This window comes from Tachyglossus aculeatus, unplaced genomic scaffold (assembly GCF_015852505.1).
Source record: "Tachyglossus aculeatus isolate mTacAcu1 unplaced genomic scaffold, mTacAcu1.pri scaffold_218_arrow_ctg1, whole genome shotgun sequence".
Taxonomy (NCBI): domain Eukaryota; kingdom Metazoa; phylum Chordata; class Mammalia; order Monotremata; family Tachyglossidae; genus Tachyglossus; species Tachyglossus aculeatus.
In genome coordinates, this window is record NW_024044934.1 from 19,994 (window position 1) to 146,270 (window position 126,277).

The 126,277-nt window shown below is 47.1% G+C and overlaps 8 protein-coding genes and 3 pseudogenes across 8 annotated transcripts; all 11 read right to left on the reverse strand.

The window, feature by feature from the left end:
- Positions 1 to 6,009: 6,009 nt before the first annotated feature.
- LOC119923692 (olfactory receptor 7G3-like) lies at positions 6,010 to 6,957 on the reverse strand. Its single transcript, XM_038742998.1, has one exon. The coding sequence runs from the start codon at positions 6,955 to 6,957 to the stop codon at positions 6,010 to 6,012; it is 948 nt and encodes a 315-aa protein (XP_038598926.1).
- Positions 6,958 to 13,449: 6,492 nt separating this feature from the next.
- LOC119923681 lies at positions 13,450 to 14,395 on the reverse strand (annotated as a pseudogene).
- A 22,633-nt stretch (positions 14,396 to 37,028) lies between these two features.
- Positions 37,029 to 37,976, reverse strand: LOC119923682 (olfactory receptor 7A10-like). Its single transcript, XM_038742991.1, has one exon. It carries the CDS (start codon positions 37,974 to 37,976, stop codon positions 37,029 to 37,031), a length of 948 nt encoding a protein of 315 aa, XP_038598919.1.
- A 5,957-nt stretch (positions 37,977 to 43,933) lies between these two features.
- On the reverse strand, positions 43,934 to 44,782 carry LOC119923683 (olfactory receptor 7C1-like). The gene is made up of 2 exons (XM_038742992.1): positions 44,428 to 44,782; positions 43,934 to 44,142 (listed from the first exon to the last, which is right to left on the reverse strand). The coding sequence occupies exons 1-2, from the start codon at positions 44,780 to 44,782 to the stop codon at positions 43,934 to 43,936; spliced, it is 564 nt and encodes a 187-aa protein (XP_038598920.1).
- A 1,728-nt stretch (positions 44,783 to 46,510) lies between these two features.
- Positions 46,511 to 47,455, reverse strand: LOC119923684 (olfactory receptor 7A10-like). The gene has a single exon (XM_038742993.1). The coding sequence runs from the start codon at positions 47,453 to 47,455 to the stop codon at positions 46,511 to 46,513; it is 945 nt and encodes a 314-aa protein (XP_038598921.1).
- A 14,204-nt stretch (positions 47,456 to 61,659) lies between these two features.
- Positions 61,660 to 62,604, reverse strand: LOC119923685 (annotated as a pseudogene).
- A 9,339-nt stretch (positions 62,605 to 71,943) lies between these two features.
- Positions 71,944 to 72,794, reverse strand: LOC119923687 (annotated as a pseudogene).
- An 80-nt stretch (positions 72,795 to 72,874) lies between these two features.
- Positions 72,875 to 80,756, reverse strand: LOC119923688 (olfactory receptor 7G3-like). Its single transcript, XM_038742994.1, has 5 exons — positions 80,137 to 80,756; positions 77,716 to 77,818; positions 77,121 to 77,264; positions 75,776 to 75,890; positions 72,875 to 72,897 (listed from the first exon to the last, which is right to left on the reverse strand). Exons 1-5 carry the CDS (start codon positions 80,754 to 80,756, stop codon positions 72,875 to 72,877), a joined length of 1,005 nt encoding a protein of 334 aa, XP_038598922.1.
- A 6,533-nt stretch (positions 80,757 to 87,289) lies between these two features.
- Positions 87,290 to 88,448, reverse strand: LOC119923689 (olfactory receptor 7G3-like). Its single transcript, XM_038742995.1, has 2 exons — positions 87,809 to 88,448; positions 87,290 to 87,399 (listed from the first exon to the last, which is right to left on the reverse strand). The coding sequence occupies exons 1-2, from the start codon at positions 88,446 to 88,448 to the stop codon at positions 87,290 to 87,292; spliced, it is 750 nt and encodes a 249-aa protein (XP_038598923.1).
- An 8,895-nt stretch (positions 88,449 to 97,343) lies between these two features.
- LOC119923690 (olfactory receptor 7C1-like) lies at positions 97,344 to 98,291 on the reverse strand. The gene has a single exon (XM_038742996.1). It carries the CDS (start codon positions 98,289 to 98,291, stop codon positions 97,344 to 97,346), a length of 948 nt encoding a protein of 315 aa, XP_038598924.1.
- A 6,033-nt stretch (positions 98,292 to 104,324) lies between these two features.
- LOC119923691 (olfactory receptor 7G3-like) lies at positions 104,325 to 105,302 on the reverse strand. Its single transcript, XM_038742997.1, has one exon. The coding sequence runs from the start codon at positions 105,300 to 105,302 to the stop codon at positions 104,325 to 104,327; it is 978 nt and encodes a 325-aa protein (XP_038598925.1).
- Between the last annotated feature and the right edge of the window lie 20,975 nt (positions 105,303 to 126,277).

Sequence of the window (126,277 nt, forward strand, 5' to 3'; positions counted from 1 at the left end):
TGTCTGAGACTATCCCTCCATCTCCTGCGCCCTCACAGAGTTCTGAAACATGACTGGAATACTGGGTTCTAATCTCAGCTCTGCCACATGTCTGCTGTGTGACCTTGGGAAAGTCACTTAAATTCTCTGGGCCTCAGTTACCTCATCTGTAAAATGGAGCTTAAAGCTGTGAGCCCTAAGTGGGAAATGAACTGTATCCAACCTGATTATCTATGTGGCAGTAAAGGGCCTGGCAGTGTGGCATATATTATATATACTATATATATATATATATATATATATATATTCATATATATATGAATGAGCAACTGTATATGTATATAGTTGCTCATTCATTCATTCAATCATATTTATTGAGCATTTACTGTGTGCAGAGCACTGTACTAAGCGCTTGGGAAGTACAAGTCGGCAACATATAGGGATGGTCCCTACCCAACAATGGGCTCACAGTCTAGGAGGGGGAGAAGGGTTGTTGTCTTATGCTGTCGAGTTGTGTCCGACCCATAGCGATGCCATAGATACATCTCTCCCAGAACGTCCCACTTCCTTCTGCAATCGTTCTGGTAGTGTATCCATAGCTCACCTCCTCCAGGAGGCCTTCCCAGACTGAGCCCCTTCCTTCCTCTCCCCCTCGTCCCCCTCTCCATCCCCCCATCTTACCTCCTTCCCTTCCCCACAGCACCTGTATATATGTATATATGTTTGTACATATTTATTACTCTATTTATTTAATTATTTATTTTACTTGTACATATCTATTCTATTTTATTTTGTAGTATGTTTGGTTTCGTCTCCCCCTTTTAGACTGTGAGCCCACTGTTGGGTAGGGACTGTCTCTATATGTTGCCAATTTGTACTTCCCAAGCGCTTAGTACAGTGCTCTGCACACAGTAAGCACTCAATAAATACGATTGATGATGATAGAGTTTTTTTGGTTTACTATTGCCTCCTTCCGTGCAGTTTGTCCCACATGGGGCTCACAGTCTTAATCCCCATATTACAGATGAGGTAACTGAGGCACAGAGAAGTTAAGTGACTTTCCCAGAGTCACCCAGCTGACAAGTGGTGGAGTCAGGATTAGAACCCACGACCTCTGACTCCCAAGCCCGTGCTCTTTCCACTAAGCCTTGCTGCTTCTCTGGCTTAGTGGATAGAGTCCGGATCTGGAGTCAAAAGCACTTGGGTTCTAATCCCGGCTATGCCATATGTCTGCTGTGTGACCCTGGACAAGTCACTTCACTTCCCTGTACCTCAGTTCCCTCATCTGTAAAATGGGGATAAGAATGTGAGCCCCACGTGGGACAGGGACTGTGTCCGACCTGATTAACTTGTATCTACCCCAGTGCTTAGAACAGTGCTTGGCACATAGTAGGACCTTAACAAGTACCGCGACTATTGATTTTTATTATCTGTAAAATGGGATTTAACGCTGTGAGCCCCAAGTGGGAAATAGACTATATCCAACCTGATTATCTATGTGGCAGTATGGTGCCTGGCACATAGTAAGTGTTTAACAAACTAAGCTCACTGTGGGCAGGGAACGTGACTACCAGCTCTGTTATATTGCCAACTGCTTAGCACAGTGCTCTGTACACAGTAAGAGCTCAATCAATAGGATGGCTTGATGAACAAATACCATAAAAAAAAAATAGTCTTGTGGATCCTCTGCATCCTGAGCCAGGAGCCAGCATCTCCCCATCTCTGTCAGTACAGCTGCTTCCACAGCTCTTCATTTAGGAATTTCAGGAAAGAGGTTCCCCGCAAGGAGCAAGAGATATGGCTGCAGTGTCTATCCTCCCCACCAGGCAGCTCTTACCTGGAGGGTCCGTGTCGGTCCCGAACTCTAACTGTGAGTGTCTGGGCTCCTCATCTGTCACTTGTCTCCTCTTTGCAGCAGGAAACACCCAAGCAGAAGGGAGAAAAAAGTGAGGTTCAGAGCTTGGGGTTCCTAAGAAAGGTTGGCATGAGCTGGAATCCTGTTTTTCTCTCCCAGGGGCAGTGTGGGAAGGAGTTGGGCTTGTGGCAGGACTATTTGAAGGAGTCTCTGGGCCCCTGGGGCCCCTGATCCTCCCAGGCCATGATTCCCTGAGCTCCTTGTTAGAGACAAGGACTCAGCATCTCGTCTTCACCCCATCCCCACTGTTGAGGGAGATATTTCAGATGATTGCTGACCATAGTAGTGTTGATTGGTGGCAGTGGGGAGGGATGAAATCTCATTGAGGACAGGGCCCTGCTGCTCTCCTGTTGGAGAGAAAGCACCACCATGGGCCAGGATTTTCTGGGACCCCCTTCCTAGTTAGCCCCCTTTCTCAAGGTGTACTCCTGAAAGACTGCCTCTCTCTTCCAAACTCTCCTCACAATAATTGCAATGCCTGGCACATAGTAAATGCTTAAGAAATAACATTATTATTATTGTTACTATTAATTGTCCTAACCTGGGCTTCAATAACAGTGAGAAGAAAGAAAGAGAGACATGTGGGTCTAAGATATCTGTACAGTTCACCCTGTGATGTGTAGGGAAGAGGAGACTTGGACATAAGCACATAAAACCATACATAATGCCATTACTGTGGTAGCCCAGTGGCCCATCCAACCCAGGGCTCTGCCAGTGGCATCAGAACTCTTGAAGGAATTGTATGATGGTTGTCCTCCTGGATAGGGTAGAGTAGTGACCCACCCATTATGCTTCCCACCATCATGCTTCCCACCTTCCTGTACTCCTGGAAACTTGCTGCCCACCAAAAGGGTCTTACTGAGCTGCTGCCCAGCCATGGCCTGTGGCTCTGGCAGCAGATGAGGGAATCGTCAGAGTTGACCACAGACAACCTTGCTTCTCCCCTCTTCTCCCTTCTTTCACTAGTTTCAGCAAATCTCATCTTCTCCTCTGGCTTCATCTCTGCTTTTACCCAAGCTCCATTCTTCCCAATCTGAAATCAACATCTTTTGATCCCATGTCCCCTCCAGTGTGGTCTAGTGAAGACAGCTTGGTCCTGGGAGTCAGAGGACCTGGGTTCTGCCACTTGCCCACTGGGTGAGCCTGGGCAAGTTACTTAATTTCGCTTTACCTCAGGTTCCTCATTAGCAAAATGGAGTTTAAACACCCCTTCTTAGACTGTGAGCCCATGTGGGACAGGGACTGAGTCTGATCCATTTATTCGAATCTATCCCAGGGTTGAGTAGAGTAAGCACTTTACCAATACAATTATTATTATTATCCCATCTCATCAGCAGTACAACACCATCAATAACATTCATTGGTTGCTGATTTTGTGCAACTGAGTGCCAAAGGATATTTGAAAAGTAGAATAACACAACAACCCTGCCTTCAAGGAGATTATATTTACAGGGAATATGTCTATTAAATTGTACTCTCCCAAGTGCTCAGTACAGTGCTCTGCACACAGTAAGCATTCAATAAATAAGATTGACTGATTAATGGACAGTGACACAAACATACCCAAGAAAAAGAGGCAAGAGCTTAAAAGAAATAAACTTACAGGTGGGTTTAAACAGACAAAGGAAGAAACAGAGACAGTAGTGGATTAATCAGGAAACACATCTTGTAGGAGAAGGGATTTTGTAGGGATTTTGAAGAAGGTGAGGGATGTAATTAGATCAAGTAAAGTTGGGGTGGGGGGCACTCCAGGTAGGGAGAATAGGTCACTTACAAGACTGGAAGGGGAGATGTGGTGGACAGCTGGGGCTGAGTGAAAAGCATGACCTGGGTTGGGGTAAGAGAAGATTTCAGCCCCGGGGTGGAAACCAACTTGTGGAGACTCTTGAGCCTGATGGTCAAGAATTAATGTCAAATGTGGGCAGCCATTGGGAACCACTGGGGCTGTTTGAAACTGAAAAGATCAGGACTCATCACTCTGGAAAAATGAAGGCTGATTCTAAGTTTTCAAAATCAGGAAGGGAACAGAAAGGGAAGGTGGAAAATTGTTGTTCACCACATCCCAATAAGTTAATTGAGTAGGGCACCCCCTAAAACTCTAAGTGGCAGATTCAAAACATACTAAAGGAAACACTACTTCTCTCAGCTGGTGACAAGTTTAGGGGTATAGATTCATCCATTCTTTGTGCAGAAACGCTCTGGGCATGTTACTCCACTCCTCAAAAATCTCCAGTGGCTACCAATCAATCTATGCATCAAGCAAAAACTCCTCACTCTCGGCTGCAAGGCTCTCCATCACCTCACCCCCTCCTACCTCACCTCCCTTCTTTCCTTCTACAGCCCAGCCCACACCTTCCGCTCATCTGCCACTAACCTCCTCACTGTGCCTCGTTCTCGCCTGTCCCTCCATCGAGCCCCCGGGCCACGTCCTCCCCCTGTCCTGGAATACTCTCCCTCCGCACATCTGCCAAGCTAGCTCTCTTCCTCCCTTCAAAGCCCTACTGAGAGCTCACCTCTTCCAGGAGGCCTCCCCAGACTGAGCTCCCTCCTTCCTCCCCCCATCCCTCCCACCCTACCTCCTTCCCCTCCCCACAGCACCTGTATATATGTTGGTACAGATTTCTTACTCTATTTATTTTACTTGTACATATTTACTATTCTATTTATTTTATTTTGTTAATATGTTTTGTTTTGTTGTCTGTCTCCCCTTCTAGACTGTGAGCCCGCTGTTGGGTAGGGACCGTCTCTATATGTTGCCAACTTGGACTTTCCAAGAGCTTAGTCCAGTGCTCTGCACACAGTAAGCGCTCAATAAATACAATTGAGTGAATGAATCCATTCAATCGCATTTATTGAGCACTTACTGTGTACAGAGCACTGTACTAAGCACTTGGAAAGTAAAATTCAGAAACAGAGACAATCCCTGCCCCCAACAAGCTCACAGTATAAAAGTGGAGGGGTGGGTGTGTGTGTGTGTGTGGGGGGGGGATTTAAACCCATAATGGGTTCCTGGAGGGCAAACTGGAAATGTAGAGGGAAAACGTTAGGGTCGGCAGCTGCTTCAGACCTTTAGTTAGTCAGGAAGGCAAACATTTCATTGTTCTTCCAAATGTCCTTTTGTCACTATCAGATGCAGAATATGGAGCTGGATGTGCCCTTGATTTGACCATGTTTCAGATTAGGGTCAGGGTGAAGTCAAATCTAGGATAGGCATAAGGGTTATGTTGCCAGTTAGAGCTAAAATTAGGAAGATAACAAGGGCTAGGGCATGTGTTTATTTTAGGTCTGAGGATGTTTGGGGCTGGGCTTCGGTTAGAAGTGAAGGTTGGGTCCAATGATATGACTTGCACCACAGAGACTGATCATAAACGTGGCCATAATCTCACTACAGCCTGAAGAATTCTTTCAACAATGGAAATATGGAGCAGGTTGGGCCCACCAACAATTAGCATTAGTTGAAGCTTAAATTTGGATGCTTTATTTTTGGAAATTTAGGCTCATCTATCCCCATATTAAAGAACAAATCCTTGACACTTCAGAGAACCCCATTCTCAACAGTGGAAGGAGAGTTCAGTGGATCGTTGATTTTTAAATTTTTTATGGTACTTGTTAAGCACTTACCATGTGCGAGGCTCTGTACTAAGTGTTGGGGTAGATAAAAGATAATCAGGTTAGACGCAGTCCCCGTTCCACATGGGGCTCACATTCTAAATTGGAGGGAGGAGGATTTTATCCCCATTTTACAGATAGGGTAACTGAGGCAAAAAGAAGTGATTTGCCCAGGGTTGTTAGGGTTAGAATCAGATCCCCTGACCCATACCAGTCTAAACTCACACCCCTATGCAGATGGAAAGTGCTTACAACCATCCTGGGGATCTGGAAACCACCAATTTCCCAAAATACTTCTGCCAATGGATGCTCTTCTAGTCTACAAGGAAAGCTTTGGTGTCCCCTGGAGGTAATTATGATGCATTCAATCACAGTAAATTGATGATAACGATTGTTACCCATTCCTAAAAAACATAATCTGGGCAAATTTGATCAGTAATATTGAAGTTTTGTTAAACTTGAGTAATCCACCAGATATGCTGCCTCCCAAGTCCCAAGAGTGGGAGTCAAAGTCCCTGAGAGAAGAGAGTTTTCCTCCTGATGAGCTTTCTCAGGGCCCATTTCATGTCCTTGTTCCTTAGGCTGTAGATGAAGGGGTTCAGCATGGGGGTGACCACAGTGTACATCACGGATGCTATCGAGAGCTGTCGGGATGCATGGGTGTATGTGGGACTGAAGTAGACCCCAAAACCAGTGCCATAGAACAAGGAGACTACGGACAGGTGAGAGCCACAGGTGGAGAAAACTTTACTTCTCCCCACTGCGGATGGGATAATCAATATGGTGGAGACAATGCGAGTGTAAGAGAATAGTAGGCCGATGAGGGGAACTATACCCAGCACCACTAGCAGTGTAAACAGCATTGCAACACTGATGAGGGTGTCAGTGCAGGAAAGCTTTAACACCTGCTTAATTTCACAGAAGAAGTGAAAGATTTCATTGTCTCCATAGAAGGATAATTGAAACAATAATGAAGTATGTCTTATGGAATTGAGAATACTGACAATCCAGGACCCAGCAACCATCTGGGCACAGAGCCTTGGGCTCATGATTATGGTGTAGTGGAGGGGGTGACATATGGCCACATAGCGGTCAAAAGCCATCCCGGTGAGAAGAAAGTGGTCTATGCTACAAAATAACATAAAAAAATTCATTTGTGCCAAGCAGCCACCATAGGATATAGATTTGCTGTGGGTCTGGATGTTGGCCAGCATCTTGGGGACCGTAGTGGACAGGAAGCAGATGTCGGCCAGGGAGAGGTTGGTGAGGAAGAAGTACATGGGGGTGTGCAGGTGCGGGTCGGAGCCGATGGCCAGGATGATGAGCAGGCTCCCCAAGACCCCGAGTAGGTACATCCAGAGGAACAGCACAAAGAGGAGCTGCTGCTGCTCTGCCCGGTCAGACAATCCCAGGAGGAGGAATTCCGCAATGCTGGTTTGGTTTCCCCTCTTCATGGGGCCGGAGGATCTGTTGGGGGAGATGAGGCAAGGGAATGGGATGATGGAGCAATTAGACTTGCTTCAGGACAATTTCCCCTTTCTCCACAAGTGGCTTGGAGTCATTTGGGAATGGAACTACATAAAAATTGTGAAAGCCCTTAAGGGACAGGGTCTGTGTCTAATTCCCACTTTTTCCCAGTGTTTAGTATAGTGCTTACTATGTACCAAATTCTGTGCTAAGCATAGTGCACAGTGGCATAGTTCATAGCAGCAGTCATCATCATAAATGGTATTTATTAAGTTCCTACTGTTTGCAGGGCTTGGGAGAGTAATAATAATAATAATGATGGTATTTGTAAAGCGCTTACTATATGCCAAACACTGTTCTAAGAGCTGGGGTAGGTATAAAGTAATCAGGTTGTCCCACGCGGGGCTCAAATTCTTAATCCCTATTTTATAGATGAGGTAACTAAGGCACTGAGAAGTTAAGTGACTTGCCCAAGTCACGCAGCTGACAAGTGGTGGAGCTGGGATGGGAACCCACAAACTCTGACTCCCAAGCCTGGGCTATTTCCACTAAGCCAGAATACAATATAACAGAGTTAGTAGACACATTCCCTGCCCACAATAAACTTTCATTCTAGAGGGGTAGACAGACATTAATATGGGTAAATAATTTATAATATAGGATTTATATATATATATATATATATGTTTATAGCTAAATATATTACTATTACTACATAAGTGGTACACAGTGGCCTCTCCCTATATTGGGGTCATGGCCGATGAAGTGACATAAAAAGGGGTTGAAGCTGGAAAAGACAGAGCCATACTGCTGAACTGAATCACCTAGGTAGCTCTGGGCCTCATTTCCATCAACTTTCAGCTCCTGTGTTATCTTTCCTAGGCTTCGGTGCCTGGGCATAAAATTGGGCTGATCCTCACTTGAGTTATGTTGGGCAACAGCCTCACCTGAATCAGTCCAATGATCTATTCAATACAGTAGACAGTGGCAACAAAAGATGCTTGCAGGAAAGCGTATCATGGTTGCCATCTTTGACATCCATCCTCATGGAAGGTATATGGCTTCTTCCTACCTTTTCCTTTCATGACCTATTGTGGACCTTGCAAGCAAGAATTTTCCCAGTTACTCCAATCCAAAGCCCCAACCTTCTGAATCTACTGGTAGCCCAACTATTGGCTAGTCTAAGAAACTGTGTTTTTTATTCTAGAGTTTGGAAATCATGGAAACGTCATGGAGGAGTTCAGTTAGGGTCTGAAATTGGACCTTTGGTATTTTGGACAGCTATTTGGTACTGCTTGCCGAATGTTAAGTAACTGTTAATAATTTAACAGTTATTTAATACAGTGCCCTGCACAAAGTAAGCACTCAACAAATACAATTGATTAATGGATTATTATTACTTAGCAATATCATCCTTATCCTTAGACTAATTGCTTAGGCATAGAAGTGAGCTCAACAGTATAAAAATTCCCATGATGTCCTCTGGAAACCATTTATGAAAGAGATGTGGCATTAAAGATTTGCTAGTCCTCTTTGAACAATAGATTACACATTCTTCTCAGGACTTCATCAGTCCTTACTGATTGCCAGATACTGTGCTGGGGTAGGTACAAGATAATCAGATCAGACAGAGTTCTTGACCCTCATGGGGCTCACAGTCTAAGAGGGAGAGAGAACAGGTATTATATTCCCATTTTACAGGTAAGGGAATTGAAACACATGGAGACTAAGTGACTTGTCCAAGGTCACTCAGCAGGCAAGAGGCAGAGATGGGATTCCAGTCCATATTTCATTTTGCTGCTCAGATCATTTATCTAAAAAAAAATTGTTCGGTCCATGTTTCCCTACTCCTCAAGAACCTCCAGTGGTTGCCCATCCACCTCTGCATTGAACAGAAACTCCTTAACATTGATTTCAAAGCACTCAATCGTCCTACCTTACCTCACTGATTTCCTGCTACAACGCAGGCCACACACTTTGTTCATTCATTTATTCATTCAATCCCCTGAGGTAGCTCTTACCTGGAATGTCCGTGCCGGCCTCTGACTCTGAGTGAAGGAAGGGGCTTCTATCTTTTATTTGTCTCCTCTTTGCTGCAGCAATTGTCCTGCTCAGAGTGCAGAGTTCCTAAGCAAGGCTGCTGCAAGCTGGAATCTTGTCTCCACATCCACAAGGTAGTGTGGGAGGGAGGGGGCTCGAGGCAGGACTATTTGCAGGAGTCTCCGGGCCCCTGGGACCACCATTCCACAAGTCCCAAGCTCCTTGTTAGAAACAGTGCTCTGCATATAGTAAGCACTCGATAGGTATGATTGATGAATTAAAAAACAAACAAACACTCAGTGCCTTATCTCTGTCCCAGCCCCTCTGGGCTATAATGGAGGGATTCAGATGCCTTATCCTGGTCCCCATCCAGGCTACCCATCAGACTGCTGTTGATTGCAGGTGGGGCTCTGGATGCAATGAGATTTGATGTCAAGTGCCTGGTACAGTATTCTTCATACAGAAGACAATAAATAGCAATGATGATTATGATGATAAGGATGATGTCAATGGCAACCAATAATCTCCATACCATTCTTATCAGAGAAGAGACATAAGATCACTGTGGAGAGGGAATACATCCACTTATTGTTATATTGTACTCTCCCAAGTGCTTAGTAAAGTGCTTTGCACACAGTAAGCGATCAATAAATACTATTGAATGAATGAATGAACTAGATCATCATCATCTTCATGATCGTCATAATTATGGTTTGTTTTTTTTGTTTTTCGGGTCTTTATTAAGAAGCAGCGTGGCTTAGTGACAAGGGCCCGGGCTCCGGAGAAAAGGTTGTGGGTTCTGATCCCAGCTCCACCACTTACCAACTGGGTGACTTTGGGCCAATCACTTCACTTCTCTGTGCCTCAGTTACCTCATCTGTAAAATGGGGATTAAGACTGTGAGCCCCACGTGGGACAACCTGATTACCATGTATCTACTCCAGCGCTTAGAACAGTGCTAGGCACACAGTAAGCGCTTAACAAATACCATCATCATTAAGTGCTTACTATGTGTCAGACACTGTACTAAGCACTGGGCACTGTGGGCTGCTCTAAGCACTTGGAAAAATAAAACAGAAACGCAAGACACATTCCCTGCCCACAAGTAGTTTATACTCTACCATCTAAGCCATCGCTAAATAGCAGCTTCTCAATGAATGCTTTCTTATGATGTTATGGCCAGGTGCATTGGAAGAATTAACTCAAGGAAAAGAATTGCATTCCAAAACTAGTTTCCTTAAAGACAACATAGAATTTGTTGAAAAGACTAAACTAGAATTGGACTACCAAGCCCAAGTGGTAATAAATAAAGAGTCAGACAAGCTATCTTCCAAGCTGACATGACTGGCTATACTTTTAGGCAGTAAGGTCAGGGACTTGAAGTTCTCAAGACAGCCAGATGTTCCCAGTACTTGCCAGAATTTAGGTATACTAGTGATGTAAGATGCTTTACTAATGACTAGGAAACCAGAATAGAGGTTCCTGTATGAGTGGAAAGATTACAAGGCTAAAAGTGAGAAGACATGGCCCTAGTCCTGGCTCATCTATTGTTTAAATGTGTGACCTTGGGTAAGTCACCGAGCCTCTCTGTGCCTCAATTTCCCCTTTTCTTAAACTAGGCTAGTAACCTCTCCTCCCTGTCTCCATGGGGAAGGGGTGAAGATAAAATGAGGTAATATGGAAGAAAGCCCATTCAACTCTTTGAAAGGTGCTGTGCACATCCTGAATATTATCATCTTCTAGACTTTAGACTCCATGTGGATGGGGAATATGTCTACCAAATCTCTTTCAAGCACTTAGAACAGTGCTTTGCTCTATAAATATCATTGATTGATTGATTGTGTGATGTTCCACATCGCTTTCAGAGGAGATTGGCTCCAGATTTGGACCAGGAAATTATGCAGAAGGCACATCTTGTTGTAGCCACTGTGGAGGCACAGTACCACTTCATTCATTCATTCATTCATTCATTCATTCATTCATTCATTCAATCGTATTTATTGAGCGCTTACTGTGTGCAGAGCACTGTACTAAGCGCTTGGGAAGTGCAAATCGGCAACAGAGATGGTCCCTACCCAACAATGGGCTCACAGTCTAGAAGATAATAATGGTGGTATTTGTTAAGCGCTTACTATAATGAAGGCATTTTTTTGATGACATTTATTAAGCGCTTACTATGTGCAAAGCACTGTTCTAAGCACAGGGGGAGATACAAGGTAATCAGGTTGTCCCACGTAGGGCTCAGTCCTTAATCCCCATTTTACAGGTGAGGTAACTGAGGCACAGAGAAGTTAAATAACTTGCCCAAAGTCACACAGCTTGTGTCAAGCACTGTTCTAAGCTCCGGGGTAGATACAAGGTACTGCTCCCTATGGGGCTGATGAGCCAGGGGCAACCGAGGTGCTTCACCTTCATATGCCCCAGGACTTTACCTCCCTCAGCAAAACCGTCCCAGCTAACAGGAGAACTCAAACTGCTTCACCCTCTCACTCTCTCATTAAGCAATAACTCTGGCTAGTGCTCCCCAAAAGTGGGTATTCTGTGAAACCTCCCCCCTGCACCCCCAGAGGCACGGGAAGCATCCAGAAGGCTGGGGGAGGGTTGTTGCTAACGTACCCTCTCAGGGTTCAGCAGTGGATTAGGGAAGAGAGCCAATTGCTTCAATAACCTCCCCAAAACGAGGTAATGGGCTCACGCCCAGACAGATTTCCCAGATACCCCTCTTTATAGAAAAGAGACAAAAACATATTTTCTCTCTATATAAAAGTACCCAAGGCCTAGTCTTTGTTCTCATTGAGCAGGTAGTACATGATCAGAATGCAACCCCCTTTGCAGGACAGGGACTGTATCCAATGTGATTCAATTGTATATAACCGAGGGCTTAGTACAGTGCTTGGAACATGGTAAGTGCTCAGCAAATACCATGCTTACAGGCAATTTACATTTCAATCAATCAGTCATATTTATTGAGTGTCTACTGCGGGCAGACTAGACTGTGAGCCCGTTGTTGGGAAGGGACCATCTCTATATGTTGCCAGCTTGTACTTCCCAAGCACTTAGTACAGTGCTCTGCACACACTAAGCACTCAATGAATACGATTGAATGAATGAATGCAGAAACCTACGCATCAAGCTAAAACTCCTCACTCTTGGCTTCAGGGTGCTCCATCACCTCGCCCCCTCCAACATCACCTCCTTTCTCTCCTTCTACAGCCCAGTCCGCACCCTCAGCTCCTCTGCCACTAACCTCCTCACTGTGCCTCGTTCTCGCCTTTCCCGCCATCGACCCCCGGCCCACGTCCTCCCCCTGGCCTGGAATGCCTTCCTCCGCACATCCGCCAAGCTAGCTCTCCTCCTCCCTTCAAAGCCTTACTGAGAGCCCACCTCCTCCAGGAGGCCTTCCCAGACTTAGCCCCCTTTTTCTTCTCCCCATCCCCCTGCCCTACCTCATTCCCCACACAGCATCTGTATATATGTTTGTACAAATTGATTACTCCATTTGTTTTACTTGTACATATTAACTATTCTATTTATTTTGTCAATGATGTCCATCTAGCTCTCCTCTTCCCTTCAAGGCCCTACTGAGAGCTCACCTCCTCCAGGAGGCCTTCCCAGACTGAGCCCCCTCCTTCCTCTCCCCCTCCTCCTCTTCCCCATTCCCACCGCCTTACCTCCTTCCCCTCCCCACAGCACTTGTATATATGTATATATGTTTGTACATATTTATTACTCTATTTATTTATTTATTTTATTTGTACATATTCATTCTATTTATTTTATTTTATTAATATGTTTTGTTTTGTTCTCTGTCTCCCCCTTCCAGACTGTAAGCCCGTTGTTGGGTAGGGACCGTCTCTCTATGTTAGCAACTTGTACTTCCCAAGCGCTTAGTACAGTGCTCTGCACACAGTGAGCACTCAATAAATATGATTGAATGAATGAATGAATGTAGAACAGTGTATTAAGCGCTTGGGAGAGTACAGTGTAACAGAGTTGGTAAACACTTTTCCTGCCTACAAGGAGCTTACAGTCTAGAGGGGGAGACAGACATTAACATAAATTATAGGTATTTCCATAAGTACTATGGAGAAGAGGATGAAGTGAATATCAAGTGCTTACAGTGAGCCCATTGTTGGGTAGGGACCATCTCCATATGTTGCTGATTTGTACTTCCCAAGCGCTTAGTACAGCGCTCAGCACACAGTAAGTGCTCAATAAATACAATTGAATGAATAATGAAAGTGTACAAATACAAAGGTATAGGCCACACAGAAGGGAGAGGGAGCAGGGGACAGCCAGCGCACTTGACCCTAACAAGAATGGATTTTGACAAATGCGTTCTGTTCTCAAAAATGGTGATTGGTCTCACTCAAAGAGGATTCAAGACTCAAAAGCTGTTCCATCAGATCCTCCTTCCTTCCAGGACGCAGTAGAATGAATCACAGTCTTTGCATGAAGACAGTTTTCCCTCTGAACACATTTCTCAGAGCCTCTTTCATGTCTTTGTTCCTCAGACTGTAGATGAAGGGGTTCAGCATGGGGGTGACCACCGTGTACATCACGGAGGCTATCGAGCCCTTCCGTGATGCTTGGATAGATACGGGGCTGAGGTAGACCCCGAAACCAGTGCCATAGAACAAGGAGACCCCGGATAGGTGTGAGCAACAGGTGTTGAAAGCTTTATATCTTCCTTTGGCAGATGGGACTCTCAGTATGGTGGTTATGATGCGAGTGTAAGAGAAAATGATACCCACGAATGGAAAAATAGCCAATATAACTGTCAGCACATATAGCAGTACATCATTGATCAAAGTGTCTGTGCAGGAAAGCCTTAGGACCCGGTTAGGCTCACAGAAAAAGTGAAGGATTTCATTGTCTGTACAGAAAGATAATGGAAGCACCAATAATGTGTGAATCAGGGCATCAAGGCCACTGACACTCCAGGACCCAGCAACCATGAGGGCACAGAGCCGTGGGTTCATGATGGTGGTGTAGTGGAGGGGGTGGCATATAGCCACATAGCGATCATAAGCCATCCCAGTGAGGAGGAAATGGTCTAGACATACAAAGAAAAGGAAAAAAAAACATTTGGGCCAGGCAGCCAGCATAGGATATGGATTTATCTTGGGTCTGGAGGTTGGCCAACATTTTGGGAATCATGGTAGATAATATACAGGCGTCGGCCAGGGAGAGGTTGACGAGGAAGTAATACACGGGGGTGTGCAGGTGCGGGTCGGAGCTGACAGCCAGGACGATGAGCAGGTTTCCCAGGACCCCAAGCAGGTACATGCAGAGGAACAGCCCGAAGAGCTGCCGCTGCTCCACCCAGTCAAACAGTCCCATGAGGAGGAATATCGAGACGCTGGTTTGGTTCCCCTTCGCCATGGGGCCAGAGAATCTGCTGGGAGAGACATGGCAGGAGAATGAGATGACAGATCAATCACATCCTGGTTCTGCCTCAACCTAGATTCTATGTGGTTTAATGTGTGTATATGTGTGTGTGTGTTTTTTTTTGGGGGGGTGGGGTGTTATCATGGGCAGAGTAAACCGTGTAGAGATCCTGTCACTCAACTTCAGACCACCCCAGCTTTATTGGACACGTGGTTAGGAGACCTGGGGTCTGGCTGGAGATCTCGTTCATCTGAAATTCTCCCACTCCCACTCTCCAGCCTTCCTGGGTTCCTGGGTCTGCCCTATCTGGGCCCATGTGTGTGCCAGCACAGGGTGAAGCAGATTTATTCGATAGTATTTATTGAGCGCTTACTGTGTGCAGAGCACTGTACCAAGTTCTTGGAAATACAATACTGCCCTACCCCCCAGGCATAGCATTGGGCTCTCCCAGTCTGGCTGCTCCCCATTCTCCATGGAACGCCCCATCAGAGACTCAGAGCCCATCATCAGTGGCCCCTCAGTTTTTTCCTCACCTGACTGAAAAATCCCAGTTTTCTTCAGACACTCCACTCCCAGACTTTCTTCCCCATCACTGTTCTCTCCTGGGCCTTCTCCAAATCCAGGATAAGGACTCAGTCACTGAGAATCATGAGTAATTTCTCTTGTTCTTTCCATGATGTCCAATCCCCTAAATACCATTCATCTTGGTAGAGAAGCAGCGTGGCTTTGTGGAAAAAGCACGGACTTGGGAGTCACAGGTCATGGGTTCTAATCCTCATTTCACCACTTGTCAACTGTGTGACTTTGGGCAAGTCACTTAACTTCTCTGTGCCTCAGTTCCCTCATCTGTAAAATGGGGATTAAGACTGTGAGCCCCACGCGGGACTACCTGATAACCTTGTATCTACCCCAGGGCTTAGAACAGTGTTTTCCACATAGTAAGCGCTTATCAAGTACCATCATCATTATTATTGTTATTATTTCCATTATCAGCAACAACTCACAGATTTCACAGAATCTGGCACATAATAAGCGCTTAATAAATGCCATCATTTATTATTCTTATTATTCCAGTTAGCCATGAAGGAATTTTGTTTGGTTACCTGCTTTTTTTTTTGTTTTTACCTGGGCTTATAAAAAGGTGTTTTTTAACACCTTCCTGGCTTTAAGTCACTCATTTTTCTTTTTTTTAGCTCCCCCTGTCAGCTTTTTCCCCACTAAGGTCTAGGTTTTGTAAATTTTTTTTAGAAATTCAACAGCCCATGATAGTTTGTGGATTTCTTCCCCAGCAACAATGTCAAAGGTTCTCAAGTCATGATCACTATGGCAGAGCGATTCTTCCATCTCCTGCACTATGTCCAGCACACGATTCATAATACAATTCAATGTGCAATTTTTCCATGTTTGTTCTAGGACTAACTGTCCCAAAAAAGAGTCATTTGTCCTATCCAAAAACTCTAATTTCACTTCCTCCTTCCCTAATCTCCAATGACCTTGTCAACTCCTTTGCTGGTGAAATCGAAAGCATCCGACCTAACGTGCCCAAGACCCACCTTCAACCTCCATGATGCTCTTCTATCTCCACTCCCACCTTCTCCTTCTTAGCAGCTTTCAAGAGAAAGTCTCCCACAGCCTTTCCAAATCTGTGCCTCTCTCTTGCCTCTCCCCCAACTGATTGATTCCTCACTCCCTTCCCCTTGCCCAGAACTCATTCTCCCTTCAACTCTCCCCAGCTTCATAGCTCTCCTGAAATCCTTCTTCCTCCAGGATGCTGTCCCTGACTGAGGCCCACCATCCCTGCTCATGTCATCTTAGCATACAACTAAGGGTTTATTTACTCACATACAGCTTTCACTAGCACTTATTTGGGACTATGTACTTGAAGAACCCCACGTGAAGGAAAACTCACATTATAGTACTCATTCATTCAATAATATTTATTGAGTGCTTACTGCGTGCAGAGCACTGTACTAAGCACTTGGGAAGTACAAGTCGGCAACATATAGAGATGGTCCCTACCTAATAACAGGCTCACAGTCTAGAAGTGGGAGACAGACAACAAAACAAAACATGTAGACAGGTGTCAAAATCATCTCCTGGCGAGACCAATGCATCCCCCCAGTCCCTTTGCTCATCTCCCAGCTTCCCAACAGTCCCCTTCCTCGGTCTGTGCCACACTCTGTGTTGTAAAGAGCTCCAGACCGAGAGTCAGGAGACTTGCGTTCTGGTCGCGACTCTGCCACTTGCCTGCTGTGTGATCCTGGGCAAGTCACTAAACTCCCATTATGTTCATCGCTTCCTATACGGCATCTCATCTTATCCAGAGAAGATGTGTGTTTTGGGAAGACTGTTCCCTAATCCTGCCAAAAACTGTGTTCTATCCAAAACACATAGTGCAGACATGTGTTTTAGCACAACTGACTGTATAGTATGATCTTCATCATATTTCTGTTTTCATTTTATTCTCTTATCCATTTTCCCATCCCCTTCTTATTCCAGGTTTATCTGTGTCATCCTTCCTCCTGCTCCACTGATTGCAAATAATGTATCAGCCTCTCTTCCACATTAGATTGTAAACTCTTTCATGGTAAGGACCATGTCTTTTACCTCCATTGCATTCACCCACTGCTTTTCTTTGCTTCCCTGTATTTCAGAAATACCAATTACATCAACCTCCTCCTATTTTCCAAAGGATTCACCACAGGAGACTTGTCCAGGGAGTCAAAGATGCTGCTGCGGGTGTCCTTCCCCTGAGGTAGCTCTTACCTGGAATGTCCGTGCCGGCCTCTGACTCTGAGTGCCGGGGCTTCTATCTTGTATTTGTCTCCTCTTAGCTGCAGGAATTGCCCTGCTCAGAGTTCCTAAGCAAGGCTGCTGCAAGCTGGGATCTTGTCTCCTCACCCACAAGATAGTGTGGGAGGGACGGGGCTCGAGGCAGGACTATTAGCAGGAGTCTCTGGGCCCCTGGGACCACCATTCCACAAGTCCCAAGCTCCTTGTTAGAAACAGTCCTCTGCATATAGTAAGCACTCGATAGGTATGATTGATGAATTTACAAACAAACAAGCACTCAGTACCTGATCTCTGTCTCAGCTCCTCTGGGCTATAATGGAGGGATTCAGATGCCTTATCCTGGTCCCCATCCAGGCTACCCATCAGACAGCTGTTTGTTGATTGCAGGTGGGGCTCTGGATGCAATGGGATTTGATGTCTAGTGCCTAATACAGTATTCTTCATACAGAAGACAATAAATAGCAAGGATGATTATGATGATAATGATGATGTTAATGGCAACCGATAATCTCCATAACCTTCTTATCAGAGAAGAGACATAAGCTCACTGTGGACAGGGAATACGTCCACTTACTGTTATATTGTACACTCCCAGTTGCTTAGTAAAGTGCTTTGCACACAGTAAGAGATCAATAAATACTGTCGAATGAATGAATGAATTAGATCTTCATTATCTTCATGATCATCATCATTAAGTTTTGTTTTTAGTTTTTCGGGCCTTTATTAAGAAGCAGTGTGGCTTAGCAGCAGGAGCACGGGCTCAGGAGTCAGAGATTGTGGGTTCTGATCCCAGTTCCACCACTTACCAACTGGGTGACTTTGGGCCAATCACTTCACTTCTCTGTGCCTCAGTTACCTCATCTGTAAAATGGGGATTAAAACTGTGAGCCCCACGTGGGACAACCTGATTACCTTGTGTCTACCCCAGGGCTTAGAACAGTGCTTGGCACACAGTAAGCGCTTACCAAATACCATCATCATTAAGTGCTTACTAATTACATCATTATGTGTCAGACATTGTACTAAGCACTGGACACTGTGTGCTGTTCTAAGCACTTGGGAAAATAAAACAGAAATGCAAGACACATTCCCTGCCTACGAGGAGTTCGTACTCTACAGTCTAAGCCATCGCTACGTAGCAGCTTCTGAATGAATGCTTTCTAATGATGTTAATGCCATGTGCATTGGAAGAACTTACTCAAGGAAAAGAATTGTATTCCAAAACTAGTTTCTATCAAGACAACATAGAATTTGTTGAAAAGACTAAACTAGAATTGGACTACCAAGCCCAACTGGTAACAAATAAAGGGTCAGACAAGCTATCTTTCAAGCTGACATGACTGGCTCTACTTTAAGACAGTAACATCAGGGACTTGAAGTCCTCAAAACAGCCAGATATTCCCAGTACTTGCCAGAATTTAGGTATACTAGCGATGTAAGATGCTTTACTAATGACTAGGAAACCAGAATAGAGGTTCCTCTATGAGTAGAAAGATTACAAGGCTAAAAGTGAGAAGATATGACCCTAGTCCTGGCTCTTCTAATGTTTAAATATGTGACCTAGGGTAAGTCACCAAGTCTCTCTGTGCCTCAATTTCCCCCTTTGTTAAACTAGGCTAGTAACCTCTCCTCCCTATCTCCATGAGGATGGGGTGAAGATAAAATGAGGTAATATGGAAGAAAGCCCATTCAACTCTTCAAAAGGTGCTGTGCACATCCTGAACGCTGTCATCTTCTAGACTCTAAACTCCATGTGGATGGGGAATATGTTTACCAAACCTCTTTCCAGCACTTAGTACAGTGCTTTGCTCTGTAAATATCATTGATTGATTGATTGTGTGATGTTCCACATTGGTTTCAGAGGAGATTGGCTCCAGATTTGTACCAGGAAATTATGCAGACGGCACATCACGTTGTAGCCACTGTGGAGGCACAGTACCACTTCTGCCCTGCTCCCTATGGGGCTGATGAGCCAGGGACAACCGAGGTGTTTCACCATCATATGCCCCAGGACTTTACTTCCCTCAGCAAAACCATCCCAGCTAACAGGAGAACTCAAACTGCTTCACCCTCTCACTCTCTCATTAGGCAATACCTCTGGCTAGTGCTCCCCAAAAATGGGTATTCTGCGAAACCTCCCCACTGCACCACCAGAGGCACGGGAAGCATCCAGAAGGCTGGGGGAGGGTTGTTGCTAACCTACCCTCTCAGGGTTCAGCAGTGGGTTAGGGAAGAGAGCCAATTGCTTCAATAACCTCCCCAAAACAAGATAATGGGCTCATGCCCAGACAGATTTCACAGATACCCCTCTTTATAGAAAAGAGACAAAAACATATTTTCTCTCTATATAAAAGTACCCAAGTCCCAGGCTTTATTCTCATTGAGCAGGGAGTACATAATCAGAATGCAACCCCCTTTGCGAGAAAGGGACTGTATCTGGCTTAGTACAGTGCTTGGAACATACTAAGTGCTTAGCAGATACCATGATTATAGGCAATTAACATTTCAATCAATCAATCATATCTCTTTACTATGGGCAGAACACTGTATTAAGCGCTTGGGAGAGTACAATATAACAGAGTTGGTAGACACTTTTCCTGCCTACAAGGAGCTTATGGTCTAGAGGGGGAGACAGATATTAACATAAATTATAGATGTGTACATAAGTACTATGGGAAGAAGGTGAGGTTAATATCAAGTGTTTACTGTGAGTCCTTTGTTGGGTAGGGACCATCTCTATATGCTGCCGATTTGTACTTCCCAAGCACTTAGTCCAGCGCTCTGAACACAGTAAGTGCTCAATAAATACAATAGAATGAATAATAAAAGTGTACAAATTCAAAGGAATAGGCAGCACAGAAGGGAGAGGGAGCAGGGGACAGCCAGTGCACTTGACCCTAACAAGAATGGATTTTGACAAATGTGTTCTGTTCTCAAAAATGGTGATTGGTCTAACTCAAAGAGGATTCGTGACTCAAAAGCTTGTTCCATCAGATCCTGTTTCCTTCCAGGATGCAGCAGAATGAATCACAGTCTTTGCATGAAGAGAGTTTTCCCTCTGAACACATTTCTCAGAGCCTCTTTCCTGTCTTTGTTCCTCAGGCTGTAAATGAAGGGGTTCAGCATGGGGGTGACCACCGTGTACATCACAGAGGCAATCGAGCCCTTCCGTGATGCTTGGGTAGATACGGGGCTGAGGTAGACCCCAAAACCAGTGCCGTAGAATAAGGAGACCCCTAATAGATGTGAGCAGCAGGTGAGCAGCAGCTGTTGAAAGCTTTATATCCTCGTTTGGCAGATGGGACTCTCCAGTATGGTGGTTATGATGCGGGTGTAAGAGAAAACGATACCCACAAAGGGAAAAATACCCAATATAACAGTCAGCACATATAGCAATACATCATTGATCAAAGTGTCTGTGCAGGAAATCTTTAGGACCCGATTAGACTCACAGAAAAAGTGAAGGATTTCATTGTCTGTACAGAAAGATAGCAGAACCACCAATAATGTGTGAACCAGAGCATTAAGGCCACTGACACTCCAGGACCCAGCAACCATCAGGGCACAGAGCCGTGGATTCATGATGGTGGTGTAGTGGAGGGGGTGGCAAATAGCCAGGTAGCGATCACGAGCCATCCCGGTGATGAGGAAATTGTCTAGACCTACAAAGAGAAGAAAAAAAAAACATTTGGGCCAGGCAGCCAGCATAGGATATGGATTTATCTTGATTCTGGAGGTTGGCCAACATCTTGGGGATCATGGTAGATAATAGACAGGCGTCGGCCAGGAAGAGGTTGATGAGGAAGAAGTACATGGGGGTGTGCAAGTGCGGGTCGGAGCCGACAGCCAGGATGATGAGCAGGTTCCCCAGGACCCCAAGCAGGTACATGCAGAGGAACAGCCTGAAGAAAAGCTGCCACTGCTCCACCCAGTCAAACAGTCCCAGTAGGAGGAATTCCGAGACGCTGGTTTGGTTCCCCTTCGCCATGGGGCCAGAGAATCTGCTGGGAGAGACATGGCAGGAGAATGAGATGACAGATCAATCACAGACTGGTTCTGCCTCAACCTAGATTCTATGTGGTTTAATGTGTGTATGTGTGTGTGTATTTTGTGGGGGGGGGGTTATCATGGGCAGAGTAAACAGTGGAGAGAACCCGTCACTCAACTTCAGACCACCCCAGTTCTATTGGACAGGTGGTTAGGAGGCCTGGGGTCTGGCTGGAGATCTCGTTCATCTGAAATTCTCCCACTCCCACTCTCCAGCCTTCCTGGGGTCCTGGGTCTGCCCTTACTGGGCCCGTGTGTGTGCCAGCACAGGGTGTAGTGGATTCATTCGATAGCATTGATTGAGCACTTACTGTGTGCAGAGCACTGTACTAAGCACTTGGAAATTCAATTCCGCCCTACCCCCAGGCATAGCACTGGGCTCTCCCAGTCTGGCTGCTCCCCATTCTCCATGGAACGCCCCATTAAAAACTCAGAACCCATCATCAGTGACCCCTCAGGCTTCTCCTCACCCGACTGCAAAATCCCAGTTTCTTCAGACACTCCACTCCCAGACTTTCTTCCCCATCACTGTTCTCTCCTGGGCCTTCTCCAAATCCAGGATAAGAACTCGGTCACTGAGAATCATGAGTGATTTCTCTTTTTCTTTCCATGATGTCCAATCCCCTAAATACCATTCATCCTGGTAGGGAAGTAGCGTGGCTTTGTGCAAAAAGCACAGACTGGGAGTCAGAGGTCATGAGTTCTAATCCTGGATCCACCACTTGACAACTGTGTGACTTTGGGCAAGTCACTTAACTTCTCTGTGCCTCTGTTCCCTCATCTGTAAAATGGGGATTAAGACTGTGAGCCCCACGTGGGACAACCTGATAACCTTGTATCTACCCCAGTACTTAGAACAGTGCTTTGCACATAGTAAGTGCTTATCAAGTAGCACCATTATTATTGTTATCATTGTCATTATCAACAACGGCTCACGGATTTCACAGAATAAGTGCTTAATAAATACCATCATTTATTATTCTTATTGTTCCAGTTAGTCATGAAGGAATTTTGTTTGGTTACCTACAATTTTTGGTTCTTAGCTGGGCATATGAAAGGGTGCTTTGTAACACCTTCCTGGCTTCGAGTAAGTCACTCGTTTTTTTTTTTAACTCCCACTGTCAGCTTTTTCCTCACTAAGCTCTATGTTTTGTAATTTTTTTTTAGAAATTCAGTAGCCCATGATTGTGAGTTTGTGGATTTCTTCCCAGCAAGAATGTCAAATGTTCTCAAGTCATGATCACTATGGCAGAGCTATTCTTCTATCTCCTGCACTAGGTCCAGCACATGATTTATAACACAATTCAATGTGTAATTTTTCAATGTTGGCTCCAGGACTAACAGTCCCAGAAAAGAGTAATTTGCCCTATCCAAAACCTTAAATTTCACTTCCTCCTTCCCTAATCTCTGATGACCTTGTCAACTCCTTTGCTGGTGAAATCGAAAGCATCAGACCTAACTTGCCCAAGACCCACCTTTAACCTCCATGATGCTCTTCTATCTCTACTTCCACCCTCTCCTTCTTACCAGCTTTCAAGAGAAAGTCTCCCACAGCCTTTCCAAATCTGTGCCACTCTCTTGCCTCTCCCCCAACTGATTGATTCCTCACTCCCTTTCCCTTGCCCAGAATTCATTCTCCCTTCAACTCTCCCCAGCTTCATAGCTCTCCTGAAATCCCTCTTCCTCTAGGATGGAGTCCCTGATTGAGGCCCAACATCCGAGCTCATGTCATCTTAGCACACCCCTAAGTGTTTATTTACTCACATGCAGCTTTCACTAACTTTCATTAGCACTATGTACTTGGAGAACCCCACATGAAGGAAAACTCACATTATAGTATTTCCATAATGTTCATCACTGCCTATACTGCATCTCTTCTTATCCAGAGAAGATGTGTGTTTTTGGAAGACTGTTCGCTAATTCTTCCAAAAACTGTGTTCTATCCAAAACATATAGTGAAGACATGTGTTTTAGCACAACTGACTCTATAGTATGATCTTCATCCTATTTTTGTTTTCATTTTATTCTCTTATCCATTTTTTCATTCCCTTCTTATTCCAGTTTTATCTGTATCATCTTTCCTCCTGCTCCACTGATTGTAAATAATGTATCTGCCTGTCTTCTACATTAGATTGTAAAAACTTTCATTGTAAAGACCATGTCTTTTACCTCTGTTGCATTCAGCAACTGCTTTTCTTTGCTTCCCCATATTTCAGAAATACCAATTATATCAAACTCCTCCTATTTTCCAAAGGATTCACCACAGGAGACTTGTCCAGGGGGCCAAAGATGCTGCTGGGTCTGTCCTTCCCCTGAGGTAGCTCTTACCTGGAATGTCCGTGCCAGCCTCTGACTCTGAGTGCAGGGGCTTCTATCTTGTATTTGTCTCCTCTTGGCTGCAGGAATTGCCCTGCTCAGAGTTCCTAAGCAAGGCTGCTGCAAGCTGGAATCTTGACTCCTCACCCACAAGGTAGTGTGGGAGGGAAGGAGCTCGAGGCAGTACTATTTGCAGGAGTCTCTGGGCCCCTGGGACCACCGTTCCACAAGTCCCAAGCTCCCTGTTAGAAACGGTGCACTGCATATACTTAGCACTCGATAAGTATGATTGATGAATTCAAAAACAAACAAACACTAAGTGCCTGATCTCTGTCCCCGCCCCTCTGGGCTATAATGGAGGGATTCAGATGCCTTATCCTGGTCCCCATCCAGGCTACCCATCAGACCGCTGTTTGTTGATTGCAGGTGGGGCTCTGGATGTAATGAGATTTGATGTCAAGTGCCTAATACAGTATTCTTCATACAGTAGACAATAAATAGCAATGATGATAAGGATGATGTCAATGGCAACCGATAATCTCCATAGCCTTCTTATCAGAGAAGAGACATAAGCTCACTGTGGACAGGGAATATGTCCATTTATTGTTGTATTGTACTCTCCCAAGTGCTTAGTAAAGTGCTTTGCACACAGTAAGCGATCAATAAATACTATTGAATGAATGAATGAGTTAGATCATCATCAACTTCATGATCGTCATAATTATGGTTTGTTTTTTGTTTTTCGGGTCTTTATTAAGAAGCAGCGTGGCTTAGTGGCAAGAGCCCGGGCTCCGGAGAAAAGGTTGTGGGTTCTGATCCCAGCTCCACCACTTACCAACTGGGTGACTTTGGACCAATCACTTCACTTCTCTGTGCCTCAGTTACCTCATCTGTAAAATGGGGATTAAGAATGTGAGCCCCACGTGGGACAATCTGATTGTATCTACTCCAGTGCTTAGAACAGTGCTTGGCACACAGTAAGCGCTTAACAAATACCATCATCATTAAGTGCTTACTATGTGTCAGACATTGTACTAAGTACTGGGCACTGTGTGCTGCTCTAAGAACTTGGGAAAATAAAACAGAAATGCAAGACACATTCCCTGCCCACAAGCAGTTTATACTCTACCATCTAAACCATCGCTAAATAGCAGCTTCTCAATGAATGCTTTCTAATGATGTCAATGCCATGTGCATTGGAAGAACTTACTCAAGGAAAAGAATTGTATTCCAAAACTAGTTTCCATCAAGACAACGTAGAATTTGTTGAAAAGACTAAACTAGAATTGGACTACCAAGCCCAACTGGTAATAAATAAAGGGTTTAACAAGCTATCTTCCAAGCTGACACGACTGGCTATACTTTTAGGCAGTAACATCAGGGACTTGAAGTTCTCAAGAAAGCCAGATGTTCCCAGTTACTTGCCAGAATTTAGGTATACTGGCGATGTAAGATGCTTTACTAATGACTAGAAAACCAGAATAGAGGTTCCTCTATGAGTAGAAAGATTACAAGGCTCAAAGTGAAAAGACATGACCCTAGTCCTGGCTCTTCTATTGTTTAAATGTGTGACATTGGGTAAGTCACTGAGCCTCTCTGTGCCACAAGTTCCCCTTTTGTTAAACTAGGCTAGTAACCTCTCCTCCCTAACTCCATGGAGATGGGGTGAACATAAAATGAGGTAATATGGAAGAAAGCACATTCACCTTCTCGAAAGATGCTGTGCACATCCAGAATATTACCATCTTCTAGACACTAAACTCAATGTGGATAGGGAATATGTCTACCAAATCTCTTTCAAGCACTTAGTACAGTGCTTTGCTCTATAAATATCATTGATTGATTGATTGATTGTGTCATGTTCCACATCGCTTTAAGAGGAGATTGGTTCCAGATTTGTACCAGGAAATTATGCAGATGGCACATCATATTGTAGCCACTGCAGAAGCACAGTACCACTTCTGCCCTGCTCCCTATGGGGCTGATAAGCCAGGGGCAACCAAGCTGTTTCGCCATCATATACCCCAGGACTTTACTTCCCTGAGCAAAACCATCCCAGCTAACAGGAGAACTCAAACTGCTTCACCCTCTCATTCTCTCATTAGGCAATACCTCTGGCTAGTGCTCCCCAAAAATGGGTATTCTGTGAAACCTCCCTCCTGCACCCCAAGAGGCACAGAGAGCATCCAGAAGGCTGGGGGAGGGTTGTTGTTAACCTACCCTCTCGGGATTCAGCAGTGGGTTAAGGAAGAGAGCAAATTGCTTCAATAACCTCCCCAAAACAAGGTAATGGGCTCATGCCCAGACAGATTTCACAGAAACCCCTCTTTATAGAAAAGAGACAAAGACATATTTTCTCTATATATAAAAGTACCCAAGGCCTAGTCTGTATTCTCATTGAGCAGGGAGTACATAATCAGAATGCAACCCCCTTTGCGGGACAGGGACTGTATCCGACATGATTAAATTGTATATACCCGAGGACTTAGTACAGTGCTTGGAACATGGTGAGTGCTCAGCAAATACCATGATTATAGGCAATTTATATTTCAATCAATCAGTCATATTTATTGAGAGTCTACTTTGTGCAGACTAGACTGTGAGCCCGTTGTTGGGTAGGGACCATCTCTATATGTTGCCAGCTTGTACTTCCCGAAGCACTTAGTACAGTGCTCTGCACCCAGTAAGCGCTCAATGAATACGATTGAATGAATGAATGCAGAAACCTACGCATCAAGCTAAAACTCCTCCCTCTTGGCTTCAAGGCTCTCCATCACCTCACCCCGTCCTACCTCACCTTCCTTCTCTCCTTCTACAGCCCAGTCCGCACCCTCTGCTCCTCTGCCGCTAACCTCTTCACTGTGCCTCATTCTCACATTTCCCGCCGTCGACCCCCAGCCCACGTCCTCCCCCTGGCCTGGAATGCCCTCCCTCCACACATCCACCGAGCTAGCTCTCTTCCTCCCTTCAAAGCCCTACTGAGAGCCCACCTCCTCCAGGTGGCCTTCCCAGATGGAGCCCCCTTTTTCCTCTCCCCCTCCCCATCCCTCCACCCTACCTCCTTCCCCACACAGCACCTGTATATATGTTTGTATAGATTTATTACTCTTTATTTTACTTGTACATATTTATTATTCTATTTATTTTGTCAATGATGTCCATCTACCTTTACTTTTATTTATTCTGATGACTTGACACCTGACCACATGTTTTGTTTTGTTGTCTCTCTCCCCCTTATAGCCTGTGAGCCCGTTGCTGGGTAGGGACCGTCTCTCTATGTTGCCAACTTGTACTTCCCAAGCGCTTAGTACACTGCTCTGCACACAGTAAGCACTCAAAAAAAATGATTGAATGAATGAATGAATGCAGAACCGTGTATTACGCACTTGGGAGAGTACAATATAACAGAGGTTGGTAGACACTTTTCCTGCCTCCAAGGAGCTTACAGTCTAGAGGGGGAGACAGATATTAACATAAATTATAGATATTTGCATAAGAACTATGGGGAAGAGGGTGAGGTGAATATCAAGTGTTTACTGTGAGCCCGTTGTTGGGTAGGGACCATTTCTATATGTTGCAGATTTGTACTTCCCAAGCGCTTAGTACAGTGCTCTGCACACAGTAAGTGCTCAATAAATACAATTGAATGAATAATGAAAGTGTACAAATTCAAAGGCATAGGCAACACAGAAGGGAGAGGGAGCAGGGGACAGCCAGTGCACTTGACCCTAACAAGAATGGATTTTGACAAATGTGTTCTGTTCTCAAAAATGGTGATCAGTCTCACTCATAGAGGATTCGTGACTCAAAAGCTTGTTCCATCAGACCCTGCTTCCTTCCAAGACGCAGCAGAATGAATCACAGTCTATGCATGAAGACAGTTTTCCCTCTGAACACATTTCTCAGAGCCTCTTTCATATCTTTGTTCCTCAGGCTGTAGATGAAAGGGTTCAGCATGGGGGTGACCACCATGTGCATCATGGAGGCTATCGAGCCCTTCTGTGATGCTTGGGTGGATACGGGGCTGAGGTAGACCCGAAAACCAGTGCCATAGAATGAGACCCCTGATAGGTATGAGCAACAGATGTTGAAGCTATATATCTTCCTTTGGCAGATGGGACTCTCAGTATGGTGGTTATGATGTGAGTGTAAGAGAAAACTATACCCACAAAGGGAAAAATAGTCAATACAACAGCCAGCACATATAGCAATACATCATTGATCAAAGTGTCTGTGCAGGAAAGTTTTAGGACCCGATTAGGCTCACAGAAAAATTGAAGGATTTCATTGTCTGTACAGAAAGATAACGGAACCACAAATAACATGTGAACCAGGGCATTAAGGCTACTGACATTCCAGGACCCAACAACCATCAGGGCACAGAGCCGTGGGCTCAAGATGGTGGTGTAGTGGAGGGGGTGGCACATAGCTAGGTAGCGATCATAAGCCATGCTGGTGAGGAGGAAATGGTCTAGACCTACAAAGAGAAGGAAAAAAAATATTTGGGCCAGGCAGCCAGCGTAGGATATGGATTTATCTTGGGTCTGGAGGTTGGCCAACATCTTGGGGATCGTGGTAGATAATAGACAGGCGTCGGCCAGGGAGAGGTTGATGAGGAAGAAGTACATCGGGGTGTGCAGGTGCGGGTCGGAGCCGACGGCCAGGACGATGAGCAGGTTCCCCAGGACCTCAAGCAGGTACATCGAGAGGAACAGCCTGAAGAAGAGCTCCCGCTGCTCCACCCAGTCAAACAGTCCCATGAGGAGGAATATCGAGATGCTGGTTTGGTTCCCCTTCGCCATGGGGCCAGAGAATCTGCTGGGAGAGACATGGCAGGAGAATGAGATGACAGATCAATCACGTCCTGATTCTGCCTCAACCTACATTCTATGTGGTTTAATGTGTGTGTGTGTGTGTGTGTGTGTGTGTGTGTGTGTGTGTGTGTGTGTGTGTGTATGGAGGGGGACAGAGGTTAACATGGGCTGAGTAAACAGTGGAGAGACCCCATCACTTGACTTCAGACGGCCTCAGCTCAATTGGAAAGGTGCTTAGGAGGCCTGGGGTCTGGCCAGAGATCTCGTTCATCTGAAATTCTCCCACTCCCCCTCGCCCGCCTTCCTGGGGTCCTGGGTCTGCCCTTCCTGGGCCTGTGTGTGTGCCAGCACAGGGTGAAGTGGATTCATTCGATAGCATTGATTGAGTGCTTACTGTGTGCAGAGCACTGTACTAAGCACTTGGAAATGCAATTCCGTCCTACCCCCAGGCATAGCACTGGGCTCTCCCAGTCTCCTGCTCCCCATTCTCCATGGAATGCCCCATCAGAGATTCAGAGCCCATCATCAGTGGCCCCTCAGGCATCTCCTCACCCGACTGCAAAATCCCAGTTTCTTCAGACACTCCACTCCCAGACTTTCTTCACCAACACTGTTCTTTTCTGGGCCTTCTCCAAATCCAGGATAAGAACTCGGTCACTGAGAATCATGAGTGATTTCTCTTGTTCTTTCCATGATGTCCAATCCCCTAAATACCATTCATCCTGGTAGAGAAGCAGCGTGGCTTTGTGGAAAAAGCACGGACTTGGGAGTCACAGGTCTTCGGTTCTAATCCTCACTCCACCACTTGTCAACTGTGTGACTTTGGGTAAGTCACTTAACTTCTCTGTGCCTCTGTTCCCTCATCTGTAAAATGGGGATTAAGACTGTGAGCCCCACGTGGGACAACCTGATAACCTTGTATCTACCCCAGTACTTAGAACAGTGCATTGCACATAGTAAATGCTTATCAAGTACCATCATCATTATTATTGTTATTATTGCCATTTTCAACAACAGATTCACAGAATCTGACACATAATAAGCGCTTCATAAATACCATCATTTATTATTCTTATTACTCCAGTTAGCCAGGAAGGAATTTTGTTTCATTACCTGCTTTTTTCGGTTCTTACCTGGGCTTATAAAAGGGTGCTTTTTAACACCTTCCCGGCTTTGATTAAGTCACTCCTTTTTTTCTTTAGCTCCCCCTGTCGGCTTTTTCCTCACTAAGGTCTATGTTTTGTAAATTTTTTTTTAGAAATTCAATAGACCACGATTGTTAGTTTGTGGATTTCTTTCCGAGCAAGAATGTCAAATGTTCACAAGTCATAATCACTATGGCAGAGCTATTCTTCTATCTCCTGCACTAGGTCCAGCACACGATTCATAATACAATTCAATGTGTAATTTTTCCATGTTGGTTCTAGGACTAACTGTCCCATAAAAGAGTCATTTGCCATCTTCAAAAATTCTAATTTCACTTCCTCCTTCCCTAATCTCCGATGACCTTGTCATCTCCTTTGCTGGTGAAATCGAAAGCATCAGACCTAACTTGCCCAAGACCAACCTTCAACCTGCATGATGCTCTTCTATCTCTACCTCCACCCTCTCCTTCTTCACAGCTTTCAAGAGAAAGTCTCCCACAGCCTTTCCAAATCTGATCCTCTCTCTTGCCTCTCCCCCAACTGATTGATTCCTCACCCCCTTTCCCTTGCCCAGAACTCATTCTCCCTTCAACTCTCCCCAGCTTCATAGCCCTCCTGAAATCCCTCTTCCTCCAGGATGTTGTCTCTGATTGAGGCTCACCATCCCAGCTCATGTCATCTTAGCATACAACTAAGCATTTATTAACTCACATACAGCTTTCGCTAACTTTCATTAGCACTATGTACTTGTAGAACCCCACATGAAGGAAAACTCACATTATAGTACTTCCATTATGTTCATCGCTTCCTATACTGCATCTCTTCCTATCTAGAGAAGATGTGTGTTTTTGGAAGACTCTTCGCTAATTCTTCCAAAAACTGTGTTCTATCCAAAACACATAGTGAAGGCATGTGTTTTAGCACAACTGACTCTATATTATGATCTTCATCCTATTTTTGTTTTCATTTTATTTTCTTATCCATTTTTCCATCCCCTTCTTATTCCAGTTTTATCTGTGTCATCCTTCCTCCTACTCCACTGATTGTAAATAATGTATCTGCCTGTCTTCCACATGAGATTGTAAACTCTTTCATGGTAAGGACCATGTCTTTTACCTCTATTGCATTCTCACATTAAGCACTCAATGAATACGATTAATTGATTGATTGATTGATTCAGCAACTGTTTTTCTTTGCTTCCCCATATTTCAGAAATACCAATTATATCAAACTCCTCCTGTTTTCCAAAGGATTCACCGCAGGAGACTTGTCCAGGGAGCCAAAGATGCTGCTGGGGCTGTCCTTCCCCCGAGGTAGCTCTTACCTGGAATGTCCGTGCCGGCCTCTGACTCTGAGTGCAGGGGCTTCTATCTTTTATTTGTCTCCTCTTGGCTTCAGGAATTGCCCGGCTCAGAGTTCCTAAGCAAGGCTGTTGCAAGCTGAAATCATGCCTCCTCACCCACAAGGTAGTGTCAGAGGGAGCGGGCTCGAGGCAAGACTATTTGCAAGAGTCTCTGGGCCCCTGGGACCACTGTTCCACAAGTCCCAAGCTCCTTGTTAGAAACAGTGCTCTGCATATAGTAAGCACTCGATAGGTTTGATTGATGAATTAAAAAACAAACAAACACTAAGTGCCTGATCTCTGTCCCAGCTCCTCTGGGCTATAATGGAGGGATTCAGATGCCTTTTCCTGGTCCCCATTCAGGCTACCCATCAGAACGCTGTTTGTTGATTGCAGGTGGGGCTCTGGATGTAATGAGATTTCATGCCAAGTGCCTAATACAGTATACTTCATACAGTAGACAATAAATAGCAATGATGATTATGATGATAAGGATGATGTTAATGGCAACCGATAATGTCCATAACCTTCTTATCAGAGAAGAGACATAAGCACACTGTGGACAGGGAATATGTCCATTTATTGTTATATTGTACTCTCCCAAGTGCTTAGTGCAGTGCTTTGCACACAATAAGCGATCAATAAATACTATTGAATGAATGAATGAATTAGATCATCATTTTCTTCATGATCATCATCATTAAGTTTTGCTTTTTGTTTTTCCGGCCTTCGTTAAGAAGCAGCGCGGTTCAGCAGCTGGAGCACGGGCTCAGGAGTCAGAGGTCGTGGGTTCTGATCCCACCTCCACCACTTACCAACTGGGTGACTTTGGGCCAATCACTTCACTTCTCTGTGCCTCAGTTACCTCATCTGTAAAGTGGAGATTAAATCTGTGAGCCCCACGTGGGACAACCTGATTACCTTGTATCTAACCCAGCACTTAGAACAGTGCTTGGCACACAGTAAGCACTTAACAAATACGATCATCATTAAGTGCTTACTATGTGTCAGACATTGTTCTAAGCACTGGGCACTGTGTGTTGTTCTAAGCACATGGGAAAATAAAACAGAAATGCAAGACACATTCCGTGCCCACAAGGAGCTTATACTCTACCATCTAAGCCATCGCTACATAGCAGCTTCTTAATGAATGCTTTCTAATTATGCTAATGCCATGTGCATTGGAAGAACTTACTCAGGGAAAAGAATTGTATTCCATAACTAGTTTCCATCAAGACAACATAGAATTTGTTGAAAAGACTAAACAAGAATTGGACTACCAAGCCCAACTGGTAACAGATAAAGGGTCAGACAAGCTATCTTCCAAGCTGACATGACAGGCTCTACTTTAAGGCAGTAACGTCAGGGACTTGAAGATCTCAAGACAGCCAGGTGTTCCCAGTTACATGCCAGAATTTAGGTATGCTAGCCATGTAAGATGCTTTGCTAATGACTAGGAAACCAGAATAGAGTTTCCTCTGTGAGTAGAAAGATTACAAGGCTAAAAGTGAGAAGACATGGCCCTAGTCCTGGCTCTTCTATTGTTTAAATGTTTGACCTTGGGTAAGTCACCGAGCCTCTCTGTGCCTCAATTTCCCCTTTTGTTAAGCTAGGCTTGTAACCTCTCCTCCCTATCTCCATGGGGATGGGGTGAAGATAAAAGGAGGTAATATGGAAGAAAGCGCATTCAACTCTTCAAAAGATGCTGTGCACATCCTGAATATTATCATCTTCTAGACTCCAAACTCCATGTGGATGGGGAATATGTCTACCAAATCTCTTTCAAGCACTTAGTACAGTGCTTTGCTCTATAAATATCATTGATTGATTGATTGTGTGATGTTCCACATTGGTTTCAGAGGAGATTGGCTCCAGATTTATACCAGGAAATTATGCAGATGGCACATCATGTTGTAGCCACTGTGGAGGCACAGTACCACTTCTGCCCTGCTTCCTATGGGGCTGATGAGCCGGAGCAACTGACATGCTTCACCTTCATCTTCCCCAGGACTTTACTTCCCTCAGCAAAACCATCCCAGCTAACAGGAGAACTCAAACTGCTTCACCCTCTCATTCTCTCATTAGGCAATACCTCTGGCTAGTGCACCCCAAAAATGAGTATTCTGTGAAACCTCCCCCCAGCACCTCCAGAGGCACAGGAAGCATCCAGAAGGCTGGGGGAGGGTTGTTGCTAACCTACCCTCTCGGGGCTCAGAGGTGGGTTAGGGAAGAGAGCCAATTGCTTCAATAACCTCCCCAAAACAAGGTAATGGGCTCATGCCCAGACAGATTTCACAGATACCCCTCTTCATAGAAAAGAGACAAAAACATATTTTCTCTCTATATACAAGTACCCAAGGCCTAGTCTTTATTGACATTGAGCAGGTATTACATAATCAGAATGCAACCCAATTTGCAGGACAGGGACTGTATCCGATGTGATTAAATTGTATGTACCCGAGGGCTTAGTACAGTGCTTGGTGTTTGCTCCACCCCACCTCACCCACTCACCAACTTGGTCATACCCTCGACCTCATCAATTCCTATCGCTGCACTGTGTCCACCCTCACCAACTCTGAAATCCCTCTCTCTGATCATAATCTTCTCACCTGCCTCCTAACTCACACTCCTTTCCCCTGTAAATCCATATTACTCCCTCACAGAGATCTTCACTCTCTTGACCCCAACCATCTTTCTGAGCACCTCACACCCCAACTCGCCTCCCTCTCCTTTCTACCCAGTTTTGCTGATCAGATTACCGTTCTCAACTCTACCCTTTCTACTCAGCTAGACACACTTGCTCCCCTTTCCCTTCGCTGCTCTCATACCACTAACCCACAGCCCTGGATCACTGCCACTGTCCGCCTCCTTCGCTCTTATGCTCGAGCTGCCGAACGCTGCTGGCGAAAGTCTAAACACCATGCCAACCTCGTTCACTTCTAGTTTATCCTTTCCTGCCTTAACACAGCCCTCTTCTCTGCCAGACAAAACTATTTCTCCTCCCTTATTGACAGCCATGCCCATCACCCCCGCCAGCTCTTCCGTACATTCAATTCCCTTCTCAGGCCCCCGGTTCCTCCCCCTCCTCCTTCCCTCACCCCCAACGATCTGGCCTCCTAATTCACTAACAAAATTAAATCCATCAGGTCCGACCTCCCCAAAGTCATTCCCCCCTTTTCTCCAACCCCCTGGCTCTCAACACTCTCTGCTACTCTCCCATCCTTCTCAGCAGTATCCTCAGAGGAGCTCTCCTTCCTCCTCTCAAGTGCTACTCCGACCACCTGTGCTTCTGACCCCATTCCCTCTCATCTCATGAAATCTCTCGCTCCATCCCTTCACCCCTCCTTAACTTCCATCTTCAACCGCTCACTCTCCACTGGTTCCTTCCCCTCTGCCTCAAACATGCCCATGTCTCTCGCATCCTAAAAAAACCCTCTCTTGACCCCACCTCACCTTCTAGTTATCGCACCATATCCCTCCTACCATTCCTTTCCAAACTCCTTGAACGAGTTGTCTACACGCGCTGCCTAGAATTCCTCAACACCAACTCTCTCCTCGAACCCCTCCAGTCTGGCTTCCGTCCCCTACATTCCACGGAAACTGCCCTCTCAAAGGTCACCAATGACCTCCTGCTTGCCAAATCCAATAACTCATACTCTATCCTAATCCTCCTCGACCTCTCAGCTGCCTTCAACACTGTGGACCACCCCCTTCTCCTCAACACGCTATCCGACATTGGCTTCACAGACTCCATCCTCTCCTGGTTCTCCTTTTATCTCTCCGGTCGTTCATTCTCAGTCTCTTTTACAGGCTCCTCCTCCCCCTCCCATCCCCTTACTGTGGGGGTTTCCCAAGGTTCAGTGCTTGGTCCCCTTCTGTTCTCGATCTACACTCACTCCCTTGGTGACCTCATTTGCTCCCACGGCTTCAACTATCATCTCTATGCTGATGACACCCAGATCTACATCTCTGCCCCGGCTGTCTCCCCCTCTCTCCAGGCTCGCATCTCCTCCTGCCTTCAGGACATCTCCATCTGGATGTCTGCCCACCACCTAAAACTCAACATGTCCAAGACTGAACTCCTAGTCTTCCCTCCCAAACCCTGCCCTCTCCCTGACTTTCCCATCTCTGTTGACGGCACTACCATCCTACCCGTCTCACAAGCCCGCAAACTTGGTGTCATCCTCGACTCCGCTCTCTCATTCACCCCTCACATCCAAGCCATCACCAAAACCTGCCGGTCTCAGCTCCGCAACATTGCCAAGATCCGCCCTTTCCTCTCCATCCCAACTGCTACCCTGCTCATTCAAGCTCTCACCCTATCCCGTCTGGACTACTGCATCAGCCTTCTCTCTGATCTCCCATCCTCGTGTCTCTCCCCACTTCAATCCATACTTCATGCTGCTGCCCGGATTGTCTTTGTCCAGAAACGCTCTGGGCATGTTACTCCCCTCCTCAAAAGTCTCCAGTGGCTACCAATCAATCTGCGCATCAGGCAGAAACTCCTCACCCTGGGCTTCAAGGCTCTCCATCACGTCGTCCCCTCCTACCTCACCTCCCTTCTCTCCTTCTACAGCCCACCCTGCACCCTCCACTCCTCTGCCGCTAATCTCCTCACCGTGCCTCGTTCTCGCCTGTCCCACCATTGACGCCAGGCCCACGTAATCCCCCGGGCCTGGAATGTCCTCCCTCTGCCCATCCGCCAAGCTAGCTCTCTTCCTCCCTTCAAGGCCCTACTGAGAGCTCACCTCCTCCAGGAGGCCTTCCCAGACTGAGCCCCTTCCTTTCTCTCCCCCCTCGTCCCCCTCTCCATCCCCCCTTCTTACCTCCTTCCCTTCCCCACAGCACCTGTATATATGTATATATGTTTGTACATGTTTATTACTCTATTTATTTATTTATTTTACTTGTACATATCTATTCTATTTATTTTATTTTGTTAGTATGTTTGGTTTTGTTCTCTGTCTCCCCCTTTTAGACTGTGAGCCCACTGTTGGGTAGGGACTGTCTCTATATGTTGCCAACTTGTACTTCCCAAGCGCTTAGTACAGTGCTCTGCACACAGTAAGCACTCAATAAATACGATTGATTGATTGATTGATTGATTGAAACATAGTAAGTGCTCAGCAAATACCATGATTATAGGCAATTTACATTTCAATCAATCAGTCATATTTATCGAGTGTCTACTATGTGCAGACTAGACTGTGAGCCCGTTGTTGGGAAGGGACTGTCTCTATGTGTTGCCAACTTGTACTTCCCAAGCGCTTAGTACAGTTCTCTGCACCCAGTAGGTGCTCAATGAATATGATTGAAGGAATGAATACAGAAACCTACACATCAAGCTTAAACACCTCACTCTTGGCTTCAAGGCTCTCCATCCCCTCGCACCCTCCTACCTCACCTCCCTTCTCTCCTTCTACAGCCCAGCCCGCACCCTCCGCTCCTCTGCCGCTAACCTCCTCACTGTGCCTCGTTCACACCTGTCCCGCATTCAACCCCTGGCCCACGTCCTCCCCCTGGCCTGGAATGCCCTCCCTCTACACATCCGCCAAGCTAGCTCTCTTCCTCCCTTCAAAGCCCTACTGAGACCTCACCTCCTCCAGGAGACCTTCCCAGACTGAGCCCCCTTATTCCTCTCTCCCTCCCCATCCCCCCACCCTACATCCTTCCCCGCACAGCACCTGTATATATGCTTGTACAGATTTATTACTCTTTATATTACTTGTACATACGTACAATTCCATTTATTTTGTCAATGATGTCCATCTAGCTTTACTTCTATTTATTCTGATGACTTGACACCTGACCACATGTTTTGTTTTGTTGTCTGTCTCCCACTTCTAGCCTGTGAGCCCGTTGTTGGGTAGGGACCATCTCTCTATGTTGTCAACTTATAGTTTCCAAGTGCTTACTACAGTGCTCTACACATAGTAAGCACTCAATAAATACGATTGAATGAATAATAAAAGTGTACAAATCCAAAGGCAGAGGGAACACAGAAGGGAAAGGGAGCAGGGGACAGCCAGTGCACTTGACCCTAACAAGAATGGATTTTGACAAATGTGTTATGTTCTCAAAAATGGTGATTGGTCTCACTCAAAGAGGATTCAAGACTCAAAAGCTTGTTCCATCAGATCCTGCATTCTTCCAGGACGCAGCAGAATGAATCACAGTCTTTGCATGAAGACAGTTTTCCCTCTGAACACATTTCTCAGAGCCTCTTTCATGTCTTTGTTCCTCAGGCTGTAGATGAAGGGGTTCAGCATGGGGGTGACCACCGTGTACATCACGGAGGCTATCGAGCCCTTCCGTGATGCTTGGGTAGATACGGGGCTGAGGTAGACCCCAAAACCAGTGCCGTAGAACAAGGAGACCCCGGATAGGTGTGAGCAACAGGTGTTGAAAGCTTTATATCTTCCTTTGGCAGATGGGACTCTCAGTATGGTGGTTATGATGCGAGTGTAAGAGAAAATGATACCCACAATGGGAAAAATAGCCAATATAACTGTCAGCACATATAGCAGTACATCATTGATCAAAGTGTCTGTGCAGGAAAGCTTTAGGACCCGGTTAGGCTCACAGAAAAAGTGAAGGATTTCATTGTCTGTACAGAAAGATAATGGAAGCACCAATAATGTGTGAATCAGGGCATCAAGGCCACTGACACTCCAGGACCCAGCAACCATGAGGGCACAGAGCCGTGGGTTCATGATGGTGGTGTAGTGGAGGGGGTGGCATATAGCCACGTAGCGATCATAAGCCATCCCGGTGAGGAGGAAATGGTCTAGACCTATAAAGAGAAGGAAAAAACACATTTGGCCCAGGCAGCCAGAATAGGATATGGATTTATCTTGGGTCTGGAGGTTGGCCAACGTCTTGGGGACCGTGTTAGATAATAGACAGGCATCGACCAGGGAGAGGTTGATGAGGAAGTAATACATGGGGGTGTGCAGGTGTGGGTCGGAGCCGATGGCCAGGACGATGAGCAGGTTCCCCAGGACCCCAAGCAGGTACATCCAGAGGAACAGCCCGAAGAAGAGCTGCCGCTGCTCCACCCAGTCAAACAGTCCCAGGAGGAGGAATATCGGGAAGCTGGTTTGGTTCCCCTTCACCATGGGGCCAGAGTATCTGCTGGGAGAGACATGGCAGGAGAATGAGATGACAGATCAATCACATCCTGGTTCAGCCTCAACCTAGATTCTATGTGGTTTAATGTGTGTGTGTGTGTGTGTGTGTGTGTATTGGGGGGGAGGGAGATTAACATAGGCAGAGTAAACAGTGGAGAGACCCCATCACTCGACTTCAGACCGCCCCAGCTCTATTGGAAAGGTGGTTAGGAGGCCTGGGGTCTGGCTGAAGACCTCATTCATCTGAAATTCTCCCACTCCCACTCTCCAGCCTTCCTGGGGTCCTGGGTCTGCCCTTCCTGGGCCTGTGTGTGTGCCAGCACAGGGTGTAGTGGATTCATTCGATAGCATTGATTGAGCACTTACCGTGTGCAGAGCGCTGTACTAAGCACTTGGAAATGCAATTCTGCCCTACCCCCAGGCATAGCACTGGGCTTTCCCAGAATGGCTGTTCCCCATTCTCCATGGAACGCCCCATCAGAGACTCAGAACCCATCATCAGTGGCCCCTCAGGCTTCTCCTCACCCGACTGCAAAATCCCAGTTTCTTCAGACACTCCACTCCCAGACTTTCTTCCCCATCACTGTTCTCTCCTGGGCCTTCTCCAAATCCAGGATAAGAACTCGGTCACTGAGAATCATGAGTGATTTCTCTTGTTCTTTCCATGATGTCCAATCCCCTAAATACCATTCATCCTGGTAGAGAAGCAGCGTGGCTTTGTGGAAAAAGCACGGACTTGGGAGTCACAGGTCATGGGTTCTAATCCTCACTCCACCACTTGTCAACTGTGTGACTTTGGGCAATTCATTTAACTTGTCTGTGCCTCTGTTCCCTCATTTGTAAAATGGGGATTAAGACTGTGAGCCCCACGTGGGACAACCTGATAACCTTGTATCTACCCCAGTGCTTAGAACAGTGCTTTGCACATAGTAAGTGCTTATCAAGTACCATCATTATTATTGTTATCATTGCCATTATCAACAATGGCTCACAGATTTCACAGAATCTGGAACATAATAAGCGCTTAATAAATACCATCGTTTATTATTCTTATTATTCCAGTTAGTCATGAAGGAATTTTGTTTGGTTATCTGCTTTTTTTGGTTCTTACCTGGGCTTATAAAACGGTGCTCTTTAACACCTTCCCGGCTTCAAGTAAGTCACTCCTTTTTTTTAACTCCCCTTGTCAGCTTTTTCCTCACTAAGGTCTATGTTTTGTAAATTTTTTTTTTAGAAATTCAATAGCCCATGATTGTTTGTGGATTTCTTCCCCAGCAAGAATGCCAAATGTTCTCAAGTCATGATTGCTATGGCAGAGCGATTCTTCTATCTCCTGCACTAGGTCCAGCACACGATTCATAATACAATTCAATGTGTAATTTTTCCATGTTGGCTGTAGTACTAACGGTCCCAGAAAAGAGTCATTTGCCCAATCCAAGACCTTAAATTTCACTTCCTCCTTCCCTAATCTCTGATGACCTTGTCAACTCCTTTGCTGGTGAAATCGAAAGCATCAGACGTAACTTGACCAAGACCCACCTTCAACCTCCATGATGCTCTTCTATCTCTCCTTCCACCCTCTCCTTCTTCACAGCTTTCAAGAGAAAGTCTCCCACAGCCTTTCCAAATCTGTGCCTCTCTCTTGCCTCTCCCCCAACTGATTGATTCCTCACTCCCTTTCCCTTGCCCAGAACTCATTCTCCCTTCAACTCTCCCCAGCTTCATCGTTGTCCTGAAATCCCTCTTCCTCCAGGATGTTGTCCCTGATTGAGGCCCACCATCCCAACTCATGTCATCTTGGCATACCCCTAAGCATTTATTTACTCACATATAGTTTTCACTAACTTTCATTAGCACTATGTACTTGAAGAACCCCACATGAAGGAAAACTCACATTATAGTACTTCCATTATGTTCATCGCTTCCTATACTGCATCTCTTCTTATCCAGAGAAGATGTGTGTTTTTGGAAGACTCTTCGCTAATTCTTCCAAAAACTGTATTCTATCCAAAACACATAGTGAAGGCATGTGTTTTAGCACAACTAACTGTATATTATGATCTTCATCCTATTTTTGTTATCTTTTTATTCTCTTATCCATTTTTCCATCCCCTTCACATTCCAGTTTTATCCATGTCATCCTTCCTCCTACTCCACTGATTGTAAATCATGTATCTGCCTGGCTTCCACATTAGATTGTAAACTCTTTCATGGTAAGGACCATGTCTTTTACCTCTATCGCATTCACCCACTGCTTTTCTTTGCTTTCCCATATTTCAGAAATACCAATTATATTGAACTCCTCCTATTTTCCAAAGGATTCCCCGCAGGAGACTTGTCCAGGGAGCCAAAGATGCTGCTGGGGCTGTCCTTCCCCTGAGGTAGCTCTTACCTGGAATGTCCGTTCCAGCCTCTGACTCTGAGTGCAGGGGCTTCTATCTTGTATTTCTCACCTCTTGGCTGAAGGAATTGCCCGGCTCAGAGTTCCTAAGCAAGGCCGCTGCAAGCTGGAATCTTGTCTCCTCACCCAAAGGATAGTGTGGGAGGGACGGGGCTCGAGGCAGGACTATTTGCAGGAGTCTCTGGGCCCCTGGGACCACCGTTCCACAAGTCCCAAGCTCCTTGTTAGAAATGGTGCTCTGCATATAGTAAGTGTTCCATAGGTATGATTGATGAATTAAAAAACAAGCAAACACTCAGTGTCTGATCTCTGTCCCAGCTCCTCTGGGCTATAATGGAGGGATTCAGATGCCTTATCCTGTTCCCCATCCAGGCTACCCATCAGACCGCTGTTTGTTGATTGCAGGTGCGGCTCTGGATGCAATGAGATTTGATGTCAAGTTCCTAATACAGAATTCTTCATACAGAAGACAAAAAATAGCAAGGATGATTACGATGATAAGGATGATGTCAATGGCAACCGATAATCTCCATAACCTTCTCATCAGAGAAGAGACATAAGCTCACTGTGGACAGGGAATACGTCCACTTACTGTTATATTGGACACTCCCAGTTGCTTAGTAAAGTGCTTTGCACACAGTAAGCGATCAATGAATGCTATTGAATGAATGAATGAATTGAATCATCATTATCTTAATGATCATCATCATTAAGTTTTGTTTTTTCGTTTTTCGGGCCTTCATTAAGAAGCAGCGTGGCTTAGCTGCAGGAGCACGGGCTCAGGAGTCAGAGTTTGTGGGTTCTGATCCCAGCTCCACCACTTACCAACTGGGTGACTTTGGGCCAATCACTTCACTTCTCTGTGCCTCAGTTACCTCATCTGTAAAATGGGGATTAAGACTGTGAGCCCCACATGGGACAACCTGATTACCTTGTACCTACCCCAGCGCTCGGAGCAGTGCTTGGCACACAGTAAGTGTTTACCAAATACAATCATCATTAAGTGCTTACTATGTGTCAGACATTGCTCTAAGCACTGGGCACTGTGTGTTGTTCTAAGCACTTGGGAAAATAAAACAGAAACGCAAGACACATTCCCTGCCCACAAGGAGCTTATGCTCTACCATCGAAGCCATCGCTACATAGCTTTTCAATGAATGCTTTCTAATGATGTTAACTCCATGTGCATTGGAAGAACGTACTCAAGGGAAAAGAATTGTATTCCATAACTAGTTTCCATCAAGACAACATAGAATTTGTTGAAAAGACTACACAGGAATTGGACTACCAAGCCAACTGGAAACAGATAAAGGGTCAGACAAGCTATTTTCCAAGCTGACATGACTGGCTCTACTTTAAGGCAGTAATGTCAGGGACATGAAGTTCTCAAGACAGCCAGATGTTCCCAGTTACTTGCCAGAATTTAGGTATACTAGTGATGTAAGATGCTTCACTAATGACTAGGACTCCAGAATAGAGGTTCCTCGGTGAGTAGAAAGATTACAAGGCTAAAAGTGAGAAGACATGGCCCTAGTCATGGCTCTTCTATTGTTTAAATGTGTGACCTTGGGTAAGTCACTGAGCCTCTCTGTGCCTCAATTTCCCCTTTTGTTAAGCTAGGCTTGTAACCTCTCCTCTCTATCTCCATGGGGATGGGGTGAAGATAAAATGAGGTAATATGGAAGAAAGCCCATTCAACTCTTCAAACGTGCACATCCTGAATATTATCATCTTCTAGACTCTAAACTCCATGTGGATGGGGAATATGTCTACCAAATCTCTTTCAAGCACTTAGTACAGTGCTTTGCTCTATAAATATCATTGATTGATTGATTGTGTGATGTTCCACATTGGTTTCAGAGGAGATTGGCTCCAGATTTGTACCAGGAAATTATGCAGATGGCACATTATGTTGTAGCCACTATGGAGGCACAGTACCACTTCTGCCCTGCTCCCTATGGGGCTGATGAGCCGGAGCAACCGACATGCTTCAACTTCATCTGCCCCAGGACTTTACTTCCCTCAGCAAAACCATCCCAGCTAACAGGAGAACTCAAACAGCTTCACCCTCTCACTCTCTCATTAGGCAATACCTGTGGCCAGTGCTCCCACAAAAAGGGTATTCTGTGAAACCTGCCCCCGGCACCTCCAGAGGCACAGGAAGCATCCAGAAGGCTGGGGGAAGGTTGTTGCTAACCTACCCTCTCGGGGCTCAGTGGTGGGATAGGGAAGAGAGACAATTGCATCAATAACCTCCCCAAAACAAGGTAATGGGCTCACTCCCAGAGAGATTTCACAGATACCCCTCTTTATAGAAAAGAGACAAAAACATATTTTCTCTCTATATACAAGTACCCAAGGCCTAGTGTTTTTTCTCATTGAGCAGGGAGTACATAATCAGAATGCAACCCCCTTTGCAGGACAGGGACTGTATCCGATGTGATTACATTATATGTACCCGAGGGCTTAGTACAGTGCTTGGAACATAGTAAGTGCTCAGCAAATGCCACAATTATAGGCAATTTACATTTCAATCAGTCAGTCAGATTTATCGAGTGTCTACTGTGTGCAGACTAGACTGTGAGCCCGTTGTTGGGAAGGGACCGTCTCTATATGTTGCCAGCTTGTACTTCCCAAGCGCTTAGTATAGTGCTCTGCACCCAGTAAGCACTCAATGAATACGATTGAATGAATGAATGCAGAAACCTATGCATCAAGCTTAAACTCCTCACTCTTGGCTTCAAGGCTCTCCATCCCCTGGCCCCTTCCTACCTCACTTCCCTTCTCTCCTTCTACAGCCCAACACGCACCCTCCGCTCCTCTGCCGCTAACCTCCTCACTGTGCCTCGTTCTTGCCTTTCCCGCCATAGAGCCCCGGCCCACGTCCTCCCCCTGGCCTGGAATGCCCTCCCTCTGCACATCCGCCAAGATAGCTCTCTTCCTCCCTTCAAAGTCCTACTGAGACCTCACCTCCTCCAGGAGGCCTTCCCAGACTAAGCCCCCTTTTTCCTCTCCCCCTCCCCATCCCCCCAACCCTACCTCCTTCCCCGCACAGCACCTGTATATATGTTTGTACAGATTTATTGCTGTTTATATTACTTGTACATATTTACTATTCTATTTATTTTGTCAATGATGTCCATCTAGCTTTACTTCTATTTATTCTGATGACTTGATACCTGACCACATATTTTGTTTTGTTGTCTGTCTCCCACTTCTAGCCTGTGAGCCTGTGGTTGAGTAGGGACCATCTCTCTATGTTGCCAACTTGTAGTTCCCAAGCCCTTAGTACAGTGCTCTGCACACAGTAAGCACTCAATAAATATGACTGAATGAATAATAAAAGTGTACAAATCCAAAGGCAGAGGCAACACAGAAGGGAAAGGGAGCAGGGGACAGCCAGTGCACTTGACCCTAACAAGAATGGATTTTGACAAATGCGTTCTGTTCTCAAAAATGGTGATCGGTCTCACTCAAAGAGGATTCAAGACTCAAAAGCTTGTTCCATCAGACCCTGCTCCCTTCCGGGACGCAGCAAAATGAATCACAGTCTTTGCATGGAGACATTTTTCTCTCTGAACACATTTCTCAGAGCCTCTTTCATGTCTTGGTTCCTCAGACTGTAGATGAAGGGGTTCAGCATGGGGGTGACCACCGTGTACATCACGGAGGCTATCGAGGCTTTCCGTGATGCTTGGGTAGATACAGGGCTGAGGTAGACCCCAAAACCAGTGCCGTAGAATAAAGAGACCCCTGATAGATGTGAGCAACAGGTGTTGAAAGCTTTATATCTTCCTTTGGCAGATGGGACTCTCAGTATGGTGGTTACGATGCGGGTGTAAGAGAAAACGATACCCACAAAGGGAAAAATAGCCAATATAACTGTCATCCCATACAGCAATACATCATTGATCAAAGTGTATGTGCAGGAAAGCTTTAGGACCCTGTTAGGCTCACAGAAAAAGTGAAGGATTTCATTGTCTTTACAGAAAGATAATGGAAGCACCAATAATGTGTGAATCAGGGCATCAAGGCCACTAACACTCCAGGACCCAGCAACCATCAGGGCACAGAGCCGTGGATTCATGATGGTGGTGTAGTGGAGTGGGTGGCATATAGCCAGGTAGCGATCATAAGCCATCCCGGTGAGGAGGAAATGGTCTAGACCTACAAAGAACAGGAAAAAAAACATTTGGGCCAGGCAGCCAGCGTAGGATATGGATTTATCTTGGGTCTGGAGGTTGGTCAACATCTTGGGAATCATGGTAGATAATATACAGGCATCAGCCAGGGAGAGGTTGATGAGGAAGAAGTACATGGGGGTGTGCAGGTGCGGGTCGGAGCCGACGGCCAGGACGATGAGCAGGTTCCCCAGGACCCCAAGCAGGTACATGCAGAGGAACAGCCCGAAGAAGAGCTGCTGCTGCTCCACCCAATCAAACAGTCCCAGGAGGAGGAATGTCGAGATGCTGGTTTGGTTCCCCTTCGCCATGGGGCCGGAGAATCTGCTGGGAGAGACATGGCAGGAGAATGAGATGACAGATCAATCATATCCTGGTTCTGCCTCAACCTACATTCTATGTGGTTTAATGTGTGTGTGTGTGTGTGTGTGTGTGTGTGTGTGTGTGTGTGTGTGTGTGTGTATTGGGGGGAAGGGAGGTTAACATAGGCAGAGTAAACAGTGGAGAGGCCCCGTCACTCGACTTCAGACCTCCCCAGCTCTATTGGACAGGTGGTTAGGAGGCCTGGGGTCTGGCTGGAGATCGCATTCATCTGAAATTCTCCCAATCCCACTCTGCAGCCTTCCTGGGGTCCTGGGTCTGCCCTTCCTGGGCCTGTGTTTGTGCAAGCACAGGGTGAAGCAGATTCATTCAATAGTGTTTATTAAGCACTTACTGTGTGCAGAGCACTGTACTAAGCACTTGGAAATGCAAATTCTGCCCTACACCCAGGCATAGCATTGGGCTCTCCCAGTCTGGCTGCTCCCCACTGTCCATGGAACGCCCCATCAGAGACTCAGAGCCCATCATCAGTGATGCCTCAGGCTTCTCCTCAACCAACTGAAAAATCCCAGTTTCTTCAGACACTCCACTCCCAGACTTTCTTCCCCATCACTTTCTCCCCTGGGCCCTCTCCAAATCCAGGATAAGAACTTGGTCACTGAGAATCATGTGTGATTTCTCTTGTTCTTTCCATGATGTCTAATCCCCTAAATACCATTCATCCCAGTAGAGAGGTAGTGTGGCTTTGTGGGAAAAGCACAGACTTGGGAATCAGAGGTCATGAGTTCTAATCCTGGCTCCACCACTTGTCAACTGTGTGACTTTGGGCAAGTCACTTAACTTCTCTGTGCCTCAGTTACCTCATCTGTAAAATGAAGATTAAGACTGTGAGCCCCATGTGAGCCCACCTGATAACCTTGTATCTACTCCAGCCAGTGTCATCATCAAGTGAATAGGCTCCTCCAAGAGTGAATGACAGAGAATAGAAACCCACCTTGTATTTTTGTGTGAGGGCCTGATCGTGTGTCTGTCTATGGGCCTGCTCTGGGAATCCGGAGACATGGGTTCTGGTACGAGTTCTGCCTCCTGGGATTATGCCATCATTAAGGATCTTCCTGACCTGAAAAAACAACCGAGGATGATCTGCAAGGTAGACAGATCCAGCAGGTATCCTGAAATTAGTTGGTTATCGTGATCAATGAGCCATGCAAGGCAACCACCTGCAAAGCTATGACATTACAACATAGCATAGGCACTGTGTCCTCGTCACTTTGGCTGTAAATCGAACCTACTCATTTCCAAAACAACCTTTTTGAGCACAAGCAACAAGAGTGTGTGAGTGGCACGGCACAAACAGCTAGCACTGAAATTAACTCCTCTTCACAGGTTTAAAATCCTGACGTCTCAGGACCTAGGACTCAATAGGAGACTCCATCCACGACCAAGCAGACAATGACGATGGTGACTGGGAACGGCTAGTGCACTTGACCCTAACAAGAATGGATTTTGACAAATGCGATCTGTTCTCAAAAATGGTGATCAATCTCACTCAAAGAGGATTCATGACTAAAAGCTTGTTCCATCAGATCCTGCTTCCTTCCAGGAGGCAGCAGAATGAATCACAGTCTTTGCACGAAGACATTTTTCCCTCTGAAAACATTTCTCAGAGCCTCTTTCATGTCCTTGTTCCTCAGGCTGTAGATGAAGGGGTTCAGCATGGGGGTGACCACCATGTACATCACAGAGGCTATTGAGCCCTTCCGTGATGCTTGGGTAGATACGGGGCTGAGGTAGACCCCAAACCCAGTGCCGTAGAATAAGGAGATCCCTGATAGATGTGAGCAACAGGTGTTGAAAGCTTTATATCTTCCTTTGGCAGATGGGACTCTCGATACGGTGGTTATGATGCGAGTGTAAGAGAAAACAATACCCACAAAGGGAAAAATAGCCAATACAACAGCCAGCACATATAGCAATACATCATTGATCAAAGTATCTGTGCAGGAAAGCTTTAGGACCCGATTATGCCTACAGAAGAAGTGAAGGATTTCATTGTCTGTACAGAAAGATAACGGAACCAATAATGTGTGAACCAGGGCATCAAGGCTACTGACACTCCAGGACCCAGCAACCATCAGGGCACAGAGCCGTGGGTTCATGATGGTGGTGTAGTGGAGGGGGTGGCATATAGCCAGGTAGCAATCATAAGCCATGCCGGTGAGGAGGAAATGGTCTAGACCTACAAAGAGAATGAAGAAACACATTTGGGCCAGGCAGCCAGCGTAGGATATGGATTTATCTTGGGTCAGGAGGTTGGCCAACATCTTGGGGATCGTGTTAGATAATAGACAGGCATCGGTCAGGGAGAGGTTGATGAGGAAGAAATACATGGGGGTGTGCAGGTGCGGGTCAGAGCCAACAGCCAGGATGATGAGCAGGTTCCCCAGGACCCCAAGCAGGTACATGCAGAGGAACAGCCCGAAGAAGAACTGCTGCTGCTCCACCCAGTCGAACAGTCCAAGGAGGAGGAATTCCAAGATGCTGGTTTGGTTCCCTTTCGCCATGGGGCCGGAGAATCTCCTGGGAGAGACATGGCAGGAGAATGAGGTGACAGATCCATCACATCCTGATTCTGCCTCAACCTAGATTCTAGGTGGTTTAATGTGTGTGTGTGTGTGTGTGTGTGTGTGTGTGTGTGTGTGTGTGTGTGTATAGGGGGGCAGGGGGAGGTTAACATGGGCAGAGTAAACAGTGAAGAGACCATGTCACTCGACTTCATACCGCCCTAGCTCTATTGGAAAGGTGGTTAGAGGGCCTGGGTTCTGGCTGGAGATCTCATTCATCTGAAATTCTCCCACTCCCACTCTCCAGCCTTCCTGGGGTCCTGGGTCTGCCCTTCCTGGGCCTGTGTTTGTGCAAGCACAGGGTGAAGCAGATTCATTCAATAGTGTTTATTAAGCACTTACTGTGTGCAGAGCACTGTACTAAGCACTTGGAAATGCAAATTCTGCCCTACACCCAGGCATAGCATTGGGCTCTCCCAGTCTGGCTGCTCCCCACTGTCCATGGAACGCCCCATCAGAGACACAGAGCCCATCATCAGTGGCTCCTCAGGCTTCTCCTCAACCGACTGAAAAAATCCGTTTCTTCAGACAATCCACTCCCAGACTTTCTTCCCCATCACTGTTCTCTCTTGGGCCTTCTCCAAATCCAGGATAAGAACTTGGTCACTGAGAATCATGTGTGATTTTTCTTGTTTTTCCATGATGTCCAATCCCCTAAATACCATTCATCCTGGTAGAGAAGTAGTCTGGCTTTGTGGAAAAAGTACAGACTTGGGAGTCAGAGGTCATGAGTTCTAATCCTGGCTCCACCACTTGTCAACTGTGTGACTTTGGGCAATTCATTTAACTTGTCTGTACCTCTGTTCCCTCATCTGTAAAATGGGGATTAAGAGTGTGAGCCCCACATGGGACAACCTGATAACCTTGTATCTACCCCAGTGCTTAGAACAGTGCTTTCCACATAGTAAGTGCTTCCTTCCTCTCCCCCTCCTCCCCCTCCCCATCCCCCCGCCTTACCTCCTTCCCCTCCACACAGCACCTGTATATATGTATATATGTTTGTACATATTTATTGCTCTATTTATTTTACTTATACATAGTCTATTTATTTTATTTTGTTAACATGTTTTGTTTTGTTGTCTGTCTCCCCCTTCTAGACTGTGAGCCAACTGTTGGGTAGGGACCATCTCTATGTGTTTCCAACTTGTACTTCCCAAGTGCTTAGGACAGTGCTCTGCGCACAGTAAGCGCTCAATAAATACGATTGAATGAATGAATGAATGAATCATCATTATTATTCTTATTATTGCCATTATCAACAACAGCTCACAGATTTCACAGAATCTGGCACGTAATAAGCGCTTAATAAATACCATCATTTATTATTCTTATTGTTCCAGTTAGCCAGGAAGAAATTTTGATTGATTACCTGCTTTTTTTTGGTTCTTACCTGGGCTTATAAAAGGGTGCCTTTTAACACCTTCCTGGCTTCGAGCAAGTCACTCGTTTTTCTTTTTCTTAGCTCCCCCTGTCAGCTTTTTCCTCACTAAGGTCTATGTTTCGTAATTTTTTTTTAGAAATTCAATACCCCATGATTGTTAGTTTGTGGATTTCTTCCCCAGCAACAATGTCAAATGTTCTCAAGTCATGATCACTATGGCAGAGCGATTCTTCCATCTCCTGCCCTAGGTCCAGCACACTATTCATGATACAATTCAATGTGTAATTTTTCCTTGTTGGTTCTAGGACTAACTGTCCCAGAAAAGAGTCATTTGCCCTATCCAAAAACTCTAATTTCACTTCCTCCTTCCCTAATCTCTGATGACCTTGTCATCTCCTTTGCTGGTGAAATCGAAAGCATCAGACCTAACGAGCCCAAAACCCACCTTCAATCTCCATGATGCTCTTCTATCTCTCCTTCCACCCTCTCCTTCTTACCAGCTTTCAAGAGAAAGTCTTCCACAGCCTTTCCAAATCTGTGCCACCCTTTTGCCTCTCCTCCAACTGACTGATTCCTCACTCCCTTTCCCTTGCGCAGAATTCATTCTCCCTTCAGCTCTCCCCAGCTTCAGAGCTCTCCTGAAATCCCTCTTCCTCCAAGATGTCGTCCCTGATTGAGGCCCACCATCCCAGCTCATGTCATCTTAGCATACACCTAAGCATTTATTTACTCACATACAGCTTTCATTAGCACTTATTCGAGACTATGTACTTGAAGAACCCCATAGGAAGGAAAACTCACATTATAGTATTTCCATTATGTTCATCGCTTCCTATACTGCATCTCATCTTATCCAGAGAAGATGTGTGTTTTGGGAAGACTATTCCCTAATTCTTCCAAATGTTCTATCCAAAACATTTAGTGTGAGCCCGTCTTCTAGACTGTGAGCCCGTTGTTGGGTAGGGACCGTCTCTTTGTGTTGCCAACTTGTACTTCCCAAGAAGTTAATACAGGGCTCTGGACATAATAAGCTCTCAATAAATACGATGGAATGAATGAATGAATGAATGTGTTTTAGCACAACTGACTGGATAGTATGATCTTCATCCTATTTTTGTTTTCATTTTATTCTCATCCATTTTTCCATCCCTTTTTTATTCCAGTTTTATCTGTGTCATCATTCCTCCTACTCCACTGATTGTAAATAATGTATCTGCCTGTCTTCCGCATTAGATTGTAAACTCTTTCGTGGTAAGGACCATGTCTTTTACCTCTACTGCATTCACCCACTGCTTTTCTTTGTTTCCCCATATTTCAGAAATACCAATTATATCAAACCCCTCCTATTTTCCAAAGGATTCACTGCAGAAGACTTGTCCAGGAAGCCAAAGATGCTGCTGGGGCTGTCCTTCCCCTGAGATAGCTCTTACTTGGAAAGTCCGTGCCGGCCTCTGACTCTGAGTGCAGGGGCTTCTATCTTTTATTTGTCTCCTCTTGGCTGCAGGAATTGCCCGGCTCAGAGTTCCTAAGCAAGGCTGCTGCAAGCTGGAATCTTGTCTCCTCACCCACGAGGTAGTGTGGGAGGGAGGGGGCTCGAGGCAGGACTATTTGCAGGAGTCTCTGGGCCCCTGGGACCACCGTTCCACAAGTCCCAAGCTCCTTGTTAGAAACAGTGCTCTGCATATAGTAAGCACTCGATAGGTATGATTGATGAATTTAAAAACAAACAAACACTAAGTGCCTGATCTCTGTCCCAGCTCCTCTGGGCTATAATGGAGGGATTCAGATACCTTTTCCTGGTCCCCATCCAGGCTACCCATCAGACCGCTGTTAGTTGATTGCAGGTGGGGCTCTGGATGTAATGAGATTTGATGTCAAGTGCCTAATACAGTATACTTCATAAAGGAGACAATAAATAGCAATGATGATTATGATGATAAGGATGATGTCAATGGCAACCGATAATCTCCATAAACTTCTTACCAGAGAAGAGACATAAGCACACTGTGGACAGGGAATATGTCCATTTATTGTTATACTGTACTCTCCCAAGCGCTTAGTGCAATGCTTTGCACACAGTAAGCGATCAATAAATACTATTGAATGAATGAATGAATGAATTAGATCATCATTATCTCCATGATCATCATCATTAACTTTCGTTTTTTGTTTTTCCGGCCTTTATTAAGAAGCAGCGCGGCTTAGCAGCAGGAGCACGGGCTCAGGAGTCAGAAGTTGTGGGTTCTGATCCCAGCTCCACCACTTACCAACTGGGTGACTTTGGGCTAATCACTTCAGTTCTCTGTGCCTCATTTACCTAATCTGTAAAATGGGGATTAAGACTGTGAGCCCCAAGTGGGACAACATGATTACCGTGTATCTACCCCAGCGCTTAGACCAGTGCTTGACACACAGTAGGCACTTAACATATACCATCATCATTAAGTGCTTACTATGTGTCAGACACTGTACTGAGCACTGGGCACTGTGGGCTGCTCTAAGCACTTGGGAAAATAAAACAGAAATGCAAGACACATTCCCTGCCCAAAAGGAGTTTATACTCTACCATCTAAGCCATCGCTACATAGCAGCTTCGGGAAGGAATGTTTTCTTATGATGTTAAGGCCAGGTGCATTGGAAGAATTAACTCAAGGATAAGAATTGTATTCCAAAACTAGTTTCCATCAAGACAACATAGAATTTGTTGAAAAGACTAAACTAGAATTGGACTACCAAGCCCAAATGGTAACAAATAAAGGGTGAGACCGTTGCTCCCCGGGGTTTTGGGGGCAACTCTCGGGTTCTTACCCTCTCCGGGTCTTCAGACGTCTCTGGATGCAGGCCGCGCGTTCACACCAGGAAGAGTCAGCCAGAGGTCCAAAGCTTGGTTGCCATTTATTTGCTATCAGCGATTACATAGTTAATAAAGAAAGAGAGAACGAGAGAGAGAGAGAAAGGGAGGGAGAGAGAGCACCTGTGTGTGTGTGTGCGTGTGTGCCCCCCCTTGTCTTGTTCGTCTCTTATATCCCCCGTTGCCCGGGGGCAGGATTTTCTCAGGCCAAGTAGCACACTCACTCGCCACCCTCCAGCCACTAGCCTAGCAACAGCTCTGTCCATCACGAAGCGTTTGCTCTGGCTGGCCCCCAGCCACCCGTTGCCAACCATTGCTGGCTGCGGATATGGCCTTGAGGTTGCCTCTGAGCTTTGCAGGTGCAAGGTTGTTTTTCTTGCCCTGGTCCCTTTATCTCCTGTTGTTGAGTCTGTTTGGCTTTGAGCCGTTGGGTACGGTTTGTGTGCACATACTCCCTATCTTTCCCACGCTCCCCACGTGTCCCCCTCCCGTTATGGCGGGGACCGCTAAGGGCGTCCGCGCAATGGGAGCATCTCGACCTGAAGCTCGCGGACCACCCGGGCAACAATGGAGCAAAAGAGACGAAGGAGGCACGGTAGGCACATGAGCAAAAGCAAAAACCCCCCGGTGGCGGCAAGGATCGAGACCAGCCAAGGGGCCAATCCCCCGGGCATCACGCGTTTAATCCAGTCCCAAAGTTCCTCCACCACATCCTCCCCGCGGCCTAGATCGTCCCAAGCCTTGGGGAAGTGCAGCGACTGGGCGTTGAGCTCGTCGATAAGGCGGCACAGTTCCTGTAACTCGCCGGTCACGTTGGCAGCCAGGAAAAGTCCCTCCAGGTGTTTCTTTACTCCGTCCCAGGAGGCAGGGAACGAAGAGTTGGTGGCGTTGCAGCGGAGCGGAAGCACGCAGACATGCCGATACCGGTAGTCGCATTTCATCGCCTGCCGTAGGGACAGGAGGCGAACCTCGTCGCCGAGCGTCTCGATCACGTGCTCAGGGCCGATCAGCTCCTGCTGCAGGGAAGCGTCCAGGTGACGCTGAACCCCCCACGCCAGTTGGGTGGAGTGCATGAAGGCCGAGAGCTGAGACGCGAGAAAACCAGTCCGATCGTACAGATTCAGGATTTGCCATTCCTGGAAGGCGGAAAACGCGAGGTTCGCGATACCCAGCATGGCCTCAAATAATTCCCTGCGGGTGCGCAAGCCGCGCAAGCGGGTCGCTAGGGTGTGCCATCGATGGTCGGAGGCCTGGGAAAACCAAGGGTCAGCGGACTTAACGGGTATAAGGGTGTAGCGGGGCCGCCGGACCAGCCAAACAGCATAATCTGCCGCACCCTCCGTGGTCATGGGTCGCGCCCGAGACATAAGGACGCATTGAGAGGAACCCATGGTGGACAAGGAAAAGTCGCCATAAGCTGACCGGGAGGCAGTAAGGTTCCAGCTGGGGTCAGTACTTGGGCAGGCTATAAGCGCGTAAGGGGCAGGGATAAGGGCGTTCCCTTGAAAGGCATAATCATGGTCGGCACAATTGCCCTGCAAGTGCAGGGAAACGTTCAGACCCTCACGGAAAAGAATACGATACACCGAGAAAGGGTAATCCTGGCACGTCGCCCCATCAGGGCAGGCGCACGAGTGGACCCTAACAGTCGCGGTGGGAGAGCGCAGGGAAGTAAAGGCTTTCCAGAGACCGCGGTGGTGCGTTCCCCACGGTAGCGCGTAAAGCCCTGGTGCGGCCGCCTCCGTATATGTGCGGTCCCCAATGTGGTCATCCCAGGGGAGTAGGAGGGTACCGTTATCACTATGGGGAATACAGCGGAATATGCCCGTGGAACAGTCAGTTAGAGGCATCCAAACCCCACCCCGACCCTCGGCGCACATTCTCCCGGGACCGGGGAGCGAGCTCGCATTTCGGATATAGCCGAAGTACCCCCCGCTTTCCTCGCTGGATTTTGTGCCGCCGGGGGTGCACTGAAGTGTGCCGTGGATCCCCAGCAGGGTAAGGTTTCGGTGTGTGGGGTGCCCCTGACCTTGGGGTATGTTGACTTCCAGTGTAGAAGCAAAATTTAGCAACCACAAGCAAGATCGGGTCACCTCGGGCTGGTTCGAGAAAGCCCCATTGCCGGTGTACCAGCATATGGGGGGACCAGTGCTGCGCAAGATAGCGCCCCGAATACGGATCTCATGCTGGTCAGTGTCTGGGGACTGACCCCGGTGCTGGCCCGTGAGCTTGGTCACGTTCCCTCGAAATGAGAGTTGGGAGGAGTCCTCCCTCCAGGAGACCATGCGTAACAAAGGCGCATTGGCGAGGAGGGCCCACCTCCAAACCCCGCTCTGCTCCTCAACATCTTTCAGGTGGCTATTTACCAGAGCAGTCCAGTTAATCCGCGTCCCGGCCTCCCTCCCCACCGCGCCCCCGGGAAGAAGAAGGGGAAGGGGAAGGAGGGGGAGGAGGAGGGGAATCAGGGCGCTGGGACTTCCCCTGCGGCTGGGCATCGTCTTCCCCGACGAGGCGGAGGTGTCGCGAGGAGATCCAAACGGGGCCATCACCTGCGGAGATACAAGCATACCCTCGACCCCGAATTAGTACCGGATCAGGACCGCGCCAATCGCCCTCCACAGTACGCCACATCGCTCGCCCCATAGTGCGGGCGTGCGGGTGGTGGCCCCGGGGCTTCACGGTCGCGGACCTGTGGCAGAGTTGCCGCATGGTGGGGGAGAGTCCCGTCTCCCGATCAACAGATAGGAAGTTATGGGTGTACGTTGCCTTGTCTAGGGCGTACTGCGTGACCCGCTTCCCCACCCCCTGCTTTTGCAGGAGAGTTTTCAGCGTCCTGTTTGCCCTTTCCACTATACCTTGACCGTTAGGGTTGTAAGGTATCCCGGTAACATGGGAGATGCCAAAGGAGGAGAAAAAGAGGGACATGGCTTTGGAGACATAGCAGGGGCCATTATCCGTTTTTATCTCCTGGGGTGTGCCTATAGTGGCAAAGCAATGGTACAAATGGTTTTGCACATGTTTTGCGGCTTCTCCTGCTTGGCGTGTCGCCAGCATGAATCCGGAGAAGGTGTCAATGGTCATATGAATCGTGGAGGTCCCCCAATGGGTGACATCCATTTGCCACAGCTCGTTCGGCGTGAGCCCCCGGGGGTTCACACCCGTCGACCCTGCTGGCCGTGGGGTGAACGGAAGACAGCGAGTACAGCGCCGGACAATAGACCGGGCTTCCTCTCTAGTGACCCCATACAGCCGGCAGAGCGAGGTGGCCGGGAGATGGAACTCCCTATGCGCCGCAGCCGCGGCATCCAGCCCCATTAGTGACGGCCCTGTGGGGTGTAGGCTGGCATCCACAGTTCGGTTGCCGTCAAAGATCGGCCCTTGTCCGTCTGTGTGGGAACGGACGTGCATGAGGTATACCTTACATGCCCTAGCCGCTACGGCAGCCTGAAGCCGAGAGATCACATTCCCAATCTCTGAGTGCCGGTCGAAAAGTATGGAGGTTTCGATTCGCCAGGCAAGGTTAACGGCATACAGGCTATCCGAGATAATGTTGATCGCCTGGGGGTAGTTAGTCATTGTCCATATGATAGCGAAAAGTTCATTTAGCTGAGTCGAGCCGTATGGTGTGTCGAGCACCGACAAGACACCGGTGGTCTGATTGAAAACTGCCGCCCGGTGTTCCTTGGTGGCGTCTGTAAAGACATTGTCTCCTCCGACCAGAGTATCAGAGATCACCCGAGGGATCAGAATGTCCGATCCCCCGTATAAGTGGCTAAGAGTCAACGGGGAGCGTTCCGTAAAGGTGGCCTGCTGTAGGAGCATGGCCCACAGGAAGCTGTCCCTGGCTATCGCCTCAAGGTCTCCCATGGCTATCCCGACACGGACTATAGGGTAAGTGGCTGAGAGCGCCACTACCCTCTGTATGGCGTTCTGGCAAAAGCGACCGAGAATCTCAGTCTCCTTTGGGAGAACACGGGAGGGATTTCGAGGATAGCACCATTCGAGAATCACGGCTCCTTGGTGTACAGCCACGAAAAGGCTACCCTCCCGAAATATCGTGACCTCCATGGGGAGGTGGGGTTCAGCTCGACAAGTATGGCTACCCACCAACCGCTGTGTGATTTCTCGGAGTGCGCTTTTCGCGGACCCCGTCCATTCGCGGTGCGATTTAAGATTGGGGTCTCCTTTTAGGAGATCGTACAGGGGTTGCATGAGGGCGGAGGGGATGGGCGTTCTCGCGCGCATCCATTGAATCCTCCCTACCAAACCCTGCATATCGTTTAACGTGACATATTTTCGGGGGTCAATTTGGGGTGGTCTTTGAGTCACCCGGGTCTCGGTGACGTCAAACCCAAGGTACGTGTACGGGGCTGATTCTTGTACCTTCTCAGGTGCTACGAATAAACCCTGGGCTGCGAGGGCTGCCACCACTCGCCGGGTGAGCGTCTGTACCTGCCCTTGGTCGGGCATACCCAGAAGGATGTCGTCCATGTAATGGACGATCGTCGCCCCCGGGTATTCCTTGCGGAAAGGGGCGAGTATCCGCCCCACGAACCACTGGCATATGGTGGGACTACAAGACATGCCCTGTGGCAGCACCTTCCACTGGTACCGGAGTGCTGGTTCCGCGAAATTCGGGCTCGGGACAGTAAAAGCGAACTTCACCCTGTCGTCAGGGTGTAACGGGATGCTGTAAAAGCAGTCCTTAATGTCTATGACCCGGATCTGGTGATTTTTTGGAATCATGTTAGGGGAGGGCAATCCGGGTTGTAGGGGTCCCATTGGCACAATGAGCGCATTGATTTTTCTTAAATCCATGAGGAAGCGCCACTTCCCTGCGGCTTTCTTTTTTATAACGAATACGGGGGCGTTCCAGGGGCTGAACGATTCCTCTAGGTGCCCCTGTGCAAATTGGAGCGCAACTAGTTCCCTCAGCGCCTGCAGCTTGTCCTTGGTCAGGGGCCACTGGTCCACCCATACAGGTGGGTGTGGAAGCCATACCAGTGGGGGTGTTGACAAGCCCCGGAACCCAGTGGCCCCACCTAAAAAGGATCAGCTTCATCTATAAGGTGGGCTCCCAGCCCCTGCAGAACATCTCTACCCCACAGATTCATACGGAGCCCTTGAACGTACAGCGGGACGAACGCACCTTGCCGTCCCCGGCATGACCAAATCAACGAACGGCCCGCCTCTCTTGCGGCTTTCAGTCCCCCCACACCTTGCACCCCCATCGAGTGGTTTGCTAGTGGCCACTCCGCTGCCCAGCAGCAATCCTGAATAACGGAGCGATCGGCTCCGGTGTCCAGGAGCCCTTTAAGGGGCTTTCCCTCAACTAAGAGGGTCCGCCATGGTTTATCAAGGGTTATTTCTTGTATTATTCCAATAGCCGGGGGTGGGGGATCAGGGGGCGGGGGGTCAAGGGGCGTAGCGCGAGCAATGACCATTCCCGATCCTAGGTATATACCATACGGATGATGGTTGGTGAGGGGAATCTTCCCGGGCCCTTCCCCCCGTTCGGACGAATGAACGACCCCCGCCGCTCTTGTCTGAAGCCCCACCACTAGGGCCCTCCAGGGGAGGGGCTGTATTGGGACGTTTACAGTGTCCCCTGGTCGAATTTCCACTGGGGCCAGGCATCGGACTTCAGCCCAAGTGGCTCCCGGGACCGAAGCCTCTGGTACTCCTCTTTCCTGCCCCGCTTCCTCCTTGTCAGTCTGGCAGGTCGCGTCAAACTTACGAACGAGTCTCTCTGGCCCTTGAAAGGCCGCACGGAGGATACCGTGTATAAGAAAGTCCACGTCGTTTAGCTCCCCCGGGTGGGAGTCTTCATAGGCCGTCATCTGTTCCCCAATAACGTCCCATCGCTCCTCCGTGATCCCGGAATCAAGTATCCACGGGGAGGTCATAGTTACCTTCCCTATAAATTCCCTTATTGTTTTCAGCTCAATTTTTACCCCTTTACTTTTCAATATCTTGTAACAGTGCCGTGTGTACAATTCCTTATCTTCTGGCTTATATATGGGCAGCGATCGTACTGTCCCCATCTTCCCGCCTGACCTTTAGCTACCTGGCCTACGGGGCACTCTCACTGGTCTTCCCCAATGGGGGTACCCGAGCCCCACGTTGGGCGCCTGTCGTTGCTCCCCGGGGTTTCGGGGGCAACTCTCGGGTTCTTACCCTCTCCGGGTCTTCGGACGTCTCCGGATGCAGGCCGCGCGTTCACACCAGGAAGAGTCAGCCAGAGGTCCAAAGCTTGGTTGCCATTTATTTGCTATCAGCGATTACATAGTTAATAAAGAAAGAGAGAACGAGAGAGAGAGAGAAAGGGAGGGAGAGAGAGCACCTGTGTGTGTGTGTGCGTGTGCGCCCCCCCTTGTCTTGTTCGTCTCTTATATCCCCCGTTGCCCGGGGGCAGGATTTTCTCAGGCCAAGTAGCACACTCACTCGCCACCCTCCAGCCACTAGCCTAGCAACAGCTCTGTCCATCACGAAGCGTTTGCTCTGGCTGGCCCCCAGCCACCCGTTGCCAACCATTGCTGGCTACGGATATGGCCTTGAGGTTGCCTCCGAGATTTGCAGGTGCAAGGTTGTTTTTCTTGCCCTGGTCCCTTTATCTCCTGTTGTTGAGTCTGTTTGGCTTTGAGCCGTTGGGTACAGTTTGTGTGCACATACTCCCTATCTTTCCCACGCTCCCCACGTGAGACAAGCGATCTTCCAAGCCGACATGACTGGCTCTACTTTAAGACAGTAACATCAGGGACTTGAAGGTCTCAAGACAGCCAGATATTCCCGGTACTTGCCAGAATTTAGGTATAGTAGTGATATAAAATGCTTTATTAATGACTAGAAAACCAGAATAGAGGTTCCTCTATGAGTAGAAAGATTACAAGGCTAAAAGTGAGAAGACATGACCCTAGTCCTGGCTCTTCCATTGTTTAAATATGTGACCTTGGGTAAGTCACCAAGCCTCTCTGTGCCTCAATTTCCCCTTTTGTTAAACTAGGCTAGTAACATCTCCTCCCTATCTTCATGGAGATGGGGTGAAGATAAAGTGAGGTAATATGGAAGAAGGCCCATTCAACTCTTCAAAAGATGCTGTGCACTTCCTGAATATTATCATCTTCTAGACTCTAAAATCCATGTGTATGGGGAATATGTCCACCAAATCTCTTTCAAGCACTTAGTACAGTGCTTTGCTCTACAAATACCATTGATTGGTTGATTGTGTGATGGTCCACATCGCTTTCAGAGGAGCTTGGCTCCAGATTTGGACCAGGAAATTATGCAGATGGCACATCATGTTGTAGCCACTGTGGAGGCACAGTACCACTTCTGCCCTGCTCTCTATGGGGCTGATGAGCCAGGGGCAACCGAGGTGTTTCACCTTCATCTGCCACAGGACTTTACTTCCCTCAGCAAAACCATCCCAGCTAACAGGAGAACTCAAACTGCTTCACCCTCTCATTCTCTCATTAGACAATACCTCTGGCTCCTGCTCCCAAAAAATGGGTATTCTGTGAAATCTCCCCCCTGCACCCGCAGAGGCCCGGGAAGCATCCAGAAGGCTGGGGGAGCGATGTTGCTAACCTACCCTCTCAGGGTTCAGCAGTGGGTTAGGGAAAAGAGCCAATTGCTTTAATAAACTCCCCAAAATGAGATAATGGGCTCATGCCCAGACAGATTTCACAGATCCCCCTCTTTATAGAAAAGAGACAAAAACATATTTTCTCTCTATATAAAAGTACCCAGGTTCCAGTCTTTATTCTCATTGAGCAGGGAGTACATAATCAGAATGCAACCCCCTTTGCGAGGCAGGGACTGTATCTGGCTTAGTACAGTGCTTGGAACATAGTAAGTGCTTAGCAGATACCATGATTATAGGTAATTAACATTTCAATCAATCAATCATATTTATTGAGTGTTTACTGTGTGCAGAATACTGTATTAAGTGCTTGGGAGAGTACAATATATCAGAGTTGGTAGACACTTTTCCTGCCTACAAGGAGCTTCTGGTCTAGAGGGGGAGACAGATATTAATATGAATTATAGATGTGTACATAAGTACTATGGGGAAGAGGATGAGGTGAATATGAAGTGTTTACTGTGAGCCCGTTGTTGGGTAGGGATGCTGAGAAGCAGCATGGCCCAGTGGAAAGAGCCCGAGCTTTGGAGTCAGAGGTCATGGGTTCAAATCCCACTTCTGCCAATTGTCAGCTGTGTGACTTTGGGCAAGTCATTTAACTTCTCTGTGCCTCAGTTCCCTCATTTGCAAAATGGGCATTAAGATTGTGAGCCCCACGTGGTACAACCTGATCGCCTTGTATCCCCCCAGTGCTTAGAACAGTGCTTTGCACATAGTAAGTGCTTAACAAATACCATCATTATCATTATTATCTCTATATGTTGCCGATTTGTCCTTCCCAAGCGCTTAGTACAGTGCTCTGCACACAGTAAGTGCTCAATAAATACAATTGAATGACTAATGAAAGTGCACAAAACCAAAGGCATAGGCAACACAGGAGGGAGAGGGAGCAGGGGAAATGAGGGCTTAGTCAGGGAAGGCCTCTTGGAGGAGATGTGATTATAATATGGCGTTGAAGGTGGGGAGGAGATTGATTGTTTCTTGGATATGAAGAGGGAGTGAATTCCAGGCCAGAGGCAGGATGTGGGCAATGGGTCAGAGGTGAGATAGACAAGATCGAAGTACGGTGAGTAGGTTGGTGTTGGCTGAACAAAGTGAACATGCTGGGTTGTAGTAGGAAATCAGCAAGGTAAGGGAGGAGGGAAAGGTAATTTAGTGCTTTTAAGCTAATGGAAAGGAGTTTCCATTTAATACGGACGTGGATGGACAACTACTGGACGTTCTTGCGGAATGGAGAAATATAAATTGAACAGTTTTTTTTAGAAATACGTCCCAGGCAGCCGAGCTAAGTATTGAGTGGAGTGAGGAAAGACAAGGGAGCACTTAACAAAATACTGGTTTAAGCACAGATTACCCTTTTCCAATAACTTAATCTGGGTGACCCCAATACTAGCAACATCCACTTATTTTTCCTCCCTGTGGAAAGCCTTTTGCATAACTTCTTCTGTGATCTCAACCCATGACACTCTTCAGGTTGGAGCAAGGAGGCAAAGGGAGAGCTGCCTTTGGCTCATTTCCATTTTTCCGTGGCCTTCTAACCTCCCCTTGGAGCCAGTTCTTTGCCGGAATAGGCTGACCTCCAGCCAGTGTCATCATCAAGTGAATAGGCTCCTCCAAGAGTGAATGACAGAGAATAGAAACCCAACTTCTATTTTTCTGTGAGGGTCTGATCACGTGTCTGTCCATGGGTCTGCTCTGGGAATCCGGAGACATGGGTTCTGGTGCCAGTTCTGCCTCCTGGGATTATGCCATCACTAAGGATCTTTCAGACCTCAAAAAACAACCCAGGGTGATCTGCAAAGTAGACAGATCCAGCAGATATCCTGAAATTAGTTGGTTATCGTGATCAATGAGCAGTGCAAGGCAACCAACTGCGAAGCTACAACATTTCAAGATAGCATAGGCACTGTGTCTTTGTCACTTTGGCAGTAAATTGAACCTGATCATTTCCAAAAAACCTTTTTGAGCACAAGCAACAAGAGTGTGTGAGTAGCACGGCACAAATCCCTAACACTAAAATTAACTCCTCTACACACGTTTAAAGCCCTGAAGTCTCAGGACCTAGGACTCAATAGGAGACTCCATCCACCACCAAGCAGATGATAACGATAGTGACTGGGGACGGCCAGTGCACTTGACCCTAACAAGAATGGATTTTGACAAATGCATTCTGTTCTCAGAAATGGTGATCGGTCTCACTCAAAGAGGATTCAAGATGCAAAAGCTTGTTCCATCAGATCCTGCTTCCTTCCAGGAGGTAGCAGAATGAATCACAGTCTTTGCACGAAGACAGTTTTCCCTCTGAACACATTTCTCAGAGCCTCTTTAATGTCTTTGTTCCTTAGGCTGTAGATGAAGGGGTTCAGCATGGGGGTGACCACCGTGTACATCACGGAGGCTATCGAGCCCTTCCATGATGCTTGGGTAGATATGGGGCTGAGGTAGACCCCTAAACCAGTGCCGTAGAATAAAGAGACCCCTGATAGATGTGAGCCACAGGTGTTGAAGGCTTTATATCTTCCTTTGGCAGATGGGACTCTCAGTATGGTGATTATGATGCAGGTGTAAGAGAAAACGATACCCACAAAGGGAATAATACCCAATATAACAGTCAGCACATACAGCAATACATCATTGATCAAAGTGTCTGTTCAGGAAAGTTTTAGGACCCGATTAGGCTCAAAGAAAAAGTGAAGGATTTCATTTTCTGTACAGAAAGATAGCGGAACCACTAATAATGTGTGAACTAGGGCATCAAGGCCACTGACACTCCAGGACGCAGCAACCATCAGGGCACAGAGCCGTGGGGTCATGATGGTGGTGTAGTGGAGGGGGTGGCATATAGCCAGGTAGCGATCATAAGCCATCCCGGTGAGGAAGAAATGGTCTAGACCTACAAAGAACAGGAAAAAAAACATTTGGGCCAGGCAGCCAGTGTAGGATATGGATTTATCTTCTGTCTGGAGGTTGGCCAACATCTTGGGGATCATGGTAGATAACAGACAGGCGTCGGCCAAGGAAAGGTTGACGAGGAAGAAATACATGGGGGTGTGCAGGTGCGGGTCGGAGCCAACGGCCAGGATGATGAGCAGGTTCCCAAGGACACAAAGCAGGTACATCCAGAGGAACAGCCCGAAGAAGAGCTCCTGCTCCTCCCAGTCAAACAGTCCCAGGAGGAGGAACATCGGGAGGCTGATTTGGTTCCCCTTCACCATGGGGCCGGAGAATCTGCTGGGAGAGACATGGCAGGAGAATGAGATGACAGATCAATCACATCCTGGTTCTGCCTCAACCTAGATTCTATGTGGTTTAATGTGTCTATGTGTGTGTGTGAGTGTGTGTTTTGGACGGGGTTATCATGGGCAGAGTAATCAGTGGAGAGATCCCGTAACTCAACTTCAGACCACCCCAGCTCTATTGGACAGGTGCTTAGGATGCCTGTGGTCTGGCTGGACATTTCGTTCATCTGAAATTCTCCCACTCCCACCTTCCAGCCTTCCTGGGGTCCTGGGTCTGCCCTTCCTGGGCCTGTGTGTGTGCCAGCACAGAGTGAAGCAGATTCATTCAATAGTATTTATTGAGTGCTTACTGTGTGCAGAGCACTGTATTAAGCACTTGGAAATGCAATTCCACCCTACCCCCAAGCATAGCACTGGGCTCTCCCAGTCTGGCTGCTCCCCATTCTCCATGGAATGACCCATCAGAGACCCGGAGCCCATCATCAGTGGCCCCTCAGGCTTCTTCTCACCCGACTGAAAAATCCCAGTTTCTTCAGACGATCCACTCCCAGACTTTCTTCCCCATCACTGTTCTCTCCTGGGTCTTCTCTAAATCCAGGATAAGAACTCGGTCACTGAGAATCATGAGTGATTTCTCTTGTTCTTTCCATGATGTCCAATCCCCTAAGTACAATTCATCCTGGTAGAGAAGCAGCATGGCTTTGTGGAAAAAGCAGGGACTTGGGAGTCACAGGTCATGGGTTCTAATCCTCACTCCACCACTTGTCAACTGTGTGACTTTGGGTAAGTCACTTAACTTCTCTGTGCCTCTGTTCCCTCACCTGTAAAATGGGGATTAAGACTGTGAGGCCCACGTGGGACAACCTGATAACCCTGTCCACACTGTGGACCACCCCCTTCTCCTCAACACGCTATCTGACCTTGGCTTCACAGACTCTGTCCTCTCCTGGTTCTCCTCTTATCTCTCCAGTCGTTCATTCCCAGTCTCTTTTGCAGGCTCCTCCTCCCCCTCCCATCCCCTTACTGTGGGGGTTCCCCAAGGTTCAGTTCTTGGTCCCCTTCTGTTCTAGATCTACACGCACTCCCTTGGTGACCTCATTCGCTCCCACGGCTTCAACTATCATCTCTACGCTGATGACACCCAGATCTACATCTCTGCCCCTTCTCTCTCCCCCTTTATCCAGGCTCGCATCTCCTCCTGCCTTCAGGACATCTCCATCTGGATGTCGGCCCGCCACCTAAAACTCAACATGTCGAAGACTGAACTCCTAGTCTTCCCTCCCAAACCCTGCCCTCTCCCTGACTTTCCCATCTCTGTTGACGGCACTACCATCCTTCCCGTCTCACAAGCCCGCAACCTTGGTGTCATCCTCGACTCCGCTCTCTCATTCACCCCTCACATCCAAGCCATGACCAAAACCTGCCAGTCTCAGCTCCGCAACATTGCCAAGATCTGCCCTTTCCTCTCCATCCATACAGCTACCCTGCTCGTTCAAGCTCTCATCTTATCCCGCCTGGACTACTGCATCAGCCTTCTCTCTGATCTCCCATCCTCGTGTCTCTCCCCACTTCAATCCATACTTCATGCTGCTGCCCGGATTGTCTTTGTCCAGAAACGCTTTGGGTATGTTACTCCCCTCCTCAAAAATCTCCAATGGCTACCAATCAATCTGCGCATCAGGCAGAAACTCCTCACCCTGGGCTTCAAGGCTTTCCATCACCGCACCCCCTACTACCTCACCTCCTTTCTCTCCTTCTACAGCCCAGCCCGCACACTCCGCTCCTCTGCCGCTAATCTCCTCACCTTACCTCGTTCTCGCCTGTCCCGCCATCGACCCCCGGCCCACGTCATCCCCCGGGCCTGGAATGCCCTCCCTCTGCCCATCCGCCAAGCTAGCTCTCTTCCTCCCTTCAAGGCCCTACTGAGAGCTCACCTCCTCCAGGAGGCCTTCCTAGACTGAGCCCCTTCCTTCCTCTCCCCCTCGTCCCCCACTCCATCCACCTAGCTTACCTCCTTCCCTTCCCCACAGCACCTGTATATATGTATATATGTTCGTACATATTTATTACTCTATTTATTTATTTATTTTACTTGTACATATCTATTCTATTTATTTTATTTTGTTAGTATGTTTGGTTTTGTTCTCTGTCTCCCCCTTTTAGACTGTGAGCCCACTGTTGGGTAGGGACTGTATATGTTGCCAACTTGTACTTCCCAAGCGCTTAGTACAGTGCGCTGCACACAGTAAGTGCTCAATAAATACGATTGATTGATTTATTGATTGATTGATTGTATCTACCCCAGTGCTTAGAACAGTGCTTTGCACATAGTAAGTGCTTATCAAGTACCATCATCATTATTATTGTTATTATTGCCATTATCAGCTACAGCTCACAGATTTCACAGAATCTGGCACATAATAAGCGCTTAATAAATACCATCATTTATTATTCTTATTATTCCAGTTAGCCATGAAGGAATTTTGTTTGATTACCTGCTTTTTTTGGTTCTTACCTGGGCTTATAAAAGGGTGCTTTTTCATACCTTCCTGGCTTCGAGTAAGTCACTCCTTTCTTTTTTTTAATTCCCCCGTCAGCTTTTTCCTCACTAAGGTCTATGTTTTGTAAAAATTTTTTTAGAAATTCAATAGACCACGATTGTTAGTTTGTGGATTTCTTTCCAAGAAAGAATGTCAAATGTTCACAAGTCATGATCACTATGGCAGAGTGATTCTTCTATCTCCTGCACTGGGACTAACTGTCCCAGAAAAGAGTCATTTGTCCTCTCCAAAAACTCTAATTTCACTTCCTCCTTCCCTAATCTCCGATGACCTTGTCATCTCCTTTGTGGTGAAATCGAAAGCATCAGACCTAACTTACCCAAGACCCACGTTCAACCTCCATGATGCTCTTCTATCTCTCCTTCCACCCTCTCCTTCTTACCAGCTTTCAAGAGAAAGTCTCCCACAGCCTTTCCAAATCTGTGCCTCTCTCTTGCCTCTCCCCCAACTGATTGATTCCTCACTCCCTTTCCCTTGCCCAGAATTCATTCTCCCTTCAACTCTCCCCAGCTTCATAGCTCTCCTGAAATCCCACTTCCTCCAGGATGTTGTCCCTGATTGAGACCCACCATCCCAGCTCATGTCATCTTAGCATAAACCTAAGCGTTTATTAACTCACACGGAGCTTTCACTAACTTTCATTAGCACTATGTACTTAAAGAACCCCGCATGAAGAAAAACTCACATTATAGTACTTCCATTATGTTCATCGCTTCCTTTACTGCATCTCATCGTATCCAGAGGAGATGTGTCTTTTGGGAAGACTGTTCCCTAATTCTTTCAAAATTGTGGTCTATCCAAAACATATAGTGAAGACGTGTTTTAGCACAACTGACTGTATAGTATGATCTTCATCTTATTTTTGTTTTCATTTTATTCTCATCCATTTTTCCATCCCCTTCTTATTCCAGTTTTATCTGTGTCATCCTTCCTCCTACTTCACTGATTGTAAATAATGTATCTGCCTGGCTTCCACAGTAGATTGCAAACTCTTTCATGGTAAGGACCATGTCTTTTACCTCTATTGCATTCAGCAACTGCTTTTCTTTGCTTCCCCATATTTCACAAATACCAATTATATCAAACTCCTCGTATTTTCCAAATAATTCACCACAGGAGACTTGCCCAGGGAGCCAAAGATACTGCTGGGGCTGTCCTTCTCCTGAGGTAGCACTTACCTGGAATGTCCGTGCCGGCTTCTGACTCTGAATGCAGGGGCTTCTGTCTTTTATTTATCTCCTCTTTGCTGCAAGAATTGCCCTGCTCAGAGTTCCTAAGCAAGGCTGTTGCAATCTGGAATCATGTCTCCTTGTCCACAAGGTACTGCAGGAGGAACAGGGCTCGAGGAAATACTATTTGCAGGAGTCTCTGGGCCCCTGGGACACCGTTCCACAAGTCCCAAGCTCCTTGTTAGAAACAGTGCTCTGCATATAGTAAGCACTCGATAGGTATGATTGATGAATTTAAAAACAAACAAACACTAAGTGCCTGATCTCTGTCCCAGCTCCTCTGGGCTATAATGGAGGGATTCAGATGCCTTATCCCGGTCCCCATCCAGGCTACACATCAGACCGCTGTTTGTTGATTGCAGGTGGGGCTCTGGATGTAATGAGATTTGATGTCAAGTGCCTAATACAGTATACTTCATACAGTAGACAATAAATAGCAATGATGATCATGATGATAAGGATGATGTCAATGGCAACCGATAATCTCCATAACCTTATCAGAGAAGAGATATAAGCTCACTGTGGACAGGGAATATGTCCATTTATTGTTGTATTGTACTTTCCAAAGTGCTTAGTAAAGTGCTTTGCACGCAGTAAGCGATCAATAAATACTATTGAATGAATGAGTTAGATCATCATCAACTTCATGATCGTCATAATTATGGTTTGCTTTTTGTTTTTCGGGTCTTTATTAAGAAGCAGCATGGCTTAGTGGCAAGAGCCCGGGCTCTGGAGAAAAGGTTGTGGGTTCTGATCCCAGCTCCACCGCTTACCAACTGGGTGACTTTGGGCCAATCACTTCACTTCTCTGTGCCTCAGTTACCTCATCTGTAAAATGGGGATTAAGACTGTGAGCCCCATGTGGGACAACCTGATTACCTTGTATCTACTCCAGCACTTAGAACAGTGCTTGGCACACAGTAAGCACTTAACAAATACTATCATCATTAAGTGCTTACCATGTGTCAGACACTGTACTAAGCACTGGGCACTGTGCGCTGTTCTAAGCACTTGGGAAAATGTAACAGAAACGCGACACATTCCCTGCCCACAAGGCGTTTATACTCTACCATCTAAGCCATCACTACATAGCAGCTTCTGAATGAATGCTTTCTTATGATGTTAAGGCCAGGTGCATTGGAAGAATTAACTCAAGGAAAAGAATTGTATTCCAAAACTAGTTTCCATCAAGACAATGTAGAATTTGTTGAAAAGACTAAACTAGAATTGGACTACCAAGCGCAACTGGTAACAAATAAAGGGTCATACAAGTTATCTTCCAAGCTGACATGACTGGCTATACTTTTAGGTAGTAACATCAGGGACTTGAAGTTCTCAAGACAGCCAGATGTTTCCAGTACTTGCCAGAATTTAGGCAAACTAGCAATGTAAGATGCTTAACTAATGACTGGGAAACAAGAATAGAGGTTCCTCTATGAGTAGAAAGATTACAAGGCTAAAAGTGAGACGATATAACCCTAGTCCTGGCTCTTCTAATGTTTAAATATGTGACCTTGGGTAAGTCACCAAGTCTCTCTGTGCCTCAATTTCCCCTTTTGTTAAACCAGGCTAGTAACCTCTCCACCCTATCTCCATGGGGATGAGGTGAAGATAAAATGAGGTAATATGGAAGAAAGCCCATTCAACTCTTCGAAAGGTGCTGTGCACATCCTGAATGCTGTCATCTTCTAGACTCTAAACTCCATGTGGATGGGGATGATGTCTACCAAATTCATTCATTCCTTCAATCGTATTTATTGAGCACTTACTGTGTGCAGAGCACTGTACTAAGCGCTTGGGAAGTAGAAGTGAACAACATATAGAGACAGTCCCTACCCAACAACGGGCTCACAGTCTAGAAGGGGGAGACAGACAACAAAACAAAACACGTGGACAGGTGTCAAGTCATCAGAATAAATAGAAGTAAGGCTAGATATACATCATTAACAAAATAAATAGAATAGTAAATATGTACAAGTAAAATACACAGAGTAATAAATCTGTACAAATATATATACAGGTGCTGTGGGGAGGGGAAGGAGGTAGGGCCGGGGGGATAGGGAGGAGGAGAGGAAAAAGGGGGGCTCAGTCTGGGAAGGCCTCCTGGAGGAGGTGAGCTCTCAGTAGGGCTTTAAAGGGAGGAAGAGGGCTAGCTTGGCAGATGTGTGGAGGGAGGGCATTCCAGGCCAGTGGGAGGACGTGGGCCGGGGGTCGACGGCGGGACAGGCGAGAATGAGGCCCAATGAGGAGGTTAGCGGCAGAGGAGCGGAGGGTGCGGGCTGGGCTGGAGAAGGAGAGAAGGGAGGTGAGGTAGGAGGGGGAGAGGTGATGGACAGCCTTGAAGCCCAGGGTGAGGAGTTTTTGCCTGATGCGTAGGTTGACTGGTAGCCACTGGAGATTTTTGACCTTGAGATGGCCAGTACCCCAGGGTCACCTTGGGACATACCACCCCTTGGCCCGCACCACCCATGCCACCTGACCCCACCCCTTCCTGCGTCCCCTCCGGGTTGCATCGTGATGGGGTTGCACTGGAAGCCATGCCTTCCAGCGCTGTCCCTCCCCTGACCACACAGTGCGATAACCTCCCTGGCTTGCCACGGGAACCAGAAAAGCAGATCCATGGGTCGGGGCAGAGGTCATCCTGACGCAGAATGGGCTGCGCCTGGGCTGGAGTTGTGCCACAGTCTACTAGACTGTAGTGGGCACCCCTTCTCTTCCTCTCCATCCTGTAGATTGTAAACTGGTTATGGGCAGGGAACGTATGTCTCTTCAATCTCTTTCAAGTACTTAGTACAGTGCTCTGCTCTATAAATATCATTGATTGCTTGATTGTGTGATGTTCCACAGTGGTTTCAGAGGAGATTGGCTCCAGATTTGTACCAGAAAATTATGCAGATGGCACATCATGTTGTAGCTACTGTGGAGGCACAGTACCACTTCTGCCCTGCTCCCTATGGGGCCGATGAGCCAGGGGCAACTGAGGTGTTTCACCATCATATACCCCAGGACTTTACTTCCCTCAGCAAAACCATCCCAGCTAACAGGAGAACTCAAACTGCTTCACCCTCTCACTCTCTCATTAGGCAATACCTCTGGCTAGTGCTCCCCAAAAATGGGTATTCTGTGAAACCTCCCCTCTGCACCTCCAGAGGCACGGGAAGCATCCAGAAGGCTGGGGGAGGGTTGTTGCTAACGTACCCTCTCAGGGTTCAGCAGTGGGTTAGGGAAGAGAGCAAATTGCTTCAGTAAACTCCCCAAAACGAGGTAATGGGCTCATGCCCTGACAGATTTCACAGATACCCCTCTTTATAAAAGAGACAAAAACATATTTTCTCTAAATATAAAAGTACCCAAGTCCCAGTCTTTATTCTCTTTGAGCAGGGAGTACATAATCAGAATGCAACCCCCTTTGCGAGACAGGGACTGTATCTGGCTTAGTACAGTACTTGTAACATAGTAAGTGCTTAGCAAATACCATTATTATAGGCAATTGACATTTCAATCAATCAATCATATTTCTTGAATGTTTACTGTGTGCAGAACACTGTATTAAGCACTTGGGAGACTACAATATACCGGAGTTGGTAGACACTTTTCCTGCCTACAAGGAGCTTCTGGTCTAGAGGGGGAGACAGATATTAATATGAATTATAGATGTGTACATAAGTACTATGGGGAAGAGGGTGAAGGGAATATGAAATGTTTACTGTGAGCCTTTTGCTGGGTAGGGACGCTGAGAAGCAGCATGGCTCAGTGGAAAGAGCCCGGGCTTCGGAGTCAGAGGTCATGGGTTCAAATCCCTGCTCTGCCAATTGTCAGCTGTGTGACTTTGGGCAAGTCATTTAACTTTTCTGTGCTTCAGTTCCCTCATTTGTAAAATGGGGATTAAGATTGTGAGCCCCACGTGGGACAACCTGATCGCCTTGTATCCCCCCGGCGCTTAGAAAAGTGCTTTGCACATAGCAAGCGCTTAACAAATACCATCATTATCATTATTATGATTATCTCTATATGTTGCCGATTTGTACTTCCCAAGCACTTAGTACAGTGCTCTGCATACTGTAACTGATCGATCAATACAACTGAATGACTAATGAAAGTGTACAAATCCAAAGGCATAAGCAACACAGAAAGGAGAGGGAGCAGGGGAAATGAGGGCTTAGTCAGGGAAGGCCTCTTGGAGGAGATGTGATTTTAATAAGGCTTTGAAGGTGGGGAGGAGAGTGATTGTTCCTTGGACATGAAGAGGGAGCGATTTCCAGGCCAGATGCAGGATGCGGGCAATGGATCGGTCGTGAGATGGCCAAGATCGAAGTACGGTGAGTAGGTTGGTGTTGGACAAGCAAAGTGAATGTGCTGTTGTTGTAGTAGGAAATCAGCAAGGTAAGAGAGGAGGGAACAAGGCAATTTAGTGCTTTAAAGCTAATGGAAAGGAGCTTCCATTTGATATGGAGGTGGATGGACAACTACTGGAGGTTCTTGCGAAATGGAGAAATACAAATTGAACAGTTTTTTTTTTAGAAATATGTCCCAGGCAGCCAAGCAGAGTATTGAGTGGAGTGAGGAAAGACAAGGGAGTACTTAACAAAATACTTGTTTAAGCACAGATTAGCCTTTTCCGATAATTTAATCTGGGTGACCCCAATACTAGCAACATCCACTTATTTTTTTTCTCCTTGTGGAAAGCCTTTTGCATAACTTCTTCTGTGATTTGAACCCATGACACTCTTCAGTTTGGAGCAAGGAAGCAAAGAGAGAGCTGCCTTTGGCTCATTTCCATTTTTCGCTGGCCTTCTAACCTCCCCTTAGAGTCAGTTCTTCGCCAGAATAGGCTGAGCTCCAGCCAGTGGCATCATCAAGTGAATAGGCTCCTCCAAGAGTGAATGACAGAGAATAGAAGCCCACCTTTCATTTTTGTGTGAGGGCCTGATCATGTGTCTGTCCATGAGTCTGCACTGGGAATCCGGAGACATGGGTTCTGGTGCCGGTTCTGCCACCTGAGATTATGCCATCACTAAGGATCTTTCTGACCTAAAAAAACAACCGAGGTTGATCTGCTAGGTAGACAGATCCAGCAGGTATCCTGAAATTAGTTGGTTATCGTGATCAATGAGCAGTGCAAGGCAACTACCTGCGAAGCTACGACATTACAACATAGCATAGACACTGTGTCTTAGTCACTTTGGCCACAAATCAAACCTGCTCACTTCCTAAAAAACCTTTTATAGCACAAGCAACAAGAGTGTGCGAGTGGCACGGTACAAACCGCTAGCACTAAAGTTAACTCCTCTACACACGTTTAAAGTCCTGAAGTCTCAGGACCTAGAACTCAATAGGAGACTCCATCCACCACCAAGCAGATGATAACGATGGTGACTGGGGACGGCCAGTGCACTTGACCCAAACAAGAATGGATTTCGACAAATGTGTTCCGTTCTCAAAAATGGTGATCAGTCTCACTCAAAGAGGATTCATGACTAAAAGCTTGTTCCCTCAGATACTGCTTCCTTCCAGAATCACAGTCTTCACATGAAGACAGTTTTCCCTCTGAACAAATTTCTCAGAGCCTCTTTCATGTCTTTGTTCCTCAGGCTGTAGATGAAGGGGTTCAGCATGGGGGTGACCACCGTGTACATCACAGAGGCTATCGAGCCCTTCCATGATGCTTGGGTAGATACGGGGCTGAGGTAGACCCCTAAACTAGTGCCATAGAATAAGGAGACCCCTGATAGATGTGAGCAACAGGTGTTGAAGGCTTTATATCTTCCTTTGGCAGATGGGACTCTCAGTATGGTGGTTATGATGCGGGTGTAAGAGAAGATGATACCCACAACGGGAATAATACCCAATATAACAGTCAGCACATACAGCAATACATCATTGATCAAAGTATCTGTGCAGGAAAGCTTTAGGACCCTGTTAGGCTCACAGAAAAAGTGAAGGATTTCATTGTCTGTACAAAAAGATAGCGGAACCACCAATAATGTGTGAACCAGGGCATCAAGGCTACTGACACTCCAGGACCCACCAACCATCAGGGCACAGAGCTGTGGGTTCATGATGGTGGTGTAGTGGAGGGGGTGGCATATAGCCAGGTAGCGATCACAAGCCATCCCAATGAGGAGGAAATGGTCTAGACCTGCAAACAGAAGGAAAAAAACATTTGGGCCAGGCAGCCAGCATACGATATTGATTTATCTTGGGTCTGGAGGATGGCCAACATCTTGGGGATCATGGTAGATAATAGACAGGCATCGGCCAGGGAGAGATTGATGAGGAAGAAATACATGGGGGTGTGCAGGTGCGGGTCGGAGCCTACGGCCAGGATGATGAGTAGGTTCCCCAGGACCCCAAGCAGGTACATCCAGAGGAACAGCCCGAAGAAGAGCTGCCACTGCTCCACCCAGTCAAACAGTCCCAGGAGGAGGAATATCGGGACGCTGGTTTGGTTCCCCTTCACCATGGGGCCAGAGAATCTGCTGAGAGAGACATGGCAGGAGAATGAGATGACAGATCAATCACATCCTGGTTCTGCCTAAACCTACATTCTATGCGGTTTAATGTGTGTGTGTGTGTGTGTGTGTGTGTGTGTGTGTGTGTGTGTGTTTGTGTTGAGGGGGAGGGAGGTTAACATGGGCAGAGTAAACAGTGGAGAGACCCTATCACTCCACTTCAGACCGGCCCAGCTCTATTGGAAAGGTGCTCAGGAGGCCTGGGGTCTGGCTGGACATCTCGTTCATCTGAAATTCTCCCACTCCCACTCTCCAGCCTTCCTGGGGTCCTGGGTCTGCCCTTCCTGGGCCTGTGTGTGTGCCAGCACAGGGTACAGCAGATTCATTCGATAGCATTGATTGAGTGCTTACTGTGTGCAGAGCACTGTACTAAGTACTTGGAAATGCAATTCCGCCCTACCCCCAGGCATAGCACTGGGCTCTCCCAGTCTCCTGCTCCCCATTCTGCATGGAACACCCCATCAGAGATTCAGAGCCCGTCATCAGTGGCCCCTCAGGTTTCTCCTCACCCGACTGAAAAATCCCACTTTCTTCAGACACTCCACTCCCAGACTTTCTTCCCCATTACTGTACTCTCCTGGGCCTTCTCCAAATCCAGGATAAGAACTCGGTCACTGAGAATCATGTGTGATTTCCAATCATGATGTCCAATCCCCTAAATACCATTCATCCTGGTAGGGAAGTAGCGTGGCTTTGTGCAAAAAGCACGGACTTGGGAGTCAGAGGTCATGAGTTCTAATCCTGGCTCCACCACTTGTCAAATGTGTGACTTTGGGCAAGTCACTTAACTTCTCTGTGCCTCAGTTACCTCATCTGTAAAATGGGGATTAGGACTGTTAGCCTCACTTGGGACAAGCTGATAACCTTGTATCTACCCCAGTGCTCAGAACAGTGCTTTCCACATAGTAAGTGCTTCCTTCCTCTCCCCCTCCTCCCCCTCCCCATCCCCCTGCCTTACCTCCTTCCCCTCCCCACAGCACCTCTATATATGTATATATGTTCAAACATATTTATTACTCTATTTATTTTACTTGTACATATTCTATTTATTTTATTTTGTTAATATGTTTTGTTTTGTTGTCTGTCTCCCCCTTCTAGACTGTGAGCCCACTGTTGGGTAGGGACCGTCTCTACGTGTTGCCAACTTGTACATTCCAAGCGCTTAGTACAGTGCCCTGCACACAGTAAGTGCTTAATAAATATGACTGAATGAATGAATCATCATTATTATTGTTATTATGGCAAGTCACTTAACTTCTCTGTGCCTCAGTTACTTCATCTGTAAAATGGGGATTAAGACTGTGAGCCCCACGTGGGACAACCTGATAACCTTGTATCTACCCCAGTGCTTAGAACAGTGCTTTGCACATAGTAAGCGCTTATCAAGTCCCATCATCATAATTATTGTTATTATTGCCATTATGAACAACAGCTCACAGATTTCACAGAATATGGCACATAATAAGCACTTAATAAATACCATCATTTATTATTCTTATTATTCCAGGTAGCCATGAAGGAATTTTGTTTTGTTACCTGCTTTTTTTTGGTTCTTACCTGGGTTTATAAAAGGGTGCTTTTGAATACCTTCCTGGCTTCGAGTAAGTTACTCCTTTTTGTTTTAACTCCCCAGGTCAGCTTTTTCCTCACTAAGGTCAATGTTTTGTAATTTTTTTTTTAGAAATTCAATAGCCCACGATTGCTAGTTTGTGGATTTCTTCCCCAGCAAGAATGTCAAATGTTCACAAGTCATGATCACTAGGGCAGAGCGATTCTTCTATCTCCTGCACTAGGTCCAGCACACAATTCATAATACAATTCAATGTGTAATTTTTCCATGTTGGCTGTAGTACTAATGGTCCCAGAAAAGAGTCATTTGCCCAATCCAAAACCTTAAATTTCACTTCCTCCTTCCCTAATCTCCGATGACCTTGTCATCTCCTTTGCTGGTGAAATCGAAAGCATGAGACCTAACTTGCCCAAGACCCACCTTCAACCTCCATGATGCTCTTCTATCTCTCCTTCCACCCTCTCCTTCTTACCAGCTTTCAAGAGAATGTCTCCCACAGCCTTTCCAAATCTGTGCCACTCTCTTGCCTCTCCCCCAACTGATTGATTCCTCACTCCCTTTCCCTTGCCCAGAATTCATTCTCCCTTCAACTCTCCCCAGCTTCATAGCTCTCCTGAAATCCCTCTTCCTCCAGGATGTTGTCCCTGATTGAGGCCCACCATCCCAACTCACATCTTCTTAGAATACACCTAAGCGTTTATTAACTCACATGCAGCTTTCACTAACTTTCATCAGCATTATGTATTTGAAGAACCCCGCATGAAGGAAAACTCACATTATAGTACTTCCATTATGTTCGTCGCTTCCTGTACTGCATCTCATCTTATCCAGAGAAGATGTGTGTTTTGGGAAGACTGTTCGCTAATTCTTCCAAAAACTGTGTTCTATCCAGAACACATAGTGAAGACATGTGTTTTAGCACAACCGACTGTATAGTATGATCTTCATCCTTTTTTTTGTTTTCATTTTATTCTCTTATCCATTTTTCCATTCCCTTATTATTCCAGTTTTATCTGTATCATCCTTCATCCTACTCCACTGACTGTAAACAATGTATCTGCCTGGCTTCCACATTAGATTGTAAACTCTTTTATGGTAAGGAACATGTCTTTTACCTCTACTGCATTCAGCAACTGCTTTTTTTTTACTTCCCCATATTTCAGAAATGCCAATTATATCAAACTCCTCCTATTTTCCAAGTAATTCACTGCAGGAGACTTGCCCAGGTAGCCAAAGATACTGCTGGGGCTGTCCTTCTCCTGAGGAAGCTCTTACCTGGAATGTCTGTGCTGGCCTCTGGCTCTGAGTACAGGGGCTTCTGTCTTTTTTTGGTCTCCTCTTTGCTGCAAGAATTGCCCTGCTCAGAGTTCCTAAGCAAGGCTGTTGCAATCTGGAATCATGTCTCCTCGCCCACAAGGTAGTGTGGGAGAGAGCGGGCTCGAGGCAAGACTATTTGCAGGAGTCTCTGGGCCCCTGGGACACCGTTCGACAAGTCCCAAGCTCCTTGTTAGAAACAGTGCTCTGCATATAGTAAGCACTCGATAGGTATGATTGATGAATTAAAAACCAAACAAACACTAAGTGCCTGATCTCTGTCCCAGCTCCTCTGGGCTATAATGGAGGGATTCAGATGCCTTATCCTGGTCCTTATCCAGGCTACCCATCAGACCTCTGTTTGTTGATTGCAGGTGGGGCTCTGGATGTAATGAGATTTGATGTCAAGTGCCTAATACAGTATACTTCATACAGTAGACAATAAATAGCAATGATGATTACGATGATAAGGATATCAATGGCAACCGATAATCTCCATAACCTTCTTGTCAAAGAAGAGACATAAGCTCATGTGGACAGAGAATATGTCCATTGATTGTTGTATTGTACTCTCCCAAGCGCTTAGTAATGTGGTTTGCACACAGTAAGCGATCAAGAAATACTATTGAATGAATGAATGAATTAGATTATCATCATCTTCATGATCGTCATAATTATGGTTTGTTTTTTGTTTTTCGGGTCTTTATTAAGAAGCAGCGTGGCTTAGTGGCAAGAGCCCGGGCTCCGGAGAAAAGGTTGTGGGTTCTGATCCCAGCTCCACCACTTACCAACTGGGTGACTTTGGGCCAATCACTTCACTTCTCTGTGCCTCAGTTACCTCATCTGTAAAATAGGGATTAAGACTGTGAGCCCCACGTGGGACAACCTGATTACCTTGTATTTACCCCAGCGCTTAGAACAGTCCTTGGCACACGGTAAGCACTTAACAAATACCATCATCATTAAGTGCTTACTATGTGTCAGACATTGTTCTAAGCACTGGGCACTGTGTGTTGTTCTAAGCACTTGGGAAAATAAAACAGAAACGCAAGACACATTCCCTGCCCACAAGGAGCTTATACTCTACCATTGAAGCCATCGCTACATAGCAGCTTCTCAATGAATGCTTTCTAATTATGTTAATGCCATGTGCATTGGAAGAACTTACTCAGGGAAAGGAATTGTATTGCATAACTAGTTTCCATCAAGACAACATAGAATTTGTTGAAAAGACTAAACAAGAATTGGACTACCAAGCCCAACTGGTAACAAATAAAGGGACAGACAAGCTATATTCCAAGCTGACATGACTGGTTAAACTTTTAGGTAGTAACATCAGGGACTCGAAGTTCTCAAGAAAGCCAGGTGTTCCCAGTACTTGCCAGAATTTAGGCAAACTAGCGATGTAAGATGCTTTACTAATGACTAGGAAACCAGAATAGAGGTTCCTCTATGAGTAGAAAGATTACAAGGCAAAAAGTGAGAAGATATGACCCTAGTCCTGGCTCTTCTAATGTGTGACCTTGGGTAAGTCACCAAGTTTCTCTGTGCCTCGATTTCCCCTTTTGTTAATCTAGGCTAGTAACCTCTCCACCCTCTCTCCATTAGGATGGGGTGAAGAAAAAATGAGGTAATATGGAAGAAAGCGCATTCAACTCTTTGAAAGATGCTGTGCACATCCTGAATATTATCATCTTCTAGACTCTAAACTCCATGTGGATGGCGAATATGTCTACCAGATCTCTTTCAAGCACTTAGTACAGTGTTTTGCTCTATAAATATCATTGATTGATTGATTATGTGATGTTCCATATTGGTTTCAGAGGAGATATGCTCCAGATTTGGACCAGGAAATTATGCAGATGGCACATCATGTTGTAGCCACTGTGGAGGCACAGTACCACTTCTGCTCTCCTCCCTATGGGGCTGATGAGCCAGGGGCAACCGAGGTGTTTCACCTTCATATACCGCAGGACTTTACATCCCTCATCAAAACCATCCCAGCTAACAGGAGAACTCAAACTGCTTCACCCTCTCATTCTCTCATTAGGCAATACCTCTGGCTAGTGCTCCCCAAAAGTGGGCATTCTGTGAAACCTCCCCCCTGCACCCGCAGAAGCACGGGAAGCATCCAGAAGGCTGGGGGAGGGTTGTTGTTAACACCTACCCTCTCAGGGTTCAGCAGTGGGTTAGGGAAGAGAGCCAATTGCTTCAATAACCTCCCCAAAACAAGGTAATGGGCTCATGCCCAGACAGATTTCACAGATACCCCTCTTTATAGAAAAGAGACAAAAACATATTTTCTCTCTATATAAAAGTACCCAAGTCCCAATCTTTATTCTCATTGTGTAAGGAGTACATAATCAGAATGCCACCCCCTTTTTGAGACAGGGACTGTATCTGGCTTAGTACAGTGCTTGGAACATAGTAAGTGCTTAGCAGATACCATGATTATAGGTAATTAGCATTTCAATCAATCAATCATATTTATTAAGTCTTTATTGTGTGCAGAACACTGTATTAAGCGCTTGGGAGAGTACAATATGACAGAGTTGGTAGACACTTTTCCTGCCTACAACGAGCTTATGTTCTAGAGGGGGTGACAGATATTAACATAAATTATAGATGTGTCCATAAGTACTATGGGGAAGAGGGTGAGGTGAATATCAAGTGTTTACTGTGAGCCCGTTGTTGGGTAGGGACCATCTCTATATGTTGCCGATTTGTACTTCCCAAGTGCTAAGTACAGTGCTCTGCACACCGTAAATGCTCAAGAAATGCAACTGAATGACTAATGAAAGTGTACAAATCCAAAGGCATAGGCAACAGAGAAGGGAAAGGGAGCATGGGAAATGGCTTAGTCAAGGAAAGCTTCTTGGAGGAGATGTGATTTTAATAAGGCTTTTAAGGTGGGGAGGAGAGTGATTGTTTCTTGGATATGAAGAGGGAGCGAATTCCAGGCCAGAGGCAGGATGTGGGCAATGGGTCAGTGGTGAGATAGACAAGATCGAAGTACGGTGAGTAGGTTGGTGTTGGACGAGCAAAGTGAACGTGCTGGGTTGTAGTAGGAAATCAACAAGGTAAGAGAGGAGGGAATAAGGTAACAGTGCTTTAAAGCTAATGGAAAGGAGCTTCCATTTGATATGGAGGTGGATGGACAACTACTGGAGGTTCTTGAGGAATGGAGAAATATAAATTGAACAGTTTTTTTTTAGAACTATGTCCCAGGCAACCGAGCAGAGTATTGAGTGGAGTGAGGAAAGACAAGGGAGCACTTAACAAAATACAGGTTTAGACACAGATTCACCTTTTCCGATAAGATGGATAACCCCAATACTAGCAACATCCACTGATTTATTTTTCTCCTTGTGGAGAGTGTTGTGCATAACTTCTTCTGTGATCTCAACCCATGACACTTTTCAGTTTGGAGCAAGAAGGAAAAGAGAGAGCTGCCTTTGATTGGTTTGATTCCATTTTTCCCTGGCCTTCTAAACACCCCTTGGAGCCAGCTCTTCGCTGGAATAGGCTGAGCTCCACCCAGTGTCATCATCAAGTGAATAGGCTCCTCCAATAGTGAAAGACAGAGAATAGAAACCCACCTTTTATTTTTGTGTGAGGGCCTGATCATGTGTCTCTCTGTGGGTCTGCTCTGGGAATCCAGAGACATGGGTTCTGGTGCCGGTTCTGCCTCCTGGGGTTATGCCATCACTAAGGATCTATCTGACCTAAAAAAACAACCGAGGGTGATCTGCAAGGTAGACAGATCCAGAAGGTATCCTGAAATTAGTTGGTTATCGTGATCAGTGAGCAGTGCAAGGCAACCACCTGCGAAGCTAGGACATTGCAACTTAGCATAGGCACTGTGTCCTTGTCACTTTGGCCGTAAATCGAACCTGCTCATTTCCAAAAAAACCTTTTTGAGCACAAGCAACAAGAGTGTGCAAGTGGCACGGCACAAACTGCTAGCACTAAAATTAACTCCTCTACACAGGTTTAAAGTCCTGAAGTCTCAGAACCTAGGACTCAATAGGAGACTCCATCCACCACCAAGCAGATGATAATGATGGTGACTGGGGACAGCCAGTGCACTTGACCCTAACAAGAATGGATTTTGACAAATGCATTCTGTTCTCAAAAATGGTGATCGGTCTCACTCAAAGAGGATTCGTGACTCAAAAGCTTGTTTCATCAGATCCTGCTTCCTTCCAGGACGCAGCAGAATGAATCACAGTCTTTGCATGAAGACAGTTTTCCCTCTGAACACATTTCTCAGAGCCTCTTTCATGTCTCTGTTCCTCAGGCTGTAGATGAAGGGGTTCAGCATGGGGGTGACCACCGTGTACATCACAGAGGCTATCGAGCCTTTCTGTGATGCTTGGGTAGATACGGGGCTGAGGTAGACCCCTAAACCAGTGCCATAGAATAAGGAGACCCCTGATAGATGTGAGCAACAGGTGTTGAAAGCTTTATATCTTCCTTTGGCAGATGGGACTCTTATTATGGTGGTTATGATGCGGGTGTAAGAGAAAATGATACCCAAAAAGGGAATAATACCCAACATAATGGTTAGCACATACCGCAATACATCATTGATCAAAGTGTCTGTGCAGGAAAGCTTTAGGACCCGATTAAACTCACAGAAAAAGTGAAGGATTTCATTGTCTGTACAGAAAGATAACGGAACCACCAATAATGTGTGAACCAGGGCATCAAGGCTCCTGACACTCCTGGACCCAGCAACGATGAGCGCACAGAGGCGTGGGTTCATGATGGTGGTGTAGTGGAGGGGGTGGCATATAGCCACATAGCGATCACAAGCCATCCCGACGAGGAGGAAATGGTCTAGACCTACAAAGAGAAGGAAAAAAAACATTTGGGCCAGGCAGCCAGCATACGATATGGATTTATCTTGGGTCAGGAGGTTGGCCAACATCTTGGGCATTGTGTTAGATAATAGACAGGCATCAGCCAGGGAGAGGTTTATGAGGAAGAAGTACATGGGGGTGTGCAGGTGCGGGTAGGAGCCGACGGCCGGGACGATGAGCAGGTTCCCCAGGACCCCAAGCAGGTACATCCAGAGGAACAGCCCGAAGAAGAGCTGCCGCTGCTCCACCCAGTCAAACAGTCCCAGGAGGAGGAATTCCGAGACGCTGGTTTGGTTCCCCTTCGCCATGGGGCCAGAAAATCTGCTGGGAGAGACATGGCAGGAGAATGAGATGACAGATCAATCACATTCTGGTTCTGCCTCAATCTAGATTCTATGTAGTTTAATGTGTGTGTGTGGTGGGGGGGAGGTTAACATGGGCAGAGAAAGCAGTGGAGAGGCCCCATCACTCGACTTCAGACCACCCCAGCTCTATTGGAAAGGTGGTTAGGAGGCCTGGGGTCTGGCTGGACATCTTGTTCACCTGAAATTCTCCCACTCCCACTCTCCAGCCTTCCTGGGGTCCTGGGTCTGCCCTTCCTGGGCCTGTGTGTGTGCCAGCACAGGGTGAAGTGGGTTCATTCAATAGCATTTATGGAGCGCTTACTGTGTGCCAAGCACTTGGAAATGCAATTCTGCCCTACCCCCAGGCATAGCATTGGGCTCTCCCAGTCTGGCTGCTCCCCATTCTCCATAGAACACCCCATCAGAGACTTGGAGCCCCTCATCAGTGGCCCCTCAGGCTTCTCCTCACCCGACTGAAAAATCCCAGTTTCTTCAGACACTCTACTCACAGACTTTCTTCCCTATCACTGTTCTCTCCTGGGCCTTCTCCAAATCCAGGATAAGAACTCGGTCACTGAGAATCATGAGTGATTCATCTTGTTCTTTCGATGATGTCCAATCCCCTAAATACCATTCATCCTGGTAGAGAAGCAGCGTGGCTTTGTGGAAAAAGCACAGACTTGGGAGTCAGAGATCATGAGTTCTAATCCTGGCTCCACCACTTGTCAACTGTGTGACTTTGGACAAGTCACTTCAGTCATTCATTCAGTCTTTCAATCGTATTTATTGAGCGCTTACTGTGTGCAGATCACTGTACTAATTACTTGGGAAGTACAAGTTGGCTACATATAGAGACAGTCCCTACCCAACAGCGGGCACATATAGAGACAGTCCCTACCCAACAGCGGGCTCACAGTCTAGAAGGGGAAGACAACTTCTCTGTGCCTCAGTTACTTCATCTGTAAAATGGGGATTAAGACTGTGAGCCCCACGTGGGACAACCTGATAACCTTGTATGTTTTGCACATAGTAAGTGCTTATCAAGTACCATCATCATTATTATTGTTATTATTGCCATTATCAGCAACAGCTCACAGATTTCACAGAATCTGGCACATAATAAGCGCTTAATAAATACCATCATTTATTATTCTTATTATTCCAGTTAGCCATGAAGGAATTTTGTTTGGTTACCTGCTTTTTTTGGTTCTTACCTAGGCTTATAAAAGGGTCCTTTTTCACACCTTCCTGGCTTCAAGTAAGCCACTCCTTTCTTTTTTTTAACTCCCCCTGTCAGCTTTTTCCTCACTAAGGTCTATGTTTTGTAAAAAAATTTTTAGAAATTCAATAGACCACGATTGTTAGTTTGTGGATTTCTTTCCAAGAAAGAATGTCAAATGTTCACAATTCATGATCACTATGGCAGAGTGATTCTTCTATCTCCTGCACTAGGACTAACTGTCCCAGAAAAGAGTCATTTGTCCTCTCCAAAAACTCTAATTTCACTTCCTCCTTCCCTAATCTCCAATGACCTTGTCATCTCCTTTGAGGTGAAATCTAAAGCATCAGACCTAACTTGCCCAAGACCCACCTTCAACCTCCATGATGCTCTTCTATCTCTCCTTCCACCCTCTCCTTCTTACCAGCTTTCAAGAGAAAGTCTCCCACAGCCTTTCCAAATCTGTGCCTCTCTCTTGCCTCTCCCCCAACTGATTGATTCCTCACTCTCTTTCCCTTGCCCAGAATTCATTCTCCCTTCAACTCTCCCCAGCTTCATAGCTCTCCTGAAATCCCACTTCCTCCAGGATGTTGTCCCTGATTAAGGCCCACCATCCCAGCTCATGATATCTTAGCATTAAACACCTAAGCATTTATTAACTCACACGGAGCTTTCACTATCTTTCATTAGCACTATGTACTTGAAGAACCCCGCATGAAGGAAAACTCACATTATAGTACTTCCATTATGTTCATCGCTTCCTTTATTGCATCTCATCGTATCCAGAGGAGATGTGTCCTTTAGGAAGAGTGTTCCCTAATTTGTTCAAAAACTGTGTTCTATCCAAAACATATAGTGAAGACATGTGTTTTAGCACAACTGACTGTATAGTATGATCTTCATCTTATTTTTGTTTTCATTTTATTCTCTTATCCATTTTGCCATCCCCTTCTTATTCCAGGTTTATCTGTGTCATCCTTCCTCCTACTCCACTGATTGTAAATAATGTATCTGCCTGGCTTCCGCAGTAGATTGTAAACTCTTTCATGGTAAGGACCATGTCTTTTACCTCTATTGCATTCAGCAAGTGCTTTTCTTTGCTTCCCCATATTTCACAAATACCAATTATATAAAACTCCTCCTATTTTCCAAATTATTCACCACAGGAGACTTGCCCAGGGAGCCAAAGATACTGCTGGGGCTGTCCTTCTCCTGAGGTAGCTCTTACCTGGAATGTCCATGCCGGCCTCTGACTCTGAGTGAAGGGGCTTCTGTCTTTTATTTGTCTCCTCTTGGCTGCAAGAATTGCCCTGCTCAGAGTTCCTAAGCAAGGCTGTTGCGAGCTGGAATCATGTCTCCTCGCCCACAAGGTAGTGTGGGAGGGAGCGGGCTCGAGGCAAGACTATTTGCAGGAGTCTCTGGGCCCCTGGGACACCGTTCCACAAGTCCCAAGCTCCTTGTTAGAAACAGTGCTCTGCATATAGTATGCACTCGATAGCTACGACTGATGAATTAAAAACCAAACAAACACTAAGTGCCTGATCTCTGTCCCAGCTCCTCTGGGCTATAATGGAGGGATTCAGATGCCTTTTCCTGGTCCTCATCCAGGCTACCCATCAGACCGCTGTTTGTTGATTGCAGGTGGGGCTCTGGAGATAATGAGATTTGATGTCAAGTGCCTAATACAGTATACTTCATACAGTAGACAATAAACAGCAATGATGATTATGATGATAAGGATGATGTCAATGGCAACTGATAAATCCATAACCTTCTTATCAGAGAAGAGACATAAGCTCACTGTGGACAAGGTATATGTCCATTTATTGTTACATTGTACTCTCCCAAGTGCTTAGTAAAGTGCTTTGCACACAGTAAGCGATGAATAAATACTATTGAATGAATGAATGAATTAGATCATCATCAACTTCATTATCATCATAATTATGGTTCTTTTCTGTTTTTTGGGCCTTTATTAAGAAGCAGCGTGGCTTAGTGGCAAGAGCCCGGGCTTGAGAAAAGATTGTGGGTTCTAATCCCAGCTCCACTGCTTACCAACTGGGTGACTTTGGACCAATCACTTGACTTCTCTGTGCTTCAGTTGCCTCATCTGTAAAATGGGGATTAAGATTGTGAGCCCTACGTGGGACAACCTGATTACCTTGTGTCTACTCCAGCACTTAGAACAGTGCTTGGCACACAGTAAGCACTTAACAAATACCATCATTAAGTCCTTACTATGTGTCAGACACTGTACTAAGCACTGGGCACTGTGGGCTGTTCTAAGCACTTGGGAAAATAAAACAGAAACGCAAGGCACATTCCCTGCCCACAAGGAGTTTATACTCTACCATCTAAGCCATCACTACTTAGCAGCTTCTGAATGAATGCTTTCTTATGATGTTAAGGCCAGGTGCATTGGAAGAATTAACTCAAGGAAAAGAATTGTATTCCAAAACTAGTTTCCATCAAGACAATGTAGAATTTGTTGAAAAGACTAAACTAGAATTGGACTACCAAGCCCAACTGGTAACAAATAAAGGGACAGACAAGCTATATTCCAAGCTGACATGACTGGTTAAACTTTTAGGTAGTAACATCAGGGACTCGAAGTTCTCAAGAAAGCCAGGTGTTCCCAGTACTTGCCAGAATTTAGGCAAACTAGCGATGTAAGATGCTTTACTAATGACTAGGAAACCAGAATAGAGGTTCCTCTATGAGTAGAAAGATTACAAGGCAAAAAGTGAGAAGATATGACCCTAGTCCTGGCTCTTCTAATGTGTGACCTTGGGTAAGTCACCAAGTTTCTCTGTGCCTCGATTTCCCCTTTTGTTAATCTAGGCTAGTAACCTCTCCACCCTCTCTCCATTAGGATGGGGTGAAGAAAAAATGAGGTAATATGGAAGAAAGCGCATTCAACTCTTTGAAAGATGCTGTGCACATCCTGAATATTATCATCTTCTAGACTCTAAACTCCATGTGGATGGCGAATATGTCTACCAGATCTCTTTCAAGCACTTAGTACAGTGTTTTGCTCTATAAATATCATTGATTGATTGATTATGTGATGTTCCATATTGGTTTCAGAGGAGATATGCTCCAGATTTGGACCAGGAAATTATGCAGATGGCACATCATGTTGTAGCCACTGTGGAGGCACAGTACCACTTCTGCTCTCCTCCCTATGGGGCTGATGAGCCAGGGGCAACCGAGGTGTTTCACCTTCATATACCGCAGGACTTTACATCCCTCATCAAAACCATCCCAGCTAACAGGAGAACTCAAACTGCTTCACCCTCTCATTCTCTCATTAGGCAATACCTCTGGCTAGTGCTCCCCAAAAGTGGGCATTCTGTGAAACCTCCCCCCTGCACCCGCAGAAGCACGGGAAGCATCCAGAAGGCTGGGGGAGGGTTGTTGTTAACACCTACCCTCTCAGGGTTCAGCAGTGGGTTAGGGAAGAGAGCCAATTGCTTCAATAACCTCCCCAAAACAAGGTAATGGGCTCATGCCCAGACAGATTTCACAGATACCCCTCTTTATAGAAAAGAGACAAAAACATATTTTCTCTCTATATAAAAGTACCCAAGTCCCAATCTTTATTCTCATTGTGTAAGGAGTACATAATCAGAATGCCACCCCCTTTTTGAGACAGGGACTGTATCTGGCTTAGTACAGTGCTTGGAACATAGTAAGTGCTTAGCAGATACCATGATTATAGGTAATTAGCATTTCAATCAATCAATCATATTTATTAAGTCTTTATTGTGTGCAGAACACTGTATTAAGCGCTTGGGAGAGTACAATATGACAGAGTTGGTAGACACTTTTCCTGCCTACAACGAGCTTATGTTCTAGAGGGGGTGACAGATATTAACATAAATTATAGATGTGTCCATAAGTACTATGGGGAAGAGGGTGAGGTGAATATCAAGTGTTTACTGTGAGCCCGTTGTTGGGTAGGGACCATCTCTATATGTTGCCGATTTGTACTTCCCAAGTGCTAAGTACAGTGCTCTGCACACCATAAATGCTCAAGAAATGCAACTGAATGACTAATGAAAGTGTACAAATCCAAAGGCATAGGCAACACAGAAGGGAAAGGGAGCATGGGAAATGGCTTAGTCAAGGAAAGCTTCTTGGAGGAGATGTGATTTTAATAAGGCTTTTAAGGTGGGGAGGAGAGTGATTGTTTCTTGGATATGAAGAGGGAGCGAATTCCAGGCCAGAGGCAGGATGTGGGCAATGGGTCAGTGGTGAGATAGACAAGATCGAAGTACGGTGAGTAGGTTGGTGTTGGACGAGCAAAGTGAACGTGCTGGGTTGTAGTAGGAAATCAACAAGGTAAGAGAGGAGGGAATAAGGTAACAGTGCTTTAAAGCTAATGGAAAGGAGCTTCCATTTGATATGGAGGTGGATGGACAACTACTGGAGGTTCTTGAGGAATGGAGAAATATAAATTGAACAGTTTTTTTTTAGAACTATGTCCCAGGCAACCGAGCAGAGTATTGAGTGGAGTGAGGAAAGACAAGGGAGCACTTAACAAAATACAGGTTTAGACACAGATTCACCTTTTCCGATAAGATGGATAACCCCAATACTAGCAACATCCACTGATTTATTTTTCTCCTTGTGGAGAGTGTTGTGCATAACTTCTTCTGTGATCTCAACCCATGACACTTTTCAGTTTGGAGCAAGAAGGCAAAGAGAGAGCTGCCTTTGATTGGTTTGATTCCATTTTTCCCTGGCCTTCTAAACACCCCTTGGAGCCAGCTCTTCGCTGGAATAGGCTGAGCTCCACCCAGTGTCATCATCAAGTGAATAGGCTCCTCCAATAGTGAAAGACAGAGAATAGAAACCCACCTTTTATTTTTGTGTGAGGGCCTGATCATGTGTCTCTCTGTGGGTCTGCTCTGGGAATCCAGAGACATGGGTTCTGGTGCCGGTTCTGCCTCCTGGGATTATGCCATCACTAAGGATCTATCTGACCTAAAAAAACAACCAAGGGTGATCTGCAAGGTAGACAGATCCAGAAGGTATCCTGAAATTAGTTGGTTATCGTGATCAGTGAGCAGTGCAAGGCAACCACCTGCGAAGCTAGGACATTACAACTTAGCATAGGCACTGTGTCCTTGTCACTTTGGCCGTAAATCGAACCTGCTCATTTCCAAAAAAACCTTTTTGAGCACAAGCAACAAGAGTGTGCAAGTGGCACGGCACAAACTGCTAGCACTAAAATTAACTCCTCTACACAGGTTTAAAGTCCTGAAGTCTCAGAACCTAGGACTCAATAGGAGACTCCATCCACCACCAAGCAGATGATAATGATGGTGACTGGGGACAGCCAGTGCACTTGACCCTAACAAGAATGGATTTTGACAAATGCATTCTGTTCTCAAAAATGGTGATCGGTCTCACTCAAAGAGGATTCGTGACTCAAAAGCTTGTTTCATCAGATCCTGCTTCCTTCCAGGACGCAGCAGAATGAATCACAGTCTTTGCATGAAGACAGTTTTCCCTCTGAACACATTTCTCAGAGCCTCTTTCATGTCTCTGTTCCTCAGGCTGTAGATGAAGGGGTTCAGCATTGGGGTGACCACCGTGTACATCACAGAGGCTATCGAGCCTTTCTGTGATGCTTGGGTAGATACGGGGCTGAGGTAGACCCCTAAACCAGTGCCATAGAATAAGGAGACCCCTGATAGATGTGAGCAACAGGTGTTGAAAGCTTTATATCTTCCTTTGGCAGATGGGACTCTTATTATGGTGGTTATGATGCGGGTGTAAGAGAAAATGATACCCAAAAAGGGAATAATACCCAACATAATGGTTAGCACATACCGCAATACATCATTGATCAAAGTGTCTGTGCAGGAAAGCTTTAGGACCCGATTAAACTCACAGAAAAAGTGAAGGATTTCATTGTCTGTACAGAAAGATAACGGAACCACCAATAATGTGTGAACCAGGGCATCAAGGCTCCTGACACTCCTGGACCCAGCAACGATGAGCGCACAGAGGCGTGGGTTCATGATGGTGGTGTAGTGGAGGGGGTGGCATATAGCCACATAGCGATCACAAGCCATCCCGACGAGGAGGAAATGGTCTAGACCTACAAAGAGAAGGAAAAAAAACATTTGGGCCAGGCAGCCAGCATACGATACGGATTTATCTTGGGTCAGGAGGTTGGCCAACATCTTGGGCATTGTGTTAGATAATAGACAGGCATCAGCCAGGGAGAGGTTTATGAGGAAGAAGTACATGGGGGTGTGCAGGTGCGGGTAGGAGCCGACGGCCGGGACGATGAGCAGGTTCCCCAGGACCCCAAGCAGGTACATCCAGAGGAACAGCCCGAAGAAGAGCTGCCGCTGCTCCACCCAGTCAAACAGTCCCAGGAGGAGGAATTCCGAGACGCTGGTTTGGTTCCCCTTCGCCATGGGGCCAGAAAATCTGCTGGGAGAGACATGGCAGGAGAATGAGATGACAGATCAATCACATTCTGGTTCTGCCTCAATCTAGATTCTATGTAGTTTAATGTGTGTGTGTGGTGTGGGGGAGGTTAACATGGGCAGAGAAAGCAGTGGAGAGGCCCCATCACTCGACTTCAGACCACCCCAGCTCTATTGGAAAGGTGGTTAGGAGGCCTGGGGTCTGGCTGGACATCTTGTTCACCTGAAATTCTCCCACTCCCACTCTCCAGCCTTCCTGGGGTCCTGGGTCTGCCCTTCCTGGGCCTGTGTGTGTGCCAGCACAGGGTGAAGTGGGTTCATTCAATAGCATTTATGGAGCGCTTACTGTGTGCCAAGCACTTGGAAATGCAATTCTGCCCTACCCCCAGGCATAGCATTGGGCTCTCCCAGTCTGGCTGCTCCCCATTCTCCATAGAACACCCCATCAGAGACTTGGAGCCCCTCATCAGTGGCCCCTCAGGCTTCTCCTCACCCGACTGAAAAATCCCAGTTTCTTCAGACACTCTACTCACAGACTTTCTTCCCTATCACTGTTCTCTCCTGGGCCTTCTCCAAATCCAGGATAAGAACTCGGTCACTGAGAATCATGAGTGATTCATCTTGTTCTTTCGATGATGTCCAATCCCCTAAATACCATTCATCCTGGTAGAGAAGCAGCGTGGCTTTGTGGAAAAAGCACAGACTTGGGAGTCAGAGATCATGAGTTCTAATCCTGGCTCCACCACTTGTCAACTGTGTGACTTTGGACAAGTCACTTCAGTCATTCATTCAGTCTTTCAATCGTATTTATTGAGCGCTTACTGTGTGCAGATCAGTGTACTAATTACTTGGGAAGTACAAGTTGGCTACATATAGAGACAGTCCCTACCCAACAGCGGGCACATATAGAGACAGTCCCTACCCAACAGCGGGCTCACAGTCTAGAAGGGGAAGACAACTTCTCTGTGCCTCAGTTACTTCATCTGTAAAATGGGGATTAAGACTGTGAGCCCCACGTGGGACAACCTGTTAACCTTGTATCTACTTCAGTGCTTAGAACAGTGCTTTGCACATAGAAAGTGCTTATCAAGTACCATCATCATTATTATTGTTATTATTGCCATTATCAACAACAGCTCTGCCCAAATGAACTTCCCACATTCCCCCAATAACTCCCAAATAACTGACCCTTCCCATCATTGTCTACTATTCAGTCTACCATCCTTGTCACTTGTACTCTTCTTTCTCAGACCAAATGCACAAAACATACACACTCACTCCAGCCTCCCATTCTGCTGGTTCTGCCAACTGCCCAATCCTCAAATCTGCTTCTCCCACTCCCATATCCATCCTTTGCAGAAGAGCAGCCAGAGAATGAGCATCATAGCGATGAGATGACCTGGAACCTGCCTGGGACAGGAGGGAAGCAACTGTGCCTCTGAGCATCCTATTTTCACTGTTGGAGACAGAATCCAGTGCTGGCTGAAACATTAGCCTGACCCAGGAATTCTCTTGAACAGAGTTTCATATTCTTATAACCCACCTGAGATTTCCTCTGACCTGTTCTCTGACACTTTTTTCCCTCTCTAAGCTCTTTTCCCTCTGGAAATTCTCTTCTCTAATCCATCTCTTTGTATGTGCCTCTCCTCCAGTCCCCAGAAGAGCCAGATATTGACCGAGGTATCTTGCAAATTGGGTCCGGAACCCTCTGTCCCAGTGAGTGATTGTCAGAGGACAGCTTGGTCCCTGCAGAAAGTTGCAGCCCTGAGCTTCTTCCAGGATGAGAACTCCAATATACAGGGTTATGGCCAATGTTCCCTCTAAGCCATGCAGGTGTACAGATGCACAGCGAGCCTGAAGGGACCGCACGTAGGGCATCTGTGCATATGAGTGAGGCTGCTTCTGTGCTCACAGAACTGAGTTCTGCAATGGAAAAACAGTTTCGCCTGATGGAAAGAGCACAGGCCTTGGAGTCAGCAGACCTGGGTTCTAGTACCTGCTCCGCCAGTTGCCTGCTGGCTGATCTTGGGCAAGTTATTTAACTTCACTGGGCCTCAGTTTCTACATCTGAAAAATAGGGATTCAATACCTGTTCTCCCTCCTGCTTAGACTGTGAGCCCCAGGTGGAACAGGGCCTGAGTCTGACCTGATTTTCTTGTATCTATACCCGTGGTCGGCACATAGCACTGAACAAATAGTATTATTATTATTACAATAATAGAACAGGAAGACTACATCACTCACACTTGGCTGCAATACTAGCACTGGGTCCCAAGAAGCTCAGGAACAATAATAATAAATCAATTGTATTTATTGAGTGCTTACTGTGGGCAGAGCAGCACACTACGAAGCACTTGGGGGAATGCAGCACCATAGGATTGGTAGACACAATCCCTGCCCTCCTGGAGTTTGCAATCTCATTCTTCCTCTGCACACTTCATGGAGGGAACAGGGAAAAGACAGCCATGCAAACCAGAACTCTCAGACAGGGAGAGCCCAGGGACCTTGGCGAGGAAGTGCCTGCTGCTTTTAGGGGCTCCAAATCCTCAGCATAGGGGCAGCTGAAACTAGTTGAAAAAGTCTCATTGACCACATTGGATTTACAGTCAGTGTCCCAGGCCCTACGGTTGGCTTCCTGACCCCCCGGGGCCCTATCTTGGAGGGCACTGTGACCTTGTGCTGGAAATTAGAGGCTCAAACCGTCTTCTTACCCTACTACGTCTCTCTGAATGTTGCCTTCTGATCCAGGTGGTAGTCACCTGGGAAAACTTTCAAACTGTATGTGCTGTCCTACAGAGGACCAAACAAGGCTCTCCACCACCTTGATTGGGAATGGGAAGCCAAGTAGAAAGAGTAAGAAGCACGCACATGTGTGTGTGTGAGAGATCAGGTTATCCCACGTGGGGCTCACAGTCTTAATCCCCAATTTAACAATAATAATAATAGCATTTATTAAGCACTTACTATGTGCAAAGCACTGTTCTAAGCGCTGGGGAGGTTAACAAGGTGATCAGGTTGTCCCACGGGGTGCTCACAATCTTCATCCCCATTTTCCAGATGAGGTAACTGAGGCCCAGAGAAGTGAAGTGACTTGCCCAAAGTCACACAGCTGTTAAGGGGCAGAGCGGGGATTTGAACCCATGACCTCTGACTCCAGAGCCCGGGCTCTTTCCACTGAGCCACGCTGCTTCTCTAATATCCCTTCCTCTGCACATCCGCCACTCTTCCTCCCTTCAAAGCCCTACTGAGAGCTCACCTCCTCCAGGAGGCCTTCCCAGGCTGAGCCCCCTCCTTCCTCTCCTCCTCCTTCCCCTCCCCACAGCACCTGTATAAATGTATATATCTTTGTACGCATTTATTACTCTATTTTATTTGTACATATTCATTCTATTTATTTTATTTTGTTAATATGTTTTGTTTTGTTGTCTGTCTCCCCCTTCTAGACTGTGAGCCCGCTGTTGGGTAGGGACCGTCTCTATATGTTGCCAACTTGGACTTCCCAAGCACTTAGTACAGTGCTCTGCACACAGTAAGCGCTCAATAAATATGATTGAATGAACGAATGAATGAATGTGTGTGTGTGTTTGTGTGTAAGAGAAAGAGAATGAGAGAGAGAGAGAGAGAGAGAGAGAGAGTTGAGTGTGTACATATGAGTGATCCTAAATCTCTGATCACTACTCCCACAGCACTGATCCTCCACCTGACCCCACTCGACCTTCCCTCATCTTGGAACTGGAAGATGGGGCTGGTTCATTCATTCATTCAATCACATTTATTAACGCTCACTGTGTGCAGAGCATTGTACTAAGAGCTTGGGAAAGTACAAAACAACAATAAACAGTGACATGCCCTGCCCACAACGAGCTTACAGTCTAGAGGCGGGGAGACAGACATCAATACAAATAATTAAAATTACAGCTATGTACTTAAGTGCTGTGTGGCTGGCAGGGGGGAATCAATCAATCAATCAATTGTATTTATTGAGCGCTTATTGTGTGCAGAGCACTGTACTAAGCGCTTGGGAAGTACAAGTTGGCAACATATAGAGACAGTCCCTACCCAACAGTGGACTCACAGTCTAGAGGAAGAGTAAAGGGAGCAAGTCAGGGTGATGCAGAAGGGAGATGAGGAAGAGTGAGGCTCAGTCTGGGAAGGCCTCTTGGAGGAGATGTGCCTTCAGTAAGCCTTTGAAGGGAGGATAGTAATTGTCTGTCAGATTTTAATTTCAGCCTGTCATTTCTGAACCTCTACAAAACTGCATTGTGCTTCAAGTCCCTTTTGACAATAGGGAAACTGCCCCCGCCCTTTAGCAGCCAGGAGTCAGATTGGTGGACCCAAGTGGCTAAGGATAGTCTGTAGCCTAGATTTCTTTCAAGGAGACCAGCTGAAATCAACCTATTTACACATTAGATATAGAGGTAGGGAAGCAGAAGACATGGATGCATCCATAATGGTTATTACTGGGTCATACCTATGGACCATCCTGTCCAGGATTTTATATCTGTAGTGGCATCAGGATGTTTGGGAGCAACCATATGATAATAGCCCTCCTGGGCATCCATCTTCATGATTAGAGATGGACCATCCAACACCCCTCACTTTCCCCTCTGGAACTCTGACTTTCTCTCAAGTAATAAATTCCATCCATTTATCCCCTGCTGGGTGAAGAAGGGCATACATTTGTTTGTTCGGGGCTCCAATGGGGGCCCCTTTGTCCTGGTGCTGTGTGCTTTGGGGAACAACAGTTCCACATTCAGCCTTCCCCACACTCTTTATAATTCTGTAAATTTCAATCCTGTGGCTTCTCAGCATGCATTTTTTCACACCTTTAAGTTCTAATTCTTTTGGTCTATTCTCATAAGGAAATTGCTTAATCCCCCTGCTCATCTTGGTTATGCCACAAAGTAAGTAGGTAGAATTGGGGGAAAGGTTTTCCCTTAACTATACAGACATTTCTGGTGTCTGATGGAGTGAAGAATCTGAATTGGATATTTGTGTCTGCCATTCTTCTGTGGAGCAGACTGTGAGAACTTGTCTCAAAATAGATTGATTCGACTGAGGGTTCCACTCCCCTCACACTCTCCTCACCCCCCACTCACTGGCAAACAATTCTAACCTGGAAGGTCGGTGCCGGTCTAGAGCTCTGTCCCCGAGGGGTCGGGCTCCTCAGCCTTCCTTCATCTCCTCTTGGCAGCAGCCTGAGCATGAACAGGGATGAGGGATACAGGACAAGAATGCTCCATCTTCACCCATGGGTGCAGTGTGGGCAGAAGCAGGGCTCATGGCAAGACTATTTGCAGGAGTCTCTGGGCCCCTGGGGCCGCTGGCCCATGCATCCCCCGGGTCCCTGTTAGAAACAAACACTCAGTGCCTCATCTCTGCCCTGGCCCCTCTGGGCTCTACTGAGAGAGTGATCTAGAAGATTGCTGACCACAGTGAGAGATGATAAAATCACACAGTAGGAGTAGTACTTGTAGAACGAGGAGGAAGAGGAGGAGGAGGAGGAGTAATGGTACATACTGAGTGCCTGCTAAGTTCAATACACTGTAGTAAGATCTTGGGAAAGTACAACAGAAACAAATGACATGCTCCCTACACACAAGAAGCTTACACTCTAATGGGGGAGACAGACTTAGTAAACATTTGCAAGTTGGAGAAGCATTAGGAAAACCAAGGTCAGCTAGGGATTAATATGAATATGCCAGGATGAAATACCGGAAGAAATATGAATAAATAATTGAATGCACTATTGAATACACATATACACATAAGTGTTGAGAATGGGTATGAATGCATAAGTACTAGAGAAGGCTGTTGGATGGATATGACCCAGAGTTTTGGGCTTTTAGAAGAAGTTAAAGATGGGCAGAACTGAGATGTGGTGGAATTTGGGAAGGGAGGGAGTCTTTGGCTGGAGGAAGAGTGTGAGCTGGAGGTGGGTAAGTTGGGAACGGGAAGCATTCATTCATTCAATCGTATTTATTGAGCGCTTACTGTGTGCAGAGCACTGTATTAAGCGCTTGGGAAGTACAAGTTGGCAACGTATAGAGATGGTCCCTACCCAACAGCGGGCTCACAGTCTAGAAGAACAAAGAAGCAGTTAGAAGGTTAGCTTGGAGTAGCGGATAGAGAGAAGCAATTTGGGAATCATCTGCCGAGACCTGATAGCTGAAGCCATGTGAGTGGATGAGCTCCCTGAGGGAGTGAGTGTAAAGTGAGAAAAGAAGGCAACCCAGAACAGACCTTGGCAAGACACCCACAGTTAAAGGATGAGAGGTGAATGAGGAACCAGTCAATGAGACTGAAAAGGAGCAGTCAGACAGAAAGGAGAACCAGATGAGTACTGGGGTGGCCAAACCGAGATCAGACAGTGTTCCAAAGAGGAGGGGGTGGTCCCTGGTAGCAAAGGAAGCCAAGAAGTTGAGGAAGATTAGGTGAGAATAGACCCCATTGGACTGAGCTGTGAAATGGTTACTGGTGACTATGGAGAGTGTGGTCTTGGTGAGATCAAAGAGGCAAAAACCTGACGATAGTGGGGCAAGAAAGTTGGTGGAGAGGAAGTGAAAGCAGTAGGTGTATGCAACCCTTACAGTAGTTTGGACAGGAAAAGGAAATGGGAAATGGCTTTGCTCCTCTAGTAGAGGGAAAGACCCTCTGTGGGTGAGGAGATTCGCCTGAGTTCCCCTGCCCAGCCAGCCATTAAAGAAACAGTATCATCAAAGGGAAAGAGAAGCAGCCCCTGGGCAGCTGTGTGAACTTGGGTAAGTCACGTAGCTTTTCTGGGCCTTCGTTTCCTCATCTATAAAATGGGGATAATGATTACTTCCTCTCCCTCCCTCACATAGACATTTTGAGGAGAAAATGAGAAATTGATGAGAAAGCACTTCAGATAAAATTAAAATGCCATTCAGTTACAAACAGTCCTTGAACCTATGACACAGCTGGTTCCTGAAAACTGCATGAAGTCAAAACATTGTAAATTGGGACCTATTTTCTCATATGGCAAGTTATAAATGAGGAAATAGGCTCCTGAACCATGGTCGAATACCCTTTTTCTTACCAAAATTTTCCAAAACTGTATACTTGGTAAATTATAGAGTAGCTACATTAATGTGTTTATATTCTAATCAATCAGATTGTAAATTCCTCCACTAGATTGTAAGCTTCTAGAGTACAGGGAGCATGTCTACCAACTCCATTGTACTTTCCCAAGTGCTTAGTACCATGCTCTGCACGCAATAAGTGCTCAATTCATAGACTGATTGGTTGATTGATTGATTGAGTCAGAGAGGTTGTATAATATGGATGTTGACAACCTCATCGAAAGTAATGTGGTCACCTCGACCCTCCATGGTGATTACTTGCGCCCCTGAAACTAGTGCCCAGAAGAGGATAGTTTAAGGAAGTCAAAGAACACAAGTGTTGTAAATCTGAAACAGGGTGCAAATTTTAGAAATGTAAATGCTACTATTTGTTCTTGCTCAAAACCATAATATAGGACTGCCTGTATTACTGCTTCTCAGTCAGGTTGATTCTGTGGATGGCTCCCCTCTCGTGAATTCACGGTTTTCCCCAGAACCACAGGTAACAGTAAAGCCTTTGTCTGTGACCCCTCTATGGAGATGAAGATGAGTTGCCTGCCTGCCCAGCACCTCTGGTGCCCTTTCTTACCATGGTGCTACCCCATGCAGGTAGAGTAAGCCACAGGGCAGTGCTCTAACCCAGTAATTCAATCAGAAGGGCCATTAGCCAGGGAACATTCATTCATTCATTCAATTGCATTTATTGAGCACTCACTGTGTGCAAAGCACTGTACTAAGCACTTAACACTTAAGGAACACTTAGGGGGACCTTTATAAGCTTATTTGAGGGACACCTCTTCATGCCAAAACACACTCAAACAGAAATAGGTACAAGAGACAGTAAATGTTCCATTATACTGAATGCCCAGAAAAGAGGGCACTGTAGATAGGCAGAGGAAAATAAAGGATATTACATTTTGTTTCCTCCTCTTCAAGCTATGCCACCTATCAACCAGAACCCTCTCTCTTAGATTGGCCACCACCCCCAACTACATACAAATACACTCTCCCAACCGCTTTCATATTTAGTGCCACATGCAGCATGTGGACATCATTCATGTTGCCAAATCTCGAAATCGCGGCCAGTAAATGTAGATCTATTCATAGGATCTCTGCAGCACAAGAGATACAGGAGAAATTCAGGGGGCACACCAAAGTCTCAATTGTGTGTCTGAATACACCTGAGCACACTTTGTTGCTGCTGTTGTCTTACGCTGTCTAGTCGTGTCTGATCCTTTAGCTCAGACGTATTCAGACGTATTCTGCTAAGCTGTATGAATAGTTCCATGAGTCCCCTTTGACTCAGGAGAGTACTAGACTCTGTATTAAGCACTTAGTACAGTGCTCTACGCGCAGTAAATGCTCAATAAACACCGATGATGATGATGATGATAATGATGGCTTGAATCCATGGAAATCGCTGATGGCTTGAATCCATGGAAATCGCCTATAACCCACTCTAGGAATTTGGGTGCCCCCCTGGAGGTCAACAGGTAACCTAAGCAGATGATTAGCAGATACAAGCGAATCCACCACATCCTTCCACCTTCTGAGGATAAGGGGGAAGGGCTCACAGTATCTTGGGGAGGCTTTTCCAGCTGAACACATTACTCAGGGCCTCTTTCATGGCCTTGTTCCTCAGGCTGTAGATAAATGGATTCAGCATGGGGCTGACCACCGTAAACATCACAGATGCTACCGAGCCCATCCCAGATGTTTGGGTGGAAGATATTTGACTGAAATAAATCCCAAGGCCAGTGCCATAGTACAAAGAGACTACAGACAGGTGAGAGCCACAGGTGGAGAAAACTTTATATCTTCCCCCAGGAGATGGGATTCTCAAAATGGTAGAGATGATGCAACTGTAAGAGAAAAGGAGACCTGTGAGGGGAACAACACCCAAAGCTACTAAGACTACATACACCAAGACTTCATTGAAGAGGGTGTCAGTACAGGAAAGCTTCAGAAGCTGGCTAAGTTCACAGAAAAAGTGATGGATTTCGTTTCCTGCGCAGAATGATAATCGAACCACCATTAGGGTATGTAAGAGGGCATCAAGGCTACCGATGCTCCAGGACGCCACAATTGTCCAGGCACAGAGCTGTGGGCTCATGATTGAGGTGTAGTGGAGGGGGTGGCATATGGCCACGTAGCGGTCAAAAGCCATCCCAGTGAGGAGAAAACTTTCCAGACATGAAAACAGCATAAAACAATACATCTGTGCCAAGCAGCCAGCATAGGATATGGATTTATCCTGGGTCTGGACGTTGATCAGCATCTTGGGGACCGTGGTGGACAGAAAGCAGACATCAGCCAGGGAGAGGTTGGTGAGGAAGAAGTACATGGGGGTGTGCAGGTGCCGGTCGGAGGCAATGGCCAGGATGATAAGCAGGCTCCCCAAGACCCCAAGCAGGTACATCCAGAGGAACAGCACAAAGAGAAGCTGCCACTGCTCTGCCCGAACAGACAGTCCCAGGAGGAGGAATTCTGATATGCTGGTTTGGTTTCCCCTCTCCATAGAGCCAGAGGATCTGCTGGGGGAGATGTGGCAGGGGATTAGGGGGATGGAGCAGTTACATTTCTTTCTTCTTCTTCTTCTTCTTCCTCCCTCCCATCCCTTGGTGGTTACTAGGTGGTAAAAAAGGAGCAGAACGACTCCTGAGTCCTTCATCTGGTGGCAAAACTCCCTGACCTGGTTTCTTTTCAGTCTCATTTTCCAACTTTGCTGGGCCCTTGTGTTGGGCTTATTAAATGTCACCTGCTATTTCCCCATTAGGAAAGAAGCCTAAGATACTCTTGTGAATTTAGAACTGGAAATATTAGCCCATTTAGCTCACTGTTAGAACCTGCTGGAAAGCCAGTTGGCTAACTTCAGGAATAAACTCTACCGATGCACTTTAAGGACAAAGAGAAAAATTAAGATTTCAAATGGGGTAAAGGAAAACTCTATAGAGACCCAAAGACGAATGGGCACCCTAGAAAACGTGGAAATCAGGGCAGATAACAAAAGAGAAAGGATCCCCTACAGTAACACTCTCCCAACCTCACAACTACAATTTTAATGGGGGGTTTTCCCCACTTATTTCTTTGCCAAAAAAATCTAGTGCAAACAGTTAACCTCCTGGTCAACATGAATGAAAATCAAAATGAGAATAGTGAAAAAAGGTATGTCTGTTGTGTATGTATTACCATCAACTTACTTCAAGCCATAATGACTCATCTCTTCTAAGCAGGTGACCTGTGGCCTCCGAACTGGCCTAGTGCTTCAGTTGTACTTTCCCAAGCACTTAGTAGAGTGCAGCATTGCACCCAGCTTGTGCTCAGTAAATACCATTGCTCCTCCTAAGTGACAGCACACTGAATATAAAGCAACCACCCACAAAGCCCTATCCCAAAATTATCCTGTTTGACATCTAGCTCCCCTGCAGAACCTTTCCTGGAGTCTGACAGTAATTCTCCTCCAGCTAGTCTAACCTTGTTCAGATCTTTATACTTATGCTTCCCCGACCTGTGATTTGTTTTAATGTCTGTCTCCCCTGCTAGACTGTAAGCTCCTTGAGGACAGGGATTATGTCCACTAACTCTATTGTACTCTCTTAAGAGCTTAATACATTACTCTGCACAGAAGAAACACTCAATAATTGATTGATTGATTAAAGTCTACCAGCTGAGATAAACTGAAGAGCACACACACACACACACACACCTCAAGAGGGGACTGTGATGGTTGTACCAGGGCAGCTGTGACTGGAACAGTGAGGAGATGATAGATGGAATATTATCTTGTGCTATTGTTGATTCTTTTCTGCTCAGTTGTTCTGTGTTCATTTTCCCCTGCATGTCTGTGCTCCCCTACCCCATTAGATTGTGTGCCCCCATAGGGCAGCAGCCATGTCTAAATCAGCATCAAAGCATTTAGTATCCTGCCTCACACACTCTAAACAGTTAATCCAGTTTAGCCCGTCAGCCTTTCCCTTGGTTCCCCTTTGGTTTCCCAAACTCACCCAGAGATCAGAGGTGCCTGTCTACTTGTTTTGTTTTGTTTTGTTGTCTGTCTCCCCCATTCTAGACTGTGAGCCCGTTGTTGCATAGGGATTGTCTCTATTTGTTGCCAAACTGTACTTTCCAAGCACTTAGTACAGTGCTCTGCACACAGTAAGTACTCAACAAATGTGATTAAATGAATGAATGAATCAGAGACTTGACTGACTAAGATTGAATTCTCTGAGCCAGAGAATGAGGCCACCACCTCTGTTGGCCTAGCTGCACCTTCATTAGAAACTGAGACTAGGGATTACAAAGCCATTCCAGAACTGTATTTCTTACTCTCTAATGACACCCCTGCCACGCAACAGACACACAGACACACACACATACACACACATCGCTCCACTCATTTCATCCTGGACACCCATCCCCCTTTATTAAAAAATCTCCCCTTGCCCCTGGGCATTGATCCTGTGGCCCTATGGTCCAGGCCTTGTCTCTCAAACCTCATCTGGGAATCTCATGGTGTTGGCCAGCATCCCTGTTTCTGCCCTTGCAGTTGTCACTCGCTTAGAGTTGTCCCGGCCTAAGGACCACTTCTGATGGAGGTTCTGGCCCCAGATGGAGCCAAGACCATTCTACACTAGGGAAGGAAAGGGGAGTTTCCTAAACCCTCCACCTACCCTTGGAAGCATCCCAACTTTCTCTGCCCCCATGACTGATGAAGAGTTTTTTTTGTGGTATTTGTTAAGCATCTATTATGTGCCAGGCACTGTACTAAGTGCTGGGATAGATACGAGCTAATCAGGTTGGACACAGTCTATGTCCCACATGGGGCTCACGGTCTTAATCCCCATTTTTACAGATGAGGTAACTGAGGCCCAGAGAAGTGTAGTGACTTGCCCAAAGTCACAGAGCAGGCAAGTGGTACGCCCGGGTTTAGAACCCAAGTCCTTCTGACACCCAGGTCTGGGCTCTATCCACTAGACCATGATGCATCTCAAAATCTGCTTCTCACTTGAGTGAAAACTCACACATCTGTTCATTCAGCATAGGTATTGGGAAGAGCTGAATGCTCTGGAAAGTGAGGGGAAACAAAATAGCAGCTTGTCTTACTTGTAGCAAACTGTCTTGGGGTCTTCCTGGGGGTCAGGAATGTAAATTTTGATGATCATCTATCCAATTTCTGTAAAGCAAATTCTAATCAGAGGACACCCCAAATGAGACAAACCTGTGGTAAAGTTTGTTATGGAGAACTTACCCTAGGGCTATTAAATCCTGTTGGGTGTTTAGTTTCCCGGTGGACAGTTCTAACCCAGAAGGTCAGTGCTGGTCTGGGGCTCTGTCCATCGCCTCCTCTGAACAGCAGCCTGAGCATGAAGGGGGACCAGGGTCATGGGGCTAAAGGGCTCTGGGCAGGAGCACTGCGTCCTCACCCACAGGGATCAGTGTGGGTGGGAGTGTGGCTCATGGCAGGATTATTTGCTTGAGTCTCTGGGCCCCTGGGACCTCCTGCCTGTGGCTCCCCAAGCTCCTTGTTAGAGATAAACCCACAGACTCTGCTGATGGAGACATTTCAGACTTAATTAAGACCTCAGTGAAAGGTGTTGAAATCTCTTGGAAACAGGGTCCCCAACTTTCTCAACATTTATGATAAGAAGTTCAGTTTCTCCCCAGGGCTGGGGGAGGGCAGGGACTGCCCACTCTTGGGGTAACCCTAGAAGGTCCACAGAGCCCTGATGTCAGGGAGCTCCATGCTGCACAGCGGAGGCGTCAGTCCACCCCCTGGTGCTGTAGGGTGTGCGGCTCCTCCCCAGAGTAGGCGGCAGGTTAAAAGAGGTCAAAATTAGGTAGATAAAATCATAAAAACTCCACTCCTTGCAATAAAGGCTCGGAGGCCAATCCAGGTGTGTGACCGCTGGGTAACTGAGCCAGGTCTGTGAGCCTGTAAGACTGTGAGCCCTATGTGGGACAGGGATTGTGTCCAACCCAATTACCTTATATCTACCCTAGCTCTTAGTACGGTGTCTGACACATAGTAAGCACTTAAACACCACATTTTTATTGTTATTATTATTATTATTATTATTATTATTATTATTATTATTATTTGGTCCAGATGAAGGGAAGGGAAGATGAAATAATGAGGGATATCGGGTTTGGGTCTTCAAGGTTCCCCACTAGCTGATTTCCCTATCCCAACTCCTCCAAGAGGCCTTTCCTAAGCCCTCATTTCTCCTACTCACCCTCCCCTCTGCATCGCCTATGCACTTGGCTCTGTATCAACTAAGAACTTAATAGTCACCACAACCTCTAAGCACTTGAGAGTCACCCCACCCTCAGCCCCACAGTACTTCATTCATTCAATCGTATTTATTGAGCACTAACTGTCTGCAGAACACTGTACTAAGCTCTTGGAAAGTACAATTCAGCAATAAAGAGAGACAATCACCGCCCACACCGGGATTACAGTCTAGAAGGGGGGAGACAGACATCAAAGCAAGTAAACAGGCATCAATATCAATAAATAGAATTATAGATATATACAGATCAAAACAAGTAAGCAGGCATCAATATAGAGCACTTGTGTACATATCGTTACACTCCACAATTTCCCCTCTCTGTAATTTATTTCATTGCCTGGTTCCTACTCTAGACTGTAAGTTTCTTGTGAGCAGGGAATGTGTCTATCAACTCCATTGCATTGGACTCTTCTAAGCATTTAGTACAGTGCTCTGAACAGTCTCTAGACTGTAAGATAGTTATGGGCAGGGAACATATTCATCCACTAATTCTATGGTAGTATATTGTAGCAGTATCCTGTCAAATCCAAATCCCACACACCAGTACTGTAGTACTATTAACACGTAGCAATATTCAAAGAGAACAGCTACATACTACCCCAAGGTGGAGGAGCCATTAGCAGTAGCTTGAGTGAATCAGTCATTGCCCTACAAAAGGTCAAAGCACTTGGAAAGTGAGAACAAAGCCTAGGAAACAATGTTTCCTTGTTGGGGGCTGAAAGGGAATGAGGATTTTAGCAGGAATCAGAAGGTGGGGAACAGCAAGGAGGCTGTGCAGACCTAATGAGTTAAAAAGAATCCAACATCCATCGACTTTTAAAGCCATACTGAAAGTACATCTCCCTTAAGAGGCATTCCCTGACTAAGCCCTCATTTCCTCCTCTCCCACTCCCTTCCATGTCACCCTTGCACTAGGATTTGCACCCTTTATTCACCCCTTCCTCAGTCCCATGGCACTTATGTACATATCTGTAATTTAATTCATTTATTTAAATTCATGTCTGTCTAGACTGTGAGCTCACTGTGGTCAGGGAACATATCTACCGACTGTGTTACGTTGTACTCCGCCAAACGCTTTGTACGTTGATCTGCACACAGTAAGCACTCAATAAATACGATTGATTGCCTGAATGAAATACACATCCTTTAGCTGTGTCTATTAAGCTCTTTCTTTCTTTTTTTGAGGGGGAAGCCACCAGCTGCATCCCCAGAGTGAAGGAACTCCTCTGGCTGGTTGTGCAGGTGGTGAGAGAACTACTCTCAATGAAGGAGAGAGAGGACAGTGAGTGAGCAAGAGAGAGAGAGTCTGAGAGTTTGTGTATACAGGGAGAGAGGTGGAAGTTTGAGCAGCAGGGCAGTGGAAATTAGCAATCAGACCCTTGCCTGCAACTCCCTACTCCATTCTCTCTCCAGGTCTTCCTTTTCCCAGCCACTGACAGAGCCCAGCCTCTGCTTCCAGGCCCCATGTGGTAGTGGGGAGGAGTTGGCTGAGCAGCTGGGACTTCTGGAATGGAAATAATTCTTGTGTCATAATTGCCCCCCACCACCGAGGGAGCCTATCAAGCAGGAGGGGCAGGGAGGAGCACCCTATCTTGGGCAACCTGTGGGCACAAGGCCAACCCTCAGCAGCTTAGGAGCTGCTCCTGCTGGAGCCGTGCCTGCCCCGGCACCTTAGAGACTGACCCTGATAGCACAATCATAGTTGGCTCGGCTGCAGGGAGGGGCATGCAGGCCTAGCAATGTGCCATTCTCCGCTGATTGGGCACCACCTGCACTCCAGACCTCAACAGTCCCAGTACTTCATATTGTTAAAGATGTTATGTGGCTTTGAAGATGCCTTTCCAACACCCCTGAGAAGGGAAGATGGCCCCAGCCTCATCACAGTCAAGAAGGAAATCCGGAAGCTGTGGCAACAACAACTCAACAGTCTCCTGAACGTAGCCTCCTATTACAGAAGATGTGATCCTGCAAATTCATTCATTTATTCAGGCATGTACATTGAGCACTTACCGTGTGCAGAGCACTATACTAAGCGATTGGGAGAGTACAATACAGCAATAAACAGTCACATTCCCAGCCCACAACAGGCTCACAGTCTAGTGTGGGGGAGGCAGACATCAATACAAATACATGAAATTATGAATAAGAACCCCTGTGCCATAGGGCTGGGAGGGGGAAGAACAAAGGGTGACACACAAGGGACTGTGAGAAGAGGAGAAGTGGGGCTTAGTCTGGGAAGGCCACTTGAAGGAGATATGCCTTCAATAAGGCTTTGGCCGGAGCTGGGGAGAGGTCACTGACTTCATGAGAAGAGTTTTCCTGCAGAACACATTCCTCAGGGCCCGTTTCATGTCCTTGTTCTTCAGGCTGTAGATGAAGGGATTCAGCATGGTGGTGACCACCATGTACATCACAGATGCTATCGAGCCCTGCCGGGATGCTTGGGTAGATCTGGGGCTGAAGTAGACCCCAAAACCAGTGCCATAGAACAAGGAGACCACAGACAGGTGAGAGCCACAGGTGGAGAAAACTTTATATCTTCCCCCGGCAGATGGGATTTTCAGTACGGTAGAGATGATATGCCTGCAAGAGAAAAGAAGACCTGTGAGGGGAACAACACCAAGAGCTACTAAGATTACATACACCAAGACTTCATTAAAGAAGGTATCAGTACAGGAAAGCTTTAGGACCTGGTTAAGATCACAGAAGAAGTGATGGATTTCATTTCCTGCACAAAAGGATAATCGAACCACCATTAAAATATTTAAGAGGGCATCAAGACTACTGACGATCCAGGACACGACAATCATCTGGGCACAGAGTCGTGGGCTCATGATGGTGGTGTAGTGGAGAGGGTGGCATATGGCCATGTAACGGTCGTAAGCCATTCCTGTGAGGAGAAAATTGTCCAGACTTATAAACAGGATGAAAAAATACATTTGTGCCAGGCAGCCAGTGTAGGAAATGGATTTGCTGTGGGTCTGAACATTGGCCAGCACCTTGGGGACCGTGGTGGACAGGAAGCAGACATCGACCAGGGAGAGGTTGGAGAGGAAGAAGTACATGGGGGTGTGCAGGTGTGGGTCAGAGCCGATGGCCAGGATGATGAACAGGCTTCCCAGGACCCCAAGCAGGTACATCCAGAGGAAGAGCACGGAGAGGAGCTGCTGCTGCTCTGCCCGGTCGGAGAGTCCCAGGAGGAGGAATTCCGAGACGCTGGTTTGGTTTCCCCTCAGCATAGACCTGGAGGATCTGCTGGGGAGATATGGCAGGAGAAAGGCGTGATGGAGCAATTACATCATGGTTCAAACAAACTGGCTCCCAGTTATTGGAGCTCTCGGGCACTGAGGATAAGGAGAAGCAGAGTGACCTAATTGAAAGTACACAGGCCTTGGAGTCAGAAGACCTGGGTTCTAATCCAAGCTCTACCACTTGCCTGCTACGTGTGACCTTGAGAAAATCAATTAATTTATCTGGGCATCAATTATATCTGTTCCCCCAACTCCTTAGGCTGTGAGCCCCTTTTGGAACAGGGACCGTGTTAGGTCTGATTGTGTTCTATCTACCCCTGCACTTGGCACATAGTAAGCAGTTAACAAATACCTCAAGTATTATTCCTATTTGGAGGTGAATTCTAGGACTCTCTTGGTCCTGTCTCGGAACATTTCCCTGGCTGGGCTACCCAAAATGGGCAATTATTGACTTCCTTGAACCTATGAATCCACACCTTATCGTAGCAGGAGAGTTTGCATCAGCTGATGAAGCTTGGAACTATACCATTTAGGGCTACCCATAATGGAGAGGTCTAATTTGAAGTATGAGACAAAGCCGATTCACTTGTGCCAGACAGCAGCAGCATGGGAAAGTGTTAAAGGCGGATGGTCTAGTGATCAAATCATTGATCAAAGACAACAGCAGAGACTCAAGGTTTTACTGCATAGAAGAAGGCAGTGGTAAAGATAGGCACTTCCCTATCTTTACCAAGAAAACTCTATGGATACACATTCAAGAATGGCACTAGGACAGACAATGTGTCATGTGTGTTCATGGAGTCGCTATGGGTCAGAAACAACTCAACGGCATTTGAAGAAGAAGAAGATGAGCCTCTTACAAGGCATTTCATATCTTTATCCGCAGTCCCTTACCTTTCCCAAGGCCCACCACTGGATGCTTCATTGCTTCAGTAAAGAAAAATGACAGCCACACTATGCCCTACAGAGACCTTGATTCAGTTGCTGTCTCCTGTCTAGGCATAATGAGGAGTTTTAAAGAGGAGAATTCTCTGCCCCTCCAGTTATTTCACTCCTTAAACTGCTCTCATCCTGGATCGCGGCCCCAGGCTTGGTCACAGGAAACCATGAGTGATCCCACTCATTTATCCAGAAAACTCTCCTGACCCCTATATGATTTTGTATTACCCTTTCGCATTACCTCTCCCTTCCTCTCCTGCCCCTATGGAAAGTAGACCTATAAACTGACCATCAAAATTCAAACACCACACACTGGTATAATTCACCTTCATTCACCAAATAAGACAGACTGCACACACTGAAAACTCCAAGGAATGGGACAGTTGTAGGTGAACAGATTAACACAAAACTTTGGGCTCCTTCAGTATCTAAGAGCATAACTAATGCTGGACTGAACATCTACTATAACCCGGCCCGCACACTTGGCTCCTCTAACACCAACCTACTCTCTGTACGTTTATCTCATCTGTCTCACCACTCAACCTCTCACCCACTTCCTCCCTGTGGCCTGGAACTCCCACTGCTTCGTATCTGACAGACCACCGCTCTCCCCACCTTCACATCTCTTCCAGGAGGCCTTCTCTGACTAAGCCCTCATTTCCCCTATGCACTTGGGTCTGTACTCCTTAAGCACTTTTATTTTCACTCCACCACCATATCTCTTATACTCCGTATAAGTGTATACTCCTTATACTCTGCCACTTCCCCTATCTCCTCCTCCCGTCTATAAGTTCCTTGTGAGCAGGGAATACACCTACCAATCCTATTGTATTGTACTCTCCCAAGTGCCTCATACAGTGCTTTACACACAGTAAGCGCTCAATAAATACCATTAATTGAGTGATTGCAACAAGTAAGGAAATTTGAGATTCCTGAACCGTTGACTAAGCTTGGACACACTTCCCTCTCAACCCCGTGAATGATGTACAAGGATTGGAAAATGCTGGGAAAAGGCCAGAGAACTTTAGGTTTTGGGTTTGGAGGAAGGGAAACTTACTTTTCCAGTTGCAGACTGAATTCAAAGTCTGTCTGCCGTACTGCTAAAGTGCAAAGGGCACTGCAAGGACAACTGGAACAGAGTTCACTATGAGGAACTTGTCTTGCTGGGACAATAGATGTGGCTGAGGGGGGGTGAGGAATGGGGGACTTTGGGGCCCTGGAAAAGAACGTTGTATCCTTGCCCACAGGGGCAGTGTGGGTGGGAGATGGCTCACAGTAGGACTATTTGCAGGAGACTCTAGGTGGCTGGGACTGCTGGCTCATAGCTCCCCAAGCTTCTTTTTAGAGACAAACAAACACTCTGTGCCTGGTCTCTGCCCTGGCCCCTCTGGGATCTGTCGAGGAACATGCCCCAGACCATTGCTGACTGGTGGATAGTGATGAAGTTTCACTGGGGACAGAATCCTCCTCCTCTTCCCCTACTGGAACCAAAGTCCCTCTGGGGGACAGGATGTTGTCAGTCCCCCTGGACAGCTCTTTCTGTCTCTAGGTGAAGGTGTCTCCCAGGCTGGCTCTTCTCCCAGGAATGCCCCAACCCTCTGCTGCACTGTCTGAGGAACAGTCCCGACCTGGGACCCCCTCTATGGAGAGGAAGAATCAGCCAGTGGTCCACATAGCAACCTCTGAAGGCCAGTGGTTATCGCTGCAGCCTCAGGCAATATGATCTGGCAGTCAAATCAGGCTGACTAGCTGCCAGAGCTCCCCTGGTGACTGCAATGCGTGAGGTCTTTTTTGACCTGTCTGAGGATCGCCCTCCAACCCCCAAACACCTCAAAGCCAACTTTGCAGTCTGCTGCAACAGAAACACTCAGAAACAGGCAGTACTGGCTTCAGGCATTCAGCCACACTGAAGTGAGGACATATCCCCTTCACCTCCTCATGTTCTGCATGGCACTATCACATCATGCTACGCACGCTTAACATAATAGGATCATATACAAAATTTTCAGCAGAGTATTTCACTGCTGCTCCCACACTGCCACTGGCAGGAGCACCCATTTTTCATTTTGAGTAAGGCCAGTGGGGAGAACAGGGGAACTTGATGCGAGAGCTTAGAAGGGACAGAAAAAGAAGAGGTGGGGGAAGGAAACGAAAGAAGGAAAGAACAGAGAAGAGAAAAGAAAGATGTCCAAAAGAAGGATCACTTCTTCTTTCTCCTCTACTGCCCCCCAAGAAGCGGTGTGGTTTAGCAGAAAGAGCCTGGGCCTAGGACTCAGGGGATCTAAGTTCTAATTCATTCAATCATGCTTATTGAGTGCTTAATATGTGCCGAGCACTGAACTACGTACTTGGGAGAGTACTAGACAATGATTAACGACACATTCCCTGTCCACAACCAGCTTCCCGACTAAGCCACTTGCATGCTGGGTGACTTTGATCAAGTTGATTTTCCATGCCTCAGTTTTCCCATCTGTAAAATGGAGATTAAATATCTATTCTCCCTCCCCACGGACTGTTTCTGACCTGATGATCTTGTATCTTCCCCAGTACTTAGTACAGTGCTTGCTGCATAGTTAGCACATAACAAATACCATGATCCTTATTAATAGTAGCATTGTTTGTACTTCCCAAGCGCTTAGTACAGTGCTCTGCACACAGTAAGCACTCAATAATTACAATTGATTGATTGATTGTTATTATTATTATTGCTATGATCCCCACCTGGGATTGGGTGTGAATTGGTGCCAGGATGGGCACGAGCAACTTACCTGGCAAGGAGGAGGTATGGGCTCATTTACCTAACCCCCCCACCTCCTCTGCCAAGGTGGCCAGTAAATCCACTTGGATGGCAGGAGCAATGGCGGTGCTAGGCACCTCACAGGGGAACACAGGTGGTGTTACTCTCAGATCAGGACCGGCTGACCATGACCGTGACTGCTGATGCAATAGAAACAATCTGGTTCCATTCCTTTAATAATAATAATAATAATAATAATAATAATAATAATAATAATAATAATAATACCTGCATATTTGTTAGAAGCACTTACTATGTGTCAAGTACTGTGCTAAGTGCTGGGGGTACAGACAAGTCAGACACAATCCCTGTCCCACACAGGGCTCCTAGTCTCATCCCCGTTTTACAGATGAGGAAACTGAGGCACAGAGAAGTTAAGTGACTTGCCCAAGGTCATATAGAAGACAAGTGGCAGAGCCGAGATTAGCAACCAGGTCCTTCTGACTCTCTGCCCATGCTCCATCCGCTAGGCCAAGCTGCTTTTCATAGATTTCCCCAGAGCGCACACTTAAGAAGCTTCCAAGAAGCTAGAGACACTGGTTTGATGGAGAAGAAAGAGCTTGTTCTCCAGGGTTGGGCTGAGGGAAGGGCGTCCAATACCCATTCTTCCTCCTAAACTGTGAACGCCATGTGGAACGGGGACTGTGCCCGGCCTGATTAACTAGTATCTGCCCCAGGGCTTAGTTCAGTAATGGGTACATAGGAAGACCTTTACAAATACCACAATGATTGCTAATATTACGCTTTGCACCCCTTTGTGTTCACCCAATGAAATGAAGGTTTGTTTCTGTACCCCTAGAGCACTGGCATAGGATTGAATGAATGAATGAATGGCTTCCTACGACAGCCCAGCCCACACACTTCACTCCTCAAGCACCAGCTAGCTCACTCTCCCTGTTCTTCTCTGTCTTGCTGCCTGAATCCCTTGCCCACCTCCTCCCTCTGGCCTGGAATGCCCTCCCTTCCGTCCCCCTCCATAAGCCAGACCACCACTCTCCCCACCAAGAGGCCTCTTTTCCCCGACTCCCTCTCCCTTCTGTGTCATCTCCGTACTTGGATCTGCATCTTTTGCACACTTGATATTCACCCAGCACCCCCTCAGCCCCACACCACTTATGTAGATACACATAACCTATTTATATGAATGTCTCCCTCTCTAGACTGTAAGCTTGGTGGGGGCAGGGGACGTGTCTACCAACTCTGCTGTATTACACTCTCCCAAGCACTTAGTACAGTGCTCTGCATACAGTAAGCACTCAATAAGTATGATTGATTGATTGCCAAACAACAGAGGTAGAGATCCAGTCCATCACCTAAGGCACTCATTTGCTCCTAGACACAGAGAATGGAGTCGGCAGGGGACCAAGCATCATCCTCCATGACTTTAGCCCTGACCCTCAAAGGCAGAAGAGCCCTTTCTGTCTAGAGGAAAGAGTTTACCAGATTTAGCCATCACCACAGCCCAAAATTGCTCTGCTTCCAGGATACAGGTCACTATACCACAGACCTCAGCGCGTAGAACAGTGCCAGCGCTTAGAACAGTGCCTTGCATATAGTAAGTGCTTAGCAAATACTATCATTATTATTATTATTATTACCTCCAGGTAGCTACAGCGTGGGCTTGTTCTCTCTACTTTCATTCATTCATTTGATCATATCTATTGAGCACTTACTGTGGGCAGAGCAGACAGTACTAGGAGCAGCATGGCTCAGTGGAAAGAGCCCGGGCTTGGGAGTCGGAGGTCATGGGTTCTAATCCTGGCTCCGCCACTTGTCAGCTGTGTGACTTTGGGCAAGTCACTTCACTTCTCTGGGCCTCAGTTACCTCATCTGTAAAACGGGAATTAAGACTGTGAGCTCCACGTGGGACAACCTGATTACCTTGTGTCCTCCCCAGCACTTAGAACAGTGCTTGGCACATAGAAAGCGCTTAACAAATGCCATCATTACAAGTGCTTAGTACAGTGCTCTGCACACAGTAAGCACTCAATAAGTACTGTCTCTATATGTTGCTGACTTGTACTTCCCAAGCGCTTAGTACAGTGCTCTGTACACAATATGCACTCAATAAATACGATTGAATGAATGCACTAAGTGCTTGGGAAGTACAAGTCGGCAGCATATAGAGACGGTCCCTACCCAACAACGGGCTCACAGTCTAGAAGGGGGAGGCAGACAACAAAACAAAGCAAGTAGACAGGTGTCAATACCATCAGAATAAATAGAATTATAGCTATATACACATAATTAATAAAATATAGTAAATATGTACAAATAAAATAAATAGAGTAAATATGTACAAATATATACAAGTGCTGTGGGGAGCGGAAGGGGTAGGGCAGAGGGAGGGAGGGGGGGCGATTGCAGGTTGACCCAATCTAGGCACAGCTCCCCTTCAAAGATTCTCCCCAGTCTTCTTGACAGTCCTTAAAGCAGAGGAAAACAAAGCTTATCCTAGAATTGCCTAGTCAAAGTGAATCAATCAATCAATCAATCGTATTTATTGAGCGCTTACTATGTGCAGAGCACTGTACTAAGCGCTTGGGAAGTACAAATTGGCATCACATAGAGACAGTCCCTACCCAACAGTGGGCTCACAGTCTAAAAGGGGGAGACAGAGAACAGAACCAAACATACCAACAAAATAAAATAAGTAGGATAGAAATGTACAAGTAAAATAAATAAATAAATAAATAAATAGAGTAATAAATATGTACAACCATATATACATATATACAGGTGCTGTGGGGAAGGGAAGGAGGTAAGACGGGGGGATGGAGAGGGGGACGAGGGGGAGAGGAAAGAAGGGGCTCAGTCTGGGAAGGCCTCCTGGAGGAGGTGAGCTCTCAGCAGGGCCTTGAAGGGAGGAAGAGAGCTAGCTTGGCGGATGGGCAGAGGGAGGGCATTCCAGGCCCGGGGGATGACGTGGGCCGGGGGTCGATGGCGGGACAGGCGAGAGCGAGGTACAGTGAGGAGATTAGTGGTGGAGGAGCGGAGGGTGCGGGCTGGGCAGTAGAAGGAGAGAAGGGAGGTGAGGTAGGAGGGGGCGAGGTGATGGACAGCCTTGAAGCCCAGGGTGAGGAGTTTCTGCCTGATGCGCAGATTGATCGGTAGCCATTGGAGGTTTTTGAGGAGGGGAGTAATATGTCCAGAGCGTTTCTGGACAAAGATAATCCGGGCAGCAGCATGAAGTATGGATTGAAGTGGAGAGAGACACGAGGATGGGAGATCAGAGAGAAGGCTAGTGCAGTAGTCCAGACGGGATAGGATGAGAGCTTGAATGAGCAGGGTAGCAGTTTGGATGGAGAGGAAAGGGCGGATCTTGGCAATGTTGCGGAGCTGAGACCGGCAGGTTTTGGTGACGGCTTGGATGTGAGGGGTGAATGAGAGAGCAGAGTCGAGGATGACACCAAGGTTGCGGGCTTGTGAGACGGGAAGGATGGTAGTGCCGTCAACAGAGATGGGAAAGTCAGGGAGAGGACAAGGTTTGGGAGGGAAGACAAGGAGCTCAGTCTTCGACATGTTGAGCTTTAGGTGGCGGGCGGACATCCAGATGGAGATGTCCTGAAGGCAGGAGGAGATGCGAGTCTGGAGGGAGGGGGAGAGAGCAGGGGCAGAGATGTAGATCTGGGTGTCATCAGCGTAGAGATGATAGTTGAAGCCGTGGGAGCGAATGAGGTCACCAAGGGAGTGAGTGTATATTGAGAACAGAAGGGGACCAAGCACTGAACCTTGGGGAACCCCCACCGTAAGAGGATGGGAGGGGGAGGAGGAGCCTGCAAAAGAGACTGAGAAAGAACGACCGGAGAGATAAGAGGAGAACCAGGAGAGGACGGAGTCTGTGAAGCCAAGGTCAGATAACGTGTGGAGGAGAAGGGGGTGGTCCACAGTGTCAAAGGCAGCTGAGAGGTCGAGGAGGATTAGGACAGAGTATGAGCCGTTGGATTTGGCAAGCAGGAGGTCATTGGTGACCTTTGAGAGCGCAGTTTCCGTGGAATGAAGGGGACGGAAGCCAGACTGGAGGGGGTCGAGGAGAGAGTTGTTGTTGAGGAATTCTAGGCAGCGCGTGTAGACAACTCGTTCAAGGAGTTTGGAAAGGAATGGTAGGAGGGATATGGGACGATAACTAGAAGGTGAGGTGGGGTCAAGAGAGGGTTTTTTTAGGATGGGAGAGACATGGGCATGTTTGAAGGCAGAGGGGAAGGAAGCAGTGGAGAGTGAGCGGTTGAAGATGGAAGTTAAGGAGGGGAGAAGGGATGGAGCGAGAGATTTCATAAGATGAGAGGGAATGGGGTCAGAAGCACAGGTGGCCGGAGTAGCACTTGAGAGGAGGGAGGAGAGTTCCTCTGAGGATACGGCTGGGAAGGATGGGAGAGTAGCAGAGAGTGTTGAGAGCCGGGGGGTTGGAGAAAGGGGGGAAGAGACTTTGGGGAGGTCGGACCTGATGGATTTAATTTTGTTAATGAAGTAGGAGGCCAGATCGTTGGGGGTGAGGGAAGGAGGAGGGGGAGGAACCGGGGGCCTGAGAAGGGAGTTGAATGTACGGAAGAGCTGGCGGGGGTGATGGGCATGGGTGTCAATTAGGGAGGAGAAATAGTTTTGTCTGGCAGAAGAGAGGGCTGAGTTAAGGCAGGAAAGGATAAACTTGAAGTGAACGAGGTTGGCATGGTGTTTAGACTTTCGCCAGCAGCGTTCGGCAGCTCGAGCATAAGAGCGAAGGATGCGGACAGTGGCAGTGATCCAGGGCTGTGGGTTAGTGGTGCGAGAGCGGCGAAGGGAAAGGGGAGCGAGCGAGTCTAGCTGAGTAGAAAGGGTAGAGTTGAGAGCCGTAATCTGATCATCAAGACTGGGTAGAGAGGAGAGGGCGGCGAGGTGGGGTGTGAGGCGCTCCGAAAGATGGGTGGGGTCCAGAGAGCGGAGATCTCTGTGAGGGAGTAATACGGATTTACGGGGGAAAGGTGTGTGAGTGAGGAGGCAGGTGAGAAGATTATGATCAGAGAGAGGGATCACAGAGTTGGTGAGGGTGGACACAGTGCAGCGGTAGGAGATGATGAGGTCGAGGGTATGACCAAGTTGGTGAGTGGGTGAGGTGGGGTGGAGGAAGAGGTTGGCAGCGTCAAGGAGAGATAGAAGGCGGGCGGCAGAGGAGTCGTTAGGGATATCCATGTGGATATTGAAGTCTCCGAGGATCAGAGTGGGCATGGAGAAGGAGAGAAGGAATGTGAGGAAGGGGTCAAAGTCGTTAAAGAAGTTGGAAGTGGGGCCCGGAGGGCGGTAGATGACGGCTACAAGAATCTGGAGGGGGTGGTAGAGGCGAATAATGTGGGCTTCAAAGGAAGGGAAGGAAAGGGAAGGGGGAGGAGGGATAGTGCGAGAGCGACATTGGGGGGCGAGAAGGAAACCGACACCTCCTCCTTTTCCGGTGAGTCTGGGGGAGTGGGAGAAGAAGAGGCCTGCACTGCAGAGAGCAGCAGAAGAGACCGTGTCGTCCGGCGACAGCCATGTTTCAGTTAGGGCGAGGAGGAGTAGAGAACTGGAAAGGAAAAGGTCCAGAATGAAAGGGATCTTACTTAAAACGGAGCGGGGGTTCCAGAGGCCACACTTGGCATCAGCTGTCGAGGGAGGGGAGGGAGGGGGAAGGGTGCGAGGGGTGGGGAGGGTTTGGATTGGGATGAGTTGGCGGGGGCCTGGGCGGGGAGAGTGGGAAGGGGCGTGGCGATGGGAAAGGAGAACTGGGATGGGGTGGGGGCGGGGAGAAGGGGAGGAGGGGGGCCGGGAGGGAGAAGCAGAGGACCTGCGCTGGTACAGAGGAATCCTTGGTAGGGGTTGAGGGGGAGCGGTCTTGGTGGGTGAGAGGGAGGGAAACAGCTGGGTGGGAGAGGGGAAGGGGAAGGTGAGGAATGGGAATGGCAGTTGGGAGCAAGGGAACTGAAAGTTCATGGTGAGGTCAGCAGGGCGAGTGACAGTACCGCGGGGGGTTAACAATTGAGATGCAGAAGCAATAAAACAGTAGCAATGATAAAAGTAGGCGATGGCATCACAGGGTGTAGTTGAGCAATCAATATGCTATGGCAATAATAGAATTGGCAGACAATGATGCCACAGAGAGCAGATACAAACTATTAAGAGCTGGAGTAGGGTGGGCCAGTTAAGGGGGGTCAGGGAGCAGAGATACCTGGGGAGGGGAGCGAACAGTCAACTAGCATGGGAGGGCTGAGGAGGTGGGAATGAGGTTGTCGTTAATGTAACATGTAACATGGTGCTAACATGGTGCTAACAAGGTGCTAACAAGGGCTTTTTACCTGGGGGCGGGCGGGGGGAGAGTCAGTCAGAACCGGACCGGGAAGTGGGGGGGGATGAGGGGCACTTTACGGAAGGCCTCCGAAGTGGGGGGGGGGTGGAAGCAGGGGGGGCGTCCGTGGGGGCGCTGAGATGGCGGGAGGGCGGGCGGCCGGGCCTCTCGGGAACGGAGTCCCGGGCGTCAATGGCGGCGCTCTGAGGAGAGGAGCCTTCCGGGAGCGGCAAGGCCGCGCGGTGTGATGGGGGCGGGCGGGCCTCTCTGGAACGGAGTCCCGGGCGTCTATGGCGGCGCGCTTTGAGGAGAGGAACCTTCCGGGAGCAGCAAGGCCGCGCGGTGTGATGGCGGGCGGGCCTCTCGGGAACGGAGTCCCGGGCGTCTCGCGGTGTGATGGCGGGCCTCTCGGGAACGGAGTCCCGGGCGTCTATGGCGGCGCTCAGAGGAGAGGATCCTTCCGGGAGCAGCAAGGCCTCGCGGTGTGATGGCGGGCGGGCCTCTCGGGAACGGAGTCCCGGGAGTCTATGGCGGCGCTCTGAGGAGAGGATCCTTCCGGGAGCAGCAAGGCCTCGCGGTGTGATGGCGGGCGGGCCTCTCGGGAACGGAGTCCCGGGCGTCTATGGCGGCGCTCTGAGGAGAGGATCCTTCCGGGAGCAGCAAGGCCTCGCGGTGTGATGGCGGGCGGGCCTCTCGGGAACGGAGTCCCGGGCGTAATGTGAACATCATTTTAACTGCAAAGAATTTAGAAAAGTCCCACTAGAGCTTCTAAAAATGAATTCCCCCTCTAGACTGTAAGCTCACTGTGGGCAGGGAACATGTCTACCAACTCTGCAGTATCACACTTTCCCAAGTGCTTGTTACCGTGCTCGCCACACAGTAAGGAATCAATAAATATGATTGATTGATTCATTGTACAAATATTGTACCTTGTAGTTCCAATAGAGTTGCTGTTTCCAGCGTCTAGCATGTTTTACAATTTGGTTTCTTAATCTCATGACCTTCTCAAAGCTTCTACTAGAAATTACCAGTATTTTCTTGTTTTCAGCATGTCAGGCTGGTCTCTGTGCCACACAGAACTTAGATGTAAAATCACATTGTCTGAAACTTAATTTTACTGTATCTTAAAAACATTTCATCTGTCCCCTTTGTTTGTGGTCAGTGGCTTTCAGCTCACCAGAGAGCAGCTGTTTGCCTCTCTTACTGACCTCCTCATATGTCCAAGTCCCATCTGGGACAGAGACTGTGTCTGACCTGATTATCTCAGATCTCTCCCCTGCACTTAATACAGCATTTGGCACACAGTGAGTACTTAACAAATACCACAGTTATTATGGTTATTATTAGTATTCACTGAGAAGCTGTGCAGAGGTGAGCAAAGCTTCAATGCTAATAGATGGAATTCATTTCCAGCTTCATCTGTAGAAACAGCGTGAACATAATCCTTGTCCAGTCCATTTTCAGCTGATACCGGAGGTTTACTCAAACTTCAGGCAGTTTGATTCCTAATGTTCTGGGCCCAGGTCACATATCTACCCTGATTCTCAATGTGGAGTGTACATTTGGGTGCTAGGTGGTGGCAGCTAGGCAAATTACTTTCTAATTTGTCTCACCTTATCAGCTCCCAAGGCCCAGAGAGACTGCCATCTGAGCTCCTGCCCCAAGCCCTCATCTCCCCTACTCCCTTTCCCTTGTGTGTCACCTATGCACTTGGATCTGTTCCCTTTGAGCACTTCATATTCACCGCACCCTCAGCCCCGCACCGCTTATGTCCACATCTGTAATTTATTTTCATGTCTGTCCCCCAACTCTAGACTGTAAGCTCCTTGTAGATAAGGAACGTTTCCATCCAACACTGTTGTATTGCACTCTCTCAAGCGCTTAGTATAGTGCTCTGCGCACAGTAGGATTTCAATAAATGCCATCCATTGATTTACAGATTGATGTGTGAGAGAAACATGAGGAGTCAACTGAAGGGAAAGACTCTGCCATTCAAATGACCTGATGCTTATCTTGCAACCTAGAAAAGAGACCCGAAGAGGTTGAAGTGTTTATACAACCTACTTTCCTGCTGCCTGGCTAATTACCAGGAGGAAAAAAGCTTGTCATCTAGCTTGTATGTCTTGATTTATAGGTGTTTGCAAAATCCTCTCAACTAAGGAAACTATCATGAAGGAAACTAAGCAACTACCTGAGACCAAGGGTTACTTGAATACATGCACACACATCTTAGTTTGGACAAGTTAATGTTCCTCAGGAGGTAGTCCTGTTGATAGATAAGGACTGTGCTAATGATGATGATGATGGTATTTGTTAAGCGCTTACTATTTGTCGAGCACTGTTCTAAGCGCTGGGATAGAGACAAGGTAATTGGATTGACCCACGTGGGGCTCACAGTCTTAATCCTCCTTTTTACAGATGAGATAACTGAGGTGCAGAGAAGTTAAGTGACTTGCCCGAAGTCACACAGCTGCTAAACGGTGGAGCAGGGATTAGAACCCATGACCTGTGACTCCCAAGCCCATACTCTTTCCACTAAGCCGTGCTGCTCCCAATAATGATAACGTTTGTTAAGCACTTACTATGTACCAAGCACTGTTCTAAGCGCTGGGGTAGATACAAGGTAATCAGGTTGTCCCACGTGGGGCTCACAGTCTTAATCCCCATTTTAATACAGATGAGGTAACTGAGGCCCAGAGAAGTTAAGTGACTTCAGCAAAGTCACATAGCTGACAAGTTGCGGAGGCAGGATTAGAACCCAGGACCTCTGACTCCCAAGCCCGAGCTCCTTCCACTAAGCCACGCTGCTAATCATCATCATCATCATCATCAATCGTATTTATTGAGCGCTTACTATGTGCAGAGCACTGTAATAAGCGCTTGGGAAGTACAAATTGGTAACAAATAGAGACAGTCCCTACCCGACAGTGGGCTCACAGTCTAAAAGGGGGAGACAGAGAACAAAACCAAGCATACTAACAAAATAAAATAAATAGAATAGATACGTATAAATAAATAAATAAATAAATAGAGTAAAAAAAAATAAGTACAAACATATATACATATATACAGGTGCTGTGGGGAAGGGAAGGAGGTAAGATGGGGGGGATGGAGAGGGGGACGAGGGGGAGAGGAAGGAAGGGGCTCAGTCTGGGAAGGCCTCCTGGAGGAGGTGAGCTCTCAGTAGGGCCTTGAAGGTAGGAAGAGAGCTATCTTGGCGGATGGGCAGAGGGAGGGCATTCCAGGCCCGGGGGATGACGTGGGCCGGGGGTCGATGGCGGGACAGGCGAGAGCGAGGTACGGTGAGGAGATCAGCGGTGGAGGAGCGGAGGGTGCGGACTGGGCTATAGAAAGAGAGAAGGGAGGTGAGGTAGGAGGGGGCGAGGTGATGGACAGCCTTGAAGCCCAGGGTGAGGAGTTTCTGCCTGATGCGCAGATTGATTGGTAGCCACTGGAGATTTTTGAGGAGGGGAGTGATATGCCCAGAGCGTTTCTGGACAAAGATAATCCGGGCAGCAGCATGAAGTATGGATTGAAGTGGAGAGAGACACGAGGATGGGAGATCAGAGAGAAGGCTGATGCAGTAGTCCAGACGGTATAGGATGAGAGCTTGAATGAGCAGGGTAGCAGTTGGGATGGAGAGGAAAGGGCGGATCTTGGCAATGTTGTGGAGCTGGGACCGGCAGGTTTTGGTGACGGCTTGGATGTGAGGGGTGAATGAGAGAGCGGAGTCGAGGATGACACCAAGGTTGCGGGCTTGTGAGACGGGAAGGATGGTAGTGCTGTCAACAGAGATGGAAAAGTCAGGGAGAGGGCAAGGTTCGGGAGGGAAGACAAGGAGTTCAGTCTTCGACATGTTGAGCTTTAGGTGGCGGGCAGACATCCAAATGGAGATGTCCTGAAGGCAGGAGGAGATGCGAGCCTGGAGAGAGGGGGAGAGAGCAGGGGCAGAGATGTAGATCTGGGTGTCATCAGCTTAGAGATGATAGTTGAAGCCATGGGAGCGAATGAGGTCACCAAGGGAGTGCGTGTAGATCGAGAACAGAAGGGGACCAAGCACTGAACCTTGGGGAACCCCCACAGTGAGAGAATGGGAGGGGGAGGAGGAGCCTGCAAAAGAGACTGAGAAAGAACGACCGGAGAGGTAAGAGGAGAACCAGGAGAGGACGGAGTCTGTGAAGCCAAGGTCAGATAGCGTGTTGAGAAGAAGGGGGTGGTCCACAGTGTCAAAGGCAGCAGAGAGGTCGAGGAGGATTAGGACAGAGTAGGAGCCGTTGGATTTGGCAAGCAGGAGGTCATTGGTGACCTTTGAGAGGGCAGTTTCCGTGGAATGTAGGGGACGGAAGCCAGACTGGAGGGGGTCCAGGAGAGAGTTGTTGTTGAGGAATTCTAGGCAGCGAGTGTAGACAACTCGTTCAAGGAGTTTGGAAAGGAATGGTAGGAGGGATATGGGGCGATAACTCTATTTATTACTCTATTTATTTATTTATTTATTTTACTTGTACATTTCTATCCTATTTATTTTATTTTGTTGGTATGTTTGGTTCTGTTCTCTGTCTCCCCCTTTTAGACTGTGAGCCCACTGTTGGGTAGGGACTGTCTCTATGTGTTGCCAATTTGTACTTCCCAAGCTCTTAGTACAGTGCTCTGCACATAGTAAGCGCTCAATAAATACGATTGATTGATTGATTGATAACTAGAAGGTGAGGTGGGGTCAAGAGAGGGGTTTTTTAGGATGGGAGAGACATGGGCATGTTTGAAGGCAGAGGGGAAGGAACCAGTGGAGAGTGAGCGGTTGAAGATGGGAGTTAAGGAGGGGAGAAGGGATGGAGCGAGAGATTTCATGAGATGAGAGGGAATGGGGTCAGAAGCACAGGTGGCCGGAGTAGCACTTGAGAGGAGGGAGGAGAGCTCCTCTGAGGACACTGCTGGGAAGGATGGGAGAGTAGCAGAGAGTGTTGAGAGCCGGGGGGATGGAGAAAGGGGGGAAGAGACTTTGGGGAGGTCGGACCTGATGGATTTAAGTTTATTAATGCAGTAGGAGGCCAGATCGTTCGGGGTGAGGGAAGGAGGAGGGGGAGGAACCAGGGGCCTGAGAAGGGAGTTGAGTGTACGGAAGAGCTGGCGGGGGTGATGGGCATGGGTGTCAATAAGGGAGGAGAAATAGTTTTGTCTGGCAGAGGAGAGGGCTGAGTTAAGGCAGGAAAGGATAATCTTGAAGTGAACGAGGTTGGCATGGTGTTTAGACTTTTGCCAGCAGCGTTCGGCAGCTCGAGCATAAAAGCGAAGGAGGCAGACAGTGGCAGTGATCCAGGGCTGCGGGTTAGTGGTGCGAGAGCGGCGAAGGGAAAGGGGAGCGAGTGAGTCTAGCTGAGTAGAAAGGGTAGAGTTGAGAGCAGTAATCTGATCATCAAGACTGGGTAGAGAGGAGAGGGCGGCGAGGTGGGGTGTGAGGCGCTCCGAAAGATGGGTGGGGTCCAGAGAGTGGAGATCTCTGTGAGGGAGTAATACGGATTTACAGGGGAAAGGAGTGTGAGTGAGGAGGCAGGTGAGAAGATTATGATCAGAGAGAGGGATTTCAGAGTTGGTGAGGGTGGACACAGTGCAGCGGTAGGAGATGATGAGGTCGAGGGTATGACCAAGTTGGTGAGTGGGTGAGGTGGGGTGGAGGAAGAGGTTGGCAGCGTCAAGGAGAGATAGAAGGCGGGCGGCAGAGGAGTCGTTAGGGATATCCATGTGGATATTGAAGTCTCCGAGGATCAGAGTGGGCATGGAGAAGGAGAGAAGGAAGGTGAGGAATGGGTCAAAGTCGTTAAAGAAGTTGGAAGTGGGGCCGGGAGGGCGGTAGATGACCGCTACAAGAATCTGGAGGGCGTGGTAGAGACGAATAATGTGGGCTTCAAAGGAAGGGAAGGAAAGGGAAGGGGGAGGAGGGATAGTGCGAAAGCGACATTGGGGGGCGAGAAGGAAACCGACACCTCCTCCTTTTCCGGTAAGTCTGGGGAAGTGGGAGAAGAAGAGGCCTGCACTGCAGAGAGCAGCAGAAGAGACCGTGTCGTCTGGAGACAGCCAAGTTTCAGTTAGGGCGAGGAGGAGTAGAGAGCTGGAAAGGAATAGGTCCAGGATGAAAGGGATCTTACTTAAAACGGAGCGGGGGTTCCAGAGGCCACACTTGGCAGCAGCTGTCGAGGGTGGGGAGGGAGGGGGAAGGGTGCGAGGGGTGGGGAGGGTTTGAATTGGGATGAGTTTGCGGGGGCCTGGGCGGGGAGAGTGGGAAGGGGGGTGGCGATGGGAGAGGAGAACTGCGATGGGGTGGGGGCGGGGAGAAGGGGAGGGAGGGGGCCGGGAGGGAGGAGCGGAGGGCCGGCGCTGGTACAGAGGACACCTTGGTAGCGGGTGAGGGGGAGTGGTCTTGGTGGGGGAGAGGGAGGGAAAAAGCTGGGTGGGAGAGGGGAAGGGGAAGGTGAGGAATGGGAATGGCAGTTGGGAGCTAGGGGATTGAAAGTTCATGGTGAGGTCAGCAGGGTGAGTGACAGTACGGCGGGAGGTTAACAATTGAGATGCAGAAGCAATAAAACAGTAGCAATGATATAAGTAGGCGATGGCATCACAGGGTGTAGTTAAACAATCAATATGCTATGGCAATAATAAAATTGGCAGATAATGATGTCACAGAGAGCAGATACAAAATATTAAGTGCTGGAGTAGGGTGGGCCTGTTAAGGGGGGTCAGGGAGCAGAGATACCTGGGGAGAGGAGCGGACAGTCAACTAGCATGGGAGAGCTGAGGAGGTGCCAATGAGGTTGTCGTTAATGTAACATGGTGCTAACGAGGGCTTTTTACCCGGGGGCAGGGGGAGAATCAGTCAGGACCGGGCCGGGAAGGGGGGGATGAGGGGCACTTTAAGGAAGGTCGCCTAAGTGGGGGGGGGGGCGTGGAAGTAGGGGGGGCGTCCGTGGGGGCGCTGCGATGGCGGGCGGGCCTTGCGGAAACGGAGTCCCGGGCGTCAATGGCGGCGCTCTGAGGAGAGGAGACTTCCGGGAGCGGCAAGTGAGCCTTTCATCTCACTGTTTATGATGTTGCCTGGGATATCTTTTTAAAGATTTCTAATCACTGATCTACCCCGTTTGGCAATTCTTACCATCTGTGAATCATTCTTTGCTAAACTTGGCTGGATACGCCCTAGGCCTACCAAGTTAAATATACACCTTTCAGATTTATCAGGCTTATGGAGGAGGTACAATGTAACACGGGCCGAAACAAATATATAATAAGCCTATAAAGATACGTAGATAATTATACAGACCTTGAGCAACACAAGGTATTAAATCAAGCATTGGCGTTATTATGTGCCAGTGCTTTCCGTATAGCAGAAATTACATGTCAGAATAGATGGTGGATGGAGGGAGGCAGGTCTGGGCTGAGGGTGTGACCTCCACAGGTGCATACCTGGGAGGGGTGCAGTCTTGAATCTGCTCATCACCTCCTATCCCACCCCACCTCAATCATACCCCCCCTCCACACCTGCTGCTCCACGCAGGTGAGGGTTTAGGGCTGAGCTGCTTGAACCTGCCAAGGGGAGTACTGGAAGAGAAGAGAAACACGGTTCTTCCATGAGTGCAGGACTACGGAATATCTGCACTGAAGAGAGACTTGCAAAATCTTGCAAAATAACTTGCAGTATACCTTGGTATACCTTTACAGTGTATATAAATGTGTGTGTGTGTGTGTGTGTGTGTGTGTACACATTTGCTGTGGGCAGGGAATGTATCTGTTTACTGTTTTATCGTACTCTCCCAAGCGCTTAGAACAGAAAAGTGCTCTGCACACAGTAAGCACTTAATACAAATGAATGAATGAATATATCAAATAGAGAGCAAGAGATACATACTTCTCTGACTCAATATAAAGACATTAGTGTAGCTATATTGCTCATCTACAATTGATTGAGTACACAATTCTAGGTAACTTTGGTAAAGATGGGATTTCTAAGCTTGTTTCAGGAACCAATCTCCCATCTATTGCATTGTTCCTATGGAAAACTAAGTTCTAACCTGGAAGGTCGGTCTTGGTCCAGGGCTCTGTCCCCACGGGGTTAGGCTCTTCTGCCGACCCTCATCTCCTTTGGGTGGCAACCTAAGGGTGAAGCGGGAAGAGGGACACAGGGCCGCCGGGGCTCCAAGGCAGGAGCGCTGCGTCCTCACCCACAGAGGCAGCGTGGGCAGGAGCGGGGCTCGTGGCAGGACTATTAGCAGGAGTTTCTGGGCCCCTGGGACCCCGCGACCATGGCTCCCAGAGCTCTTTGTTAGAGGAAAATAAACACTCAGTGCCTGGTCTCTTCCCTGGCCTCCATATATTCTGCTGAGGGAGATGTCTCAGATGAAAGCCGAACTCCAGGGGGATGATGAAATCTCACTCGCTGGGCACAGGACTCTGATCTTGCCTTTTGAAGGGAAAACTTCCTCTTGTGCCGTGATCTCCTGGGGCCCCCAGACAACTCTCACCATCTCTCAGTGAATCTACTTACAAGGCCGGCTCTCCCATTGAGCCCTTCAAATTTAGCCCTTCCTTTGTTAGCTTTATAGGTAAGGCAAGGTTCAAGGGAAGTTTGCATGAGTGCTTATGGTTGGTGGTGTATTTACGGAAGCATATGTAATCACTGTGCTCCTTAAACATTTGGATACTCACCTCAGCCCCACAGTACTTATGTAAATATCCTTATACTCTATTATTTTCCCCTATCCCTAGTCTACTTCAATGAAGCCCTCTTTTCATTTTCTTCCACTCCCTTCTGCATCGCCCTGACTTTATTCATCCCCTGTCCAAGCCCCACAGCACTTATGTTCATATCTGTCATTTTATTTATTTATATCACTGTCTGTCTCCCCCTCTAGACTGTAAGCTTACCGTGGGCAGGGAATGTGTCTGTTATGGTGTTGTATTGTACTCTCCCAAGTCCTCGGTACAGTGCTCCGCACACACTAAGCACTCAAAAAGTAAGAGTGACTGACTAACTGACGCTGGAATTATGAGAAGCAGCCTGGTGTAGTGGATAAAAGCCGGAGTCAGAAGGTCATGGGTTCTAATCCCGCTCCCCCACTTCTCTGCTGGGTGACCTTGGGCAAATCACTTCACTTCCCCGGGCCTCAGTTACCTCATCTGGAAAATGGGGATTGAGACTGTGAGCCCCAAGTGAGCTCCTTCTAGACTGTGAGCCCTCTGTTGGGTAGGGACCGTCTCTATATGTTGCGAACTTGTACATCCCAAGCGCTTAATACAGTGCTCTGCACACAGTAAGCGCTCAATAAATACGATTGAATGAATGAATGGCAGGGACTGTGTCCAACCCGATTTGCTCGTATTCACCCCAGCACTTGATACAGTGACAGGCACATAGCAAGTGCTTAACAAATACCATTATTATTATTATTATTATTATTATTATTGTTATTCTCCTTGACTCATTTCTCTCATTCACTGAATGCCTTATGGATTGTAATCGCAAACTGGAATCTTGCTCTGAGAGAGTGGCTTAATGGAAAGAACACGGGCTTTGGAGTCAGAGGTCGTGGGTTCAAACCCCTGCTCTGCCAATTGTCAGCTGTGTGACTTTGGGCAAGTCACTTACCTTCTCTGTGCCTCAGTTGCCTCATCTGGAAAATGGGGATTAAGACTGTGAACCCCCCACCCCCCGTGGGACAAACTGATCACCTTGTAACCTCCCCAGCACTTAGAGCAGTGCTTTGCACATAGTAAGCGCTTAACAAATGCCATTATTATTATTATTATTATTGGGAGTAAGGAGGAATAGTGTGCCCACACTTTATAGCATTTCAGCCTGGCTCAGTGGAAAGAGCCCAGGCTTGGGAGTCAGAGGTCAAAGGTTCGAATCCCGCCTCTGCCACATGTCTTGTGTGTGACCTTGGGCAAGTCACTTAACTTCTCTGAGCCTCAGTTACCTCATCTGTAAAATGGGGATTAAGATTGTGAGCCCCACATGGGTCAACCTGATCACCTTGTATCTCCCCCAGCGCTTAGAATGGTGCTTTGCACATAGTAAGTGCTTAACAAATGCCATCATTATTATTATTATTTATTGAGCCTTTACTATGTTCAAAGAGCTAGACTAAACTCTGGCGAAACATCTGAAAAAAATGAGAGATATTATACCTACTCTCAAGGAGCTTTTCAATCTAGACTATGAGCTCTTTGTGGGGAGGGATGGTGTCTATTGTATCGTACTCTCCCAAGTACAGTACTCTGAGTGCTCTGCACACATGTGAGAGAGATGGTCAACGTAGATATGAAACAGTTGAGTGAGAAAATTAGCACAAATAAAAAACCTGTGATAAATAAATCAGCTGCAAATTAATAAGCACATGGGAATTCTGAGGAGGCTAATGGGATAGAATGAGGCCTTAATAATAATAATAATGGCATTTGTTAAGCGCTTACTATGTGCAAAGCACTGTTCTAAGCGCTGGGGGGATACAAGGTGAGCAGGTTGTCCCACGTGGGGCTCACAGTCTTAAACCCCATTTTCCAGATGAGGGAACTGAGGCACAGAGAAGTTGAGTGACTTGCCCAAAGTCACAGAGCTGACAATTGGCGGAGCCGGGATTTGAACCCCTGACCTCTGACTCTCAAGCCCGGGCTCTTCCCACTGAGCCACACTGCTTCTCATGTCCCAAGAGTCTGCACTGTACTCCCCGACTCCTCACCACTGGCTTTAAAGCACTCAATCACCTTGTTCCCTCCTCCCTCACCTCACTACTCTTCCACTACAACCCAGCCCGCACACTTTGCTCCTCTAACGCTAACCTACTCGCTGTACCTCCATCTCCTCTATCTCACCGCCAACCTCTCCCCACGTCCTGCCTCTGGCCTGCAACACCCTCGCTCCTCTTATCCGACAGGCAATTACTCTCCCCCTCT

Bases quoted from the DNA above. Each gene is read 5' to 3' on its own strand.
- LOC119923691 (XM_038742997.1), bottom strand. From the start codon at position 105,302: ATGCTGAGGGGAAACCAAACCAGCGTCTCGGAATTCCTCCTCCTGGGA.
- LOC119923688 (XM_038742994.1), bottom strand. From the start codon at position 80,756: ATGCCCAAGATGTTGGCCAACCTCCTGACCCAAGATAAATCCATATCG. The intron at 77,819-80,136 runs GCTGAACCCCTT...TTCTCCTGTTAG, and splicing joins TACACGGTGGTCACCCCCAT to CTGGGATGGTTTTGATGAGG. The intron at 75,891-77,120 runs GTCAGCTTGGAA...ACATGATTCCAG, and splicing joins CTAAAAGTTTAACCAGTCAT to ATTGCAACAGCCTTGCTTAG.
- LOC119923684 (XM_038742993.1), bottom strand. From the start codon at position 47,455: ATGGCGAAAGGGAACCAAACCAGCATCTTGGAATTCCTCCTCCTTGGA.
- LOC119923683 (XM_038742992.1), bottom strand. From the start codon at position 44,782: ATGTACCTGCTTGGGGTCCTGGGGAACCTGCTCATCGTCCTGGCCGTC. The intron at 44,143-44,427 runs GTGGCCTTGATG...CACATCTATCAG, and splicing joins TGCTGGGTCCTGGAGTGTTA to GGGTCTCTTTATTCTACGGC.
- LOC119923692 (XM_038742998.1), bottom strand. From the start codon at position 6,957: ATGAAGAGGGGAAACCAAACCAGCATTGCGGAATTCCTCCTCCTGGGA.
- LOC119923689 (XM_038742995.1), bottom strand. From the start codon at position 88,448: ATGCCCAAGATGTTGGCCAACCTCCTGACCCAAGATAAATCCGTATCG. The intron at 87,400-87,808 runs GCCTGAGGAACA...GGAAATGAGCAG, and splicing joins GCTGAACCCCTTCATCTACA to GTTCGATTTACGGCCAAAGT.
- LOC119923682 (XM_038742991.1), bottom strand. From the start codon at position 37,976: ATGGTGAAGGGGAACCAAACCAGCTTCCCGATATTCCTCCTCCTGGGA.
- LOC119923690 (XM_038742996.1), bottom strand. From the start codon at position 98,291: ATGGAGAGGGGAAACCAAACCAGCATATCAGAATTCCTCCTCCTGGGA.